Below are 142,967 nucleotides of genomic sequence, written 5' to 3' on the forward strand. Positions count from 1 at the left end.
GTTTAGATATGATCACTTTCAGTTATAAAAGATATGATAATTTGTTATACGATAAATCAAAAAATTATTGTAATATCGTGACGTTGTGGATGAGGAAGTTTAAATTAATTCGGTTATTTTTAAAATAAACATATGCATGATTGATATGAATTAATCGATGAATAAATTAAATTCCGATAAAAATCTAAAAGATAAATTTAGGTCCACATTTTTATGGACAAGCTTGGTTGTTTAATGAAACAGAAGATGTTCATGTTTTAAGGATAAGAATGGGTTTATCATTCCAAGTCATACATAAGAGTTCCCTTATCCTACGAGGTTGACACAAGTGATGTGCATGGATCCCAACAACATCATAACAATCCTTTTACAACTCTGGACAAATCAAAAAGCTTTGTCCCTTTAATGTTTTGTTGTTTATTACGTATTTGTTTTGGGATATTTACGGGTCGTGTCGGGTCGAGTTTTTATTAATTTAAATATAATTATATGTTATACCTTTAGTTAATAATTAATCTGATTTAATTTGATTAATATTTATAAAATATTCACTTAAACTAAATTTTAGATAAAATTTGTATCCGATCTTATAAATCACGAATATAATTTGTTTAATGTAGCCCAATAGAAGTATTAGACACAGTTGGGTGTGGTTCATGGGTAAAATTGGTCTAATAGGCCGAACGGATAAAAAAATGGGTAAAGTATAGTAATGGTCACTGAACATTTTTGAAGCTTGCATTTAGGTCCCCAACTTTTAAAACTTGCAATACAGTCCCCCAACATTTATTCCGTTTGCAATATGGTCCCCAACTTAAATCACTGTTAGAAAATTAGGGTAAATTATATAAACGGTCATTGAACTTTTCAGCCACTTGAATTTAGGTCCCCAACTTTTAAAACTTGCAAAACAGTCCCCCAATAATTTTATTTTCTTATTAAATATAGATGTATAGAAAATATAAATGATTCAATTTATATTTAAATGTATGAATCATTTATATTTTTTATATATTTATTTTTCTTGTATAAACTAGTATTTAAAATATGTTTATATTTAATCAAAATATTTCAATATACGAATAAAAATATATTATATAAATGTATATTTATATTTAGATGTATAAATAAAAAAATATATTCATATATTAATGTATGAATCATTTATATTTTTTGAATATTTTATTTTTAATAAGAAATTAAAATTATTAATTATATTAGAAATACTCAACTTAAGATTATATATATAATCATGAATTATAAATATGAAAAATATAATTATTAAATTTAGTTTAAAAATATATAAATCTTAAATTTATTCTTTTAAAATATTGTATCAACTAATATTTAAAAAATATATTAAATCTATCAAACAATTTATCAAATATAATTTTTTATTGTAAAAAAATATAATATTTTCCCATCATTTATTGCTTTCAAATTTTTTGCCGAAGTTCAAATCTCATTATTTCCATTTTCCATTATATTCTTTTTTTCTGGCATTGGTCATACTATTAGTATATGTATTATTGTATATCTCTTAACACAAATGATGGTGTTAGCTTAGTGGCTCCACCCTGTATCTTTCATTTGCGTGACTCAGGTTTGAGTTTGCCCAAGACCCAAATTTTACTTCTTTGTAACTTAATTTTCTTCTAATTAGGTGGTGACATGTGTCACCAATAACATATATCATGATCATGTGTTAACACATGTCAGATCCTGGTTAAATGATTAATTTATTAAATTTTATTTAATTTAGGACCAAATTGATAGCATATATAAATAATTAGTGGTGACATGTGTCACCAATGACACGTGTCATGATCATGTGCTAACACATGTCAGATCCTAATTAAATGATTAATTTATTAAATTCTATTTAATTTAGGACCAAATTGATTATATAAATAATAAAGACTGAATGTATAATAATGTCAATTCCTTTTAACTGCCACTTCGTCATTTGTATCAATTGGTAACGACTAGTGGCTTAGTTGAAACAGTTAAATAATTATGTTGTATGATTGATAAATTTAAAAGATCGATGACAAAAGTAAAAAGGGCTAGATAGTTAAGTTGTCAACCTAGTAGTTTACACTTTTATTTATACGTCAAAATAACATTTTATAAATTTAAAATTCGAATTATTTTCAACCTCTTCTATATCCTAACTACTTTTTTTAATTAAAAAATTTCTTCAACAGATAAGAATTATATATTATTTATATAAAAAATACGTATCACATTAAATAAGATGAATTAAATAATAATAAATCTGACATAATTGAATTTAATTGAATTATTTTGGAATTTAGGGTTTAGAATGAAATTGAATTACTTTGGAAATTGGGGTTTAGAATGAAATTGAGGATTGTTTTGCAAGTTTTAAAAGTTGGGGGACCTAAATTCAAGTGTCTGAAAAGTTCAATAACCTTTTATATAATTTACCCTAATTTCTAACGGTGGTTTAAGTTGGGGGACCATATTGCAAACGGAATAAATGTTGGGGGACTGAATTGCAAGTTTTAAAAGTTGGGGGACCTAAATGCAAGCTTCAGAAATATTCAGTGACCATTACTATACTTTACCCAAAAAAATTTAATTTATTATGTCATCTTTAAAATTAATTTGGGATCTATGACAAATGTTACAATATATATGAAACTCGTCACGCTCCTATTACTAGTTTGTCCAAATAATAAATTTTTTTATTCAAACTCGTCACTTCGACGTGATGAATTTCAAATCACTAAAATAAATACCATAAATTTCTAAATAATTTATTTTGTGTCGTATATAACTAAATAATTAACTCACTTACGATATTAAACCAATTTTACTTGGTTAAGGCTCATTGCCATTTAGGGCTGTTCATTCGGTTAATTCGGTGGCAGACCGAACCGAATTTTCATTAACCGAATTAACCAAACTCTTTTTCTTTAACCGTTAACCGAACCGAATAAATTTCGGTTAATTTTCGAATTAATCGATTTTTTTTAAAATTTTCTAATTTATATAAAAATAAAATATTTTTTAATTCAAAAAAAATTATAATTAATTTAAATAATATATAATTATAAAATAAAAATTTTATATAATTTTTTTAATTAATTAATATTGATTTAGGTTTAAAAGTTATTGGATCTTAAATTATTAATTGGGTTTTAAATGGTTTGGGATAAGCTCATATGTTATATATAATATATATAATATTTTTAATTAAAAAAAACAGTTTACAATTAATTTAAATAATATATAATTATAAAATAAAAAAATTATATAAAATTTTTAATTAATTAATATTGATTTAAGTTTAAAAGTTATTAGATCTTAAATTATTAATTGAGTTTTAAATGGTTTGGGTTGAGCCATATGTTATATATAATATATTTAATATTTAAAATTTAATTTCGTTTAATTTGGTTAATTAATCGATTTCGAACCGAATTAATCGTTAACCGAATTCTAAAAATTTTCTTAATCGTTAACTGACCGAATTAATTCGGTGGCCGACCGAATTAACCAAATTAATTTGTTTTAGTCGGTTAACCGAATTAGTTCGAAAATTTGAACACTCCTATTACCATTGGACTAGGGTCCAACACAAATTTAAGGACAGTAACTAAAGTTGTGTTCAACCGTATAGATATCGAATCAACAATACATATTCACATGAGTAATATAAATCAAATAGCGTGAACCTAATTATTTTTGTAATTAAAAGAATTATTGTTATTTATAAAATATTGAAATTCGAACACCGACGACTACAATAATAGTGATTGAATGTTTATTATAAATAATTGGGAGTATTTACAACATATACTATTTAATAATTACCTTAACTTAACAAAAAAAAGTATTTGTAAAAATAAATTCAACATATAAACCAAAATATTATTTGAATTCGCAAAAATTCAAAAAAAAATATTTATAAATATATAAATTCATAATTTAAATTATATATCAAGGTGAATCAATTCAAATTTAGAGCATGCTCTAATCAAGGATAAATATGATTTGAGTTGGGTTAAGTTTTTTATCCACTTGAATATTTTATTTCTCCAATTGTCATATGATTCCACCCGGATTTAGAAAAGCTTCACTCAATTTAAAATTTGACCTAATTTAAGATAAATATTTACACAACCCGCACCCAACACAAATATATAATTCTCGTTTTCATTAGAAAAGATTATATTGTTATCTCCGATTTGATTGAGAATTTGTTAACTTAAACTTGAACTTAACCTAAACCGAACTTTTTTTTAATTTAACTTTATAAGATTGAATTGAATCTAAACTCGTCGATTCTAAATCATATGCCTTAGTTCTAGAGATGGTAACGGGTTAGGTTTTTAGTCAATCCGACCTGACTTGACCCGAAAATATACACCCTCCATCCGACCTTGAGAACTAGCCAACTTGTGTTGCTTCACAGCATGACCTGACCGTCGGGTAAGATCCCTTTATGAACAGAACCAAATCCGCCTTCAGCCAAGAAATTCAATTGTGAAAAGCCATTGGTACCGCATATCAGTTAAGCATACGTGAAAGACCGCGGAGGGTGCCCGAATATAGGAGTCTTGTGTTGACATATTGAACATAATGGAGGAGGTCTAGGAGGAGCATTTCTTGACTGTGAGAAAGCTTCAAGTCTGTGATTAAGGACCCCGAGATCAAGTTCTCGATTCAATGCTGGTGATGTCTCAAACAAAATGCTCGATGTTGACGTTAGAGATGAATCGTTCGATCTCTCTAAACCCTTCCCAAGATGCAATGAAACTGTTGTAGGAGGATCTAGCTCACTGTTGGAGTCTGAATCCGATTCAAATGGATTTCGGCTTCCTTCACTAAAGAACGAATGATCTTTCTTCAACCTCTCGTATAATCCATGGAGGAAAACCGGTGAGGCTTCTGGATCGGAACTCGATATTGACGACATTCCAACATTGGTAGCAGTCGGGGGCGATTCATGTTCAGGACTGCTGACAGGAGTCGAATATGGCCCTTTAGTTTCATCAAACAGGCCATGCATGCCTTTCCTATATCTAGGAGATGTTTCTGATTCAGACGATGACGGCCATTCCACTTTAGGTTCAATGTTCGGTGATCCGACCAAATTCAATCGAACAACCTCCGCCCAAGTTCGCTTCATCACGACAAGATTGCATTTCAGCTCTTCGCTTCATCACGATAAGATTGCATTGCAGCTCATTCAGGCAGTGCTTCTTCTCGTGTTTAAAGTGTCTGTGAAAGGATTCGAAAGCAATTATAACTAACAACTTGAGTAATTTGCATGATCATACATAGCTAAAACCATGCAAGAGAACAAAGTTTACATTGTATATATTACTTATCCAATATAACCCAGTTGGATCGAGCTTTCTTCGCTTCGGCAGCAACGATTCCGTGTGGCGACCCGGGAACGATTTTTATCCTGACCTTCACCTGTAAGCATGAACATAAAAACCTGAATACCAGCAACAAAGAACTTAAGAACTAAAACTAATCTGCTAACCTTCTCTGGGTCATAAACATCTTGCAACTGAAGAATCCTTTGGGAGCATGAATCTGCAACATCTTGTTTTCTATCTGAACTAATTCCAGAGATAGACTTCAAATTACCGGAGGCGCAATCACTCGTAAATCTCGAAATCCTCCATATCTTTTTGGCTGAGAATCCATTGGATCAAAATGAGTTATCATCAAACCTCATTTTCAGTGCAACAATCATGAATAACTTAAATTGATAATTGCATATTAAGCTGATAGCAATGAACATGACTTAGCCTAGATGATTCAAATGTTTTCAACCGGAAAATAATTTTGATTAACGTTCTTTCTTTTGAGTCATGGATGCTAAAGTGGCCATTTATGAGCAAACCAACAGCTTCAACAAAGGAAGAAAGGAACATTTGTGCAAATAAACCACAAGCTCTATAAGGTTTCAAGATCCAAACTTTGGCTTAATGAACATGATCTTCGCCTAAAGGATTCGAATGTCCATTAATTTCGATTAATGTTCTTTCTTTTGATTCATGCATGCTAAAGTGGCCATTTATGAGCAAACCAACAGCTTCAACAAAGGAAGAAAGGCACATTTGTGCAAATAAACCACAAGCTCTAGAAGGTTTCAAGATCCAAACTTTGTTCAACAAATGCTATTCAGTCCCCAAATGATGATATTTTCAATACCTAAAATTTGTTGGCAAATTCTATAAAACAAACAAAGAAGTGAAAGGAGATGTTTTTATGAGGGAGAAAAGTAAGTTACTTGAAGATTGAGAAGGAACAACAAGAAGCAGCTTAACGCAGTCCCCAGCTTGAACAACATGACTCAGAGACCAGAGCAGAGCATTCCTTGCTGCTCTAACAGCAACTATCACGGTTTTACCACCCAAATCACATTTCTCCATCAAAACAAAGCTCTTGGTAGAAAAAAATTGCACCTTTGGTGATTCAAAACAACAAGGTAAGCTCTTTTGTCTCTCAGAAAGACAGATTTCAGGTACTTCGGATGCAATAAAAGGAACATGTATTAGTTATTATTTCACAGAAACCGAGGCTGCCTGAGCTTTCTTTCTCGTCGGAAACAAAAGGAGTTGGCCTAATTTCGGAGACCTTTCTTCAGCTGCTTAATCATTGATACTCGTGCAGTCGTGCTCTTGATGAAACTACAAGGGGGTGATTGGCCAAATATATTTGTTTTACAGAAACATAAATACAAAAGACAAAAGGCAATGGGCTGTTTAAATAATTTTGAACTATTTAATAATAATTACTCAATCACTCTATTATAATTCAATCACTCTATTATAGTTATTAGTGTTCGAACTCATAATCTCTAAGAACAACAGTTCCTTTAACCAATGAGATAAATTTATTCATTCACATATATCCGAATTTGTATGAAATTGAAGATCAAGACATTCTGAAATATTAGTAATATATAATATTTACTTAATAAATCAGATAATGACATATGTTATCGATACAATAATGAATATATTTGAAGGGATGGATATCCATTATTGGTTGCTACAAAAGAATGAATCCATGTTTAACCCATTATATTCTTTTAATTTCTTGCTTCTGTATCTACAAAGCCGAACCCTCCCACAAACTGTGCTTCTCTAACCTTGTAGGTTTTCGTTTTCCGACGACAGAATCGACCCCCCCAAACGAGTAACGAAAGGAATCCCGTCCGTCGTTAAACTTTGAGCGACACACGGGTCTTTATTGGCTTTAGCTTCAAGCCCATGCTTTCGGGAGAGAGAAGCTCCGGTGAGATGCAAGATGGACTTAACGGACTCCTCGGGCTACCAGTTAGTTGGCATGGCCTGTACAACCCATATCGCATGAAGAAGTATTCCATCGGTATCAGCATTGCATGCGGCTGTTCTTCGGTTACCATTGATCCACAAGCCTGGACCTGCAAAAGCAAAAAAATCCACTTTGCATCGTTCGAAGTCGTAATAACAAATAAAAAACTATAGTCGTCCATGATTACAAAGGTAATATTAGTACTTACCTCGACTAAGGCACTAAATCTTCCATCCAACTTGGATGTCATGTAGAGGGCCTCGGAGTGAAAAGGCGAGCTGTCCCCGACAAATATTAAGGTATGGCATCTTAGCCTCTTCAGCCCACTGGAAAGATCGGGTCTTCTGCAAGTTTCCGAATACAAACATTCAATCACTACAAAATTATATATTTAGTTTAACAGAGAAGTAATATGATACCGAAGCAGTCTCTTATCGTACCTGTTAATTGCTTGAAGAAACCGCATCACATTCGATGCATATCTCTCGTCCAACAACTAAGAAAACAAACATGCAATATGAATATGTCAACTATGGGAAATTCAGTATTTAAAGAAGGCAAAAGAACAAGAAATGTTAGTCACTAACTCTTCGGCATGCTTGGACTATATCCGACTCGGGAATTTCGGCAGTACCACGAACTTCCTGTTACAATATATAAAAATCCCATTATTCAACATACCCAGGAAGCGAAAATATAACAAAAAGAAACTTGGAAGATAGTTTACTGGGAAGGAAACAATAGGATACCTTGCTAAAGTAACGTTGAAGCAAAAACTCTTTCAGCAGTCCACACATTCCGTAAAAGTACAACAAATTTGACATCACCTACAGATTATAAGTCGATTTAGTTAGACGATAAAAGTTTATGCACAAATAATGTTAACTATAATCAACAATCTTAAGATCGAACCTTGTTATAGAACCATTCAGTCCAAGAAGGTGCTCCGCATAGAGGGGATACAAGTATCAAACCAAGTACTCGTATTCTGTATTTCATCTGCGATGCAAAATCTTTTTCAATGAACTTGCATTGAAAAATTTAAATATACTGCTCAAAAAGATTTCACGAGGAAACCTACGGCAAATAGAGTAAGAATGTAAGCCCCCGCTGTTACTCCCATGCACATCACTGCACCTAGCCTGAAAAGAACCCCAACTATTAAAACTCCTTTTCAACTAAAATACTGACCAACCAAATCCGATGGCTCTGATAAAAAGCGCGATGGTGGCATCAACTAAAAAGTCTTGTAAAAACAGTAAAGAATAAGATTACCCGAAAAAGTTGAGAACCTCAAGGATCTGATCAGCCAAGTCGTGAACAGAATGCGGAGAAGTACTTTCACAAATTGGAGCAGCTCCCAACTGCAAGAACTCTTGTGAGAGTGCCAGAAAGGAAACTATGTGAATAATTAAATCCAACAACCGATTTAGTTTGTTACGAGGTGATAAAATAGCCCGTATAGAATAGAATAAAGCAAACAGGAATATGCCAACTAATTTACAGACCTCATGACCAGGAGGACTAATATGGTAAATGCAGAAGTTGTGCAGCAGCAGGGAGGCGGCTTCTGGACAAAAGAACAATCCTTGGAAACAAGACATATCTGAGAAAAAAAAGTTTCACAAAAGGAACAATGTAATTGATAGAAAGCAGATTTGCAGATAAACGCCGACCAAGAGGAACAAATGAATATGTTCTAATGAATTTCTCTCGCATTTGGTTTAATGAATAAAAACATCATATAACCGGGGAAGAAGCAAAGGAGCTATGGTATTTGACAGCAATATACTCACGGTTCAATGCCAAATCAGGATACGTGATTAGTGCTGGCTTGTCTTGATCCCCATATACTATAACAGACACAGAACCACAAGGCGTTGGTACACGATGTTCCTGGCAGATGTTTGCAAGGAGCACGGATTATGAACAGATATACAATGCATAGAAATCAACACAGAGAGAGCTAAGAACCACAATTAAGCATATAGAATATATGCATTCGAAACTTCGAGTACCATAATGTTTCCCTAAGTTACAATTTGTTAAGCAACAATAGCTTTCAATTACATAAGACAAATCATTTGTTTCATGTAGCCCTTAAAAAAATGAAGACAAATTATTCATCAAAAGCACATCCCACAATTAAAGGGGTTGATCTCTGGTCTGTTGAAAGTAAACCATCTTTCAGTTGGAGCATACGTAAAATCTTGAAGGTTAGAGAGGAAGTGCGACCTCTATTCTCAGGGATTGCAGACTGGGGGAAGGTTAATGCTCATTGGCTGTGGCAGGAGATTAGGGGGATGACAGTGAAGGTGGAATGGCACAAGGTTGTTTGGTTCCCTATGCACATTCCCAAGCACTCTCTCATTGCTTGGATGGCAATCCTTAACAGATTACCTACTGACAGACTTATCCGAATGGGGATTGGGGTGGACGATAAGTGCAGGCTATGTAGTGTTGAGGCTGAGACCCGCAACCATATCTTCTTCGAATGCTCATACTCGAAAGCTGCTTGGGGGATCATCACTCGACTGTGTAATGTTGACAGAACAGTGGGAAGCTGGGATGAGGAATTAAGCTGGGCGATCTCTAGATTTAAGGGCAAAACTTTTCTTGTTTTTATACTTAGAATAGCCTGGTGTGCATATGTATATTGTATATGGGAAGAAAGAAATCATAGGCAATTTAGGAGTAAAAGCAGAGGCATTGATAACATTGTGAATTGTATTAAAGAGATTGTTAGGATGAAATCTGTTCGTATAGCCATAAAGAGTAGCGTAGTTAACAGGGATATTTGCCTAGCTTGGGGAATTAGCTCCTCCTAGGAGGTGGGTGCTGTTTTTGGGCATTGTATTGTTGTAAGATTGAGTTCTACTGTTTCTTGGATAATAATATGAGGAATTTATAAAATAAAAAAAAGCACATCCCATGTGCACACATCCTCTTTTAGTGAAATCCAACTGAACATGAGCTTTGTAAAAGATTTAAAAGAATAAAAAGACAGGTACACGAAATGAGTGATTCCAGATATTAATCATTGCATTCTTCAAAAAAGGGAGATTATAGTCTAAAAGGAGAGCATGGGATGATGGAACCTCCCACATTAAAAGAAGACATTGACATGTAAGAAAATGTGATTTTACAGAATGACTGAATAGTTGGAAGAATCCACTATCCCATCCTCTGTTGTCATCACAAGCAACAACAAAGAAAGAAGGAAAGAATCTCCAATCGAGCAAAGAAACCAAAAGTAAAAGCAGGTAATTTCAAAGGCAAGGCAAAAGTAACAACAAAACATCAGAGTCAAATATTTTGATATATATATATATATATATATATATATATATATATATATATATATATATATATATATATATATCAAATGCAAATGAAACCCATCTCGTCAGAGCCTCGATATTGAGGAATTAAGTTAAAAATTCCACCCATTTTCAAGAAAGAAATTATTCTCATAAAACTAAGAGAACCAATTCAACAATAAAAAATGCAAATCCCCCAGCTCACCAAAATGTGTAAAACAAATTCGACCACGTAAGGAATGCATAGATCCAATGAAACCCATTTCGTTAAATTTCTCGATATTGCAGAATCGAATTCGTTTCGACCCAAAACTAAAAACCCAATTCAACAATGCAAAATGGAAATGCAAAAGAGCAATGAATGGGGTGAAAACCTTTCCACCAAGATATATCTTTTCAGCAACGAGAGGAACGAAATCGTTGGAATCAGCCATGGCTGTGGCTCTCTCTCTGTTATTTTCAAACGGAGAAAGAAAAGAAACTCTGTTTTCTTCCTTCGATAAATATGAAAGACTCTCTTTTGCTTCGATTTTGAATGGCTTATAAAAGCGATTCTCTCTCTCTCCCTCTCTCTTATTTATTTGAGAAAATAACCTCAGTAACTCAAAATATCTTATAATATATGATTTTAATTAATTTTTTTTGAATTTGTCAAAATGACCAACTAAATCGTAATGTGATCGATAATTCGCAACGCGATCTCCGGTATCGCAAATCAGTTTTCAGATTCGCAACGCGATTCTGACTATCGCATTGCAATTTTTCAAATTCGCGTTGCGATTTTTCGACTATCGCAATGCGAATATGTAAATCGCAATGCGATTCTGACTGTCGCAACGCGATTCTGACTGTCGCAACGCGATTCTGACTGTCGCAACGCGATTCTACTGTCGTAACACTGAATTTCAAATTCGCAACAGGTTTTAGTTTCGCAACACAAATGTTTTGGGTATATAACTACGTAGCAGAAACAACTCATAACCTAAATCCCTAAATCGCAACTCATTTCATCTCCATCTATCACTCTCTCCGGCGACATCCGTTCCTATATCCAACGACATCCTTCCCCATCCGGCAACAGGTTTTAGTTTCACAGCTTGTTTGTTTAGTAAATTAATTTACAATAATGAAATCATCTAATGTTGATCATGTTTGGATAGATTTGTGTTTTGGAGGGTCATGGGAGAATGTTCATGGTGTTTTACAATATATGCATTTACCCATGAATCTTCAACTAAAACTGTCATTAAAAAAGTTAACTTATGAAACTCTAATGTTACGTGTTACAAATAAATTGAATTTAGAGCCCTTAAGTGGATTTAGGCTATCTTATCAGAGAAAATGTAAAGTTTATTTGTTAACCGACAATGAAGATGTTGAACGATTCATTGCTTACATTAGTGTTTCGCAAGATGATATTACATTATATGTTGTTGAACCTAGAAGTAGTGAAGTTGGGTCAGTAGCGGGTAGTAATCAACTAAGTTTTTCAACCCCAGTTTATGGTGCTCAAAATTTAATGGTTCCACCACAATTTCATCACCAAGCAAATTTTGTTTCATCGCATTTCAAATACCAAACACAATCTCAAAACCCATAACCTTTCCCTAATCCAAATCCCAATCAACTTTCAGCACCAAATTCCGGTTTTCGTATTAATCAGTTAGACGATGATGAGCCAACAGAAAAAATTGTGAGTACTAGTCGGTATTCGAAATTTGATCTTGGTCAATACCCGGACTTTGATCTTGGTCAATACTCGGATTTTGATGATGTTTCAGAAGAAGAAACAGACCCTGCGTGTAATGATTTTGATATTGATCAATACCCGAATTTTTATGATGAAACAGCCGCTGCCGAGGAAGATGTTGTTGATGATAATGAGGAGGAAGTTATGACTGTGAATGAACATGTTGAACATACATTCTGTAATTCATATAACCCTGAAGAAGAAAAAGAAGAAGAATAAATCCCCGAAGAAAAGTCCCCGAAAAAATGCCACGGGAGTATAATTGGAATATGCCAGAATTACTTCAGATACCGGAAGAAGAGTTGGTAAAAATAACAGTTGATTGTTACACAAAAATTATTCGTATCAAGAAAGATGATTGTTTTGATACAAAGGAAGACTTGAATATAGCTTTGTATACGAAATGTGTGGAATATGGCTATCAACTAAAAGTTAACAAATCAAGCAAAGATCGTTTCGAAACAAGGTGTATGATTGACAAAAACTGTACGTGGCGTATGATTGCAAAGAGGATAAAAGATTGCGAAATGTTTCAAGTTAGGACTTTTATTGATAAACATACATGTTCAAGAACCCAAGTTTTTCCTCACCATAGACATGCAAACAAAAAGGTGTTGGGTGGCTTTCTGGCTGAGTTAATGTTTTTGAATGGCAGGGTATATCGGGGACATGAAATTATGACTGACATGAATGCTCGGTTCAAGATTAGTATCTCATATTCTCAAGCTTGGAGAGCCAAATGTTATGCCTTGGAATTGTTGAGGGGGTCGCCAGAAGCAACGTTTGCCCAACTGCCGGCTTATTGTCACAATTTAAAGCTGAAAAATCCTGGGTCGATAACTCATATCAAAACAGATAGAGATGGACGCTTTGAGTTGTTGTTTATCGCCATTGGTGCTGCGGTTAGTAAATTAATATAATTTTGTTGACTCATTTTTGTTAGTTACATGCCGGTGGTCATGTATACGAAGGTGGTCATTTTTGTTAATTTGGTGCTCCCGCCCAAAACACGTATACGCCGGTGGAAAATCAAACCATATCTCTTCATCACGACGTTGTATAGTCTCTGGTAGATCGCTAGTCATGGTTTGAAGAAACAGATGGGTCAACATAGCATCTCCACCCGGATGTTGTACTTTCAGCCATGGCCCGAAGTAAGTATCCTCAAATATTTTTCTTTGTGCAGGTGAAAGCTTCGACGCAATTGTTTTGGCCAGGCTTAATTTATTTCTTAAGGTCAATTGAGCCGAATAAAAGTTCTACAAAAACAATAAACATACCAAGTTAGATATACCAAAAACTACATTGCGAAGATATACCAAGAACAATAAACATAAATAGTAGTAGTTTATTCTTCAAACTTAAATTTGCAACACTGTGAATTTAGTATTTGTCTTTGTTTTTTTGTTGAAGTAATGCAATTTATTCAAGTTTCAATTTGCAGAAAAAGAATAGTTTCTGAAACTTAAAATCGCAACACGAAAATGAAAATCACAACGCGAATTTGACTATCGCAACGCGAAACTAAAATCGCATTGCGATTCTGTCGTTGCGATTTTCATTTCGCGTTGTGATTCTCGGTTTCAAATACTAAAATTGAAACTTGAATGGATTGCATTACTTCAACCAAAAGACAAAACAAAGACAAATACTAAATTCACAGGGATTAAAGACTAAACAGTTTAGCAGTATTGGCAGCAATCGAATGAATTTAATAAGCAATCTAAATGAAATGATTAATCAATTATTGAAATTACTAGTAAACTTATCATCAATTTCAATATGAAAAACCTAATAATAATGCAAAAATTTTAAAATAAAAATAATAAAAAAAACTAATACTCGGTGGTTGATTTGGTTGATTTTCTATTTCTGACCGTGAATGATTGTGAGGGTGGCTCTGAGAGATGGAGATAGACGGATTTCGTCGGAGATGGGGACGGATGTCGCCTTAGAGAGTGAGAGATGGAGATGAGACTGAGTTGTGATCTAGGGTTTTAGGTTATGAGTTGCGATTACGGGATATACTGTGGACGGTTCAGTGTTCCGATATATTAATATTCGTATTTGAAATTTGAAAAAAAATACGCGTTGCGATAATAATGGCGCTTTGAAAATCGTATTACGATAGTCAGCATCGCGTTGCGACAGTCAGAATCGCGTTGCGATAGTCAGAATCTCGTTACGATAGTCAGAATCGCGTTGCGATTGTCATACTCGCATTGCGATTTACATATTCGCATTGCGATAGTCGAAAAATCGCAACGCGAATTTGAAAAATCGTAATGCAATAGTCAGAATCGCGTTGCGAATTATCGATCGCATTGCGATTTAGTTGGTCATTTTTGCAAATCCATAAAACATTGATTAAAATCGTATATTATAAGGCATTTTTGGTCACTGAGTTTATTTTTTCTATTTATTTTTATTTATTTTATTTTTAAAATATTCTTATTTTTCATTTTTATAAACAGAGTTAGAGGCGAAGCCTCCACCGACGCTTTACGGGATAAAACCCAAACGGATTTACTTCTTTTAACCGCACTTCTGGTATCATCTTAACCCTCGGTTAGTTATTTAGCGGCTAAACGTCACCGTTTCACCCAAGCGAATATATTCTATTTACCTAAATGGGGTCGTTTTGTTGGTGAACTTTTTTTGGGGGTTAAATTATGGTTTTTGTCCCTTTACTATGATAAATTTTGGGTTTTAGTATTTATACTTTAATTTAGTATTATTTGCTCCTTTTTTAATATTAGTTGGTTTATATTAGAGGTGTAAATGAGACACCTATTCTTATAAGTTATTAAAGTTTGAATCAAAAAAATTTAAATTCGATTTGATAATTATTAAGTTTAGCTCAAATTATCGGTCAAACTAGATTTAAAACATCATAATCTCAATTCGAATTGCTCGTGAGTCTGATTGAATTTTTATGATTTTAATATATATTTTTATATGGTTAAATAAATTTCTATCCTTACTATTTATATTATTGAATATGAATGAGATTATTCAATTTTGAGTTCGTACCAAAATTGATAAATGATTTTAATCCAACTCAAGCTCGAATAACTCGGTTAATCATGAATGGAGCCGAGTTTGAGCACTGATGTTAAAACGAGCTCGATCTTAGTATCAAACCACGAGTTTTCCAAACTGGAGTTTGTCATTATTTCAGCTCAACACAATTACAACCCTAATTTAAATAATTAATACTATTGGATATTCTAACTAAATTGTCGAGGTAATGTTTTTAAAAATACACTTTTAACTGATCATAATGATATGGATTATTATGTTTAATCGAAATATTCAATGTTTTTAAACATTTGAACTAACTAAAGGGATCAAATTATATCAAATAAAATCAATTGAATCTTAGTTTAGTTAGCGTCATTGTTGGTGCAACGACTATGAAGCCGTGGATTCAGGTAGGGATTGATTGAGAAGGATGACGAAAGCTTTTTTCTTAAAAAAAATTTAAATTATCGTATAATTTAAGTATTTTATATCGATAATATAAACATGTAGTATCCATTGATTTAGGATTTTGTGTGGTTATGAGTAGTTTACATACTGTAAAATTTATGTCAAATTAAAGTATAGGGATTAAAACTTAATTTTGAATTTACTACAATGGGCTAAAACCGAATTTGACATTTTAGTTTCTTCGTTTAAATATTTAGGAAGAAACGAGGTTAATGGTTATCATGTGGGTTTCAACTAAAAAAGTGATTTGGCGTTTCAGTAACGTGTAACTTTGTCATTGGGTGGGAACTTTCGTGGGTCCATATTTAATATTTTTTATTTAACACAGAAAAGGAGTGATTGGCGCCGCAGTGATGTGTACGTCTGTCATTGGATTCTTTATCTGTGGGTCCATATTATTTTTTAGGGTAAAGTGTAGTAATGGTCACTTAACTTTTATGAAAATTTCATTTAGGTCCTTTAACTTTTAAAACTTACAATACAATCTCTTAACATTTAGTTTGTTTGCAATATGGTCCCCAAACAGTTACTTCGGGGACCATATTACAAACATACTAAATTTTGGGGGACCATATTGCAAACGGATTAAATGTTGGGAGACTGTATTATAAGTTTTAAAAGTTGGGGGACCTAAATGAAAAATTAGAAAAGTTTAGTGATCATTACTATACTTTACCCTTTTTTTATTATCTACTCAGTTTCAAGGTTTTGTCTTGATTAATCCGGATCGATCCATATCGTACACTTAATTTTGATGGGTAAATGTCATAGCGGTAATTTTCTGCCTACACAAAAACTTAAACTTGCATCTTGCTTAAACGATATCAAGTTGTTTACCATAAAAATCAATCCCGTCAAGTGGATCCATATTTCTTTTATTTTTTAATAGACATTCATGCATAAATGGGCCTTTGAAGTTGCAATTCGTGGCGTTTTGCTTTGTCGTTCAACCAACTCAAAATTGATTTTATTCGATCGACAAAGAATAATTTGTAAAATATTCATTATTTTTAAAAAATTTAATTAAATTAATATCTGATTAACTCGTGACACATAATCAATCAAGAGTTCTATATAATATATGTTTTATATGTTAATAAAAACGTGACATGAATTCAATTATCTTAGTGGTTAAAATAATGGATTTTATTTTTAGAAAATTTGGATTCGAGCAACAACGATCGCAGCATAAATGATTGCGAATTAATTTGCTTTTATATTAGAATTGGATTGAAGTTTAATCATTATTTTCAAAACTTAACTTTGATTTTGTATTGATTCAACTTAATATTATAAATATTAAAAGATATAATAAAATCAAATTATAAACAATAACCTTATAAAATTTACAGAATCTTAATTGTTTTTTTTTGAGTTTATGTTAATTAATTACTATTTCTACTTACATAGTAAAATATACATATTATACCATTATTTAACATCCACAGATATAAAAATATATTATACTAGAATTTACACAACTTTCATATTTATAAATATTAAAAATCTATAGTTGGTATTATAAATATAAAAATATAATAAAATAATGTTATAAACAAAAAAAAATTATGAATTTGATTTATGACATAGATTTTGGTGTTTGGTGACATTATTTCTAGGCGCTGTTATTTTAAAAGACCCTAAAAATTCATTTGTTGGAATAGTACCTTAAACAAAATTAATTAGAAAAATACTATAAGTTGCTCACGTAGGAGGACTATCTCGGTCCTACAAAACACGTTTATGGACCTCGTGTTTTATTGGGCGCTTACGTGGATATTTTAGGGGACCTTGCGTTTTGGTCCAATGAGCAAATTATGATAATCAATAACATAAGTGACTAAAATTTAATAAATTAATTACACAAATGATTGCAATGTAACATTTTTAAATATAATGAATAAAAATGTACAAATATATAAGAAAAATGATCAATTATGTAGTTAACCCTTTAAATTAATTTTACCCTTAAATTAATTTTACCAAAAAGAAAACCAGAACTACGTGTTCTCTCAAATCCCATTCGTTGAACAAGGTGGGCCCCACCTTTCAAACCTCAAATCGACCAATCAGATGCATTGAAACACGCATGTTTTTTTTTTGGTTATCAATGTTATTACATTTAGTCTCTATAAACATTTTTTATCAACATTAATCGGTAAATTTCGCAACATTTCATTTTTAGTCATCGTGATGATTTGTCACTACGTATCGTATGATCAAGATTACTGAAATTGAGTAAAAGTTCAAGGACTAGTGTGAACAAAAAAATTAAAGTAGGGATGAATTCAGATTTCAATTGGAAAACTGAAGACTTTAATATGAATTTAATCCACCTTAATGTTTAATGATGTTTCACTTTCGTCTCTATCGTATTTTCACATTAATTTAACTCTCGAAATTATTTAATTGTATCATTTTATACTCTGTCTCTAACTTAAACATTAAATTATAAACCCTAAATTGAGTTCAAGGTTTACAATTTAGAGATGGTTGGGTAATGCTTTAGGGTTTAGGATTCATAAATTAAGATTTTAAATAAGGGGTAAGGTATAAAATGATACAATCGAGCAACTTCAAAGGCTAAATTGATACGAAAATATGATAATAGCGAAAATGATAAATTTGATCTACTATAGCGACAAAAGTATATAGAAAATAGATATTATAATTGGTGACAAATTCACAAATAATTTTTAGATATATATATTTATAATAGAAAACGAATGGGCACAAATAGTAAAATAGATAGTGAACTACCTTAAATTCGAATCGAATTCAACCTCAACTTTTTCATTTAAAAAATTCACCCCCGAGCCTAAACTTAAAAGGTCGGGTTGAAACTTATTAGGTTCGTATATTTTGACCATTCGTAGTTTAAAGACCAAATTAGAAAATATTGTTAAATTGAATGACTAAAAGTTGCTTTATCCCAAAAATCTTTTCCCGTTTAACACTTCAAGTAACACTTGGAATCTTCCATCATTTTCGGTAAAAATTAGAAAAAAGGCTTAATGACAAAATAAGTGCCCAAACTATATCCACTTTTACAAATGGTGTCTAAACTAATTGTTGTCTCATCCAAGTGCCTAACATTACAAACATTACCCATTTAGGTTCCTGGGCCGGTAATGGTGTTAATTTTCCCGTTAGATGAAACATGTCACAACCTTGTAATTTTTAAAAAATTATTTAAAGTTAAAAAAATTAAAATTATATATTTTTTAAAAAAACAGAAAACACAAATTTTGAAATAAATTCAAAACTTTGAAAACCTTTATTTCAACCCATAAACCCACACCGACAGCTGCCTTTTGCTGTCGACAAAGCTCCACTCGACCTCTCCTCCTCCCGGCGACAAAAACCCCCATGAAATCGTGGCTGATCGACAATGAATCAACATTTTAAACCTCCAGAACCCTAGGATTAAAATCACGATTATATGCGATTTCGACAGTCAATCTACAAAAAATGAGACAGTGTACGAGTAGGAGGATGGTAGGGACAACATCGGTGGGGTGGTCGTGGCCGAAAAGGGCGGTGGTGGCGGATTAAGGTTAGGATTTGGGATTTTAGGGTTATTTTATAAAATAAGAAAAAGTAATGTTCTTTTATAAATATCATAACATTTTATTTAAAAATAAATTTTAAAATCACCAGATTTTGACACATGTCACTTAACTGGAGAAATTAATACCGTTGACGCCCTGAACACCTAAACGGTTAACGGTTGTAACGTTAGGCATCTAGATGAGACGAAAATTAGTTTAGGCACCTATTTCAAAAAAATGATATAGTTTGAGCACTTATTTTGGTATTAAGCCAAAATATAGAGCTTTTATAAGAACTCATCTAATCAAGCATTACACTCAAAGAGAGATCAAATGGGGAAAATGGAGCAAATCATGCTTCTTTTAATCTCAGTTTTGATATTATCAACAGTGTTGCCCGTCGCTCTTTGTGCCCAGAAACCAGTGGCAGCTCCTCGGAAGGAAGACATTCCGTACATCAAATGTCAGGTTTGTGAGAAGTTGGCATCACAGTTGTATCAACAAGTTCAATCCAAACAAGCCCAGATCTCTCCCAAGAAGGTAATTTTTAATCATCTGGATTCGCCTTGTTTTCTGTGAATTTCCCTTTTTGAAATTCTGTTTTTGATTGGTGTTTGGTGGGGTTTTAGATCTCAGAATATCAGATCATTGAGATTGCGGAGAATGTTTGTAATTTGAAGAAGGAGGAAGCTGATTGGATTTTGAAGATTGATATAGTTGAGCAAGGAGATAAATTAGAGGTAAACGATTTCGCAGTGTTCTGAAATAGTTTTTTAAAGAATTTCTGCGCTTTATTGTAACATATTGTTTGTGTTCCGCCCATGGACCCTCGGCTCAACTCAAAAAACTGATTTTTTTTATTCGACTCAAATTGACTCCAAATTGTAACACTCGAAAAATTTCAAGTTCGAGTTGAGATATAAAATACAACTTGAATAACTTGAAATTTTTAGTAATTAGTGGATTTATTTTTAAGTTTGAGTCGAGTGTTCGATTTTGTTTGTTGAGTATCACATATGAAAAAACTAAGAAGAAATATATATATATATATTGTACATTATTATAAAAAACCATTTAAATTAGAATAAAATAATATTATAATATTAATATTTACAATGAAATTTAAATAATAACTCGAAAACTCGATTCAAATTTTATAAAATTTCAAGTTCGAGTTATAAAATAGTACTTGTCAACTTGAATAATTAGAATTTTTTTTGACTCGTTTCGATCGAACATTCATCCCTAATATTAGTGATGGGTTACCTTGAAAGCCTCCGCATCCACGATAAAACTTCATTTTGTTTCCATCAAGCTGGTTGGATGACAGAATTCGGGTCATAAACACTATTTAGAAGTATATTTGGATTAATTTTAGTATTTTTCATCAAAAAATGCCTACTATCTCGTATAACTAGAAAGTTTTTTTTTTGAATCGATTCGATCGAACATTCATCCCTAGTATCACTGATTTGCTTATGAAATTATTACGAATGCATGGGTGTGTTGATGGAAAATCTTAATGTATCGATGACTGGACTGTAAAAATAAAAAGATTTAACTTTTAACTATAGGTGCCTAATTGTCAAACTTCCATTAATCTTATTATGCTAACTCAAGGAGTTTTCATATATCTGCAGCTAGTTGAACAGGATGCCGAAGGGATTTGCAATACAGAGTGTAAAACAATTGAGAAAACTTGTCAGGAGGTTAGATTTTAATGACATAAACAAATTGTTCATTTGTAACTAAACGTTTATCTTCGTAACATCGAACTTTTCGGTGTTTCGTTTTAGCAGTCGTGTTCTGAGATTGTTAAGTGGATGCTTATGAGTTTTTGTTTCCTGTCTCTTCAGGTTATGGGTATTCTGATACCGATGTTGCTGAATATATATACACTTCGAAGCCTGATATCGAGTCACTGGCGAATTATCTATGTAAAGACCTAACCAAGGCATGCAAAACCAAGCCTCCTCCACTACCAAAGGTAATCCTATACTTTTTTGTTGTTTTCACTAGGTCATATATCATCTGCTTCGTGATCGTATGGCTGTAAAGTTGTTATTGATTCTTGTAAAACGGTTCATATCCATGAACATTAGAAAACATCACTTATGTAGCGTTATTCGTCTTTGATCGATTCTTGACACTCTCTCACGAAACAACTGGGGTTTTAAACAAGATTGTGGTTATAATGTTGGATTACAAGCTCCATTGATGAGATTATCTTTTACATCTGGTGTGAAGAAAAGACGGGCCGTTTATAATCGAACTGGTTTCTTGTCGTTCCTACATACAGGATAGGATTCCGGGAGAACCTTTTGTACCCAAACCAACTAAAGAAGCTGAGATGGAAAAGATGTTACGATCCATGGAGGTGACTAAAGATTTATTGCTCGAGTTAATACTATTATGTTTCATGCCTGATGTTTTATTTGATCTTTGTTTTATTACGGTTTCAGGGCATTCCGGGTGCACCGAGCATGAAAATGTATTCAAGGGAGGAGCTGATGAAAAATAATTTTGGTTTAGATGCTGACGATGATGATGATGATGACGAGGATGAATTTCCATCAAATCTGGTAATTATCAAAATTCCACAACGGATTAAAGTTTTCATGCGATTCTTGTTTTGATTGCTTGTTAATCTGTTTTCTTTCGACAGGGAAAAGCTCTGAGGAAAGAAGATGGTAAAAAAGGTGATTGGAAACAGACGATCTTCAAAGGAATGAAAGATGCCGGCGAAACACTGAAGAGACACGCAACCAAGGTCTCCTTCAGGGTACAAAAATGGTGGAAAGGATTTAAAGCTGCTCGATCAAAGGCCACCGGCAAGGTCGAGCTCTAAGATGTACCTCGAATTGTAAGTGTGAGGAATACAAATCGTTAGCACGTTTTTTTTTCTTTACTTTCTTCCGATGCATTAATGTGTCGGAAGAAATCGATCGCTAAGATAGTCGAGGAAGTTTTTACGCGTCGTTCCCCGTCTTCCGGGAAGTTTTGATGATTTCCTTTCCATCCGTGAGACTCTGTTGGCTAGTGTCACAAGTAGCAGACTTTTGTTTTGCTGATGATAATACACACAGATCTGTTGAACTCTTCTTTTCTGCTTTGTTTTAATGTTTTAGCTTACTAATGCTTACTTGCCTCCCACTCGCACTAAAAATTGGCCTTAAATATGTTGTTTATGGCCAACTGAGTCTTAATTTGATGGGTAAATTACGTATTTAGAACCTAAATCAATTTTTCAAAATTATACCTAACATTTAGATTTTGTTTCATTTTAGTATCACGCCGTTAATAATTTATCGCGTTTAGTATATAAACTATCAGTTTTGGTCTGCTTTAATACTAAACTTTCAATTTTTTTCAAAACTTAACACTAGATTTTGAATGGGGTATTAAAATGAAACAAAAATTAAACTTTAGTTATGATTTTGAAAAAAATCAGAGGTCTATGTACCTTTGAAAATAAATAACGTGGTCATCATATTATTTTTTCTTTCAATGTGACATTCGAGCTCGGAAAATAAATTCAATGTGACCTTTTGACCAACGTTTTTCGTCGATGACCGTTATGATACTGATTTGGCAGTCCAGGGTGGCAGATTAACGTGGCGGGTGACATGGTAGATGGGCTAGATCGGTAAATATAACATGGCAAATATACTGTTACGTCAGCACCGTAAACTTACACATTGTAACGATCAACGACAAAAAACGTTGGTCAAAGGGTCACAATGAGACCTCTTATATATTTTTGCTAAATTTTAATGAAACAATATTAAAAAAATTACTTTTTACATTAAATTAAATATTTTTTAATTTTTGCTAAGTAGGTTATCTCTTAATGTTTCATTTAAAGTTAAAATAGTTCATTTATGAATATAAACCATTATACAATTGATAAATTTACAGAATACTATACTGTGTATGTATGTGTGTATGTATATATATATATATATATATATATATATATATAAAAGGACGGATTTAGAAAAAAAAATTTGGAGTGTCAAATTTAGAAATTATATAAATAATATTTTTTAAGTGAGAAAATTGAATTTTAAAATTATTGTTAAATATTTTTAAAATACGAGGTCAATTTCTTTTTTTAAAGGGTGTGAAAATATTTCTAAAAAGGGTGTCATTTCTTTCTTTTATATTATGTATATAATTTATATGGATAAAAATGAAAGTTTTGAAACATTTGGGGCTTAATATATATACCGGCGGGGTGTATATATACATATTTATTTCACTTGGAAGAGGTCATTGCCTCCTAAATTTTTTATTTAATTATTTTCAAGGCCATTATTAATGTTGAAATTTAGTAAATTAACCCTTGGCCCCTCCCATCTTTTGGTTTTAAATATATCTTTACTTCTTATCAATTTTATAATTAGATAAATTAAACCTCTGGTCTTGTTTTTCGAGTTTAAAGATTTTTTAGGTCCTTGTCAAATTTGAAATTAGACAATTTATGCCTCAATCTTTCAATTATATTTTAAATTAAAAAACTTTCCATGTTTTAAGATGATTTCTTTATATATTCTCTATTTTATTTTTTTATTTGTTTTTAATTTACTTTTGTGATAAGCTTTAGAAATATCTTATGTATTGATTTAACAATCAACCATAATTTAATTTTGGTTTAACTATAAAATAAGTATCCAAACTATTAACTTTTCACGAATAGGTGCCTAAATTATCTTTTGAATGATCCATGTGCCTAACGTTACCACTTTATGTGCTCAGGCCTTAACTACCATTAGCATTCTCCCTAAGTGACACGTGCCATATTCTGGTAATTTTAAAAATGGATGTCCCTTTTTCCCATATGTATGGGGTAAGGGGGAGGTAAGATAGTAGGTTACCCCCAACACCAGGTTGAGAGCAGCTTCCGTAAGAGACCTCCGAATTATGAAATGCCCTCCGTGGGACTCGATCCCACGACCTCAAGGTTAAGAACCTTGTGCTCTACCAACTGGTAATTTTAGAATTTATTTATTTTAAAAAAACATTAAAAATATAATTATATTTATAGAAAAACTCTAAATGCCCTCTCCTGGACTGGAAAAACTATACCGAGCTAAACTTTTTTGTACCAAAAAAAGTTATGTGTTATACCAAAGATATATGGTTGATAAGATTTTAGGATTTACATAGTACAAATTGAAATTTGATATTACTTTTCAAAGTCCAAACTCATTGTCACCAACAATGTAGCATCAAACTCAATCACTAATCCATTTTGTAATAATGCAACCTTTTTGCCATCAATGTGACACGAAAATTAAACATGACATATTATGGTCTTAAATCAAAGATAATTATATATAAATAAATTCAAATTTATAATTTTGAGAGAACGTGGATCGAACTAAGACATATTCTCTAAATGAATAGATTATTATGTTACATGTTCTACTTCTACAAGTGTGTATTATTTGAATTGTTAGTTAAATAGGTTGGTAAATTGTCACTTTAGTAAAAAAAAAAAATTAAAGGGTAAATTACATTAGATGCCATTGAATGATCATTCTATAACAGTTCAACAAATTTGATGATAATTCTATAATTTTTTAAAGTCCAGTGGCCAAATATCATCTTGAGCATAGTTCAATAGCCAAAACAATCATTTGAACATAATTTAGTGACTTAATGGATTAATGGATTTGTATGACACCAAGCGATCTTAGTGATAAATTAATTGTTGTTATTCTTCAAGATCTTAGGTTAAATCACCAAGAATGTTATAATGTGTTTAATAAATAAAATAATAAAATAATGCGTTTAAGTTAAGAAAACGATAAATTTGGTCAAAGGACCTAAATGATGGTTCATATTCAAAATTCTTCTTTGAACTTTAAAATATTCTAATTAGTTCTCAATGTAAGTTGTAGATTTGGTTAAATTTCTATATGAGCCCAAATATTATATGTAAATTGTAGATTTAGTTTGTATTTTTCAATTTTATGGTTTTAGATCTTGTAATTTACTCGTATTGTCCATATATTACTTCATTCATGATTGAAATATCAAATTTTGAAAGGTACATGGACTAAATTGACCAAATTAGAGTTAAGGGGTTAAATTCATAATGTTGGATTAGTATAGGTATTAACCATAGTAATACTGTTGAAATTACAAAGTGACCCCTTCAAGTTACATAAACTAAAAACAGAACCTCAAATAAAAGCCCAAAAAGAGGCCATTAGCGAACGAATACACTGAACCCAAAAGAGCGCGCTCTTCTTTCCAATGTAGGCGACGATAAGCCAATACCAGTCCACCTTCCATTGCCTTCCATCGACAACGCTGTTTATTTCATGTTCAACTTCTTTCATCAAAGGTGAGATTCAATTCCTTTGCTTAGATCTGCAATTAAATTGATTTCAAAGCATCTCAGTAATCTGTTATTCTCAGATCTATCGATTTCCAATGCTTGATCACTGTGCAATCTATTTGTTTCCACTAATTTTTGGTGCTTATTTTAGTGTTTCAATTAGCTGATTTCATGTTTCTTTAGGTTTCCTGAATTGAGAGGCGGAAATTTTATTATTTAATTGTTTCTATGTTTTGTCTGTGAAGCAGGTTTTGATGGCGTCAAGATTTTCAAAATTGAAGCAGTTGCAATCTCAGGCGTGCCAAGCGTCGAAGTTTGTTGAGGTGAACGGAACTGCTTACTACAAGCAGTTGTTGGAGCAGAACAAGCAATACATTCAGGAGCCGCCTACAGTGGAGAAGTGCAACGAGTTGTCTAGGCAGCTTTTTTACACTCGCCTTGCTAGGTATCTGTTACTAGCTGATCGGAAAAACTTTGAATTCTGATTTGTTTTTTTCTTGTAGTAGGCCGTTAGTGAATTTTCCTGCATCGAAATCGATTAATGTATACTTTTGCATGTTAGATTTCATTTGTTTTAGCTGACTTGATTATTAGTTTATGGTTTTCTCTTCCATCATCAAAAGTTTTGAGCAATGATATCATGTATTAGATGCTAAATATTTGTTTGTATAGCTCCCGTGATTTGAGGCTATAAGAACAAAAAGGATTGAAGTATGCTTTATCTAACTGACTGAAGTAGCGGATAGCATATATGGTGAAAGAAATATTCTAGATCTAGTTCAGCTCATCAATCAAGTTGTTTCGTAGTTGTACTTCTTAGGCACAAACCAGGAGTTTTTTCCCTTTGTTTTGATAGAGGTGGCAAGGGGTGAAATTGTTATTAACTTCAGTGTGAAAAGTGAAATCTTGCAGTGGTTATATTTCCAGTCATATAGTCAGGGGCGGAGTTAGAACATTTATTTTGGGGTGTCAAATTTTAAAAAAATTATTTTGTGGTGTCAAAAATTTATTTTGGGGTGTCAAATTTTAAAAAATATATATTTTAAGGTGCTAAATTTATAAAGTTCAAAAAATTTTGGGGTGTCATTTGACATCCATCGTATAGAGCTGGCACTGCCAGTGCATATAGTTGTAGCCTGTTCAATGCTGCTCGAACAAACGATTCTGTTTTTCTTTTTAATTTACACACACACGTGTGTGTGTATCTGGTAATTTTGTTATGGTATGAAACTTTATCCGGTTGTTGTTAGTAGATTTGGACAAAATGATATTGCATTACTTCAGGCATGTATTTGATTACACCTTGTGCTTTGACATTGTTTCTTATCGAGCCTGCAAAATTACTCACTTCTAGAGTACTGTGTTCATGATTCTCTCATATTTCCATAATTAATCGTCTATTGTTCATAAATTCTACCTTTTAGAACACTGGTGTTCCTGGTTTTGTTTTTTGTTGCAAAGTTTGTGGATGACGCTTGTGATTAGGATTCTGGTCTAGACTACTAGATATGAATTTTGTTTGCATGCTAATAGGAAACTTTCATGGCCGCAGTGACTTTTGAGAGAACATTTTTCGATTGGAGAACTTGGATTTTTCGTGAGTGAAATTCTTGCTGTTGAAATTGAACATCCTCGGGTTAACTTTTACTTCATACTCGTGAGCAAGAATTTAGAAACCATTCACTAGAGAATTCTCGGGATAAATGTCATTTTGTTACTCCCCTCTCTTAATATGTGGCTCGTATTTGGGAGCTTGCTGGTTTCATCTTCGGTAGTATGGGAAGTAATGGATTGTTTTTTGGTAACAATAGTCAATGATTACCTATGATTATATGAATTTCCATGTTATATTCTGTCCATTATAATCAAATACTATATTAGGTTACTCTATGGAGGCTGTAATATCGGCCAAAAATCAGAATCACGAGTGCTTATCTTAATGACTCCTTTCGATTCAACTTTTGCAGTATCCCTGGCCGTACGGAGTCATTCCGGAAGGAGCTAGATTATGTCAAGCACATGTGGAAGAACAGGAAAGAACTGAAAGTCGAAGATGCCAGTATTGCTGCTTTGTTCGGATTGGAGTGCTTCTCGTGGTTTTGTGCCGGTGAGATAGTGGGAAGGGGTTTTACGTTCACCGGTTACTATGTCTGAAGGTGATTCAGGCAGGAACGTTTTACGGGGAGTTGATGTGTATGCCTTGATCATCGTTTGCACCATTTGAATTGCGACCACACCGGTCATGAGAGTTTTGAAGCTGAGAAATCAGTGATTAGCTTGATAGCCTTAATAAATCTTGATAGAGTATGTTGATAATAATCCCTTGCTATTGTCTCATTATCTCTTGATAACTTATTACGTTACACACCTTATAAACACAGCCGCTCGAATTCAAGAAATAAGAACAAGACTAAAAGTGGACTCTAACATCAATGATTATAAAAGAACGTATAGAACTTAAAACTGAAAGTTGTTGGTTAGCTGATTTAATATTTGTTTCGTTTCTTTTTCTAACATTTTGGTGGCCGCAATTCGTTGGGTGACATGTAAGCAAGGCGCTCCAAAAGTCACCCAGCTCATGTGTCCCACGTATATAAGTGGACTTCACCCTTTTTCTCATTTCTTGTTCGAACAATATTTAATTAATTATTTTAAGAAATTATAAATCAAATAAAGTGATATAAATATTTTATTATAATAAAATGATATTGAACACATGAATATAAGAAATAATAGCACGATAGATACAAACGTCACGGATATAAGTCGAGTCAATGAGCATTTTTTTATTCTGTCTCTAGAACAATTTGGAAAAAGAAATGGGTGAAAATTATTTCTTAATTACTAATAGGGAAATTGGATTTTATTTTCTAACCTTTTTTATTGAATATATAACAGCGCACAGAGAATTATGTCAACCTGCAGAACACTACGTTTCTTGTGAATTTAATCTCTAATATTATAGTAAAGTAGGCTTGTAAACGAACCGAACATTCAATGAATCGTTCGGTTGGAAATTCGTTTATTTATTAAACGAACGAACATGAACAAAATTTTATGTTTGTTCAATTAAATGAATGAACACGAACAAATGGTTCGTTCGTTCATTTACGTTCGGTAATCTGTTTGTTTATGTTCGTTTATTTATATTCGATTCAATCTCTAGACCCATTTGAAAAATTAAGACAATAAATTTTAACCTTAAACCCACTAATATTTTAAAACCTAAATAAAAAAATACTCAAATCAATTAAAGAAAATATAAATCTTAAAATTATTTGGAGAATGAAAAAAACTCTTCTCAAATATAATCACAATTAATTTTATGTTCATTCATTTATGTTTGTTTACGTTCATTTATTATTTTAATAAACGAACACAGACAAACTAAATTTCTTAATGAACGAACACAAACAAGAAGTTTTGTTAGTTTATTTGTTCATGTTCGTTCGTTTATCTGATTAAATTTAAACGAACGAACATGAAAATGTCCTCGGCCGTTTTCGTTTGGTTCGTTTTACAGGGCTATAAGTAAAGGGACAAAAACAATCAAAAACACTTTATATAGGGAGCTTTGGCGAATTTGACCAATCATGATGTAAAAAAGTTGACCATTGACCCTGAAAGAAGTTTTTTTTTTTCTTTTCGTTTTTTCTTATAAAACGACTAATAAATTTCCGGGAAAGTCCAATGGATTCGCATAACTTTAAAATACCATTTTCTGTTAAGAAGTTATCGATCATTACAAAGTCGCTTTTCCCAGATTTCCCTTTCCAATAATTTGTTTGTTTATTTATTTATTTATTCAATTTTTAAAGAGGAAGAACATTTTGATCTTTTCCATTCACTTGTCATCGAAATTATCAGAGACGCTCGTCACCTCCAACGATGCAGAAAATGCTTCACAAGAGCTTCAAGCCAGCCAAATGGTATATTCTCTTCTTTTTCTTCAATTTTTTCACTCTAGTAATGTTAGAGATTGTGATTGAATGCTGTTTGATCCACTCGAAAAGTTTATGCTGCGATTTATGAAGGTTTACTTTGAGATGTGTTATTGATTTGTGATTTCTTATTCAATTCGGTAACAAGTTGCTGTTTGTTTTGACTGAATTTCGAACTGTTTTCGAATCGAACAGGAACTGATCGTTTGATTTTTTTTTTTTAATTTTGAATTTTGGTTTGATGCAGCAAGACAGCTTTAAGGCTAGCGATACCGCGAATAAAGCTAATGAAGAACAAGAGGGAAGCTCAAGCGAAACAGTTGAAAAGAGAATTGGCTCAGTTGCTGGAGTCTGGGCAAGATCAGACGGCTAGAATTCGGGTATTGAGTTTTGAATCAAAGTTTTCATCATAATCGTATTTTGTCTGTGATTCTTGTGTACTGATTCAGGGCTTTTTTATTTTGCAGGTGGAGCATGTGGTTAGGGAAGAAAAGACTGTAGATGCTTATAATCTTCTTGAGATATACTGTGAACTTATCGTTGCACGTATGCCAATAATTGAATCTCAAAAGTATGTAAAATTACTTTCTTTTATTACTCTGTTTTTCGATTTTAAGACGGTAAATTGGATCGGTACAATATGAGAAACAATTAGTAGGATTTGAATACTTGGTTTTAGAATTTATAATATATGTATATTAGTATATATATAGCTTTGTGTTTATATAAAATTTTGAAAATTTATCAGGAGGTTGTGTTTTATGGTAATAGAGATGCAGATAAACAAGCATGGATTGATGAATGCTGTGTGGTTAGTTCATAGAAAGAAGAGGATTATTTTTTTTTTACTGTTTTTGGTGTTCTAGTTGGATTATATTTGTCGGTTTCTATCGATTTTCATAACTTCTGGTTGTGTTTTACTGATCTGAATTGTTCAGAAACTGCCCTATCGACTTAAAGGAAGCGATTGCCAGTGTAATATTTGCATCTGCTAGGTGTGAAGATATACCAGAGCTCAAGGATGCCTCCAAACATTTTACGGCAAAATACGGGAAAGAATTTACTTCCGCCGCACTTGAAATGCGTACTAACTGCGGTGTTAGTCATATGGTGAGTTTATATGGAACATCTTCTTAAGAATAAATAATGGTTGAAATACAATTGACGTTTGATTATGATAGTATTGACCGATCCATACGTTGTTTCCTTTAGTTGGTCGAGAAGTTATCGGCCTTAGCACCTGATGGTCCAACCAAACTCAAAATCTTGACTGCAATTGCTGAGGAACACAACATCAAGTGGGATCCTGCATCATTTGGAGCAAAAGAATCAAAGGTTTATGATGACAAGCTGGTAAGACTAGTATGGTTCAAAATCGGTTATTTTTTGTTCAATGCGCCGACATATGATCATGCCAAGTATCCTTCTTAGAGAAACATTAAATTCTGAAGTGATTGTATGTTGTTGCTGTTTGTCCAATACTGAGTGATTTGCTCGACAACTAATTTTTTTTCCATATAAATTTGCTTGTGCAGAATACAGAGGCTGCCAGATTTTCAGCATATCCTTCTAATGTCCAAGCCCAACTAGTGCTCATGAGCAGAGACCTGCTAGTGTTCAAGTTCCTAATTACGATAAGGGGCCTGCGAGTGTTCGAGATACAAAACGTGTCGAGAAAAACGATATTCCCTCTAGCTTTTCCGAGTACAGCTCTAGATCATCTCCTAAGAATTTTGGTAATTCAAACACTGGTGCTGATAATTTGAAGAACCCTGAAACTTATTCTCCAAAATCGAAACCTCTTGGTAGGTTAATTATTAGAATTAAACATGATGATTGTTACCCTAGTTTACTCTTTCTCTATTACTCACTAGTATATATTTGGATGTTCGGTTTTGCAGGAACTGGAAATCAAGGGTTTAGGCATTCATATTCTGGAAATGAGAGTGCCTACTCTTCACCGAGGAAACATTGGAATATGGACTTCAAGGATGCTACTACTGCTGCTCAGGCAGCTGCAGAATCTGCAGAGATGGCAAGTATGGCTGCCCGAGCTGCTGCTGAACTTTCAAGCCGTGAAAATTTCACCCAGCAGCATTCAATGGAATCACCGATGTCGCCTCTTCATCGTATGAGGGACGAGGAACCACGAAAGTATACTGGCTCGGCATCTCAAAATGAACGTCTTGGCAGAGATTCGGTTGATGTATCCTTTCATGGAAGGAATTCTGGGAATTATGAACAAATTGACAGCTTCGAAGAACATGGCCAGGCAAGATACGATGAAAATGTTTATAGTAACATTACGAGGAGCGGTGATAAATCCGCTCATGGTTCCTTCAAGTCAACTGCATCTTCCTTCAAAGAAGAAACATCAGTGAATAAGCAAACCACAGATGCATATTCTCGAAGACATTCATTTCAACAAGTTCCAGTAGACCATTTTGCTGAAGTGAATTCGACGAGAAAATCAGGTGAAAATGTTGATCATCAGAATGTCAGGGCCAGAGAACAATCAAGCTATTCTTATTCTCATTCTCAATCAAATAGTTTTAATGATGATCGTGATGTTGTCTCTAATTTTAATCGGCTGAAGTCGGAAAATGATAAGAAAAGCTCAGGGGAAAGCCGGATGCCATTTGTGACTGAACTGCATGATACAAAGATTTCTGGTTTTACCGATTATCAAGAAGTAAGGATCAGGAAGCAATCAAGCCATTCTTCATCTCATTCTCATTCAAGTACTTTTTCTGATGATCATGATGTATCAAATTTAAACCGTCGGAACTCGGGAGATAATTCCAGTGAGGATTCTTTTCTTCGTAATGATAAAGGAAGCCTTCAAAGAAGCACAAAAGAAACAACAGATTTTTTCAACAATGCCTCGGCAGTTTTTGATGACTATGGATCAGATAATAATGAAGATTGTTTTGATTCGGAGGAAGAGCACGACAAACGTGAATTCAGTATGAGCTTATCATCTCCTGGTCAAAGATCACCTACTCGTCCATATACAAGAACAACTTCTCGGAGCATTGAGAAGAATATTGATGGAAAGTCAATTTCAGAATCACATATTTTCTCGGATCAACGGCCAAGTCCCGTCTTCTTTGAAAGTTCAACTAGCTCTGCATATTCTTCACATGGAGACGACTTGTCGGCAACTTTTGATGATTATGGCCCTAGTTCTGAAAGTGACGAAGAGATAGACAAATCCATTTTTGTTAGGAGTTCCAAGCACAGTATGGGTAGTAATGTAAAGAAAGTGGATTCACACCAAGCTGAAAACAGTAATTTCGATTCACAGTCGGATGAAGTCATGGAAGATACTGAACAGTCTAATTATTCTAGTCTGGAAGAAGGTATGAAATTGAATTTCGGGAACTTGACAGGCGGCCTGAGACATAAGGGTTATAGGCTTCCACCATATACAAATAGTCCACGAGGCAATGGTTTATCATCTGTGGTGGCAGCCAATGACGCATCTACTAGAATTAAGCAGTTTTCTCCCCCTGCAGCAGCCCAGCCTTCGGTTGGTTCGGTGTCTTTCAATCAAGAGCCATACACTAGGAGAAGTAGCAATGAAGTGAATAGAAAACTCAGCATGAGAGCATCGAGTACACATGTCGATCCTAGTGATGATGACTCTGAGGAGGAGCGACTGAAACAGACTTCTAGTAGCACTCAAGACCGAGTAAATCAAAGGTCTAGCTTAAGGGGGGCTGTCCCACATTTTGGTTCAGGAAATAGTGATTCTGACGTAGACCTTCCTAAAAGAGAGGCTCCTACTGATACCGGGTTTTCTCGAAGGACGAAGAAGGCCTTTCCTTCAGATTCACGGAGAAGCTCCAATCTTAAACCCACTGCTTTTGCTGAGCCAAAAGTGGTTTCTGATTACAGTGGGAAAGGGAGTGGTGAAGTGAACAGAAAATTCAGAATGAGAGCATCGAGTACTCGTGTTGATTCTAGCGATGATGACTCCGAGAAACGACGTAATCAGACTTTTAGTAGCACTCAAGACCAATACAACAATACACCAAGCTTTGAAGAAAACAGAAGATCTAGCTTAAGAGTAGCTGTCCCATATTCTGGTTCAGATGAAGGCCTTCCTAAAACAAGTTTAAATGCTTCTTCCAACACAGGTTTTTCTCGAAGAACGAAGGCCTCTCCTTTGAATTCACAGAGAAGCTCCACTCTTAAAGACACCGTTACTTCCGACTACGGCCGGGAGAAGGATTCCTCAAGGAGTTCAAATGCCGATGAGTCACTAAAAAGACTCAGCCTCAGAAAAAGAACTCCGATGATCTCTCGGGACGTTCTCGTCATCCCCAGTTGTCATCACAAGCAACTTCAAGGCTGGCCTTTGAGACCAAAAGGTCTTCATCTGATACAACTTTCAAGTCATCGGAAAAGGATCAGTCATCCACATCTATCCCAAAGATTATATCATCAGCCAGTGCCAAAAGTTTGATGACTCAAACGTCAACCGGCTCGGGCCAATCTAAGCAGAATGCTAGCCATGTTCATCCGAAGCTTCCCGATATCGACATCTTGACTGCGCACTTGAATTCAATCAGACAGAATCACAAATGAATATAGATTCTTTCCAAATTCTTACAGAACTCGTGTTTTTTTATTAGCTACTGTTTGCATTGTTCATATTTATACATGTCCTTTAGTTTACAGAGATGTATCATATAACCTGTAATATTTGTTTATTGATTTGTTTCTCATAAGCTTCTTTGGTATGGAGCTTGCTCGTTTGAGGTGAAATTAAAATATTCACAAGTTTGAGGATTAATTTAGAATGAAGCTAATAGCTTTGGAGATAAAATTGTAACGTTCAGGACGAGTTTAGATTGGAAGATTATGGTGCAATTAACTCAGAAAGAAGAGGAAAAGAGAACATTTACATTTTGAGACAGTTAAACAGTCTAAAGAGTCCTTAAACAAGAAGGATTACAACGCCGATCTCATCGAATTGTTGCAATACGTAATGACTTCCTTCAAATTCTCGTCACGCTCTTCGGCGTTCATCGCGCTGTACGCGTGATCCGGCGAAGGCGAACTGAAATTCGAGTTCACAGAGGTCGTCGCCATTACGGCATTCGCCTTTCTCCTCGAGCTTGACTGTGTTATCGGATTGAAGCATACGAAAACATGTTTCATGGCATTCCAGAAACCTCTACGATCACTTCTCTTGGACTTCGCCGTAGGTGAAGCAGGGGCAGACATCGGAGAAGAATGGTGGAGCAGAAGAGGTTATCGGGGGGGGGGGGGTTAAAAGTGTGTTGTTCGGAAATCTATTACAGGTTTATAGGCTACAAATTGGGCGTTACCATATGTTGTGTTTTGGAGTGAATTATGGGCTGTATCACTTAATGTTCACGTTTTATTCCTTTTTGACAACTATGCTTACCTTATACAACAGGGCAAACAACAGATTTATCTTTCGAGTCATTGTGTAGTGACCCAATTTAAAGATTTGAAGACTTAATGGTACCACCGTTGCACTTCGATACCCATTGAGCTTTTGCTAAGGTCTTCCCAATTGGTTCTCCAACTTGCTAAGGCCTCCAATCAGGTCCTCTTAAGTCCCCAAATCATTCAATTGAATCCACATATAATGGTTTGACGCTCAAGGTAAGCTACGGTAAGTACAAACACGACCTCTTCCGACCATTTTCTCCTCAATTGAGGCACTTTCGAGCAAGTAAGTCAATTTTTTTTAATGGCGAGGTCGGGTCAGGTTTCGGGTAAAACTCACCCAACCTAATATAATATTATAACTATCTCTTATATATTTAGAGGGAATTATAATAATATCTTTTTATATATATATATTTTCAACTAGGTTCATATTATACCAAATAAAAATGAGAACTATATATATCTTATGAACCCTCAAATTTTAATCAAGTGAAACCTCCTTAGAATCAGATCGTAGGGGTGGGGTGTTCACTATTCGGTTTTAACCGAATTAACTGACCGAACCAAATTAGTTCGATCGTGTAACGGTTATTTTTTTTCAATATCAAGTTAAAGGTTAATTTAGTTCGAAATAAGTTAATTAACCAAAATTATTAAATATTAAATATATTATATATATTAAATCCATATTCTAAGCTCAAACACGTTGAGAGGTAAGATCCACTTATTTTTTAACCACATTAAATTCATTAAACTATCAATACTTGATTAAATTTTAACCCAAATAAAAAATATATCGATTATAATCAAATTAATATAATTAAAAAATTATTGAAATTTCAGTTAGTTCGATTCAGTTAATATTTTCAAAGAAATTTGATTCGACTAACGATTAAAGAAAAAATTCGGTTAATAATAATTTGATTCGTTCGGTTCACTCGAAATTATTTGAACTGAAAATTAATTTAAATCAAAATTTATCGAAATCTGATTTAAATTTTAATAATCTGTTATGCACCTAAATTTAGCGATTCAAAATAAAATTGAACAAAAAAGTTATTATAATTCAGATACTAAAATTGGTTCTCTATAAAAGTAGCAGATGAACCTATGCTCACCTTGTCCCTTGGCCTAGAATTAAACAACTGAGAGACGATATTTGCATGCACTGTGTATACTGAAAAGATACATGATCTCACCTAAGTATTGCCTCCTCCGTCGCCGACTGCTCGGAGTGGAATGACCGGAGGTGACAACTCCACGAGGTCGAAATCATCGGTGATTCCAATCTGTTTCGAGAATCGAGAAGAAAACATCATAGTACACATAAAAACTTGCAGGAAAGTCTAACAACATAAAACTCCCCATGGCAAGTAGATTTCAACCAGAACTAACTCCTTGTCAAGGTTTCGGATTTAAGCATGTCTTAATGAATTTGGGCACCCTAGAGGTAAACAATATACCTCCTTGTACGTGTGTTCAAGCTGCTCTTTGGCTTCAGGAAAGTTGTTTGAGCACCACTGCCTCACAGTGAAGACGTTGTCTGTAAAGATTAATGTGGATAAAAGGATGTAATTATTAACATGAAAAAAAGTAAATTACATGGAATTAAATTTAGGGGTTAAAACCGAAATTAGAGGCATTGCCATGGGGTGTGCTAAAATAAAGGAGGACGTGAATGGTAGCAATGAAATGTTGCTTAGTAAAAGTAGCAATGAAATGTTGCTTAGTAAAACCTTTTCCCTACCTTCTTCATCGCTTTCCTTATTTATTTCCCCTTTCTCTTAAGCTTTTCACCATTATCAAAAGCTTGAATCTCCCAAATCACTCTGAAAAACCCCAGCATTTTCTTAGTAAACAAACAGCATCGAGATAAAAGATGTCGTGGCAGACGTACGTAGACGAGCACTTGATGTGTGAGATCGAGGGGCAACCAGGCCAACACCTTACCGCCGCCGCGATCATTGGCCACGACGGCAGTGTGTGGGCTAAGAGTCCTAAGTTCCCTGAGGTTGGTATATTGTTCATTGTTTTTGAAACCTTATTTTCCTTTATATGGTTCTGGTTTTGACGGTTTTTGATCCGACTCGATTCGATAGAGTTATAAATTATAATTATTTTACGATGGAATGTGATTTGGTTTGGTTTGTTTGCAGTTGAAGGGTAATGAGATCGCTAACATAATGAAGGATTTTGATGAGCCAGGCCATCTTGCTCCTACAGGCTTACACCTTGGTGGTGAAAAGTATATGGTCATCCAGGGTGAGCCTGGTGCTGTCATTCGTGGCAAAAAGGTCATCCATGCTTTTTAATAATTAAATCAACAAATTTATCTTTAGTTTTTGTATATGTAAAAATTGTATATTTGGTCCCACTACTCTAATTTAGTCAATTTTAATCATTAAATTTAGGTAAAAAAGCATCAGAGGTCTCTGTACTTTGAGAAAATTCGATATGGCCCTCATATTTTTTTCCTCTCAATGTGACCCTCCAGCTTATAAAACAAACCTAATGTGGTCCTTTGACCAATTTTTTTCATCGTTTGACCATTATAGTGCTGACGTGACAGTTCACGGTGTTGAATTGACACTCCATCTGTCATGTTTGAGTTATCAATTTAGGCTATCTGGCATGTTATTTGTCACGTTATCAACCACTGTGGACTGTCATGTCAACACTGTAAATTGCCACATCAGCATTGTGAATTGTCTTGTCATCACCGTGAACTGCCACTGGTATCACCATAACGGTCAATAGCAAAAAACGTTGGTCAAAGGGCCACATTGAACTTGTTTTTTTTAAAAGAGGGTCACATTGATAGGAAAAAATAATACAAGGATTACATTGTTTTTTTAAGTATAAGGTCCTCTAATGCCTTTTTGCCTTAAATTTATCAAGATTTTAAAATTATTAAAGTATCTTAAATATTATTTTTATAATAATTCGATAAAATTAACAATCATTTTATATATTTTTTAAAAGTTTAAATACCAAAAGAATCATTTGAATATAGTTGAGTAACTTTTTGGTGTACCTTACCCATTTCTTTAATATATTAGTAATTTTAATTGGTAAAATTGAAGTTTAGCCCCTCTAAAAGTTATAGAATTATAAATTAATACAGCTTGAAATTTTGTATATTTTGATGTGGACAGGGAGCAGGAGGGGCAACTATTAAGAAAACAGGACAAGCTCTTGTGTTTGGCATATATGAAGAGCCAGTGACTCCAGGGCAATGCAACTTGGTTGTGGAGAGGTTGGGTGATTATCTTGCCGACCAGGGCCTTTAGTCCACATATATAGGAATTAAGAGTGGGCATTCGATCGAGTTAAATTTAAAAAAATATATTAATCGAGTTGATGAAATTTATTTTATGATTCAAATTTATTTGAAGTATTTTTCAAGTTGAATTGAAGTTATGAAATTTGAGTCTAGTTGTTCGAATTTCTCTTTAAATTTAATTATACTTTTTTATAACATTATGATACATGTTTATTTCAATCTAAATTACTTTCTCTAATAATATATATATATATTTCTTCGTATTCTTCTTTTTTTCATATGTATAAGTAAGATTTATAATACTATATAACAAATGAAATAACATCTAGAATTATAAAGACATAATGTAAAACACCCCTAACATTTGACTTAATAGCCACTCTGACCCTTATTCTCTTATTTCGAGCATTTTAGCCCCAATATTTCATTTTGGGACAAAAGAAAACTATTAGTAAACAAACGATTAACGCTCTAAAATAGGGAGATTTTTACCCTAAATAAAATTTTGGGAGTTAAAATGCTATAGAAAAAAAGAATAACGATCAAAGTAATTATTTGGTCAAACGTTAGGAGCTTATGCTCAAAAGAAAAAAATGAGTCAAAATAACCATTGTGGTAAATGTTGGAGGGCCAATTTCAACATTATGTAAATTATAATATATATATATATATATATATATAATGTTATTTTTAAATAAAATATTTTTTAGGATGAATTATTGATAAGATTATAAACGTGTCAAACGAATTAATGTAAATAAAAAATAGAGAAAAAGTCAACCAATTAATCAAATTGAATAGAATAGGACTAAATTACAAAAAAGAATATCCTTTTGTTAATAATAGAAATTAACATTAAATATGTATTATATATTTTGTGGTTTAAATATGGTCAACAATAGACTTGAAATGAATAATTGAAAAGTGAGGAAATAATGTAAAGTCGAGGGATTAAATTGGAAAAAAAGAAATTAATTTTAAAAAGAAAAATTGAAAAAGTGAGGAAATAATGTGCGACTCAAACCTGATAAAAAATAGACTTAAATGAAGAAAGAAATAAAAGAAAAAGAAAATCAAGTACTAGATTGTAAAACAATCAAAGGTTAAACTATAATAATAGTCCCTTTTGATTTCGATCTGATCGACTTTGGCCACTGAAAAAAATTAAAATGTACCCAAAAAAAGGGCTTAAAAAGGGTAGGTTAGGGGTTGGAACCCCAAAGCTGTGGGCACTTAAAAAGGGATAAGAACGAGGGCATAATAAAATGGAGGGCAAGTGTTACCGACAAAAGCATGTGGTGGCCACCGAAATACCTTCTTCCATCATTTATGGTTTTGTTCCAAAGTCCATCTTCTTATCCCTTTTCCAAACCTTTTTGGCCCACCTCACCTCCAAAAGAAAATATATAAAATACGTAAATCCCATCAATTCAAATTAAAATCAACATAATTAATTTTTCTCGATTCGAATCACATACTTAATTTTGATACATAAAAACTCGAATTTGAGATTTTATTTAAGTAATATTAAACTACTTACTACTTCAATTAATCTATCGGTAGAAGTGACCTTTATTTAACATCAAATATATTTAATCATTCACTACCTAAAAAAGAACTTCTACTAATGTATTGAACAAAAAATATGCTAATCATTAGTGGGTTTATCGTGATTATTTAAGTTTAGAATTTAAATCTTGATATTATAAATGAAAAAAATTAAATTTAAAAAAAATTATTCCATAATAAATTTATAAAATATCCGATCTAAACAGATCAATTAATAAATTAAATATTAATAATTATAAGTAAAAATGATCTTGTTTATATAACTTTTAAAATTAAAAAAAATAAAATGAGAAAATGACATCCCAAAACATGTTCTCTTAAAAGAATACATTAGCTAAGTGTGTTTTCTTTTTAACCATATAAGATTAGATGTTCCAAACATGCAAGACACTAATTTAGGAATAATTAAGATGATTTGATGTACAATAAATCATTCAAAGCTTTTAAAAATAAACATTTTCATTTTATTTTAAATAATATATCATCATTATTTATGCATAAATTATACACTACCAATTATTCAAAGACATACACATATTACAGATGAAGTAGATAAGACTAACCAAGAGTTCTAATAATAATTTTTTGCAATACGCGATTCAGATTAATTTATCGATACGTTAAATATCGATAATCGTAAAAAATTAAAAACATTTAAAATATGTCATGGATTTTTTAAGCAAAGTTGGTTAAGACAGTGACCCCATTCTCAGCCAGTAAAGTAGTGATTCAGATATGGATGGCTTTTAAATTTAAAACCTTATCCGATACAAGTCCTAGTACTATGGCAAAAAAGCTATAATCAATTTCGACCATAAGAAGACGATAATGACAAATCTTGTAATAAAAAAAACAATGGTATATATATATATATATATATATATATATCTCCTTTCAAGAAGATTGCGTAGCATACATCTCAAATATTTCTAGGTATGAACATGAAGATATCCAAAGAATCATTCTACGAGAACTCGGAAAACTCCGATATTTCTTCGATATCAGCATCAGATTTTGTAGAGGATGCTGAATTTCCTGCAACACTATCGTCGTCGTCGTCGTCGAACGGGCCGTTGTATGAGTTATCTGAGATCATGGCTCAACTACCTATCAAGTAAGCATCATCATCATGAAAACATATACATACATGTATGCATGCATCTTTTTCTTTAGTTGACCGATTATTATTGACATGGAATTTTGTAGGAGAGGGCTTTCGAAGCATTATGAAGGGAAGTCTCGGTCGTTTGCGTCTCTGGCGAGCGTAAAGAGCGTCGAAGACCTTCCGAAGAGAGCGATTTCGTTTGGTGGATCAGAGATGAAATCGTGCAAGAGCTACGGATGGGGACTCGATGGCCACCATAACAGTCGGGCGTTTAGCCCGAAGGCGACGATATCAAAGAAGGGCTCGAGTCGGGTTGGTTTCATGTCTTCTTCTCTAGCTAGGTAGATTGAACAAGATCAATGGCTTAGTGATTCGTGAATCCGATGGTTAATTATGTAATTGCCAATTAGCCTAGCTTGGTGCTTTGGTTGTCACATGGAACCTATATTATCTAACCGTTTGTTCGGATCTGTATTTAAAACAAGTTTAGAATTGAGATTATTATTTATGTACAAATATTGAGAATTTTTATAATTAAAATGAAGATAAATATTTTAACTTTTTTTTTTTACTTTTTTTGTTCTTAAATTTACTAAAATATGTATCATAAATCTACTAATGTTCATATTTTTTTAACAGATAATATACTAAATAATTGAACCAAAACTAATAAAGAAAGCTAATAATGAAATCATTCAGTTATACACATGAATGTCACGGGAGAGCATAAAGAAACAATGAGGACAAATAATTATTCCTTTTTTATTCTCTTTCCCTGATTGATTCATGATTTCATTATACAACTAAGTATGGAACAAAACAACACGTGTTCAATTCCTAATAGTTGTATGGCAACAAGAAAAATAGAAGAAATATTTAGAAGGACCACGTAGACTTTTCTCGAACGATCGCATAGAAATATCCCGAAGGATCACGTAGAATTGTCCCGAAAGATTGTGTAAAATTCTCGACTCTTGACATGCCAATTATACCCTTAACTCTCATATCATATACTTATGGGTTTTACCTTTTATACCATTTCATATAGCTTATAACATAAGCCTGTATTCACATATACCATTTTCACATTTCACATATTCATATAATCACGTAGTTCAATATCACATAGACATAAAATCACATAGATCCTTATTTCACATATTCATATAATCACGTAGTTCAATATCACATAGACATAAAATCACATAGATCCTTATCACATTGCTTATATCACATGTTCATGTAATCGTTTAGGTCAATAACACATAGCTTATATCATATTCTCATGTAGTCACATAGACCACATAACACATAGATTATGATCACATAGCATATATCACATTTTCATGTATCACATAAGTAAATGTCACATAGCTTATTTTACATTTTCATGTAATCAAAAAGACCAAGTAGAACAGTGCATATAACACATAGACATATACTTGTATTCATATACAAATAGAAATCATATTACAACATATTAATATTCATAAATCATGAAATCCAAATATTGGAAATAAACTCATCGCAAGTCTTACTTTCCATATCACCATATAATATAGTCGTTTGCACTCACCTTGGCCTCACTTATTCAAAGTAAAATCCTTATCACTCTTGAACTCTTGTATAACTTCGAATCGTCTTGGACTTGCCTTCGTTCTATATCTAGATAATAATACGATTGGTATAAATATCAGAATTCGAATCACTATAATAATCCTTAATAACAAAAGTTAAACGAAGCACTTGTTTCACAATTTCATTCTGATTAGTATCGGTACCCCATGTACAATACCGATACTTCCTTACTGTGGTATCGATACTTTACTTCAGTATCGATACCCTATCTACATTCTGGAATTCGTTCTTAAAAATAATATTGATACTTAAATATTGGTATCGATACCCTTAGTAACGATGCTACTACTTCGTATCGATACTATTTAAAGAATTCATCCACTTATACCTTATGGTATTGATATTGTTCATCTAGTATCGATACCCAGCCCAAGATTTCACCTATTTTTGCCTTGAAGTATCAGTACTGTTCATCCAGTACCGATACCTCTTGCCCAGAACTTACTCGTTTCAACTCGAAATTCGACCAAAACTGTCTTAAACCTTCCATTATGACTTCCTCTCAAGCCTTTAAACTTAACTACACATATAACAACTAACTTATATTACTCTAACACACTTTATCATCCAAATTCTCATAATATCACTTGAAACTAAGAATCTTACCACAAATTCAACATGCTCTAAATCCATTTCTAACACTTTAGATTTCTTATTTCAGCTTATGACAAGTCAAATTTCACTTCAAAATTCATTTATTAACTCTCTCTTATCAAATCACTTAAAAAACCCTTTTTATTCAATCTCCCGTAACTTGAAAACCCTTTTTATTCAATCTCCCGTAACTGGAAGAATTTTTACCTTAGTTATGGAGTTCACGGTAGGAGGAGGAAGAAAAATGAAGAGACTTCTGGATTCTTTTACCCATTTTTTTCCCTTCCACTTGGATATATAATATCCAAGTGATGAATTAAAAATCCATTTTCTTATCAAATGATCATTAGGCCCTTCCATCCTTCTTTCTTTGCTATTCAATACTATATATAGATATTCTAATTTAAGTCCCTAAACTTTTCAATTTTTCAAAATTAGACACGAAGTTTTCACATTTTACACTTTAGTCACTAACTCGGTTTCTGGGATGTTACATGTAGACATTGAACGACGACAAATTCTGGACGATTCGACATTTTAAGTTATCGGTCAAAAGTGAAGGATTCGTTTAGGACTTCAGTGAGGCAAAGGTGAGTGCAACTCATTTATTTTATATTAGATTCGAGGGCGACTTGTGATAAGCCAACCTCAAAGTTTTATCGAAAATCTTTCAATTTCTTTATTGTTGTGTTTTTACAATGTTTTATTCAAGTTATATTACTTAAGCTATGTTTTGATGGTTATGTGTATATGATTATGCGGATGTGATATGTGAATACGAAAAATACTCGATGTGGAAGTGCCTATGTGAACATGACACACTCTAAATAACAAAATGAGAAATAATTATGTGATTTAAAGCCCAAGGTATATGTATGAGGATTAGAGGTATTGTTGGCATGCCAAGAGTCGAGGGTTCTATGTAGTCATTTGAGACAAACCTATATAGTCCTTCGGGACAAAACCTATATGGTCATTCGGGACAAACTATGTGGTCCTTCGGGACAAATATGTGGCACTTTGGTGCAATTATGTGAGTTGTGGTGACAACATTAGTGCACAACCTCAATGTACTCAAATACCTAGAGTTATCAGTAATATACATTTGGGCATTTGAAATTAAGGTTATATAATCCGAATAAAGTATAAAAATATACATTCTTGTTAGGAAAAGTTATTTGAATCCCTTATGAAAAGTGTTTCTATGAAATGAATAAGAAACTATTATATAATGCTTTATTTGACTCGTACTTGCCTCATTAAGTCAACAACTTAGTGTGTGATTGTTTCACACGTAGGTTTGAAGAAAACATAAGATTTAAGATAGGCGAGGACAGTATACTCTTGCAAAGAACATATCAAAACAATTTAAATGTAGGTTTTTTTGTAAATTTGTAAACTATTGGCATGTACTACAAGTTTAAATTGAAATGTTCTAATATATTTTGTAAACTTGTACTTTTTGGTATTTATGTAAATTATTAAGGGTTTATTTAAGTTTGAATTTGAGTTTTTATTTTTTTTATTTATTTTAAATTCAAGGTTCCACCATATTAATAGGAATAAAAGTTTAAATTTTTTCTTACTTGTTAATAGTTAATGATTTGAAAAGTTAATGTGACACATCGAACTCGTATTTGGGTCGGGTACGGATTAGGGGTGTTACATGTGATTACAATATCACCTCTTCACTTTTCACCGTCACCCAACCAGATTAATTGAATCTAGTTTATGTACTTTAAAATGATTTGATATCAAGTTCCATAATTGTTGTAAATGACACATTTTATGACACCATGAAGTGTTCCAAAATTGAGAAAATTTCATACAAAAGTAGAGGGGATTAGATGGGGAGTCAATTGGATGTACTCAAAGTAGTTTAAAGCAGAACCTAGGCAGCTACTTCATCTACAAGTTTCAGACCATTACTGAATGTCTGTTGCAACCCAATATTCTTTCACCTTCTTACCTGGAAAACCATCCTTCCCTTGTCTGGCAAAGAAAAGTTTTACCTTTTCTGTGGGAGCTGTAAAAGTTGCATACATATCATAAAAAGGTTTAATTATGCTCTCAATCCCCAACATATTTCACGATAAGACGGAATCATAAAATATCAAAATTTATCATATTACGATTGCTCATGTAAAATAAAAAATTCAAATATATAAAATTAAATATTTTTACTGAATTTTCTTCACACGTGCATGTAGTAGAAAAAATAATTTTTTACGGTAATATATTTTTCAAGGTCTAAACCCACAATTTTTAAAGCCCTGTGAGGGATGGCAAGAGGTCGGGTTTTCGATCAATCCGACTCGACCAAAAAAATGTTATATCCTACATCCAACCTGACCCGACCCGGAAAATATATATTCTCCACTCGACTCTGACTCTGACCCAATTTTTTAGAGTATAAATCCGGCCCGATCGACCCGATACAAATTAAGGAATTAATTAAAAATAATAATAAATTTTTAAAGAAAATTACATTATTATCTTCAGGTCGGGTTGGAGTTTTTTCACCCTTCATATGAACCCGACCCAATTTCACCCTTTAAAAAATCCGGCGTGACTCGATCCGAACCAGAAATTTTCTTTAAAAAAATCTGACCTGATTGAGTCAGAATCTTTCAGATGTGGGTAAAATCGCCATCCCTACCTGTTACATTGGTTAATGGACCTAAACTATCAATTTAACCCGTTTAGTGCTTAAACTATCAATTTTGGTCCATTTTAGTACCTAAACTTTTAATTTATTTCCCAAAACTAAACGTTAAATTTTAACATGGTACTAAAATGAAACAAAAACTAAATTTTAAGTATGATTTTAAAAAATTAAAAGTTTAAGTACTAAAACGGAACAAAACTAATAGTTTAGATACTAAATACGTAGTTTACCCAAAATCTTAATATTTAATATAGATTAAATAATTATAATTTGGATTTGGGATTAGGGAATATTATAATTTGGGTTTGGATTTAGGATAATAGGTATATGTCTTTGGGTTTGGGTTTGGGTTTGGGTTTGGGTTGGGAATATTGTAGTGGAGTTGGGTTTAAGGAATATATTTTATAAGGATAAACTATCTTATTGGTCACCTAACTATTAGGATTTTTTTTTATTTTGGTCATCAAATTATTTCTTATTTGAAATTAAGACACTAACATTAGAAAAATTGACCAATCAAGTCACCAATAGTTGCTAATGTGACAATTTTAAAATTTTTATAATAATATATTTAGTCTTCATTACTTACACACTCTATTGATTTACTTATAATTTCAAATAATTTGACTAATTTAACCCTCCATATTTATAATTCAAGCCATTTGAAGGACTACAATCTTCACTATAAAAAGGGTAAACTACTTTTTTGATAGCTCATTGTGTTCTTTCTTTTTTTGTTTTATTCATTCAATTTTAAAACCATTTAATTTTAATCACTATATTTTAAAAGTTTACTCATTTTTTTCATTCAATTTTAAGTCTTTAGCGTTGTTTAATTTTTTTATGATAAATTTATTCAAAATTCCACAGGAACTTTCTTTTCGAACTCATATTTTTGGATTCGTTTTAATTCACTGAAGTCATAGTGTTTTCTTCTAATTCCGAACAATGGAGAGGTTGATGAAAAAGAAAATTAATATATCTCAATTTCACGTTAATTATATGATGGATATTGCGAATCAAACCAACACAAGTCAAAGATTTGATTTAATTTTTTTTGTCAATTTCGAGAAAAATCAAACTAAGAAGAACAAAGAGATGAGAAAAGAGAACATCTTCATACTAATTATGTGTAAACAATGGCTAAGAGTGGTCAAATGGCTGTCCCTTGTTCCCATATGTAATGGGGTAAGGGGGAGGTAAGATAGTAGGCTGCCCCCAACACTAGGTTGAGAGCAGCTTCCGTAGGAGACCTCCAAATTATGAAATGCCCTCCATGGGACTCGATCCCACGACCTCAAGGTTAAGAACCTTGTGCTCTACCAACTGAGCTAGATGGTCATTTCTGTAAGAGTGGTCAAATAACTATGGAAAAGGATTTTGGTCACAGAAAATAAGAAGATTAAAATTTAAAAAAAAAAATCAAAAAATGTCCGAAATACAATGTTTCATAATCCACCTTAGACATTTAACAATCGAGTGATCAAAACAAGCGGCATTCGGAAGTTAAAAAAAAATTACCCAGACCAATTATTTTAACCTAATTTAACTCAACCTAAATTATTAGTAATTAGTAAAAAGGACAACTCTCCCTTGTTTCAATAGTAATTAGTAAATGTCTTGATCTCTATAGTAGATAGCAATTTGTTTGTGACGTGAAAGGCGAAGCTACATTTGCCATTTTGAATTTGGTTTCTATGGCAGCTTACGCCAAGTATTCACAATTCAACATGCTTATCATGTAATCAATTTCAAACTAATAATATTAAGTACAGCTATAAGAAACAAATATATCAGTCAGTAGATTCGAATCGGAACTATTCTTATGATAAACCTCGTTAATACTCGATCTGAATTTAGTTATAAAATTAAAAGAACAAGTTAATGTAATGTCGGTGAATAACCCAAACATGTACGTAGTTGAAATATGAGGAAGTCAAAGATTGTATCTTCACTTTCTCATCACACCGTCATTCTCATAGACCCAATAATTGTGTAGTGATATTAATATAATTCATTCTCTAACCTCTCCTTATTAATCTTAAAACTCAGGCTATTTAATTTGAAGAATATTTCAACTTTATCCCATAATTTTATCTTCGTTCTATTCTCGTCAAATAAAAAATTATCAAATTTAGTAATATCGATGAAGATTAAATCCATAAAATTATTCGTAAAATAAAAAAGAATGAATTTATTGACTAAGGGGTTGTTTGTTTACTTCAGAATGATTAAGTGTTGAATGATTCAGAGACTTTAGATAAATTAGCTCTGAATGTGACATGTTGTTTGTTTACTGGCTCTGAATCATTCAGAATGTATTTCTGTGCTTAATCATTCAGAATGTATTTCTGTGCTTAATCATTCAGCACTGTTTTGCTGAATCAGTCAACACTGAATCATTAAGAGGTGCGAAACAAACGCGCTGAACACTGAACGATTCAACATTCAGCGCTGAATGATTCTATTAAGAGATAAACAAACAACCCTAAATGTTATATAATCTTTAATCTTAAACCCTAAATTCAAAAATTCGAAATTCCAGCAGTTAGGTGTACAAGAAGAAAAGGTAGGTAGTTAGCCCCACCTGGATAGCGATACAGGTTTGTAAGATCTTTTAGGTCAGGGGGTGGTCCGATCTCCAAATTTAACTGTTTGACATGAAAACCGATAGGAAAATGACGTAGCATTATTAATTTAAAACCCCAAAAATTCATTTATTGGAACAATACTTCTTAAATAACCGTAGTTAGAAAAATACTCTCAATCTGTCCCTATAGGATTACTTAATGTCTTACAAAACATATTTATGGATCTTGCGTGTTATTGGGTGTAAGACCCATCAATTTTTTTAGATAAACTCATTTAATTTTTTTTTTGATAAATACAACAATATATGTATAAATCTCGTTTTTCCGTAGAATATAACATGTGAATAGTTTGAGAAATCGTCATTAAATAATATCGGAATAAATTCATATTAAAGTTAAAAGTAATAAATTATAAATGAAATTGGAGTCAGACCTTTAACTATTCAAGTTAAATAACAAAGTGAAAACAGTAAAAAAAATGAAAGGATTTTTCATATCATCCCTCTAATTGGGTAACTTAAGATGCCGAAGTCACCTTGATACAGATCAACGGCTCTTGTTCGTCACCCCTACTATCATCACAACTATCAAGTAATTTGGTATCTACACACGTCAGCATTTGGGCCCTATTCGCTTGTAGGTCCCAGTCAGTGGACCCCACTACATACAACATAAGCCCAGCACAACAAACCTGGGCCGCAAGAAGGCCCAACCAAAGCCCCGAAAACCCGACTCCGACATAAAATCCGAGCCCAACCGCGACTGGCATGCCCACCAGATAGAAAGCGCCGAGGTTCACGTTAGCCGCGGTGGACGGACGTGCACTCCCTCTGAGGACCCCACATCCCACCGTTTGGGGACAGTTCCCGAGCTCGCACAGCCCTAGGATCGGAAGCGCGATCGATGTCAGCCGTAGGATCTCCGAGTCGGATGTGAACATCGTGGCCCACTTATCCCTCATCGCTGAAGCAAACGTCGAAGCCGATAGGCCCATCATGGCGGACAGAAACACGGCCACCACAGCGGATAGCCTAGCGGTGTAAGGACGGTTTGCCCCCAGTGCGTTCCCAACTCGCGTCGAGACCGCGAAACTCAGCGAAGAAGGGAAAACGTATATCAACGACGTCGTTTGGATCAATATCCCCATGGAAGCAACCGTCGCCTTCGGGTTCACCAAAAGCCCACACAGAACGATCATGATCTCGTACCACCACCACTCCAAACAAACCGATACGCAGCTCGGTGCCGCCAGCTTCAGCAGCGGCTTCCAGCCGGTGAAACATTCGAAGCTCGGCTTTTCCCATGTCGGTTCATGTAGGCCGGAGTACCAAACGTAAACAACCAGGGAAACGAGGACGAAGAAGTTGGAGATGGAAACCGAAGCCGCCACGCCGGCGACGCCGAAGTTGAAATGGGAAACGAGAACAAAATTGATCGGTAAATGGAGAACAGTGGCGATGAGGGTTGCCAAAGTAAGCGGGTGGGTGAGACCTTGAGCTCGAAGGTAAATGCGGATAGGGTGAACCAACGAGTTGGTGAAAAGGTCCGGCAGCGAGAAAAGCAAGTACCTCTGGCCGATGCGGGTGATATTAGGATCTTGACGAAGATAAACGAAGATATTAAACATGTTCATCCAAAAAACCGATATTAAAACCGAAGTGAACAAGAGGAAAACCACGTAACGATGCAGGGTTAAAGACAGAAGTTTAGTTCTTCGAGCACCAAAGGCTTGAGAACAAAGCGGCTCCATACCTAAAGCAAGCCCAGAAAGAACCGAATACCCCGTGATGTTAGCAAATGCGATAGCCAATGAACCGGCGGCAAGCTCCATATCGCCAAGACGACCGAGGAAGACCATGGAAACCATGGAGCGAGAATAGAGAATGAGACCGGTCAAGGCTATGGGAAAAGCTAGACTAAAAAGCGATTTCGCTTCCTTTACGATCTCCGACACCAACGGGTATTGTTGATCATCATCATGATGCTTTTCCTGATCAAAATAAAGATGGGTTTGGGAGGGTTTCTCGGTGGGATGATTACCGGTGCCGGTGCCGGTGCCTTTGTTACACATGGTTATAAACTCAGAGATACTCTCATAAAGAGCACTGTCTCTCAAAAGGATATAAGCTTAGAATCGATGGTCTTTGTGCTTCAAATGAGAACACACACACACACCTACACATATATATAATTAATATAGGAGGAGCCGAGAATGGGGGAGGGTAATCAAATAGCTAAAGACTCATTATTTCTTTTTTTACTTTATTACGTGGTTTAAAGAAAGAGGCGTCAGTAGTTGTCAGATAGGTTCAATTTCCGATGAGTGAAATGGTGTTTTTACGAGATATTGCTCTGTTTCTGTTGTTTTCTTTTACTAGCTGATTCGTATATTTCTTCTCCTCTAATCTCTGTTTCCCATACTGTCATTTACTTACACTACGTGAAATGGTAATGGCACGTGCGGTTAAGAACTGGGGTTGTCTTTCTTTTTACTACCGAGAGATGTTGCAGAGCCGTGGAGTAGGGTACAAGAGAGGACTGATACCAGAGTAGGGGCCTGAGTCTCCAACGACCCAGTTCCACACTTTGATTTACCTCATTGGCAGTCTCATATTTGTCAGCCAAAGTTTAGGATTACGTGATCAACGAAGGACAAAGAGGAGTGGAGCAAAATTAAATAATTCAATCTCAAAGTATCTGAAATCCACTTAATCATGTAATATTTTCTATAATTATCTGTATTTATTCTATTAATAGTATTAATTAAATCATATATTGCGCATATGTGTTACGAGATAATTCTCATAATTCATACATCAAAATATATATATCTATTGAGGTGATAATGATACTCAAAATACATATCCACAGTGAGATAAATGAGTGGTGGAGTAGAACGTACTAATTAGGGACGAGTTAGGATCAAATATTAAGGGAATCAAAATTATCGTACATCAAAAGAATACAAATTTATAAAGTATCTAAATCTAAAAATCGAGAGGGACAAATATTTTATTTCATTGATATTTAAACTAAAAATGATCTAAAATATCATTATACCAAAAATTTTAGGAGGGACAATAGCGCCTCTACGCTGCTATGTAACTTTATCCCTTATATCGATTATAGATCGATAGTAAATTTAACAATATCGACTCCGGCCCAACTATATTGTTATCTATAGGTATCACATGTATATGTTAATAATAAAAGTTAAATTATAATTTTTATTTTTTTACTATACTTAATAAAACATACATCAAGCAAATCATTGGTGGTCAAAGGGCAGTCTAATGATAAGCTTGGGGTGTGGGGTATAAAGTTCATTGAGAGCAGTGTTTTGAAAATCGGACCGGACCGGTTGGTTCAATCGGGAATCGTTGTCTAGTCCGGTTTAATCTACACCGGTTGAACTGTTACTAGTGAATCGACTGGAACCTCTGAACCGTTCAAACCGGATCGACTGAAAATCGGAAAAAACCGAAAAAAACCGTCAATTTTGTTTTTTAAAAAAAAATATTAAACCAAACGAAATCGTTTGTTAAACGAGCCAAGTCGAACTCGAGTATTGCTGAGCTCGACTCAAATTTGAAAACTTTAAAAGTAAGCTCAACTCGACTCAAACTCACGAGCTAAAAATTATCAAGTTCAACTCGAACTCGAAATATAATATTGAAACTTGAACTCGAAAAGGCTTGAACTCAAAAAAAAAATTAGAAGCTCGATTGAAGCCTAAAATTCGAGCTTGATTGAAGTGAAAGAATAGTTCACTCAATGCTCACCAAAAGGCTCCATGATTTTGAATGTCAAATTACCTCTATTATTTATAGAATTTAGTTGGGATGCTCTTCTATGTTTCTTAGCCATGTGAGATTGTTTTGCTCTCATATTTTTACTCTTTAGACTTTTGGGATGCTCTTCTATCTTTCTTAGCCATGTGAGATTGTTTTTTTTAAAAAAAATTAAACCAAACAATATCATTTTGTTATGATTTTTTTAGCCTCAAATTTATTTTTTAATTATAGTTATATAATTATATTTATTATTTAATATGTTTTACCTTAAATATTATGTTGTAGTTAATTTGAATCATTTTGTTTCACTTGATTTTATGGTTTTTAACTTATATATGTTGTGACTTGCTTTGAATATGACTTGTGATATAAAAAATTATTTTTTATTAAATATTTTTGGTATTTTTATTTAATTTTTTAAATAATTATGACGTCGTCCGGTTCTTCCGACCGGTCGGACCGGTTTGACCGGTTGAACCAATGAACCGGTAGCATGGCCGATTCGCTAACCGGTTGAACCAGTGAACAGATAGCATGGCCGGTTCGCTAACCGGTCCGGTTTTGAAAACCATGATTGAGAGGGACAAGGCATGCAAGGCCACCATGGTGCCCTTAAAACAGCTTCAAAGTTGGAGTTTGAGGTAGTATATTCCATCCTATACGGTTCCTATTACTGCATGGGCGGGTCCCCTCATTTGAACTTAGTAAGGGTATCTTTATGGGCAGCCTATAATGTTATCAGATCGTAGACACATAAATATATTGTCATGGGCATTTCTCTTTCTCATAGTCGCTGTATTTGTAATTTTGTCGAGAATCGTTGTTCGAGTTCACGTAATCGAGACATTAACACCGATGTTGGTTTCAGAGAATTACGTCTTTCAACTCGATCGAAATTTTCGTTTCAAGTTCTTCGTGAATATTGATCTACATGGAAGAAAACACGAGCTCGAAAATAGGTTTTAATCCCTATCAAACATGAAGGTGTCCCACTATGTAGGATTGTGGCTATGGGAGCTTCTCCCTTTACCAAACTAGAGAAAATCAGAAGCCTTTCTCCTGTTTCAAAAGTGTAAAATACTGTGCTGAATAGCTTCTTGATGAACATTGAAATGTAAGTGAGGGCTGCCCCATTGATAATAATGGGTTTCTAACTTATCCAAGTGACCAAAATTGCTACTCTTTACCCTTCTAATTTAAGTGAGGGCTGCCTCATTGAATAGCCACGGTTTCCTAATTTTCTTATAAACATAATTCCGAATTTTAAATTTTAAATTTTTCGATTTTTGAGTTTCGAGTTTAAGATCTTACATGCATTCGTAAAATTTTTAATTATTAAATAATTCAAACAAGGTTATTCAAATCCATCTCATAACATTTCAAGTCCATTAATTCTTGAACTTTATAACATTACATTTATATATAAAAAGAAAGCATACTATAAGACTTTTCTATGTCTACCCTTTTTATATAATTAAATTAAAACGTCAAATAATAAATTAATAATAATAATTGAAGTCCACTAAATTGTTTCCCTTCCCCCATCTAGGGATGGCAACGGGCAGGATTCGGGCCGGGTATTAGTCCCCTCGTCCCTGTTCCCGTTTAAAAAATTCGTACCCGTCACCGCTTAAAAAACTGCGGGGATTTAAACGGGGATCCCCATCGGGTAATCGGGGAAAATCACGGGGAAACGGGTATCCCCGTTTAGCATAAACGGTTATTTAAACGGGTATCGAGCCGGGTATCGGGACGAGTATATATATTTAAATTAAATATATAAATATTATATATATATTTTAATTTAAATTAAATTTATTAATATTATATATATATATATATATATATATATATATATATATAATAATTACTTTTAATATTTATCGGGCCGGGGATTACTAAACCCGTCCCCGTCCCTGTTTAACATAAACGATTTTTCCCCATCCTCGTTTAGCATAAACGATTTTCCCCTTCCCCGTTTAATTCGATTTTCGATTTTTCAGTTTTCCCTGTCGGGTTCGGGTTTTTTTGCTATCCCTACTCCCATCTGCTATGTGCATGGGTCCATTATGCATTATTTGCAACATAATTTAGTAGATAACTTAAAAAATAAATTGAAAATTAAATACCTTATATTGTCTCTCTTTAGGCAGACTATATCACTTCAAACTTCACTTTGAATATGTGAAAATTGCATACATTGTCTCAAATATTCCCTCCCCCGAGAATATCATAACCAAAAATGCATGAAAATATCGATTTAATTTAATTCGATGAGTATGTCGTACTACATTACTAACAATCGTTAAAAGGACGAGTTGGAGCCCTCAATCGCATCACTTGATAGAATCAAATCATACTGGATATAAAATCTTAATCAAAGTACGTATCGAGTCAATAGATACACCCTCAGCTTCCCTCAATCACTTTTTAATCTCCCAACCACACTAGGAAACTAAAACTCATGGGATTGAGATCTAAAATTTCTTACATAAAGTATGAGGTGACATATTTTAGTGACTAAAAAGTAACTTATTTTCATACCCATCTATTATAATTTAAACTCCAGAAATCAATACTTTTCCTAGGCTACAAGTTGTGCAAGCTGAACAAGGCAGGCACGAGCATAAAGCTAACTGTGCAGCACATCACTTGCATTGGCATTTACATGAAGATTCCAACCCTAAACCTCTGATCTGATATTGTTTCTGTTTCTTTATGTATATTTCCATTTAAGTAACCATCACACAACTTGATCAACACACGGTGCAGCCCTTTAGTTTAATCCTTTTCTGCAGTTCCACAAGTTACCACCAATACATACAGTGCATGCAGTAAACTTGCAGGTAATTAACGTTACTTTTTAGGGTTAACTTTTTTCAAAATATTTTATATAACGATCAGCTTTGAGATGTTGGCATCATAATTAAATAAGCTAAATTTCTTTTGCAGATGCTGGGTAGGTCCCCCATATGGAGTTGCGGCTGCAGATCGAATGCTTGCAAGAAATTAAGGAAATGAAGCAAAATACTTGAAAAGGAAAGCAAGCATATGCTTGAACAGCACAATTTGCATTAGTGAAAAGTGTAGTTAATGTTGGATGTTGACCCCAACCAAATACAACTGTTTTTAAGAAGGAAAAAAAAGGTCAAATTGTGGCTTGAGATCCCTCTACTAAGTTTAAATTCCTTTAAAAAACCCTTTCGACCGGAGTCAAGATATTAGCTCAAAGAAACAAAGTGTAATTAACAACAGAATAAACAAATGATTTTAGGTTATTATTTTGGGTTGGCTTAAAAATTTAGTTTAGGAGCAATGCTATACACACCCTTAATTGACTAATGGCATTATACGAGGGAACCAATTCGAACGAATTGAAGTGTAGGGACTAAATTCCAATTTTGAGCATAACCAAAGAACCAAAATCAGAATTTGACGAAAAAGAAGAAGGGTGCGATTATAATATATATATGAAGATCGAATCCTGCTCAAAAGCAAAACTTTTTTGAACAGCTATATCAGCCTTTTGAGATGGGGCGGGCGGGGGGATTCCTGGTTTAAAAGTTAAAATCTGCAGTGCTTGCTGGTTTAACTGTCTAAAGGAATACCAGAGAAACATATATACATACATACATACATATTATACATATATATGTATGTATGTGTGAAAAGGGAAGGTACTTGCCTCACACGCAGTGGCAAAGCTAATACTCGAATAGAAAAGGTATGAAATGCAAAGAACCTGTAATATACACATTGTCATATGCATGCAGACATTGATACGAAAACGCAACATGGAAGAAACAAAAGTGCCCGTTAGGGTAGGGAGGAGGGTACTTGCTTTGCTTTAAAAGGTTCATATTTTAATCTCCTAGTATGTATGTTTGGAACGTGTCCTTTGTGTATGGGACTTGATATCCTCCTCCTATCCCTAATGGCGTGAGCTGGAACATTCTAAAAACCAGGGACCAAGTTGTAAGAGACCCACACGCATGTCATTGCCCACGTGGGGCGCATTTCTGCACATGGTTTGTGAGACATTCTTGTCTAAAATCCCCACCTTTACGAATGTAAAACAGCTCTGATTTGAGGGTTTTTTTTTTAATTACTAGCTTGGACTAGGGAGTGTAGGATGAGCCACAATGTTTGACCCACTTCATGGTGTTTCTTTCATCAGCTGGGAAAGGGAAAACAATGGGCGAATTTGGTAAATAGGGTTGCTTTATATTGGATTTAGACCCTTTGGAGAGAGGGATTACAGTCGGATTGTTTTGTGTTCCACAAAGTGAGCACATTTCCTTTTTGTTGTGATTTGAATCTCCTTAATTGATGCAGAAGTGATCGGAGATAGACTGCGATCACTAAAGTGTTTACACCTTCATTCGGTTGATTCGTGTAAGTTAATTTTTATTAACTTGAATTCAAATCATGTTCGATTCAATTTGATCGTTGAAAGTTGTTACGGAATCAAGAAGATAATGAAAAACAAATCAATTAGTACCTAAACTATCAATTTTAGTTTGTTTTAGTACCTAAACTTTCAATTTTTTCCTAATCACATATAATGTTTCATTTTAGTACTCTCATTCAAAATTTAACGTTATTTTTTGAAGGAAAAAATTGAAAGTCTAGGTACTAAAACGAACCAAAACTAATAGTTTAGGTACTAAACGCGTTAAGTTTTTAACGTAAGTACTAAAATGAAACAAAAACTAAACATCAAATACGATTTTAAAAAAACTGAAAGTTTATATATTAAAACGGGCCAAAACTAATAATTTAACTACTAAACACATAACTTACCCTTAAATATAATACTAAGTAATAAAAAACTATAATACTAACAATGCAACACTTAATCCCAGTCATCATGTTATTAGTTGCCCTAGCTCACGCTCCAATAAATCACCAGCTGAAATCTTCCATTAACATACCATTGATATGTATATATATATAAACTAATCTTCACCGTACCATTGATATTCTTCATTTCTTTTAATGTCAAACATGAGAAAGTATACAAATCAACACACCATTTGGAATCTCCCATTGGACAAAGATGATACAATATATCAATAGAGAATGGTTTGCCATTAACATAACGAAAAATCACTTTTTTTTTGTTGTCCTCTAGTTTTAAGGTTTAGTCATAACTGATATGGACCGATCCGGGTCGCACACCTAGTTTTGGTGGGTAAGTCTCCCAATGAAGATTTTCTGCATCCACAAGAAGTCGAACCTGAGTATTTTTAGTGCTCAAACTCGGGACCTCAAAGAATAACAATAATTCGTTTATCAAAAAGGGGAAAACACTTGAATGATGGGAATTAGATATGATAGGATTTGGGGGGTCGGCTTACAAATCACCAACGAAATTGGAAAGGGTATGATTGCTTGAAGAATTAACAAAAAAAATGTCATGGATAATGTTTTTGTTCTTTGGGATTCATGAATTCTAAAGAGCCCCTTTGGGGTTTCAACCATCGTTTTCTCTTTTTCTTTTCCTTTAGCTTTCCCCACCAAAATCAAAGGACAATGGAAAACATTTAGAGTGATTAACATTTTAAAAAGGTAAGAAAATCAAGGTGGGGTTGAAATGAAAGATCTAAAGGTTGACTAATGAGGAATCTAATGATGGTTCAAATCTAATTATTTCTCCAAGACGTGCTTAATTTAAGGGAACCAACCCTGTTGGATTCCCCCATCAACCGGTCAATCTCCTAAAGTAAAAAAAGATTTATTTTTGATACATTTAAGGATGCAACTATTTCACTATTTACACCCAATTTAAAATTCTAATTATCAACTCATCATCGAATTAAAATTAAAAATGAGGGGATGTGGCCTATTTTTTTAATTTTGGAATCCAAAGGGACCTAAAAAGTATGTGAACTGTAAAAATAATAGGTCAAGACTTGATTAGTTTCAAAACTAAGAAGGGCCTGAATAGCAATTAAACCCAAACTTTTGAAGGTCATACATGACAACACAACGAATGGGCTTTTATCATTATACACCAAATAAAGCCTAACCATGACAACTTTGGGCTTCGATATTAAGATGATAACTCAAAACACATAAAATATTTAAGAGTAAACTATGTATTTAGTACTCAAATTATCAGTTTTGGTTCGTTTCAGTACTTAAACTTTCAATTTTTTCAAAACCATATCTAATATTTAGTTTTTGTTTCATTTCAGTGCATCGTCGTTAAAAGCTTAATGCATTTAGTACCTAAACTATTAGTTTTGTCCGTTTTAGTATCTAAACTTTCAGATGTTTTCAAAACTTAACGTTAAATTTTGAACGGAGGTACTAAAAGGAAATAAAAACTAAATATTAGGTATGATTTAAAAAAAATTAAAAGTTTAGATACTAAAACGGATCAAAACTGATAGTTTAAGTATTAAATGTATAGTTTACCCAAAATTTATCATCATAGAACTTAAATATTTAATATCAATTTAAGATTGAAATGATAATATCGATAACCGACTAGTATGATACTAATAATTACGATTTCATGATGATATATATAGGGGTAGAGTCCAGTTACATAATGTAAAACTCTTTTAATTTTACATAGATTTAGGACTGTTTGATGAGTGAAAATAGATGACTCAGATTAATTGTAAGACATGTGAATATATTCACTTGAAAGAAAAACAAGAAGTCAATCTGAACCATCTATTTTTATTCATCCAACGGTCCTAAATATGTGTAAAACTAAAAAGTTTTACATTGTATAAGTGGATCATAACCCATATATATATATATATATGTGTGTGTGTGTGTGTGTTAAAGGAGAATAATTGGTGAAGTATACACAAGAGGAGAGTAATTAGTATGATGTTTTCATAATAGAGATATTGATGTTTACGTGTTCATTGGTTTGGGACGATTAATGTCACAAGAATGTTGGAGTGTCAATGACTCAAATGAGTTCGATTTGTGGAAGAAGATAAAAGAACGGATATCGATATTGTTCATGTGGTATCGATATTAAATATAAGAAAAGTATCGATATTTTTATGATAGTATCGATATTAATTATTTTTAGAGTTATTCAAATTTTAATATCTAGAATCTGTACCGATACTTTAAGAAGTGTCGATAATACTTTACATGGTGATATTGATAACATAAACCCTATTTTCAATACTAGTCGAGCCTGACGATCAAATAACTAGATTTTTAAATATAACAAAGAAAATATCGATACTCTAAAAGGTAATACACTATTCTTTATGCTGAACTATTTTATTTTATAGAAATTAATTCTTCAACAATTTCAAATCTTACCCGATAATTAAAATATAAATATTTAAAATTTTAGAGAATACGACCACAAATGGTGAAAGATAAACCCTTTGACAAGAATTACGAATGATGAACTATGGGAGGACTTGGCCCCTCAATGTGGTTCGGAATATTTGAAAAAACCGACTCGTAGTAAATTGTTCGATTTCAAACATGTGGATTGTGGACCATTGACTCACTTTTAAGTACAACTTAGAACTTTTCTTTAATATCTGACACATTATAGATTAGGATAGAGTACACAAATAGTCCTCCAGTTATAAAAATATTATTTTATTGAATCAATTAATTATTAAAATTATAAATTGATCTCTTGACTATAGGGAATTGTTTTATTGAGTCCCTCGACTATTAAAAGTTACAAGATGGTCACTTGATTACTCATCATGTTTCAAACTTGTCTTTTTTCATTAAAAAAATTAACGTCCATCTGAGGCAGACATTAACATGTTAACTGGGATATGATAGTCGTTTGAGATTATGAGATCAGATTTTATCATATCTCAGTTAGTATATTAACGTACAACTCAGATTGTCGTCAATTTTAAATGAAAAAAGACGAGTTTAAAACATAATGAATAGTCAGATGATCATTTTGTAACTTTTAATAATCAAATGACTCAATAAAATAACTTCATATAATCATGATCATTTTATAATTTTTAATAATAAAAAAATTAATAAAATAATATTTTTATATTCATAAGACTATTTATCATTTGTGTACTTTACCGTATTGATTATTGCATGTCTTTGATTCAAGATCTGTCAGATTACGCGTTGTTGTCCTTTTCAGGCTCGGGTTCGTCAAAGAATTTTGTTTTGTTCTTCAAGAGAAGACTTGAAAACAAAGGCGATTTCTTGCATTATAATATCGCAACATAATATTTTTTTAGTTTATAATATGATTTTAAATCGACCACAAACTTTAGAAATGTTTTATTCAATTCTTGAAATATAGTACTTTACCATTCAAATTATTTTATTAGTTTTATAAGTATAATCGCAATCGTAAATTAAATTATAATTAAGACATTTTTCTATAACTATTGACACAAAAATTATTGAAAAAATTAAAAAGTCCACCGATAAATCGTAAATTAGAGTCAAACGATATGAGAAAACTATCTACGAGCACAAAACGTTGTATCCAAATCAATCTAAAGGTCCAAAGTAGATGAGGTCAACATGGTAACAAATAAACACCAATTTGACAAGTTGTGGCGATGTCAAATCCAACTTTGAGAAAAAGATAAAAGAAAACAATGATAAAAAAATCAAAAACTATTAAAAAATAGAGATAAACGTGTCATAAAGGTAAAGATAAACATGTCATAAAGATATAATTATTCTTATTAAAAACTAAAAAAAGGAAAAAATAATCGAATGTCGGCAATCAGTATCAAAATCGGTGTTGTCACCGACTAAATAAAATTAAAGAATAAGAAAATTGATTTGATCTATAAAAACTAGAACAAGTTATAAAGAAAAAAAAGTGGTAGAAGAGGGGATGGAGAAAATGGCTAGGGTTTGAAAGAGAGAAGAAAACATTATTATTATTATATATTTTGACCCAAATTATAATTGGTAATTAAGTTAGATTTTATTGTAATTGTTTTAGGCAAGAATTCTTATGGGTTAAGAATTCTTGGTGATAAAGTATTTGACTTTATAAATAAAGATAATGTCTTAACCTAATTAGTAAAAGAGAATTATTTTGGAGAGTTGTAATTTTTACTTGGATTTTGTAACTTTTGGAGTTTATGTTACATAGATAGTTTAGTAGAGATTGAGAGATTTTCTGGGATACACAGGGTTTTGGTATCTATACCGGATTTTGAAATACATGTGATATCGTGTACTTGTACTCTTTGTGTTCTCTACATCTATAGTGGATTATTGTTCATTTCGTCCGTAGAGGTAGGCAAGACTGAACCACGTTAAATCTCGTCTCCTGTGTATGTCTTATTTTATGTTGATATCGTTTTGATTATTTTTCTGCTTACATATTATAACAATTAACGCTAAATAATAGTTTATGTTTAATATTGAACACACTTAAAATATATGATTCAAGTTATAGTATAAATGATTTGAATTTGAACATATATATATAAATAAATAAACTAAAAAATAATTGAGAATGATTTATTGATATGATTTGAATCCAACTTAAAATTATTGATATAAATTTTATAATCTTATCCGACTCGAAAAATCAATGCTTTAGAGAATTTATACATTCAAACGTACCTTCATAATATTTACGTGTAGAGTGTAATATGGGGAATGTTGTAATAAAAAAGAAGCATTCAAAGTCATTTCATCATCGACATCTTCTCCTTTTGTATTCACATTGAAAGAAATGGAAACAGCTTCACCAACTTCATCTCCATACCTTCTCAGCAATCAAAAGCTTCTTCATCTGGTTTTGTACCTATCTCACTTCTTTATATGTTACCTAAACCGCATGTGATTGCGGTTTTTATGTCATTTTGATCTTCGTTGTTATTATTATTTAACGACGTTAGTAACAGGTAAGGCATGCACAAGGGCTTCACAATTTAGGGGCAGAGACGAACCGTGACTCGTTAACTCAGTTCATCGATGCTGCACTCTCGCCTCTGGGTTGGCAACAGGTGATACAAAAGCTTTGGCGTTAAAGTTATTGACGTATAACGTCGGAAAATAATTCTTCTGATTTAAACAGAAAGTCGTAACTTATGATGTTAAATATTTGACATTTTAGCCGATTTGTAACAGGTTCGTGCGCAAAGGGAAAATGTTTCTGCAAGTGGAATGCTTCAAGGAATTGAAGTAGTCATCACTTCACCTTTGTTAAGGTATCGAATTAATACGGAACTTTGAATTTTAATTAACTAAAAAGAAATTGACTAAAAGGTTTCATGTTTTGGTTGTTGATTGGAATGGTTGAAATTACAGAACATTGCAGACTTCGGTTGGAGTTTTTGGTAGTGAAGAACAACAAGAAGATCATTGTGGGAACAAGACATCAACTTTGAATCACCCACCAATCATAGCAGCTGAATTATGCCGTGAACGAATGGTATGCATGTATGTATGTATGTATGTATGTATGTATGTATGTATGTATGTATGTATGTATGTATGTATGTATGTATGTATGTATGTATGCAGTATGCATGCATGCATGATGCATTGAAGCTTATGTGGTTTTGTTCTTAATCCATGGGTTCAATTCAACGTAGAGAAAAGGTCGGAGCAGAGCAACAGTCGGGCAGTGCCGGTCTCGTTTCCCCCAAGTTGATTTTTCATTGGCAAGAATCTCCTGTCCCCCACTCTTATTTTCATTAATGTTAAGGATTTTTCGATTGTTAAATTCTAAACCCTAAACCCTCAACATGAAAGCTTAATCCTTCTTAACAAATAATTGATCTCAGATTGAGAGTGAAGAAGACACGTTGTGGGAGGCTGATGAACGTGAAACCAATGAAGCTGTTGCTGCTAGGGGAATCAAGTTCATTAAATGGTGTGTACCTATTCGAATATGTATCGAATACGAATATATATATATATATATATATAAATCGGAACCGGATCGTTTCAGGGTGTTGGGAAGAAAGGAAAGGGAGATAGCAGTGGTGAGCCATGGGGTATTCTTGCAGGAAACACTGATTGCACTTAAAAATAAGTGTCTCCCCTTGATGGACACTGATCCTTTCACCCGGTGAGTGTTTCATGATCTTTATTGCACTTAAAAACGAAGACTCGACTTAATTTTTTTCTTCTTATTTTCAAAATTAAGAGAGACCTAAATATTATGTAGGTTCGGAAATTGCGAAATCCGTTCCGTGATCATCTTTAACAGAAGGTGAGAGATTGAAATCAGTTTTAATCCGTTTTAATATCAAAACTTTTCATTTTTTTTCTTTTTACATAAATTTTGCAGCGTGGAGGGATTGGGATCAGATTCCAGGAAGACCAATTACTACTGTGGAAGAATCCCTAATGGACTACAACTCCAAGATTCTGCCAAGGACAATGTTTCTGTGGATCAAGTGATTAACTAATACTTAAATCTCCACCGTTAGTTTCCAGGTCCAACGCTGCCATTAGATTTTAGCTAGACGATAAAGACTATTATCGGAGATGATAGTATTTTTCACAACTATATTCTCATATTTTATTATGAACTTTTGGTCAGACGATTTTATCTCAGTAATTAAAAGAATTATTATTATTCGAACACTAATTTTTATAACAGAATGATTGAGTAATTAAAAGAATTATTATTATTCGAACACTAATTTTTATAACAGAATGATTGAGTGTGATTAAAAGTATTTAAAACAGATCACAGAACTAATTTACGTCAATAGTTAAAAAAATTATCATTGTTCGAGCACCAACTTCTATAACAGAGTGATTAAGCGTGGTTAAGAATATTTAAAACAGATACTAATATATAATCGCTTTAACTTAATAAAGAAAAAGATCATATTATCCTTAAATTAATGATTTTATTTAAGATAAATTACAAGTTTTGTTTTAATCTATTTTAATATCTAAACTTTCAATTTTCTTAAAACTATACTTAAAATGTTATTTTTGTTTCATTTTAACAGTTAAAAATTTTAACTTTATTTCATTTTAGTACCCGTTTAAAATTTAATTTAAAGTTAAAAAAAATTAAAATATAAGTAATGACTGATAGTTTAGATATTAAACGCATTTAATTTTTAATGATGAAAATTAAACATTAGATATGATTTTGAAAAAATTAAAAGTTTATGTACTAAAATAGATCAAAACTGATAGTTTAGGTACTAAATGCATAGTTTACCCTTTTATTTATTTGTTTTGTATTGAACAATCCGAAGTAATTCGGTCCTGGTGGCTGGTACCTTTATATAATGTTACTGCATTATGCAGTCGTATATTATTGAAGTTTTATAAAACATGAACATAGCTAACAATACAAAGTTAAGATCCCCCATCCAACTTAACATAGATGAACTTCAAGATTAAGCTATTATATACTAAAACGGGTGATCTCCGAGCATTTACCGGTAACTTCGGTAGATGGGCGAGTACATGCAACTCTCGGCATACTTCATGAGATCGGCAGGACGAGGGAGACGAGTTGCCACACCTGGAAAAGAAATTATAAACGATATCGGGCTTAAACAAATCGAGACACCAATATAAATGCCGTTAACTCGATTAAAGATGTGTCACTCACCGAGCTCATATGCTTTAGCGGCAACGTTTGCAGCTATATTAGCTGAAATTTTCCTTATGTTGGAGAATGGTGGGTAAATAAGGCCTTTGTCGTAGTTTTCATCGGACACTTGCTTAGCCAAGGCTTCCGCTGTTAAATGCAAGAGATGCAAGAACGGTATACAGTTAATCCACTGTAAATCCCGGCAAACTTTGGTATGGATAGGTGTCATTGCGTTGTTCGTAAGTTAATTACTGTCTACTTACAGGCGGCTAAAAGCATGTCGTCATGCACGCGAATTGCCCCGGAGATGACCAAACCCAAACCAAAACCTGGGAAAATGTATGCATTGTTGGCCTGAATTGACAAAAGAAAACGTGGAAATCGGTGATACTGCATGCATGGAGATTTTGTTAAAATATTCTCAACAATCAAATAATGGTTGAACCTGGCCAGGAACGAAAACTTTGCCATTGTATTCGAAAGGATCAAACGGACTTCCGCTAGCAAAAATGGCACGGCCCTGCATGATCCGGACAACATAATAAGAATGAGATTTTGAAGCAACCTTTCCAGTAGCTTTTTCACCTTAGTTATGCGGTCTACCAACCAACAAGAAACGATGTTACCTGACTCCAAGTATAAGCTTCTTCTGCTGTGCACTCGGACTGTGAGGTCGGGTTGGAGAGAGCCATGATAAGAGGTTTCTGCATCGTCATCACCGGTTTACAACAAATTAAATATTTTCCTGTTCTGGATGGCAGAAAACTATACCAAAAAGCATATAGATAAGGGGACTGCATAAAGTACCTCATTCAAGGAGGCTACAGTCTCGATAATTTCCTTCGTAAAAGTTCTTCCAACTCCAGAAGACCCGATCAAAACTGTTGGCTTGATTGCCTGATGAAGTATAAGCAACATAAGCACTGAAAATTAGTTTAAAGGGTGTGAAAGTAAGCAAATTTTTTCTTACCTTGACAGCACCTAATAGATCCTTAACAGGTTCATGGTCATGAGCCCATGGTTTCTTGAAATGTTGAAGTGAATCTTTACGAGAGCTAACGATCAGTCCCTGAAATATAATTCTCATGCTGCTTAGGTGAAAACGGATGTTCATATGGTATATTTCTTTCGGCACCAATCAAGGCAAAGCTCAACTATACCTTCGAGTCGACAAGCCAGATCTTCTTACGAGTCTCTTCCAAGGGAATTTTTGTCTGAAAGTGAGCGAAACAATAATCACTCCAAAACGGAATTTAGGATAAACTAAAGTGATTTGTCAAATTTTATTTAGTATGATTTTACCTGCTTTGACATCTCAAGAGCTATAAGCTCTGCTATACCAGTCCCAGCCTGCAAATACAACCAACGAAACGTCAGTGACTCAATTGAGAGGTATTCTGAATTGATCCATTAAGAATTAAATCATGTTGCACAGCATTGCTATTTCCTTTATGATAAGTTATCAATTATTTCAGCATATTGTTCCCTTCCCTTTTCGGTTAAAGATAGAAAACACTGATGAAGCTGAGATTAATGTCTTACTTCTCCGGCACCAAGGAACAGGAATCTGTGATCAGCTAGAGTGCCACCAATCAACTTAAATGCAGCGACAATCCCGGCAAGAACAACAGATGCTGTCCCCTGCATCAAAAGTGATTGTAAATCAACCCCTGAAAAAATATAAATAATCGTAAGGATGGAGCTCCTAAATAATGCTCTGCTACAACAACTTACCTGTATATCATCGTTGAAGACAAGGTGGCTAGTGCCATATTTCGCAAGCAATGTGAAAGCATTATGGTTTGCAAAGTCTTCAAACTGCATAATATTTAAAGAAATGTACATGATTAGGGAATGCAAGAAGAAGATTGCACACCGAAAAACAAAAGTGTCCTAAGAATGAATACCTGTATAAGAACTTTTTCCCCATAGTTCTGCTTGACAGCACACATGAATTCGTGTAGCAGGTCAGCATATTCCTGAAACGTAATCGAAACAATGTCAGTATAAGGCACATTATGTTCGAAATGATTATGCTATTAAAATCCACCAACCTGCCCAGTTGCCCTCCTTTGTCGAAGCCCAATGTAGAACTCATCCTTCAACAACTTCTCATTATTTGTGCCGACATCGATGGACACCGGTAAACACTATAAAGCAGAATCAATCAATATGAAAGCTACACAGTGTCATTACAATTGCTGTTTATATCAAAGTTCACTTCTAGTTCTCCAACCATGTAAAATTTCAGCTTAAGAACCATAAATGTAGATCTCAAGAACATCAAATGAAGAACTTGACGATGCTTACTGCTGAAGGACGAACCCCCCCGAGTGCTGTGTACAAAGCCAATTTCCCAACAGGAATTCCCATCCCCTGAATTTCCAACCGAACAATGGCCAAAACTAGTTATTCATTTATTTCACAGAATCCCAAAACTGCAATTTAAACTAAGCACCGACAAAAATGTTTCTAACTGAAAGAATGGACTTTAAACAATTTCACCTGACAGCCAAGATCCCCAAGGCCCAAAATACGCTCACCATCGGTTACGACGATAACTTGAATACTCCTTTCCGGCCAGTTCTTCAAGACATCAAGAACTTTTCCCCTGCACGTTATGATTGAACTAAGTCAAGCCAGTCCACTCGAGGATTCAAATTACATAGGACAAAGAAACATTCATACTTCTCTTTCAAGCTTATATAAAGACCCTGCGGACGCCTGAAGATGCTCCCGTACTTCTGGCAAGCTTCTCCTACAGTTGGGGTGTAAACAATTGGGAGCAGCTCCTCAACGTTATCGATCAGCAGCTTGTAAAACAGTCTCTCATTCCTTTCCTGTTAATGGTGAATGTAAAGAGAATGAACAACACCAAAGCTTAAAGTGAATGTAAAGAGAGGTACAAGAGAGACCTGAAGTTCCATCATGGACATGTATTTTTGCAGGGGAACCTGATATTTCCTGATATTGTTCATCGATTTCTTCTCCTAGGAATTATAACAAACACAAAACATGAATTAATACTTCTTAAAATCTGGGGAATAGCCAAAAAGGGGGTTGAAATTATAGTATGAAACCTGAAGCTGTTGAGAGATAACAGCAGGAGGGAGTAAACCACGCAAGTAGTGAGAATCTCTTTCTTTCTCAGTGAAGGCAAGCCCTTTGTTATGGTGGGGATCCCTCAACAATGAATATCCACTGCAACCATGGAAGAACAGTTTAAAAACCCATAATCAAAAACACAAGCTTCACAAGAAAAAAAAAATGAAAAAGGGTGACCTTGCAACAGAGTAAGTCCATGGGGTGACGAGTTGGTCCTCGGTGGCGCAATCCTCACCGTAAACATCCTCAACGCCGCCACCTACGGTGGCTCTGGGGGACAAATCAAGCACTGATTCCCCGCCTCTCATCTCTTTCATGGTGCTCTCCATCTTCTCTCCTCTAGATTGCTTCAGTTAATTCTATGTCTATGATGAGCAAGAGATTCAACAGGACAGACTACAGATAAAATAATCAATCCCCAGAACTTGAAAGAAAAAAAACACTGGGATCAGCTGCGTTCGATGTACTTGTTCAACTATAGCATGAATCAAAACGTCACTGTCATGCGCTAAGAAAAGGTGGAAAAGACCGCTTCTGGTACCGGTCATTGTAATAATAAACTAATATATGTGGGTGCAAGAGGCGGCTGGGTGGCTGATTGAGGAGTGACGTGGTGGCCAAGTGGTGGTGGTAGGTTGCGGAGCTGGGTCATTTGTCATTGAGGTGTCATGATTCTTTATACAATGAAAATAATACCACCACCTTCTCTTGGTCCCATTAGTTTTGTTCTCATTCTCAACTATAATTGTTTTTTTTTGGATAAGACTTCTGGAAGTACCCAGTGGTTAGACAAACACATGTACGTATCATATGCATATATATTTATATGATTATTCGTATTGATTTATCGATCAACTATTTCGAATCCGGCCACAACATTATTAGCTCAAGATAAGAGTTCTTTCAGTACAGAAGGTGCACATAACAGAGTACTTTCACCCAGCTGCTCGGCGTACAGATTTAAGAGGGCCGAGCCTGCAACTTTCCATGCGAACCCGCATCTGCTCACTTCATCTATTTTCATGGCATAGTCATAGCAAATGTTATAAATGGCAACAGCCTCCTTTCGGATTTCGTCCATCGGCCTTTGCCTCTCCTCCAACTCCAAACCTCCGTATAATTCCTATACCATCGATGGAACATATTCGATCAGGATTAATCGGTTTGATCAAGATACTACGTGTGTCCAAGCATTTAGCTGATACTCACCTTCTTGTACTTGTCATAAACTGCATTACAAGCTGCATCTATTTGTTCTTTGCTCGGGAACTTTTGAGCAACTGAGATATCTTTCCTGTGTTCCTCGTAAAGTGCGGTCTATTTTTCTCGGCATTCTTCCTCGAGGACTCCTACGTCGAAGCAGGGGAGCTTTCGAACTTCTGAGAAGGGTTAAGATTTAAACACATTATTCACTCACTTACTCCATGAAAGCACGAAACATGAAACTCGGAAAAGCTTTGCTTACCTGTCTTGGACACTTGGTCTTGATAAGATTTGACATAATCATAAATCTTCCCCATGATGGAAGTTGACTTGAATGAGTTATCCCGTTCCATGTAATGTGGAAACACTGCTGCTCTCAAGTCCTCTAGAAGAACGACCTATTCGAAAGTCGTAATCACTCGAAAGTATAACAGTCATTCGAGACCAAGAAACATATAAAAGCAGATGATGATAGCTATGTTCATGCACGTATAGTTCATGGCAGAAAAACCAAGAAAATATGCAATCATCCATCACTGTTATTACCTTCTTTCCTGTCTTTGATGCATCCAAAGCTTCGTAGTATAAGTTAATAAGGCTTTCCAGGTTCTTCTTCATGAGAGCTGTCACGGATGGATCTTTTACCGTAAGAAATCAATCCATTATCGCGTTCCAATTATCAGCAGCCGCACTCATTGCATAACTGAAAAAGGAAGCAACCGAACTTGCCATAACATCAGAACCAAAACCGATCACAAGCATGAGAACTGCATGAGAACTTGTTACAATGAATTTGTTATCCAAAGTGATGGAGATGATTACTTTGGCTGGAACCTGGCTTTCAAGAACAAATCGAAGAGCTCACTCTCCAACTCCTCATCCGAAAGCTCGTTGGGTGGCCGACTGGGCCCTTCGAGGGTAGAGCATTCTTCTTCCCAGGGCTCACTGGCTTTGAAATAATCCAAAAGCTGAAGACTGTACAAAATTAGTAGGCTGTCTCGGTAATCATTAAATACCAGAAATGTGTTTCATACAAACTTAATGTCCAATAAGCAGGACAAGAACCAGTCAGTGAATTCCCTATATCATCAATATCTTCTTCACGCATGACTGACTGAACAGAAAGGAAAGAAAACAGTCCGGAAACTCGAAATGAAATCAACCTGTGGATTTTGTGATACGAAGAACATGTTGCCGTCAAAATCACCCCCAGCCATCTCATCAGCCAAAGAGCGCTGGCCATCACAGGGAAAGAATATATCATACTTGGCATGTCCTACATATTCATTCAACTTATCCACATATCTAGCATTGAGCACATGCACATCTCCAAAATGTTCTCCAGGTGAACGGTACACAAGCACTTTACCAGAAATCTGTCCATTATCCCTACACATATCATCAAGGGAGACCCATAATATTCAATCATAAGTTCAGGGAAAAGAAAGTTCTATTTGATTTGATAATGCTGACTGACTTACAAGATAATGCTGACTTCGCCACTTTTCAAGGTTCGAGATGGATCAGCAGTGCCCATTAAATAATAGGACTCGGTTATAGGTAGCTTTCCCGCAAGGAGATTCTTTCTATCTTCATTCAACATTATGGACATTCGATATTGCAAAAATGGTTCATCAAGGGGAATCCCTGATAAAATCATTTTCGCCACACCGAGTTCATCCATTCCACCACGGTTAAGAGCAACTGCATGTGATAGTTACGAAGATTGATTCAAAAGTTTGTTATATCACTGAATGGTAGCAGATCAGAAAAGGAGCATCAATGAGACAAGAATATCACTGAAGTGTAGACCAATTATACTACAACGGTAAAATCTTTACATGTTAAGCTAGTATAATCATCAAAACAAAAATTCGAGGAAGGGTTTGGTGACGATGAAGAAAACTACCTTTAAGAGCTTTCTTCTGTTCGAGAAACCGCGCTGTGACTCTTCAAAAGCATTCATCAATATGTCCATAAAAAAATCATCCGGGACACCTACATGGCTAAGGAGCATAATCAAATTCCTTGAAAGATTAGTTCCCTTTGGTTTATTGCTGCAGGAGATGACATTAAATATATCACCCACAAGTGCAGCAAAGAAAAATAATAACTGCTCAAAGGGGAAAAAAAGATGATGTGCAAGTGTATTAAACAGAAATTAAATGAATGGAACAACGGCAAGTACCTGGTGGTAACTGCTTCCAGTGAATTTATCGTGCGGTTCTTTGATGGATTCAGATCAGGCCTAACTTTAATCATGGAATCCCGAACTTGAATGGTTCGGAGTGGAAGCTACAAAATTTTGGAACAAAAGTTATTACTAGCACGCAGGTTCTGGCAAGCAAAGAGATGTATCAGCCGCCAGAAGTTTACCTTTTTATTAACTAGTAAAGTTCCCTTGATAGCATAGCCATTGTAAAAGAACCGGACCTGGAGCAGCAAAGGCTAGAAAGAAAACAAAGAATGGAATCATAATCAGTTACTAAATTAACAGAGGAAAGCACCGGTTAGTTGTTCAGTACGCATACCGGCACCCAACGGTAACTCAAATTTAACGCGAGAAATATATTTTGAATTTGAATTTGATTAACTCAAATTTAGGTAATTCTCATTTGATTTGAAATCTACCTTAAATTTTAGAGTTTTAAAATTTATATTTCTTTTAATATAAAGGGTTAACTACATAGAAAATCAATTACGTTTATGTTTTGTCCATTTTTTGTCATTGATTTAAAAAACATAAGATATTGTCACTTTTGTTTTTATTTAATTAATATGTGGTCATCACGAGTTAACTGTCATTGATAGCAATTAAATATTTTGATATAATCACACATTTGGTCCCTATTATTTACATAAACGTAAATTATTTTTCATGTAGTTTACCCTAATATAAATATAAAATTATTCTTTTTATTTAACAAAGTAAAGACCTATTAGAAAATATAGAGTGAGAGATATTATAGTAATTGTTCTTAAATTTATAAAAAAAATTATATTATTATCTCTAATTAAGTGACTGTGTTGAATTTTTTACCCTAAACTCAAAATTTATCTGATCTAACTTGACCCTTTACAAAATTTGTTCCTATCCAAATGTAAACCCCTCTTTTATAAAATTTAAAGTTAAAACTCATCAAATTTAGATCAAACTATCATCCCTACTTATACTCAACACTTATTATTTGGATAATACTATTTAAATAATTTGTTTTATTTAAGTATTAATTATTCATATTCAAATTAATTTTAGAATTGGATTCGTAGGAAATCAAATTATTGACTTTTATAATCGCATCTAATTAAATTATAGGGTAAAGTACACAAATGGTTCCTCGATTACAGGATATTGCTTTGTCGAATTCCTCGACTATTAAAAGTTACAAAATGATCACCAGACTATTTATTATACTTTAAACTCGTTCTTTTCTGTTAAAAAAATTAACGGCGGTCGTTGGATGTTAATCTATTTACTGACATATGATAGTTTGTTTGAGATTATGAGATCATATTTTATCATATCTCATTCATCATATTAACATCCAACTCAAAGTGTCATCAAATTTTTAATAAAAAGTTGACGAATTTGAAACATAATGAATAATCAAGTGACCACTTTGTAACTTTTAATAGTTTAGGGACTCAAAAAAGCAACATCTTATAGCTGAGGACTATTTTGTAACTTTTATAACATTTTTTGTTGGAAAAAAAGTAATCAAAATTTTGAAAATTTGTCAATAGCGATTCCTTTTCGGTCCGTTTAGGTACAAAATGTCCATAATCTTCTGTTAATCTTGCTAGAATCAAGCAGCAATTCAATGATTATTATATGTAACATTTTAAGCTTGATTAAGTAAATCTCAAAGATTTAAGATATTAAATTAGATCTTCGAAAAGATCAAAAACACGAAGATCATTTGATCACATGCAAATACTAAGATTGGCCACTATATTTTTTCAGTTTTAGTATTTAAAACTTTCAATTTTTTCAAAAGTACACTTAATATTTATTTTTTTATTTCATTTTAGTACCCACCATTAAAAACTTAACGTGTTTCGTACCTAAACTAAAATTTTTGATCGTTTTAGTGCCTAAACTTTCAAAACAATTTAAAATTTAACGTTGAATTTTGAACGTGGTACTAAAATAAAACAAAAACTATACTCTAAGTATGATTTTGAAAAAATTAAAAGTTTAGTACTAAAATAGACCAAAACTAATAGTTTAAGTACTAAATATGTAATTTACCCTACAAATTATGCTGCTGCTTCACTGTTTGTAGAGGCTGGTTGAGTTTTCTGGCAATGAAATTTCATATTCATCCGGAAAATAAAAATTATGCTGCTTCTGTTTCAAAAGTTAAATATTAAAAATTATAATTTATGCTTTCAGATATTAAAAAACTTTTTAATCATCAAATTACAGGGGGAGAAGAAAAGAAAAAAGAAAGAAAATCTCTGTAACCAGACTTTGTCAGAAAAAAATTCTCACATGAACTGCCAAATGGATCAAAGGTATATATATATATATATATGGAAGACGTCGTCATCGTCATCATCGTTCCCATCTGTTATGAGAAGGCGATTCAAAGGCAGACATTATTTTCTGTAGCTTAAGATCTTTGTAAAACTTGTTTATGAACTCCTCCGCCGCCATATCCACTTGACTATCTCCGTCATCCTTCAACGGGAAAGGCGAGTCCGTCACTCTCAGTTGTCTTCCCAAAGGACTCCGTCCAAACCCCGGCGAAACCATCGGTGAAAAAGACGACTCCGCCGCGGCCTCGTTGTTCAACATCTCGAGAACCTTTTGCACCGCAGAAAAGGTCGTGACGTCGTCGTATCGGTAGTTGGACTTGTTGTAGTGGTGTCTGCGCCTGTGGTGGTGGTGGTGGTGAAAAGCCGGGCTGTTGCTGCAACTAAACTCGTAGTCTCGCGGCGAGACGAAGGAGAGAGCGTCGTTGGAGCGACAACTGAAGGAAGAGAGATGGTCTTGCACTTTCTGGTGGAAGACGAGGTTGCTGATGGCTTTCCCGGCGTTGTATTTGCCTTTCTTTAACATGAAGAGCACTATCCGTACAATGCTCCATAGCTTCTTTGCTGCTACTGGTGGGCTTCTCCCCATTTCCATCTTTGTGTGTTCTTAAGAATCTTTGGGTAAATTTTAAGAGACAAAGAGGGTTAAAGCAAAAAAAGAGAGATCTTTGGTTTGGTCGCAATGAACCAGGAGATGCAAGAGACATATATAAAGGGCTCGAAACTAATTATGGGTAAAGTATATCAGTGATCATTGAAATATATTTAAATAATTATTTTGGTCACTAATCTTTTAAAAATTATAAAATAGAAATTAAATTTCCTAACTGTTACAAAATGATCACTACGATTAGAGATAAGCATGAGTCAAGTCTAGCTAGGTTTTTGGCTGACCAGAGTTTGACTCGAGCATTCTACCCCTCTACCTATCACTCGATTCAAATTTAGAGAGGCTCCGTTTAACTCAAAACTCGATTCGATTTTGGGGTAAAAACTTATATCTGATCGAACTCGACCGACACACATATATATAATTTTATCTTTATTAGGTAAAATAGAGACCTAATTAAAAATAGAGAGAGAAAGATATTATTTCAATTATTCTTAATATATAAGAGATAATTATATTATTTTTTAGGTTTGATGGAATATTTTCTATCCTAAATCAGACTCAACCCAACCCTAAATTTAAGAAAATTTCATATAAAAAATAAATTTTAAGGGAAAAACAAATGAGTATTTTAACTCGAATAGATAACGTTGTTAGCTATGGACTAACTAATGATATTATAAAAGTAAATGATCAAATAATGTTGAATTAAAATATAATAACTAAATTCCAAATTTACATAAAGCAAAGGGATAAAACATAGTTTGACAACTTATGTATAAAGTTCTCACTCACTTGTGATTTCCATGCAATAGGGATTAGAAATTGTGGTGGGAATTCTCATTTCATTTTATTGTCTCTTAAAATTGGAAAAGTTGCATCCAGATTACGAAAAGAATCCTTGAATGCAGTTGAATTACTTAAGTATATCTTTAGGGTTCAATGATTTAAGGGTAAATTATGCATTTAATACCTAAACTATTATTTTTGGTCCGTTTAGTACCTAAACTTCCAAAAAAAAATTTCAAAACCATACATAAAGTTTAGTTTTTATTTCATGCTAGTATCCTGCCATTAAAAACTTTAGTTTTTGTTTCATTTTAGTACCCTCGTTCAAAATTTAACGTTAAGTTTTTAACGTCGGGGGTACGGGTACTAAAATGAAATGAAAACTAAATGTTAAATATGATTTTGAAAAAAAATAAAAGTTTAAGTACTAAAACGGATCAAAACCAATAGTTTAAGTACTAAATGAGTAGTTTACCCATGATTTAAAGATATTTAGTATAATGAACGACGTCGCAAAGGGGCCTTTTGCCGTGGACATTAATTAAGGTGACGACTTGATATAGACCACATATCTCAAATTGGTTAAATCCTCACCGTTGGTTCTGCATATTAAATAGCCCCATGGACCCCCTTAGGCTAACATTAATGTTTGACACCATTGACAAGTTATACAAAGCTAGTCAAGCTTAATTTTGTGTGAAATTTCAAAGTCTAGCAACTAGAGTTACAACCACAGTTAGGTGCACTGCTCAATCATGAGATTAATGATAAAAAAGAAAAGTCTACAGAATATCGGTTCAATTATAAGATTATGAATTCGAATGTCATTAAATATAATTGTTTTCATTTCGAAGAATTGATTGACTACGAATAATTTAAATATTGTGTACAAAGTAACACTTGAAAAATTAGTTTTTGGGTTATTATTTCATGTATTGATGGTGGAGAAAATATTACGTAAATGTTTGTTTAAATATTATCGAATGTTACCAATCAAACGATTTTATTGATTAAGGGATTTGTTATTCTTTTTAGAGATTTCGGGTTTGAACACTAACACATATATGAGTATCCATTGCCAATTGTTAAGAAAATAAGGTAAAAATTGGCTTAAGGGTCACTTTTGACCTTATAGTAAACCCAATTTATCATTTTTATCCCTGTTATATTTTCGTTTCAATTTAGCCCTCGAAGTTGTTCAACTGCATCATTTTATACATTACCCCTAACTTAAAATTCTAAATTATAAACCTAAGTTAGGATTCAGGATTTAGGGTTTATGGTTTAGAGGTTATGATGTTATGGTTTAGGGTTTAAGGTTTATAATTTGAAGTTTTATAACATGGGGTAGGGTATAGAAAGAATCAATTGAGTAACTCCGAAGGCTAAATTGATGCAAAAATATGATAGGGGCGAAAATGATAAATTGAGTCTATTACAGGGGCAAAAGTTAAAGTTACCCTTTTGCCATAAAAATTTTAAGTTTTTTAACGAGCACGAGTCGAGCAAAATTTTAATGAGCTTAACGAGCAACGAGTCGAGTTGAGCAACAACTTTTATTAACGAGTTTGAGTCGAGCACTACCCAATTCGAGATCGACTCGCTCGATAAACACCCCTAACTATATTATATTCACCTATTTATGAAAAAAAATAAATTTGGCTTCTAATTGATATTGCACCTGCTACATACAAAAAATAAAAGGTGTCAACTTATAATTTTTAACCACATGTTTTAGAGATTATTTATATTTATAACCCTAAATTTAAAATCCTAAATGCTAATTCTTAAAATCTTAACTTTAAATTTTTAATTATTAAATCATAAAATATGTAAACACTAAACCCTAAATCCGATTCCGTCTTTTGCATGTATTTCAAGCAATGGAACTGAACAACTGTACCTACTTGTGATACATGGCAGATTGTTGTGCATGCAGATATCTTCCTCGTCTCCACCATACAACCTGGTACAACGACAGGAAATAGTGGGAGAGTTTTAGATTATCATTTAAGGTTTGAAATTTTAAAGTTTAGAGTGATAATCAGAATGAAAGTTAAGTTTAGGTTTATAAATGAATAAAATTTATAGTTAAGAATTTTAAGTTTGATGAGTTCCATTTTATTTGTTAATTAGAGTTGAGAAATGAAAGTTTAATACTTAAGTATAATACATAGATTAATAACATGATGCCAACTGACGCTGGTACAAGTGGTTGGAATTCAGGAATTTGAGCTTGTAAAGTCAAATTCGAATCCTGCCACTATTGCTGAGCAATCTGTAACTTCTATATAAATCTCAATTGGGTCTTAGGTATGCCCTAGCCCATGACTGGGGAGCCACCCTTGACCTAAACTTTTATGTAAAAAAAAAAGACACTAATAACATCATTAGATCGACTTACACGAGGCTTTTGATACATTGCATTGGAACTTTATTTCTTCTATTCTAACAGCCCTCAATTTCCCTCCAAGATTTATTGCTTGGATTGAAGTTTGTTTTTCTCAAGCTAGATACTTAATCTCCTTCAATGACTCCTTGATTGGTTATTTTAAAGGAGCTAGAGGTCTAAGGCAGGGAGACCCCCTATCCCCATATTTGTTTGTCCTCGCTATGAATGTGCTCTCAAAAATGCTAAACTTGGCTACTTCAAAAGGAATCTTTGATTTTCACCCTAAATGCAAGAAGATCGGGATTTCACATCTTTCTTTTGCTGATGACCTACTGATTTTCTGCAAAGGTAATATTGGTTCGGTTGCTGGTGTTTTAAGTGTCCTTGATCAATTCTATGAATTTTCAGGGCTAAAGCTTAATTCTTCCAAATGTGAGCTTTTTACGGCGGGTATTCTTCCAAGGGAACTGACGGATATTAAGCGTCTTGCAGGTTTCAAGTCCGGTTCCCTTCCTGTTAGGTACCTCGGTATCCCTTTAATCACTCGCAAGCTAACTATGAAGGACTGTGAACCTCTACTTGAGAAAATAAAGCAGCGATTGCATCACTGGTCCACCCGGAACCTTAGTTAAGCTGGCAGACTGGAATTAATTCGCACCGTTCTGTTCAACATCAGTAATTTCTGGTGCAGACAGCTTCTCCTTCCAGCCTCGATTCTAAAAGCAGTCGACCAACTTTGCGCAAGGTTCTTCTGGAAAGGCGAAGACAAACCTGCAACTGGAGCCCGGGTAAGCGGGGATCGTATGTGCCTCACCAAATCAGAAGGTGGTTTAGGTCTGATTAATACATCAATTTGGAATAGAGCATGCACTATAAGCCTCATTAGGAAGGTTCTTGCTGGTAACGGTTCATTGTGGGTTGCGTGGTTACACAATTACATTCTTAAAGGATAGGATTTCTTGCAATTCGAGGCTGGAACAAATGTTAGTTGGGGATTCAAAAGAATTCTGAAATTGAGACCTACTACTGCTCCTTTTTTTGCTTCTGGTTTCATGCGTACTAAGGAAATATGCGAGCACATTCGACCGCAAGTGCAGAAGGTTATTTGGCAGCGTCTAATATGGTATCCTTTGCATATTCCAAAGCATAGCTTGATTGCTTGGATGGCCATTTTGAATAAATTACCAACCAGAGATCGTTTAGAAAGAATGGGAATTTGCACGGATGGACTATGTATAAACTGTAGCACTCATCAAGAAACTAGAGATCATATTTTCTCTAATTGCTCCTTGGCTGTTGGTATATGGAAATCCATCCTTAACATGAATGGGATGAACTTTTATGCTTTGACTTGGGATGAAATGGTAGCTTGTGCTTGCTCCTCTTGGAAAGGAAAGTCCCTCTTAATTTCCATTTTGAAGATCTCGTGGAATGCCTTCATTTACTTCTTGTGGCAGGAACGTAACCAGAGATTATTTCAGGGCCATTTCCGATGTGCTGACGATATTCTTAAAGAAATTGTCGATGTGGTTGCAATTCGTCTAAGGGACAGATCCATAAATAGACTAGATAGTACTAACTTATCCCTTTGTAATGCTCGGGGTATAATATAACCAATCATTGATGTGTAATTAGGCTGTTCTGTTTTGTTGATTGGTTATTGGTTGTATCAAAACCTTACTGTTGTGGTAATAAAATGTTGAATTATCAACAACAAAAAAATAACGTCGTTTTTTCCTATTTCACTCACTGCACTTTAAATTCGTTCAATTTCCTTATTGAATTTAACACATTTGATTTTTTGGTCACTTTGTCATTTTCTCATTGACGACGTTATAAATTTGTTATTATATAAATGCAAAACGACATCGTTTTGGTGAAAATTTTATTTTTCTAAATCGGCGTCGTTTTAACGTTGTTAACTATTTAACGATAGAGTGATAAAAAAACCAAATATATTTAGTTTAGTGAAGAAATTGAACAACAATAATGATCGAACTAAGACTGAATTATGTTTGTAAGTTGATTTTCCTCTTTCATTTTCATGATTATCATTTCTAAGTAATGAAATACACGAGATGATGTATATACATTGAGATGACGATAACTGGTGCGTGATGAGAATGGAAGGCTGGAAACGTGTGGTGGGTGTCACGTGCAATGCAAAAGGGTATAGACCTTTGAAGCATACAATAATTTGCAAAATTAACACGATTTATCTATATTTTCTTTCAAACCAGTTATGGTGAAAATGACAGTGTTGGGTACCAGCGTAACTGATTTGGAAACCGGTGATTCAATTGATTAAATTAAAAGTTGGTGGTTTAATTGATTAAAAATAGTCCTCCGAATATAGGGTATTGATTTATTAAGTCCCTCGAATATTAAAAATTACAAAATGGTCACTCAATTATTAATTATGTTCTAAACTCTTCTTTTCCCACTAAAAATTAATTGTATTCTGAGTTGAACGTTAACATAATGATTGTGATATGATAAAATCTGATCCCAGAATCTCAAACGACTATCATACCGCAGTCATCATGTTAATTTTCAGCTTAGATAATCGTCAATTTTTTAATGAAAAATGACGAGTTTAGAACAAAAAAGAATAGTTGGGTGATCATTTTATAATTTTTAATAGTTGAGAGACTTAATAAAACATACCCTATAGTCGGGGAACCGTTTGTGTACTCTACCCTAATTAATAATCACGTAAATAAAATTTAAAATATATATATATATATATAATGAGATTGATCATTGCTATTGGTGGAATCCCTATTCCTAATTAAAGTTTTAGTCGGAAAGGGAAAGAAAAATAAAGTGATCCATAGCACTTTGTTGTTTACTTCTTTTATCAAAATCACCAAGAAGGCTCTCACTTTGGTGTGGGTTTCTTTATGCTATATCACAAAACTTTATGTTTTATTAATTTATTTGAAATTATACACTCACACTCTATTATTAATAATTAAAAAACAAACACCACATGCAATAATTATAGAAACATATAATTTATAAAAGGTAAAAGGGTAATTTTTACTCTCGTAGTAGACTTAATTTATCACTTCTGCCCCTATTGTATTTTCGCATCAATTTAACCCTCGAAGATGCTCGATTGCATCCTTCTATATATACCTACCTCTAACTTAGAATCCTAAATTATAAACCCTAAAGCATAACCCCATCACCTCTAAACCTTAAACCCAACTTAGGATTTATAATTTAGGGTTTTAAGTTAGGGGTAGGATATAAAATGATACAATTGAGCAACTTCAAGGCTTAAATTGATGCGAAAATACAATAGGGGCAGAAGTGATAGATTAAGTCTGTTACAAGGACAAAGGTAACCCTTAATCCTTTATAAAATAATAACAATGAGTTGATAAATTAACTTCATCACAATTCACCTGTAATTTATTCATAATGAATGTGATTGTCTATTAATAAAAGAGAATCAATTATAGGGTCCAAAACAGAACAATTCAATAAACATCAATTTAAAAGAAAACATTAAATTTAACTCTAAAAAGAGAATTACTACGAGAAAATAGCAAAATAGGTAGAGTTTCATGTATCATTCCAATTAGAAGCTTGTAGCTTGACATTAGAATTTGATCTCAACTCGATTCGAGTTTAAAAATATTTTTATTCACTCTAAATTTAATAAAACTGTGAGATACAAGTATGTTGACCATCTCTAAACATACCATATAATACCTCGAGAATATATTATACACATAGCGCAAACATTCCATATATATAAGAATTGAGAAGGACTAAAGGGGGCGACATGCTACATGAGAACATTAACTAAGAGAAGACAAGTTGATACGAGCAATTGCTGTTGGTAGAGATCAAATTTATGATAGCAAAAGCGTGTTATTACTAATTAAAATCCGATCCCACATCGATTGGAACCCTACACTTGTAAGCCACTAATCTCTATCTTCCCAACCTTACTATTATTACACCATTATTTATAAATACCATATGTGGATTTTCCGTTTTTTACTTATTATGATTTAAGTTTATCATATCTTAATTTTGTTCAGAGTTATTATAGTCTAGGTTTGAACATATTTCTTTAAGATAGTAATTTGACTCGAACTCGATGAATTCTGATGATATAGGGTTATTTTTAAAATTTCGATTTAGGTCATGTCAGGTTAGATTTTATGAGGATTGAGATTAGATTGGATTATGTTCAAGTTTAGGATAAAAAAATTCTTGATATGTCCCATTATACTAGTGTAATTTTCTATATATTTTCAATTGAATTCTTATAATATCAAGTAAAAATGAGAATGCTTTATATTCAAATCATATCAAGATGACTGTAGGTCTTTATCTTAGATTTTGGATCGATTGAAACTTCTCTAAACATATGTCAGGTCAGGTTTGAAACGGATGAAAACCCGACCCATTATCATCCATGCATCCAACTACAAGTTCATTCATTTGTATACAAAAATGAACCGAAAGGGGTGCTAAAGTGCATGACAATTACACGTCCTTATAAAATTAAATTTTCATATAGTTTTGATATTTTTTTATTTTTTATTCATGATATAATTTTTGTACTCTTTAAACTTTTATAATTTTTATCTTATAATTTTTATATAATTTTAAAAAAAGTCTACAATATTAACCTAAAATCTTATAATTATACTTATTATAAATAGTTGTATATAACCTCATGTAAAGTCAAAGCTAGACCTTTAATAAATTTTCCAATTTGTTGGTGAATTTGTAACTTCATTAGCTTTATTAAGTGCCAGGGGGAACAAAAGCCGAGCATGGGGTCGTTCTTTATATTGTTGCACATATTTATTACGTGGACTTCTTGGACCTCAAACTCTCTTCATTCTTATCCCTTGCAATAGCTGTTTGATTTAATCCTTTAAAAACCCTACAATTCAGATTCTAATCGTGGTTTTAGTCCCTCCCCTACGACAAAATTTGAAATTTAATCCATCTATTTTGATTTAACATAATAATTTCCTTCTATTTTTATAGTATTATTAGTACGCCCATATTTATAGTATTATTAACTATTGTCTTTATTAGGTATCCATAATCCAATTATATTAAACTAAAGTAGAAGGATTAAATCTCAAATTTCAGAAAAATAGGGGAACCAAAACCATAATTGAACCATTTAATTTTATACTTTTTTTAATACAGTTTTTGTATGTTTCCTAATAAAACAAAAGATAAGGTCAATGGGAAAGCACGCTACAAGCCTACAAGGCTAAAACGACTTTTTATGATTTTTGTATGTAAATTTTAGGGTAAAGTATACAAATTACCCCGTGATTATAGGATACTGTTTTGTTGAGTATCTTGACTATCAAAAGTTATAAAATAGTCCCCCAATTATAGGGTGTTGCTTTATTGAGTCTCTAGACTATTAAAAGTTACAAAATAGTCACTCGATTATTCATATGTTTCAAACTCGTCTTATTTCGTTAAAAAAATCGATGATAGTCTAAGTTGAATGTTAACCTGTTGAATGAGATATGATAATCGTTTGAGATTTAGGGATCAAATTTTATCATATCACAGTCGGCAAATTAACGTTTTTCATCAAATTTTTAACAGAAAATAATGAGTTTGGAACATATGAATAGTTGGGTGACCATTTTCTAACTTTTAATAGTCAGGAGACTCAACAAAAAAAACTCTATAGTCAAGAGACTATTTTAAAATTTTCAATAGTCAAAGAACTTAACAAAGCAGTGTGTACTCTACCCTAGTTTTTAATATTTTATCAAGAGTAATTTTCTTGGGCTCTTGATTGCTTGCCACATAATGATGTGTCAAAAATCATTATTATCAAAAGAGAAAGGTATTCAAGGAAAATAATCTTTTAATTAATCAATTATATTAAAATCATCAAAATTCATTTTAATCTCTATAAAAATATATATATTAATATTTACACACTTTAAAAATAAACCTTTTGGTCGAAAATATCAAAATTACCATTAGTCAACTTTAATATTTTGATTTAAATATAATTTGACTTTTTTTCTAATTTTGAAATTGAGCAAATAATACCTTAAAAGCATCATTTTCAACCCATCATATTAACATGGGTATTTTTATTCCAATTGGTGTTTCTACAAAGATTCATGATAACATAATAGTTATGTATGTTAATTATTTGGATTTAAATATAATTTGACTTTTTTTTTCTAATTTTGAAATTGAGTAAATAATACCTTAAAAGCATCATTTTCAACCCATCATATTAACATGGGTATTTTTATTCCAATTGGTGTTTCTACAAAGATTCATGATAACATAATAGTTATGTATGTTAATTATTTGGATTAGTTAATTACATTACAAAAAAAATCAAATTATGGTAAATTAAAATGTAGGGACATAATCTTAATTTTCTATTACCATTACAAATTGTGGGGACGTAATGGGTTACCAAAGCATGAACCATAGCCTTTGATGACAACTTACAATAACTTTGCCACTCCAATTGTTGTTAAATCCTTATTTTGAGAATAGTAAAGGGACTAAAATCAGAATTTAACCCTTTTAATTAAACAATTCTAATATACCCTAGTCTTTGGGCCTTTTGGCTTGGAGAATGGTGGCAGCTCTCCAACTTTTTCAAGCTTCTATGGATCAAAAGAATCATAGTCTCTAATCATCATTTCTTATTACTTGAAGAAATGCAGCTCAAGTGACGTGCAACAACAAATAAATAGAGGCTCAGGCAAGCAACTTTTAGTCTGAAATGGCCATTGGAACAAACTAAGTTCAATCTGAACTTGATGACAAGCTATAACCAGGAGTCTTGGCAAGTTTCATTTGCTTCATGATCCCTCTAACCCTTTCAACTTCTTCCCACAAACCATTAGCAGCATAAATATTGGACAATACAACATAAACCCCATCATTCCATGGTTCCAATTCCTGCATATGCTTAGCTACCCACTCCCCGATCTCCACGTTCCCGAATTTCTCGCAGGCGCCGATTAAACACCCCCATATCACTACATTTGCCTTCATAGGCATATCCTCCACCATCTTTTTTGCTTCCTTGAGCAACCCGGCTCGACCAAGCAAATCCGCCATGCAACCGTAATGCTGCAAAGTTGGCCTTATCCTATAATCACTCTTCATCATGTCAAAGTAAAATTTCCCTTCCTCCACTTTCCCACCGTGCACACAAGCACTCAACACCCCAACAAATGTAACATGGTTAGGTCGAACGCCAACCTCTCGCATGCAACGAAAACAATCGAGAGCTTCCTGGACATGACCATGCATTGCATAGCCGACGATCATAGACGTCCAAGAAGAGACATTTCTTTCCCTCATCCTTGAGAAAACTAAATAAGCTAATTCCATCCGACCACATTTCCCGTACATGTCGATCACCGAATTCGACATCAACATGTCGGATTTTCCCAAGCTTCTGGCTTGGAATACACATTTGTGTAACTGAAGAGCCAACTCGAAGTCCCCTAAACTCCCACAAGACGAAGTCACACTAACCATAGTCACATCATCAGGCAAAAACCCTCTCTTTCTAAGCTCCAAAAACATATCTATCACCTCTCTAGCTAGTCCACTCTGAGCAAGTCCTGCTATCAAGGCATTCCAAGACCCCAACTTTCTGTCCGGATTTTCATCGAACACTTTCCTCGCATTGTCAAACTGTCCCACTTTCATATAAAGGTTTATAAACCCACTCTCACAAAACTCATTTAACACTAATCCGATTTTCACAGAGATGGAGTGGAGTTGACGGCCGAGGTCAATAGAGAAACATTGACAAGCGGCCTTTAAGACAATGGGGAGAGTGTAACGATCAGGGAGGAGTCCAGCTCTGCACATGGCGATGAAGATGTAGAGTGCTTTAATGGGAGCATTGGAATCGATTGGGTAATGTCTTGGCTGGGTCTTCAGCGTTCGGATATGGGAAGAATGGGTTGGTCTCAGATGAGGCAATCGAAGCAAGATTGAAATGGGAAAGAGTTGTTGGTGTTCTAGTTCTGGGAACCAGAAGTTTGAAGCGAATCCAGTTCATATGTGGGGATAGGAGATTGAGATTCAGTTCCAGTGCCAGTGCGCGAACATTAAAAGTGTTATTTTATCAAAAATTTTAATTATTAAAAGTTATAAAATAATATGTTAGTAATATATAAATACTTTTTAAATTTATATTTTTATTAAAAATAATTATTTTTTAATTAGATGTTAATATGTTGATTAATTTATAATAAAATATTATCTTAAAGTCGTTTAAATTGTATTTTGTTCTTTATTTACATTTTGTTGTGTAACCAATGTTTAAAATTTTATGCTTTTAAGATAATCAATAGACATCATTAAAATATAATTTTATAATTTCATAACTAATAAATTAGTGTTCAATTTAGTCAGTCTATGAATTTAAATACATAAATAATTAAATAATAATTTTATAACTTTTAATAATGAGAAAGTTAATAAAATAAAATCTTATAATTAAGAGGTAATTTCATAATTTTTAATGATTGAAAAAAATAATATTTATAAATGAGATCATTTGTATATTTTATCTTAATAAAATATATTGTGACACGTGTAAATTTAAGGAGAATATGGTCATTTACTGCCCACGCGAACTACCTGATATCAGGAAGGGGCAGTTTCGTAGTTCCCGCATTCCTTATAGGTAGTAAACACTATAAAATTCGTATTTCTTGAGTTTCACTGAAAACACACTGTTATTAGGTCAACGCCAAAACCTTCTCTTAACTTTCTCTCACACTATCCTCCTCTCCTCACATCGGACTGTTGATTCGATTTGGCCGTCAATGTCGGCGAAGGAGTCCTCAAACGCCGCATTACGTTATCTGAACACCGGCAACACCTTACAACACGCTTTCGGTGACGTTCTCTCCTACTTCATCCTCCTCCTTATTGGAATTCTCGCTTTCTCGATCCGTATATTCTCTGTAAGATCTCTGGTTTATCGCTCCTTGAGAATGCTGTAGATCCGATCTGTGATGTTCTTTTTAAAATGTGATTTTTGCGCCATTTTTTGCCGCCAAAAAGTATAAGAAAGAAAGGAAGTGAAAGCTGAGCTGAAGATTTACGTGCATGTTTGAACATTTACGTTTATTTTATCTATTTATTGCTTAATGATTTTTTTTTCTATTTTCCAAATGAGCTGTTTATTTATTTGAAATTCTTTTGGTTTTTTTGCGTTCAGGTTATAAAATACGAGAGTGTTATTCACGAGTTTGATCCTTACTTTAATTATAGAGTAACTCAGGTCAGCTGACTCAGTTTGCCTTCTCATTTTCGTTTGTTTCTATTTTAGTTCCTTAATATCCATTTTAAATTACTCTTGTCAATGTTTTGGTATCTTAAGCTATATTGCAAGATGATGTGGTTATGTTGTTGGTTTCAGTTTCTTACAAAGAAAGGAATTTATGAATTCTGGAATTGGTTTGATGATCGAACCTGGTAATAGCTAATTGGTAGTTAATTTATGATGTTTACGGTTCCTTCTATGTGAAAATGTATGGTGTAACGAAGGTACCCTCTTGGGCGTGTAATAGGCGGAACAGTTTACCCTGGTTTGACTCTGACAGCTGGAAGCATATGGTGGTAGGTTTCCTTAATGTTAATAGGGAACAAAATCCTATTTCTGTTAAATTTTGCTAATTTATTTTTTTTATAAATATGCCATTACTTGTGTCTGACTTGTTTCAACTTCTCCCTGTTGCATCAGGTTGTTAAATTCTTTAAATATTCCACTGTCTGTGGAGACTGCTTGTGTTTTCACTGCACCTATATTCTCTGCTCTTGCTTCATGGGCAACATACCTTTTGACTAAGGTATTTATTCTGTCCTAAACTTATTTGTATAGTGAGTTTATGGTTATTTAACTCAAATTCTAGTGTCTTTTTTCATAGGAAGTTAAGGGTGCTGGTGCTGGACTGACAGCTGCTTTTCTGTTGGCAATGGTAAAATCATGCAAGAGATCTTGTAGTATTATCATAGTTCATTCATTCTGTAATTCATTATAAATATGCTAACTTCAATTTTGAATAACAGTGGTTGGCATCATTTTACTCTGTGCTTTGTTACAAAAAACTTACCATTATTTTCCTATATCATCTTATGTTGTTATTGGTATCTTTGTTCAACTCATTTAAGTTTTTATTTGTAGGTCCCATCATATATCTCTCGTTCTGTGGCTGGTAGTTATGACAATGAAGCTGTAGCAATATTTGCTCTGATCTTTACTTTTGGTCTTTATATAAAGGTTAAACTTTGATTGAAGAAAATTCTTTTAATTTTCTATAATTTTGAGTTCTACGGCTTGAGGTACAGTTTGATTTAATTCCCCAGTGAATAGTATCTCATTTTCTCATAGATAACCTTCTACTTATTTTGCTTGGAGTTTCTTAGTTCTTTCCATTACTTAATTTCTCGCCTGACTGTTCTTTATTGGTTATTTTCAGACATTAAATACTGGATCCTTGTTTTATGCTACCTTAAATTCATTAGCATATTTTTACATGGTAAGCTTCTTGTGCTCTCTTTTATCCATGTTCTTATTCCATTCATTTTTTATGTTACTCAGTGGACCATTTTGTTTTTCAGGTCTGCTCTTGGGGAGGATACACATTCATCATTAACCTCATTCCAATGCATGTGCTTCTTTGTGTTATAACTGGTCGTTATTCTTCTCGATTGTACATCGCATATGCTCCTCTTGTAAGTATCGGCTTCATCCAAGAAGTTTCAATACTTGTCAATAAACAATAAGAATATATATTTCAGCATGCTATTGGAGAACCAATGCTAACTATTGTCAACAATAATTAGCATCTCGCATAAACTGATGCTTTGTGGGTTAAAAGACTTGGGGAAAATTAAAACATTTAGTAGGCATACATTGGATGGTAATGGGTTGAAAGTTATAGTAATATTTTTACCGAAGTCTTAAATGCTTGACATTTTTTTTAATTTATTAAATGTATATACTCATAATATGTACGAGTATGGGGCATGTATTTTTGTATTACATTTAATTTGATTCTCCTTGTATTTGTTGATAGAAGATTATATGACCAATTAAGGTGTGCTATTCTCTTTGTTCTCACTTAAGGATGGAGACATACTGACATGTCTAAAGAATGTAACTTTTACTTTTTTTCTTCCTTAAATAGAATGGAATCTTGCTGGAGATTTCTACTCGGACTTTCATGATTTTAGTTGAAACTGAGTTTGGCTGCAGGTTGTTTTGGGAACACTGCTAGCTGCTTCGGTGCCAGTAGTTGGGTTTAATGCTGTCATGACATCAGAACACTTTGCATCATTTTTGGTGAGCTTTTTTCTTTGTTTTTCCATGATATGTTGGTTGCATTTTGTATTCTCTTGCATTTCTTGTTGCAATTCATTTGTCTTGTCAATCTCAGTTAGTTATCTCCTTTAGGTATTTGCAATTTTCAATAACATAATCAACTTCGTCCTAGTCAGTTATTCTTGTTCGTGTTTCATGTTATTCACCGTTCCACTTGAGTTGTAGCTGCATGACCAACTTTTGTTCTTCTAATTCTCCATGCACAACTGGTTAAAGGAGGTGTTTGTGGGCTCTAGAACAACAGAAATTTCTTGCAGTTCCGATTTCCAGAATAGCTCTCAAAATCTTTTTTTCCTTCTTCCTTCCCCCTCTTCTTGAATGTCTTGGTCTATTTATGCTACTCCTTGCTTTTTAATATAATTTTTCTTTTCCCTCCTGCAGGTTTTCATTATCATCCAAGTAGTAGCTTTTGTATACTATATCAAGGGGATTCTTTCCCCCAAGATGTTTAAAGTTGCTGTGACACTTGTTGTATCAGTTGGCCTGTAAGCTTTACTTTTTGTATGTTCCTGTAAAATTTTCAGAGAAAATGAATTTATACATTGATGGCAACTAAGAACAAAAAATAGTGAATAAATTGTGATTCAAAAATTTCAGCATACATTAAATAATAAATCATATTCCTTGTGGACTTGCTTTAAAGTTGTTGATAAGCATATGAATAAGTGAAGGGTTAAATGACCTCCTATCATTGCCGTTCTCAGGGCAGTGTGTTGTGCTGTGGTAGCTGTTCTTATTGCATTAGTAGCTTCCAGTCCTACAAAGGGATGGAGTGGACGAAGCTTAAGTTTGCTTGACCCGTGAGTACCTAATTCATTCCATTATCTTCCATGTAAATGTTCTTTGTCAAAACTGATAGAAAAGCAGTGACAGGAATCGTAGTAAAGGATAGTGCAGTGTGATGCACGATAAAACTGAAATTATCTTCAAATTTTGGTCTGGCATGTATCTACTCTTAGGGACTTCTTGGTTGTTTGACTTTTTAAAACCTAATACCCAAGACCTAAGTAAGATGCCAGTAAACTATTTGATATTTTTAGCATTAAGGGAACCGCCCGTGCTTAACAGCGTTATCTTTTTTAATACCTTGCGCTATTTGTTCAATCATTGTTGTCTAAAGTTAGGTGTGTAACTCATTTCCCCTTTCCTTGCTACATTTGACAGAACTTATGCAAGCAAGTATATACCGATCATTGCTAGTGTTAGTGAACATCAACCTCCTACTTGGCCATCTTACTTTATGGACATTAATGTTTTAGCATTCTTGGTTCCAGCTGGTATCATTGTAAGTCTCAAGCTTTTGGAAATATTGACCTTTTGCTGTAACTTAAAAGTTTGTGTTATAATTGATAATTATTCTTTCAATTGTTGGAAGGCATGCTTTTTGCCTTTATCGGATGCAAGCTCATTTGTTGTCCTCTATATTGCTACGTCTGCATATTTCTCTGGAGTAATGGTAAGATGACCATGGACACAGAAAACTTCAAGCCACTACCCTCCATTCATTAATCCTAATAATTTGGGGCCTCTTATGTCTTAATCATACAGGTACGCTTAATGCTTGTGCTTGCTCCAGCTGCATGCAGCACATCTGGAATTGCTCTCTCAGAAGCTTTTGATGTCTTCACCAGATCAATCAAGTTTCAACTACCTGGAGTTAGCAAAGCTGAAATTGATGTAAACATGCTATACTTATCCATACCAGAAGTTCATAATCCACCCATCATTTTATGAATACCTGTAGCTACTGTACTAAAATATTTTCTTCCTACCGCTTCTGATCATCAAGGTAGGGGAAACTAGTTCTGCTATTGCTGAAGAACAGAATGTTGCTGGAAAGACAGAAAAACCTGAGGAGACATCAAAGGATAGACCCTCTAGGAAGAAAAAAAAGGAAAGGGAGCATGAGGAAAAACCTACCAAAGCCAAAGCTGAGAAGAAGCGGCTTCTAGCTTTACCTTTGGTGGCAACTGTGGTTTCTCTTCTACTACTTGTCTTTCTGGGTGCTTTCTATGTGGTAATTTGGTTTCCCATTTTATATGCTCTAACTGCTTGTTTTTTCCTGTATTTTCATCATAGAAGTTAATGTATCACTTAGTAGTCGGTTATTGCTGTGATATGATTTTGTTCAGTAGCTGAGAGGTTGTTCTGGTTGTAAATAAAGGATTTTTTGCTAGCTATTTTCTAACGTTTTAGGTGGGATATACATATGTGAGTTTTAGAGAAGAAGATTTTCTCTGATTTTTATTTCACTCGAATACAAAAGAAGAGTCTTTCCTATTTAAAGAACTCTTGAGCCACAATCCTAAGTAGTAAAACTCTTTCAAACCATTTTAGAGATAAACTAACATCTTATCCTTTAGGTAGATAAGACTTGTACTAAGATTTAAATTACTAACTAACAAAGAAACAAATCATCTATAATCTATACTCCCCCTAAACTGGTGAGTAGAAACAAAATTGAGTTTAACTGTCCCACTTGTAACCTTCTCAGAGATGAGGTGACGGTCTAGGTCTAGCTCCACATGTTTCGTCCTGCCATGGGGTGTGTGTGTTACAAAGTGGACACTTTTTGTTTTTCAGTGATCTAAATAGGTCTGCAAATGCTATTTCATTAAGTTTGGATTTAGCACTAGGCCACTTGCATTACTGGTTTGTAAATACCGCATCCTTGGAATGGATGCTGAGGATGTATATAAGGTATGAACAATGAAGTGTAAAATTTAGTGATGATTATGGCATTTAAAAGTTGTTAGTCTCTTCTTTTCTTCAGCTACGAATTTGGATACCTTATTGTAGTTTCACAATGAATCTCGCGCATAGAATGCAACAAGTTAAACTTCTGTTGGAAATTTGTATGCCTCAATGGGAAAAAACCTTTGGCTCTAAATCTTTTCTTTTTTACTTTTGTCCATGAGATGTCCATACATACCAATTTATTGTTTGTTTGTTTCTTTTTGTTTCAATTGTAAAACTGTCACTTTTTCTCTTTACAGCTTCATTGTGTTTGGGCTGCAGCAGAAGCTTATTCAGCCCCCTCAGTAGTTTTATCATACCGTGCACATGGTCGTCTGCATGTTTTTGATGATTTTAGAGAGGCTTATGCGTGGTTGCGCCATAATACTGATGTCAATGACAAAGTAAGTTCTTTAAATGTCAATTAGGCTACCAGTCTTTTGAGCTGGAAGTTTTTCTTGATACCTGTATCTACGTAGAATAAAAAATGGAAAATATATATTTTAAGCTGTTTGATCAACACTGATATGCCGAGCATAAAATGGCTCGGCTCTGATAATCCTTATTGGTCATCTTTTTTCTGTGTATGTATTTTCTTCTTATGTTATCTTGGATGGATTTGTTTTGCTTATAGCAGCTTAGTCTTTTGTTGAATATATAACAATATTGCAACCTATTAAGCAAAACATGCTGTCCGACATTGCTAAGTGAAACTCCTGGTAGGTTGCATCATGGTGGGACTACGGTTACCAAACCACTGCAATGGCTAATCGCACAGTGATTGTTGATAATAATACCTGGAACAATACTCATATTGCAACTGTTGGTACTGCGATGTCTTCTCCTGAAAGGGCAGCTTGGGATATTTTCCACTCTTTGGATGTGAAATATGTTTTTGTCATTTTTGGAGGTTTGATTTTTTTTATCCTTTGGTATTTGAATTATGTTGTCTTAATATATTATGTTCTGACAACTTACTTCACTAACTAGGTCTCATTGGCTACCCCAGTGATGATATTAATAAGTTCCTATGGATGGTTCGAATTGGAGGTGGTGTGTTCCCTCACATCAAGGAAGCTGATTACCTGGTAAGTTATCTTTTTGGTTTTCTTTCAGCGTTTGGAAGTATCAACTCTCAATCATACTTTTGTATATTCAAAGTCAAACAATAAATATTTATACATTTTGGGAAAAAATATGTTTAAGTGTGATGAAATTTGCTAGTGGAACAACAAGAGAAAGGCCGAGCATAATTACAAAATTGTGTATAAAAGTGAGCAATACCTTTTATAGGTTTTTCTAGTTTTTTTTTTAGGCCTTTATAGGTTTTCCTAGTTAATTGAATGTTACTGCACTAACGTAAGACGATATTTATTTTGGCTGAGAAATTAGATGATATTTAAGCTCTCTCTTGACTCGGTTATTTCACTCTCTGTAATTAGTAACTATTCTGTAACTTGCCTTCTCTCTACAGAAAGATGGTTCGTATCGAATTGATTCCCAGGCGACTCCAACCATGCTGAATTGTCTAATGTATAAACTCTCCTATTACAGGTCTGTTGCTGTTAATGTTTGAGTACTTCATATGTGGTTTTGGCCAGTTTTTTTCTTTGAACTTGTACCTAATCTTTTAATTGCATACATATCTACAGGTTTGTGGAAACTGATGGGAAAGCGTACGATAAAGTTAGGCGGACAGAAATTGGAAAGAAATATTTTAAACTCACTCATTTTGAGGAGGTTAGATGATCCTAGTTTTCATTCTATTCAAATAGTGCCTGCATATCATGAAAAATTGCCTACCATATTCGTTTAAATTACTTCAGTATGATCCATGTTGTGGTGTGCGTTTGGAATATGATAATTTTCGTCTTTTTTCTATTTGCATGCCGATGAGCCTCCGCTCAAATCATTTAATATTCGACTCATTGGATGTTGCGTTTATTCAAGTGTTTTCCTGATCAGATTTCTCTTGTTTTATTGCCAATGTAGGTATTCACAACTCATCATTGGATGGTTCGGATATATAAACTAAAGCCTCCAAAGAACATGATTAGAGGAAAGACAAAGAAATCGAAACCGGTACATATAATCATGGATTCTCATCATAAAAATAGACACATTACATTAAGATTGTTTCATTGTTAATGTTCACCTATACGTTATTTTTAACTTGTTAATAATGTTCTGGCAGAAAACTAGCTCAAGAAGCAGTTCAAGAAGTGGAACCAAAAAGAAGAATCCGTGGCACTAAGAAACACAAACATAGATATTACCGGTAGGTTATTATTTTCCTTGGATACAGTCAAATTAAATGGATTTTGCAGGCTTCGCTCCATCTTTTGTAAGCTACTGTATTGAACTGCGTCGTCATTATTTATAACATCAAATTTAGGGCAAAAATAAAGCACAAATCATCATTTGCATATGCTTTTTTTTATACAATAAGGTTAATTACTGGCTTGGTTCTCTTTCTATTGCTCTATTATTATGTTCCTCTGTTCGAAAATAGAAGAGAAGCTTACCGATCTTCCTACTTTGACTCTAATGCTAACAGTGTGATCTTACCTTGGCTGCTTCTGTTATGAAAAATTTATGGCCACCATGTTGCTTTTCTTTCGACACCACATCTCTTTTTATGTGACTAATTGACAATGATAATGAACTTACTACTTTTAACCATATAACATCTGTTTGTTAACAGTAGCTTGAATTGTTGGTATTTGGAAACAACAGCAGAAAGATCCAAAACTGTTTCTGGAGGTAGTGAAATAATGTTACCCTCTTGTGTAAAAACATGATTTTACATATACACAGGAAGATATATGAATCACATGAATCGGTTTATAACATCATTTGACTGTTCTTTTCACCAGAACAAAAAGGAAAAGAATTTTGTTAGAGTTTCTTTGGCAAGTTGTAAGTCTTCTTAAGGAACTTAGCTGCTATTTCGTCATTCCTGTAACACAAAACTCTCAAGACCGTGTTCGGTTCAGTCGGGCCCCACAGACCTGTCGTTGGTGGCAATGGAAGCTTGGATTTAGTCGTAGAAGAAGAACAATTATCGAGTGTTATGCTTCTGAATTTCTCAATCAGGCTCTCGGTATCAGTTTGAAACAAGGGGAGAATCTCTTTAACTGTGATCGAAAAGTCGTCGATCAACTCGGCCGGAAGTCCATCCCCATTAGACCAAAACAGATCAGTCAAGAACCTAAAATCCTCTTCTATCATTTCATAGTCCTGCAGGGTAAAAGCACGAGCAGGGCCGCCGGCGAGTAAAACCAGTAAGAGGCCATCAAAAGAAACCTTCATTACTTGAGTAACAAGTCGTGTTCTAATATTGTCATGCACGGTTAATGAAATGTCCTCCAACTGGAGGTCGAGCTCCTGAAGAAAAGGTTCGATCCTAGACGATGAGACGTCCCCGATATACAAGCCGTCCCAGAAGAGATGACTTAGGTCGCGGTAGACGACGTTATTTGCAGTTGCTTCACATAGGTGTTGGATCCCTTCTTCACATGCAGCAGCCGAAAGTTTAAATGCTTTCTCCATTCCATTGGAAATATCTTGAGTTGATTCAGAGTTTGTTAAATTGGTAACTTCCCTTTTTGCCAATCCATTCAACTGAGTTTGAATATACAGAAGAGTGTTAATACGACAGCACATCTGGGGTGTCCCGGAGGTGTCATTTGCAGTCCCCCCCTGAGTTTTCTTATGAGCCTTTTCTTTTCTCTTAAACACACCAGGAAGTTTGGAGCGTCTAGAACATCTAGTCAAAGGTGGTATTGTGGGTACATAGCTTTGGGTATCTGTAGATTACAGGTATTAATGTGTCAATGATTGGATTAGAATTTTTCAAATTAAAAAGGACTAAATCTAAAACTTTGTTGAAGTACAAGGACCAGAGAAATATGTCCGATTGCTAATTTCATAAAGAAAAAGAGCGAGGAAGAGAAAGAAATGCATGCATTGGTAAGTAATACGTACCACAGCCAGACTTGGCCATGGATATGTAGTGTAGAAGACAGCTATCGATCCCAGTGGCTAAGTCTGGGAGCATAGAAGCATGTATGGCTATTGGTAACAAAAAGAATGCTTCAAAAGCTTCATCTACAATCCGCAGCACTTCAACAGCTGATAGAGCAAAACGCTCCCTTGTGGCCTTTGGATCCCATTTCTACGAAGAGATGAGAAAAATGCACAATGCATAACCAGTGAAAGGAGGCAAGTAATTTGGCATAAGATGGTCAAATTATGATTTAACCGATATTATTACCTCTTGTTGCAGGCTCCTATTAACCCATTCCTTCAACCTATCAGTTCTCTCGGTTATCCATGATTTAACCAAACCAGAAGTAACAGATTCAGCCTCGTAAGGAAGCATCTCCCTTATGATCGACTTGCCACCATCTTCACTATCCACCGAATTCTCAACCGCAATCTGCACCAAATCTTTCTCCAATTTGTCAGCGGTTTTCAGCACTTCTAAAACATCCGGCGATATCTCATCGATGCCCGAAACATATTGCTTAAGCTCATTCCCATAGCAGGAATGGAGGGTGGCCACTGCTACGCCTGCTGCAAGTGGATGCCACCGTTTTAATATCGGACTGAAAGTTTCCTTCTCCGTAAAAGCCAGTTTACTCACTTCCTCTGCAAGTCTGGCCATGAAAGGAAGCTCGTTTTGGAAGTCTTTGGATGAAGGTTTGCTTGACTTTTCCTTCTCCATTACCTGTCTAAATACACGTCTATAAATAGATTAAAAAAATGATTCGTCTTTCAAACAAAAATGGTAAAATTCTGATCTTCATCCCCCTATTTTAATGTGATATAATTTGATCCTGCTACTATTATTAATATTATGCCGATTTTTAAATCGCTTGAAACTTGAACACAAGTGATCCTAGTACTAGTAGTAATGCTACACTTAGATGACTTGGGTTTGAGCAAGCGCATTAATCGGCTCGTTTTATTCTTTTAACTTTTCTTATTAAATTATAGGAGTAGAGGTGATCAAAATATTTGAACCTAATGAATTTCGATATGATATTATATAGGATTGAAGTTTAAAAAAAAAAAAAGGTTTGAATGAGGTTGACGAAGGAGAGAGTCGGGGTTGGGATAGTTTTGACTTGGATAATTAGTATGTGCTCCCTGTATATATATTTAGGGATAGACTACGAAGCTTCTTTATAATATTTTTAATCTTCTTCTTATCTTGTCGCATAAAAATGAGAGAAATTTTGTTTAAATCGAGTCGGTTCAAAATTTAAGATGAGTTCAAGATAAATAATATGACGATATAAATCGAAATGATAAACAAATGATTCATATAGTCCCATGCTCATCCCTATATAGGAGACTCCTTATTTAGTGTTGCACACACGTAGGGACAACATAAAAGATTAAATATGGGGAAATATTGGGAACTTGCCTGGGCAAAAGCAGCACGCAGTGATGATTTTATGGATTCATCAACTTTCTCATAACCAACATCGGTTTCGTCTCCTTCAACACCATCTTCTTCCATTATCTTTGCTGATAGAACCGCCATGGAAACCACACATGCCATTGACTCAATGTTGTCACTTCGGAAATGAAAGTGGTAATCAACAAGCCTTTTCTCACCCCAACCTAAAATCGCACTCGAAATACAACTCAACACCTTGGCATAATGGGCATCTTCCTTCAATGCCTTTGCATCATGTTCTACTTTCGTCAACAGGTTCTCGCCCGTGTTCAACAGATCGCCCTCGGCTTGATCCGTCATCGTCGTGTAACGGTTGAAAAAAATCCACAAGAAGCAAAGATTGTGCAGCACTTGGTTCATTCCCAGGACTTGCCATGTCTTCTTTATTTGCTCTACCACCTCAAATAACTCGTCAATGACAGATGCTTCGTCATTGATATCGAAACAAGCTTCGAGCAGCATTTGGTAGATTTTGAGGTTCAAAGGGAATCCATCTGCCCAGTGGTGTGTCCCGGAAACCGTTCCGTCGTCGCTTGTTCGACAAGCAAGTGATGTAACAATGCTCCGAAGGGATTGCATCGATTCATTATTTTTTATGATGTTCGAAGGCTTCTCCAATGCCTCATCGACGATCCCTCGGAGCTGTTGCCGATCGGCGTTGTCGTTTTCTAGTGGCAGTAGAGGATGCAAAAGGAGTCCGGTTTCAAGAAGCTTAAAACATCTCTTTTGCGAAGCTTCGTGTTCTTCTTTGCTCGGAAAATCGGCAGGCTGTAGTTGCTGCAACATCTCGAGTGGCAACACAATTGACTCTATTTTCTGATGCATATACATGAAACAAAATATAAGATGTCTAATGTTTTTTTTCAAAAAAAATGAAGGACTAATCAGAAGTTTTTGAAAATTTGAAGGATGTAATTAAATTTTTCCAAATTTCGTGAGGCCTATAACCCCTTCAGGCTCTCATATAGATTCATCCATTGAGCTCAATTCAAAACTCGGAGCTCGATATGGAATTCAATCTCATATTTAAGCTCAAAGTAAGTTTGATTACATTTGTTCATATATATATATCTAAGTTCGAGCTTAAATTTAAATTCGATCACACTTGACGTATAAAATATACACTGATACAAGGACTTGATTGAACATTTTATTATATTTAATGCTCGTAACCGAAAAAGAAAACGAAAAATGTAATAGCAATTTCTTTTAACAAACCTGATCAACAGCAACTTTAGAGAGAGCTTTTCTAACTCTAGAATCTATTTGCTCCGAAACTCGCATTTGAACCCTCAACGTCTCCTCAATTGAACTCGGCTTCTTCACTTGTTCCGGGACGGTCTTATTACCACTCGATTTCTTCCTCCGAGATTTTATTCCTAAAGCCTTCTTCACCTTACTCGCCGCCCTTGACTTCAACGAAGTATATTGTGTCGTCGTCGCCATCCCCGTCTTCTCCGAATTCTTTTCCGAGTCCGGTACTTTGTCATTCGATGTTTTCCCACCAAAACTCAGACATGCTCCAACCAAAATCTCATAAGCTGTCTCATTTAGCTCCGAGTCCGATAAATTCGTCGCCAACTCCCCAAAGGGGCACGTAATCGTTTCCGTATAGTCATTAGGTGTTGCCTTCGTCATTTTTACCGTCGCCGCTGTTGTCTTTATCGTTTTATGATGCTATTACAACAATAACAATGTCAATCAAATTAAGATTCAATCAGTTTAGTAATTTACTTTTGTAATGTTATTAGTAACCACAGATTGATAACACCTTAATTATGATCATAAAAGTGATAAAAAAAACTTTTTATTATTATTCTTTCACAATTAGAGTCACATAAAAAGTTTAATCAATCATATTAAATCAATAATAACTATACGTATTAATCAAATCCCATATTAAAGTAGATATATCATCTAACATTATAGGAGTAGAGACATCAAACTATGTTAACTTTTCCAGTTGATGGATTAAAACTGCAATTAAACCTTTTCTAGCTCTATAATCATTAGATTTTCGTTCTGATACGATTTCGTCCTTGGAATACCATCATTGGGGGATCTAAACACATAATTGGACATGATTTAAAGGTACTGTCTATACGTCTGTAAATGAGCCGAGCGAACATGAACCACGGTGTGTTTATGTTCGTTCATTTAAGTTTAACCGAACAAACGCGAAAGATCAAACGTATGACAGGTCTTCCGTCTCCAAATGAAAAACTGTTTGCAACTATACGAAGCATCGTGGAATAACTCCTCATCGTATCAGTGTTCAATATGGATATATTATTTAACATAACGAAATTCATACAAGACATGTTAGGGCATGCAAAAGAAGAAAAATTAAACGTAAAGGAAGTAATGAAAATAGAGAATTACCCCTTGTTCTTGAAAAAGAAAACCGATGGAAGGAATGGAAAGAGAAGAATCTGCATTATAATTTTGAGAGAAAAAGGGGAATGAAAAAGAAGATGGGAAGTCGGGAGAAAATTAAGAGAAAATGTGTGTGTTTTCCCTTTTTATTATTATTCAACCACACAAATAAATCAACACCTAAATAAATAAATAAAATGATCCCTCGTTTACACAAGAGACGAGTTGGATCACCCCAACATAATATACAAACCTTTGTTGGCAACCCACCAAGGAGTGCAAGCCAAACGAACAAACGAATGGCGTGGGACAGATAATCCCCCCCCCCCAAAGGAAAACCAAGGATGTAACACCCCCAACCCATATCCGATCCGAATACGAGTCTGAGGTGTCACATTGACTTTTCAAACTTTGACTCGTGACAAAATTCAAGGAAAATTTAAAACTTTCATTAACATTAAAGCGGTTTATTTACATGAATTGACCAAAACAACCAAAATCGATCAGAGCATTCATAACTGACACTTTTCTTACATGCCAACATACTATGCACGACAAAATACATACTTTATCAGTTACTTCTGATATGATCTTCTAGCAGTGATGTTGTTTTTGCCACCGTATTTCTGCTCTTCCTGATTCTTGGTACCTACATGTAAATCACTTACACGCTAAGTCACAGACTTAGTGAGACATAAATAAACATATAACAATAATATCACGAACATGCATTTCTATCAATCCACTAGGACATTGCGAAGCACATGCAAATACCACATTATGACATATGAGTAGGATATGCATGAATAAACAATTATATTTCATAAGAATTTTCCTTTAGTTTATCTTTGGACTGCCCATGTACATTATTGAGAACAGAAGGTACGCAAGTACACTGAGGTTGTGCACAATGCTGTCACCACAGCTCGAATAAAATCCCACTAGGGGCGCTGAATATTTGTCCCGAAGGACCACTATGTCCCGAAGGACCACTGATAATCCCTCGACTCTTGGCATGCCAATTATACCTACTGCTCTCATATTAAATAACATGGGCTTAATTATAAATCCATTCTCATTTCATATCTCTTTCATCACTATCCATGTAAATACATAAATCACTTCATATGATTATTTCCATTATTTCACATACTTGGAAGGATTCTCTGATAAGGGCGTTCATGCATATAATATCGTGTTAAATCATGAATGAATTATACATGAAATCACTATAACATTAATACACATATATATGTATGCATATGCATGAATATGGAATCATAAATTCAATTATAAGAGATAGACTTATCACAAGTCTTGTCTCAATACAATTCTATCTAAGATAGGCACTCACCTTAGCCTTGCTTTGACTCGTTTCTAATCCTTCGATTGTTCCGGAACAAGATTACGTTCTATATCTACATAGTAATACATTAATACATATCAGTATACTAAATTGATATATTCTAAACTATCACTCCTTAGGCTAAAAAGAAAGCTATTTTTATCTTTTAATGAAGGTATGCATCGATGCACTCTACAGTGTATCGATGCATTCCTTAACGTGTACATCGATGCACTACCTGTGCATCGGTACACAAATCCCATTCTATGTTTGTATTTTAAGGGGGTGCATCGATGCACTCCTTATGCATCGATGCACTAATGGCATTCGATGTTCATTTATTTGAGAGTGCATCGGTACACATTGAATGTGCATCGATGCACACAGCCCAGAAATGTTATTTTAGCACGAAAATCCCTTCATAATCCTCTCAACACTTCATATTTCACCTCTTTTTATATCCTTAACTTGCATATACCTACTTAAACTAATTAATACCCATTCAATACCTCTTAAACTTAAAAATTCAATCCTCCACATAGAATTCAAGAATCTTCCTCAAATTCCAACATGTTCTAAATCTAATTCTAACACTTCGTATATCTTAATTAAGTCGATGACAAGTCAAATTCAACCTCCGATTCAAAATATTAAATTTATTTCAAAATTCCATTCAAGAACTCCTAATCTTTAATTCTTCCTACACCCTTCATCTTGTTGTTTTAAAGCAAATTAAGCTTTTCTTAAGTTTAATTAGCATCTAAGGAGCAAAACCAAACTTAAATTTCAGCAAACAATTAGCTCATGAGAAATCTTACCTTTGTTTTGACCTCTTCACGTGTGGAGAAAGAAGAGAAGAAGCAAACTCTGGAACCTTGTGTTTTCCTTCATTCTCTTCCACGTGTAGCTAATATAAATATAAGAAAACTTAATTATTTTCTCTTGCAAATGATCATTCTATCCTTCAATTCCATCTTCTTTGCAATTTAACCCTATACCAAATTACAATACTATTCAATTATTCTGCTTTAGTCACCAAATTCTCAAGTTTTACAATTTAATCACTAACACGGTATTAAGGATGTTACAAAGGAACCCTCTCCTGCTTACATCTAAGAGCCTTCCACACCTTTCTTCCTTAAAAATTCCCAACGAGGTTACCTACAATAGCCTAATCATTCCTTAAGCAAAAGAACCTTTTTCCACGCCCATTTATAACTGTCATTCAAAGGAGCTTGCCAAATGGAGCTTGCTAAATGGAGCGAACTTTTAAAATATACTTATTTATCCAGGCCACCCAAAGTGAACCAGTTTAAGTTAAAAGGAGCCATAAACGTCTTTATCATACATGTTCTATTCTAAACTAGATTGATCTTTATCCCCATAACCCTTTTACAACACAAATAAAAGCATTACTAACAATTCTCCAGGCAAGCTGAAGAAACTCGCAGGGTACCCATTCGGACCAGGGATTCTGTTACCATTCACAGAGAAGAATACGTATTTTATCTCCTTCGACATCACACGAGCATTCAAACTATCTTTTAAATCAGCAGCAACTCATCAGAAACAGGATCCATATTAGTGTCAACAGACCCAAGAGCATCTGAAAAGTATTGGATCAGTTCCACAGAAATATCCTCAAACTTGTCCAACAGACCTGAATCGAATTAAACTTTTGCCTTGCAGCCACTTGCCTAAAGAAATAAACGGAACTTTGATCCTTGTTCTTGATAAATTGGACCCTAGACTTTTGCCTTAAATACTTCTCTTCAGCCCTATAAGGAGCATTCAAGACATGATCAACTTCTTTTTCACGGGCAACATTTTCAATCGAATGCCAACTCAACACCGTTTTCTGCACTTCCTCTAGTTCTTTTTGAACCCCAACAATTGTATCAGACAACCTCTCAAACTACTTACTGTTAAAACAATACATTTTAAGTCTATTAAGTTTTAGTTTTATAGTATGCATTTTATTAGTACATACATTAAATTGATCCATTTAATAGTAGAGAAATTTATTTGAGCCGATTTCTATAATAAAGAGTTTAAATTGATCTATTTAATAATTGAATGACTAATTTAATCGAACCTCTATAATAGAGGGACCTAACAAATAAGTTTAAGGAAGAACAAGTGTGTTGAAGATAGCATTCACTAAAACCGTAATTCTTTTGGTATGGCAAATTTAGGTCAAATTATGATTTTTATCTATTTACTATGTTTAAATATAAGATGTAATCACTATAATTTGCATATTTTATCCCCTTTCTATTATTCTAATATTATTGATTAATCTAAATAGTTAATTATAAAATGCTGGCATGTTTTTTTTAAATCTAATAATCAAATTAAAGAGTAAGGATTAAATTTCAAATTTAAACAAATAGAGAGACCAGAACCATTATTTTACCAATAATTTGTCATCAGTTCCGGATTGGTTAAAAAAAATTCGTCGCCTGAGAGATTCGAACTCTCGCGGGGATACCCCATGTACTTAGCAGGCACACGCCTTAACCACTCGGCCAAAGCGACTCTTATTATTAGCTAATGTATACATTAATTCAACCCTAAATAAGGCAAAGAAAAAAAGAGAGAATGTTTTCAAACTTGTAGTCGGTTCTGAAGCTATTAATGGGCTTGCTTGCAGGGTTCAAGATGGCTTAAAGCAACAAAGCCCTGCCCATATGTACAAACCAGCGTTTGCTTCAACTAGCCATTTCTTCCTCATTGTTTCTACCTAAGGAACATAAATTTCCAAGATTGGCTCAACTCTCTCATTTTTCACCATTACATTTACAAAGCTCAATGTTAACTTACCATTGCATATACCATAGCAGTATAGGATCATTTAACATTGCAAACTACCGCTCGAATTAAACAACCTCAGTAGTTTAAGGATTTGTTATTATCTTTTGATATCTCGAGTTCGAACAATCGAGAATATAAACGTTTGTTTGTCAATTGGTTAAAAATCTTTAAACATGTACTATATTGTATTCTTCCGAGATTACCAAAAAAAATTGCAAACTACCTACACATCCCACGAGAATGGGAATTGAAAACGTGTATTGATTTGAACCATGCACTTTTAGTTTTCATTTTTTCCTTCTAAAAAACAGACCGACCAAGCATGTTCCCTAAAAATTTGATTTTCCACATTGTAATCAATTCCTACAAGAGACAAAACAGATGCCGATTAAGCTAAACGTCGGAAGATTATTTTGTCTGAGCAAGGCATCTGTAGACGCCGCAAATCATCGGGGACAGGGTCCCTCCAGTGTTGGTCGCCATTAAACCAAGGCCGACACCAGCCAACGTGTTCCACTGTTTCTATGCAACTTGGCCATGAAAAAAGCTATCTAGTGTCATATATGACCCCCGGGTGGTTGAGTTGGATGAATCTACCTTACGTTGATTCACGTTTTAAAATTTCAAAGTCCACACTATTTCTGATTTAAATTTGGTTGTTAAAAGATTCATTTTATTCATTAAAGTTTCAAATTCGAATATCTCGTACCTAAGATATGAACTTTCATGGTCAAAGAGCACACTATTTTCTACTAAAACTTGCATGTATCAATACTATTTCAAATTTATCGTATCTTTCAAAATGTCTAATGTGTATATAAGTATTAATGTAATATCTTATTCAAATTAATAACTAAAAAAATCAAATTTTAGTGGCTATAAGAAAACCAATAATAGAGAACAAAAAATAACGGGGCATACGTTTTAAGAGCATGTTCAAAAACATAATCATGATAAACGAAAGATGCAGTTGGTTAATTTGATTGATTGATTGATTAATGATCTTAGTTAAGGTCGGCAAATTCTAATGGGATATGGAAGTTTAGTGTTGGTCCATTCTCACATCTCCTAGCTTTGATGTACAAACCTATTTCTACATGATATTTGCATGCCCATGCCAGGCATGGGGTCCCATTGACATGGACATATAGTAGGTGATAAGTTCCATCCCCAAGACTTTCCAAATTTAAGATATGCCAGCTGCCTTGCATTCCATTATTTTGCTAATGGAAACATATTAATTTGCATCTCGTCATGTAACAACATGCATCGTATATGGTATGTAATACGTACTATATGGTACGTACAGTGAATTCAACAATTTGCTTTAGACTTGCATGTTATACGTTCTGAACATGACATGACATGACAAGAAAATAAATAAATGTATTAAAAATTAAATTCATCATTATTTAAAAAACATAAAATTAAAATTTGATGTAAAAATGACGTAAATAGGAATAATAGACAAAATTGCACTTGTCTGAAAAAATCATAAGTAGATGTGATGAAGTTGATTACGTAGGACCTGGCTCAACATTTAAGAAAACCAGAGATACATTGTCTCTCATCATTGTCCAATTGAATTTAAGTACTGTCTGGTTTCAGAGCTATGATTATTACTCTTGTCATTGGTTTCATGTAATATTTATTGGGTAATTCTATCGTACATTAATCTAATTTAAAGTTAAGAAATGACGGAGAATATATGATAGAAATGGCGGGGAATATATGATAAAAGTATTATAAAAATTATAATATTTTTAGTTAGGTGCGATTTAAAATATTATCTTTTTAACATTTTTGGTATGATATAAGGTAACATTTTTTGTTGTAAATTAAAATTGTTATAAAGAAGGTTTTTAATTGAAAAATATTAAGAAAAAAATTAACATTTTAAGTTACATCCAACCGAAATTATTATGATTTTTATAATATTTTCGACTATATCCATTCCCTACTTTAAATTAGACTGTCCTTACTTAAACTATACTTTGACATGTATACAAAGAAAGTTAAATTAAATGATTAACACGTCAATACAACACAAACATGCGAAGTTTCTTCCTTCCTTTCTTATAATAAATAATAAATAAAATTATTATTTCATTTACCAACTATAGAAAAAAGTAATTTTACACGTTGTTTTCAAATGACGTCAATAATAGATTTAAAATAAAATGAATAAATAATAAAGTATTTGAATTCTCATGTCATCACATTAACGAATAAACTAGGTGGCGTCAGGGACAAAATAAAAATAAAATAAAATTGAGAGGTCAAAAGTAAATTATTAGTTTTAAATGAATAAAATATATACCCTAATCAATGTTTTAGCTTATAATTTTTAAGATAAATGAAATTGAATTTTATCATCTATGGATGCCAAAATATAATTCTACCGTTATTCGAGTTTACTTTTTTTTATAAAAGCTGCTAATTTTATTTAAAAAAAATAAAATATTTTAAATTGCAATAAAATTTACAATTATAATGGTAAATTAAAAACATATTAAGATAATTTTCTATCATCATTGAAAAAAAAAACTAGCCACTTATGATTAAATAAAGACCTACAAGGAAAGACTAAAAACTTAATTCAAAAAAAGATATATACAAACATATCTGATCGCATCGACAAATAAATCATAAAAGGGGATCAAGCTACTGAAATACTCTGATAAACTATAAATCAAACTCGAGCGACGTGAAAAGCTATCCACAAACACAAATTAGGTATCTAAATCCAATCTGATTGTCCAAAGCAGGGAAGATCGACAATATAACATATAAGCATCATCTTGATCAGTCATGTCGATATGAAATCAACAGTTATAAAAAGATAAATAAAAAAATGAAATAAAAATATACCAAAGCATAGAAGAAAATGTTCCGCAAAGAAAGATGAAAACATGTCATACAAGCAGACTTATTGAAAATCAACAAACAAAAGAAACTAAAGATGTGATATAAGAAAATAAAAAGACAAGAAAAAATATCGACGGCCGACAACCAACATTAAAATTAATATCGCCGTCGATCAACAAAGAAGAAAAAGAAAAAGGATGAGTGTTGAATTAATGAGAAAAAAACTAGATTTTGAAGAAAATTAGGTTAAAATTCTATTTAAAAAACAAAATTTTAAAGGGGCTAAAATTAAAACTTCACCATTTTATGGGATGCCAAGGCCATTCTAGCCTCCTAGCTCCACCCTTGAGAAGTATTATCAATTTTAATCTAATAATAACATGAGAAAAGTTGAGTGTCCAAATTATATCAAATTAAAAAAAGAAGGATTAAATTCTGAATTCTCGTATAGTAGAGAGACTAAAACCCTGATTCAACCAAAACGAAAACAAAGGGAAGGCCAGGGTGAGGTTCAATAGAATTTGCACGTGCAGTGAGAATTATCTGCCGACAGTAACTGTTCACTAGTCAGCTTCTTCCCCCTTTCACCGTCAGCACCGCCATATCCCACTGTGACCTTTCCTTGAATCAATATTTTTGACAGTGGCAGCTTACCTGTCACCCCCCCCCAAAACACGGTTCCCCCGGCGGTGGCGCAGCCTCTCCTTTGGCTGCCGCTTCATCGTTAAACTACACACCATGTGATCTTTCTGTAATTTACACTTTCAAAGTATCTGATATTTTTTGAAAACCCCATTTTTGTTTCAATGTCATTCCTTTAGGTTTAAGAAATGTTTTAAGGTTGGTCTATGATTTATGGTCATCGTGACCAAAATAAGATTGTGTCGGATCCATGTGTATGGTGAACCTTGCTATTAAGCCAACACATGCAATTAGAATGTTTTTAAGGTTAATAACTAATTTTAAATTGAGACGATTGTTGAAGGATGTTTAATACAATTAATCCTTCTTTACAATATATGAAAAATACTAAAGAAATCATTGTAGTTGAAGGAAAGCGACAAGCACTAATCAAACATTGTTTAGACTAATTAATTCGTTCTTTAATCTATAATCAACTGTAGTAAGCTTTCGTTGAGTACTTTTGTTTTTATTTGATTTGTCTTTGGTCGGTGCAACACTACAACAACAGATGTTAAGGTTTCCTTGTGTTGACAAGGACTAATCATGAAAAATAAAAATTTAATCATATAATATATTTAATCGGTTAGGTTTTCTTTGGTCAGAATCTTCATTTAGTCCTTCTACTATGTAAAAGTTTTGGATTTAGTCCTATACTTAGATATAGCAATTTTCAGTCCATATTTTTAAAAAAGGGTAAATTACACCATTCCTCACTGAACTATACTTTCTCTCATATTTTCCTCACCCAACTTTCAATTTGATCAATTTGCTCACTGAACTTTACAATCGAATCATTTTGCTCACTCGATCGTTTTCTCTCTAACAATTGATGATGTGGCATTTTTTAATTATTATTTAATATAAAATAATTTAAAAATAAAAATAGAAGGTGGTCGGATTCCACAACCAGCCACTATCAACCGCCATAGATGGTGGATGTCTGTTGAGTCCTAAAATAGGATGAGTCGCTTTGCCTCGACACCTCGAGTTCGAATCCGACCTTTATTTTGTCAGAACTTGCTCCGAAGTCCACAAATTTGAGATTGAAAGTGAGGAAATTGAAGCGTTTTAGTCCAAATTCACGGATTTTGGGACATTTCCCGGTGAAATGACCACCAGATTCAGACTCAGGGGGTCGAGACGAAACGACCCATGAAATTTGGGTCCGAACAGACATCATCTACGGAAGTCGACGGTGGTTGGAATGAAAATTACATGGTGGCCAACGGAGAGAAAATGAAGAAGAGAAGGAAAAGGGATAAATTACACCACGAGTCACTGAACTTTACTCTCTCTCCTATTTTACTCACTGAATCGACGTCTTTTTGGAGTGTATTTTAGTTTTTCAAAACGAAGTTGTTTTGATGCTTGTGCCACGTCATAACGCCATTAAATAGTTAACGATAGAGTGAGCAAAATGATTCAATCTGTAAAGTTCAGTGAACAAATTAATCAAATTGACAGTAGTGAAGAACTGTGTAATTTACCATTTTAAAATTTTAAAATTTCGGTCATGATCGAACTAATAATCATGGAGTATGCTAAATTAAATCCTGCTATTAGTTCATGTGTTATGTGCGAATTGTAGGTTGAGTTCATATTTTGCAATATTATCATTTTAAGTCTCTATAAATCAGTCATATTGTCCATTCATTTTATGGGTCATAACTAAAAGTACAAAATTAAATTTATAATTTATCCATAATACATGAGTTAATGACGAAATTTGATGACTATTTTTAAAATTATTTAATGCATATAGAAATTTATCTTCCGGACATAATTAATGAGGACTGTTTACGTATTGAAAAGAATCTTTAAGTGTTTGACTTAAAAAGGGTGATAGTAATTGTTGAACAATGAGCTATGGACAAACATGGCCTAGGAGCAAATCAAACCACAACATTTTTCCAAATTCTAGAAAGTGATTATTTAATTAATTAATAAGAGTAATAAGAAAAGTGTGCTTATGATTATGCTACAACTCATCATTAATTTTAGACCAATAGTCAAAATTAAACTTGGGTGTCAGTTAATTACTATGATTAAAATTGATGTCCAATTAAAAATTTAAAACGTGTCACTTCCCATTCTTTGGATCAAGTTGAGCAAAATGAATTAATATAGTGGGGCCAAACGCAATGATAACAAGCTATGTATGTGTATGAATGGGCGGATTCAATTGCTATGTTAATAGTGGGATTAAATTGAGCAAAATAATTTAATATTACTTTTTTTTTACGAATCAAACTACCTCGGTGATTAAAAGAATGATGGTTATTTTTAGAGGTTTTAAGTTCAAGCACTAATGATTGTAAAGTATTTTAGCGTTAATTGTTAAAAAGTTGAGAGATTTTAAAACATATACTACTACTTGTAATCCCTCTAGATTAATAATAATAAAATGAATTACTCTTATTAAATCTTAATAAGTGTAATCCAAAGATTTTATGTTTCGAAAATAAATTATATATTCATGGTATGAATTTTAAAAGAATATATATTAGAAATTCAACAGTGTAAAATTATATCATTAATATAGAATATTTAAATTATACGAGAATTTAAAGTTTTCAGAATGTGGAATCACCCGAGCATCTCCTGGATCCATCTTTGCTTCTGCTGATTATCTTACACTAATTTTATATTCCATAATGCTTTAAGGCCAAATCCAACTCTGTGAACATAATGCAAGCAAATCATTTTATTTGCTTCAATATATTTGATCATCCAACTCGGTATCAATATCAAATTCGAAGTTTTAATTGACCACATGCATTTTTTAACCTAATAATTCATTATCAAATCCGAATTAATTTTAACTTTTCACATATTAAATTTGAAATTTGAATTGATCATCTATGATTTTTGTTGTCCTTCTCGTACTCAAGGTTTCACCTTAACTAATCCGGATCGATCCGGGTCGCACACCTCATTTTGAAGAGGTGTGAGTCTCACAACTAGCTAAATCCTCAATGGCTTAACCAATTAATCTACAATTCATTTTCCATTGTGGAGTCAAGTACTCCAAGCCTAAACCTACTATATATATATATATATATATATATATCAAGGCAAGAAAGGGGAAATGATTAGTGTTACAGTTAGCATAATCATAGGGCATACATAGGATAGAATAGCCGCCATTTTTGAGTCATATTATTTGCAAATATCCCAACCTAGCTACCCTCAATCTAACTTTAGCTTATGTTAATTAATGCACGTTTAGCCCCTTCATAGATAGCTTTCAATTGCATGCCAGCTTGTCATTAACAAGAGGGATAAAGCGACTTTTAACCTCTCAAATTTGATATTTGTTTTTCAGTTTAGTCCCTAAATCACTTTCAATCCATAATAATTCATGAACTAGATTTTTTTTTATTAATTTTAGTTTTTTAATGAAGTGATGCTCAATAAATGTACCATGTGATAATGGAAAATAGTCAAATTCAGGGATTGATATATCCAAAAATAATAATTAAATTAAAAAATTATGAAAATTAAGGACTAAAATTTATTTTATCTTAGCTAGGGCAACATATTGACTCATTGCTTTAAATATACTGATTAACTCGAGTATTTTAATGTTGAGGTTTAGCTATAGCAGTAGGAGTAAACATTGGTGAACACTACACGCAAAAAAAATTATGTTAATTTTATTGGTATAGTTATGAGTTTCACCTTTGGTTAAAATACACTTTAAATCCTTGTACTCTCCAAACATTTATAATTTAGTCCCTTTAGTTCCCATGTTTAAAATTTTAAGTATTTTTTTAATACTTGTACTATATTGCTAATTCAGCTTTTGCCAGCTTAACGCAGGAGATGGTAGACAGTGATAGTAGCTGGATCTGATCATGCATGCTTTGGTTTAACAAATTTGACACTTAAAATTTAAGTAATCATAAAATATTTTTAAGTACAATTCTTCAATTTTTATTTATTTATTTTATGAATTTAATGAAGTAAAAACAGAATTGACACTTTGGAATTGTGATTTCTCAATCCCAAGTAATTCCGTTTCGAAACCAAGGGTCAACGACGTAATTAAAAATTCCACGTGCGAGACCAATTACGAGAAAATTAAATCTCTAAAAAAAGGATAAAATACACAAATGGCCCTCTGACTATAGGAGTTGCTTCGTTGAGTCCATGTATTATTAAAAGTTATAAAATGGTCTCTCGACTTTATGGTGTTGTTTTTTTGAGTTCCTCAACTGTCAAAAGTTACAAAATGGTCACCCGACTATTCATATGTCGTTTTATGTTAAAAATTGACGTATTTTTGAACTGGATGTTAATATGTTGATTGAGATGTGTAAAATCATATTTTAATGATGTCTATTAGCATCGTTGGTTATTCTAAGTACTGAGTCGATAATATAATATTTTAAGCATTGGCTTGATGACATAATGTAAATCGAGAATCGATTCACAAAATACAACTTAAACGGTTATGAGATCATATTTTATCATATCAAAATCAACAATTTACGTCTAGCTCATAAGGATGTTCATTTTTAATGGAAAAATAACGAATTTAGAACATATGAATAGTCGATAGATCATTTTGTAAATTTAAATAGTCGAATGACTCAACAAAGCGTTATCCAACCACATTAATACTATATTAATAGTTAATGTTGTTAGTTTTTTTATATATAAAAAATGCATGATATAATATATAGTATGAATGTTCCTGTATATATCATTTCGAAAGGACACATGTAGTGAGACCATGGGCTTCATAATTCCTAGTTTTTTGCCTTTGCTCTCGCAACTTCCAGCTGTGCAATGGGTCATACAGTTTGACTTATCTGTCTTATTTTTTAATTTTATATTTTAAACTAAAATAATAACATAGGATGGAATAAAAGATATGTTTACTTTGTTATTATATTTTCATTTACTAAAAATATTCATAAAATGTTAAAAAAAAAGCAAAAAATCGTAGGAGAGACAATGCGGACTCGCTAATATTAATATATATACTATTTACTATACTGTGAAAATAAATAATTTTATAAATAATATTTGAAAAGTACACAAGAGAAGTAAACAAATACGGTGGTTGAGATGCAGCTATAAAAGGAACAACCCTTCTCCAACAGACCATTTATCTACTCAATATTTGTTTTATTTTATTTTCTATACCCTTAATATATATATTATAATATATTATATTATACACATAGGTCAAATAACAGAGTTAAATTTTACATTAAAATCAATTTATTTTACTACAAAATTGAATCCGGTTCAACTTTAAACTTAATGAAAATTCTTACAACCAAAACCCGAAGCACAAGTGAGTACAATGCAATCATCTGGAATTATTTGATAAGCAATGTATTATTTTTTTGCCCTTTCTCATGGGGAAAAATGTTGAAAAAGGACAGTTTAGTAAAAACAAAAAATTGTGAAGGACAATTTTGTTATTATTTTGAATTAATGATCCCATAGTAAAGGACCAAACCCAGTTGTAATAACACTCTCTTGTATTTGCAATGATATTTCATCCCCAAAATACCCGTAATTTTCTTCATAATACCAAGGAATACCATTGGGATTAAAAAGCCAACCGTCGAACCGGTCCACGTAAACGAACTCGTTCCCCGGCTCCGCCGATTCGTAGCTGGTCCCCAGACTAGGGAGTTCCACTATCTCGCTCAGTTCCTCCGGCGTCGACATGGCATCTGCATTCGACGACGACGACGACGTGGAAAAAGAGGGGAAGGGTGACGTGGCGTCGGTGTTATTGTTACTACTGGTATTGATACTACACAAGAACTCCATTGCGGCAGCTTTAGCGGCGGCGGCTTGGACGTCACGTGGCGAGTTAGAGAGCGGTCGGGGAAGCGAGTCGGCGAGTTCGGGGAAGTTGAGGATGGCGGAGTTGCCCTTGATACTCAAAGCCGCCACGTCATGCGCACGTGCCGCCATTTCGGGAGTGGCGAACGTTCCCAACCAGATCCGATTCTTCTTTCGGGGCTCCCGGATTTCGGATACCCATTTACCCCACGCCCGTATTCGGACCCCACGGTAAACCGGGTGCTTGCTACTGTCCCTCTGACGCTTCTCCCTCTTGGGGACGGGTTCCAGTTCAGTACCCAATCTCTTTACGACGCCGTAGGGAGATGTTGAAACAGTAGACGACGAGTTGTTGCTAACCGTGCTCGACTCAGTTTCTGAGTTCGGTGAGTCACCCATTGCTGCTGTATATGTAAAGCAATAAACTTTACAATAAGTTGAAGGAGAAAACTAAGGATTTTGGATGTGTATGTTGTTATTTTCTCAGCGTACAATGAGCAGAGTGAGAGAGCTTTGATTGTGAGGAGAGGAATGGGGTATTTATGCGATGCCTGCAGTGATACACGCGTACATATAAAACGACACCGACCTGGCTTTGGCCTTTCTTTAAAGGTCAAATATTATAAGAGGCCCCTGTATTATGCATTTTCAGTTGATATAGTCACTCTGTATAGCTTGATCATTTCTAGTTGACATAATATTAAAAAAATGTATGCAACAATTTATCTTCTATTCTTCTTTAGAAGTACTTTAACCTCTAATGTTTTATTTTGAAGTAAAATATCTCTATGTAGACCAAAACATTAGTTAACATACGATTAACATTATAATATTTTATCTTAAAATGAGATATTGATAGTCATAATTAGGGATGAGAACGAGTCGAGTTAGGGTCTCGTTTTTTTATCAATCCGACCCGACACGAAAATATGTATCATCAAATCGAATTCGACTCAATCTGAAAATTTTATAACCTCCACCGGATTCAGAAAATTTATATCCTCCGCCCGACCCGACCCAAATTTTTAGAGTATAAATTTGTACCGACCAGAACCGATCAAAATAAGGATTTCATTAATTACTAATATTTTTTAAAAAGAAAATTACATTATTATCCTCATATCGTGCCGAAATTTTTTACCCTCCACTTGAACCCGACCCGTTCTCTCCCCTTAAAAAATTTGACTCAACCCGAACCTGAATTTTTTATAAAAATCCGACCCTATCGGATTAGGTCTGAACCCGTTGAATTTGAGTTAAATTGTCAACCCTAGTCAAATACTCCAAAAAAACAAATAAGGAACAAATAAGGGATAAAATAGCTTTTTGATTGTCGTTAGATGCCTTTTACCCCCAAATAAAATGTTGCGAACTTAGCATAGGAGGTACATAGAGAAATTATAGAATTTTGAAGGAGTTAAAGTTTAAAAATTAGTCTAAAAAACAATTACAGTATAATAGAATGATTAATATCTACAACACATAGTATAGGGTCCTTGAATGGAATTTAACCTTTCCCCAACCTCATCAGTGTCATTACCATCAGCAGCAAACATTAATTACGAAGCTATCACATTTACCAACATTATTGTTATTATTATTATATAACACAAACTACTAAAAACCAATATATATTTGTTGAAACAGTAAGTACTATGAGGGAAGTACCTAGAAGCTTAGGGGTGTCAAAGGGTACAAGGGTAGGGTCCTCCTATTGTAGGGTGGGGGTTTTGGTTCACAAAATTAAAACAGCTGGCAGGGCCGCCGGCCTTAGGAAGCTGCGCCGTTGTTGCTACTTACCATATTCGATGTCCCATTTACTTTCTGTTAGAGTTCTAAAATGTATAATTTCGATTCTAAATCTACTTGTGGGTTGAGGAATTTGTCTGGGTCGATAAATTTAATTATAATTTGAATAAATTATACGTATATAAGTTGTGGATGTTACTGGTGATTTATCTTCTATAATTTAAACGACAAATCGTTAATTTTAATGATCAAAAGAGGATGAGATAAGTGAATTGATTTCGAATGGTAAAAAGAGAGGAGACAATATACATACTCTTGTATGATACAGTTGAAATTTATATGATAATCATCTTTCTCTTTTCTGTTGATTTATTCGTATTTATATTTTATAAATAACAAACTCTAACTCATTATTATACACGTCAAAATTATTTATGTCTCTACTATTTGACTCTTTTTCAACATCCTTATATCGAGTATACAAATTAAGAAGACTGTGTTAACCTAACGTAATACTCATTTTCAAAATTATATTAATATTGAAAAAATTATTTTTAAGACGATAAATTTTATTATAACACAATAATTATATTATTTGTGATAGTCAATATTAATGTCTTTATTTTATAATATCAATATTAATGTGATTATTTTATTAAGAAATGGATTAGGCGGTGGGGAACCCAAAAGAATTGAAAACGCCGTGGGTTTTTCATTGTTTCACCTAACAGCTAAGAGCCTAAAAAGCTAAAAGACCAGGCTTCATCAAATGGTCCAAACTCCAAAGATATTATAATTTAATGAAACTATTCTATTTGGGTATTTTTATTTTTTATTTCTATACATTTTTTGTTCCCATTCCTTGGGAAGGACACTTGACCTCCTAAATTTTTACTATACAAAAATTTTTACTTTTTCTAATTTTCCTTAACATATTAAATTAAAATTCAATTTTTTCCTAAATAATGAGGTACACTTGACCTCCTATGAGACTTAATGCATCCGCTATTGAACGTAGTGTAAAGACAATCATTGAGCGTCACACTAAATCTTGAGAATTTCGTTGAGAATAATACTCTGTTCATGTTTTAGATCGAGAGATAAATTTTTTTATAAACTCCAAGAAAATTGTTGAATCTATATATTAATCAACGATCATTACAATCAATTAAAGTAATATTTTTATTAGACTTGAGAGTCACATTTGTCTCTTTAGTAAACATAATTTATCATTTTTGTTAATATCGTATTTTCGCATCAATTTAGTTCTCAAAGTTGTTTAATTACATCATTCTATATCATTTCTCTAATTTAAAACCCTAAAGACTAAATTGATACGAAAATACGATAGGGGCGGAAATGATACATTAAATACCCTTTTACCTTTTTAACCCTCTATTATAGTTTATTTTATGTTTTCTTAATCACGTTGATGAGCTCAGCCTTTGCTACGCGTGATCTAATCACAATTGATAATTAATCTACTTATTGTGCACTTAAACATTTCTACGTTATCATTCTATGGGAAGAAAAAAGAATCCAACCAGCATTATTTAATATATAATAAAAAGAATCTATTTATTATTTATAATAATAAATAGAAAACACAATAACAAAATGATAATTAGACTATTAAATTAGTTAAAATGACAACAACAATTGATCTGAAAAACGTTTGAATTAAATAAAAGTATCCATTAATACATATACATTATGGTATTTAAAAGTATTTTAAGCGTATTATGTAGTATAGACACGTATTAATACGAATATTTATTATTTAATTTCTAATTTTTGGGACACTTTTGTTGTGGACAATTTGAATGGCTAAGGTCTATTGGGTATTCTTTTGTTGCCGATATATACCCACACATACATTTGAGTGAATTATTTTATATATTATTTGGGTAAAAGCTAGAAATAAATGCGACGAACATAAATATGGTCCATTGTTTTATTAACTGAAAAATGAACTTATTTTTGAGTGAATTATTGTGGTACCATGTTTGGGGTAGAATTTAGAAATAAATGTGCTAGGTTAGTATTTCTTTTTTTGAAAAATAAATGTGATAAGTTGGTTCATAGCATTTAATGAGTAGCCAAAATATAAACTTTAAACCCTTAAACCTTAATCTCGGAATTATAAACTTAAATCTTAATTTATAAATCCTAGAGTTCAAAGATGACCCACGGCGTTATAGAAATGCAAATTTAATTTAATTCACCCTAAATCGTAAAATTTAAACTCTAAGGTACGAACCTTAATGAAAATTAGACAACTTTAAAATAGAGCTATAAAATAAAAATCTCAATTTTCATATGCATAACCAACATCCCAAGATGGAAAAGTTCTAGCTATCTTTCATTGCTTTAAATTTTGATTCTTAGATAATAATAAATGCACAACTTCATTCCCAATTTTCTATTTTACCCTACCATTATATGTTAAAATTTTGACACTAAAACACTTTAAAATTGGTTATCTTCAATCCTATATTTTAATAAAGTTTGAGATTTAATCCTATATCAAAGCATATGAATTAAACCCCAAATTTTAACATAGTAAAGGGACTAAAACAATAATTTTGCCAAAACCCACCATCATTAATCCAATCGTCTATTTTGGTAGACAAAGCAGACCAGGCATTGTACTCATGCATGGGCTGCAATGATAACAAGCACATTGCACTTCTAATGAGAAAGATGACATTGTTAGGAGGGACAACCATAGGTCTTAAATATGGACATAAAACAAACATGAAGGGTACAAAAAAAATAAAGAGATCAAACCCTGAATTTCTATCATAGACAAGGGACTAAAACCAAAATTAGACCCTTATCTTGGGCAAACACCAACCATAATCAATTTGCTTGGCTATTTTGGTGTATGAAAGCAGACCCCAGGCATTGTGTTAAATTCCCCCATAACTAAGAACTGAAAGAAGCATTAAGGTCATCATATCTCATAATATCATGCAAGCACGATTCTGATGGGGACCCTTTTTTCACTTTGTTCCCACTTGGTTTAATGGCTTCTGCATCAGAAAATAACTACATGCTTGTTTTGGCTACTTGAGCATTCAAGTTATGCACCAGTATGCTGCATCACCATGCACTGCTGACAACAGTGTATGTATGTATGTATGTATTGGAGTTTTCAGAAGCTGTAGTCCGATAGGTTTCTGCTGTCGACATTTGTTGTGGTTTCTGTTGCTCTTGTTTCTGTTCTGTTTCAGGCATTATTTGATCATTATTACCGATGAGAGCAAAGGGACGGAGACAGACCATAGTGTAGTAGGAAAGGCAACCTTGCTTGCTGTCACATGGGGCTGAGGTTTGTTTGGGCTCTTCTTTTCGGCCTGTATTAGGCTCTTGTGGCATCAATCACATGCAAAATCAGCCCAATACGACATGCCGGTTAATTATTTAGTCCAATAAGATACAAAGTAATTTATTTAGGGATCAACGGTATTTCTTATAGTGACTTGAAACTCGTCACGTCGACGTAACGAGTTTCAATAAAAAATAATTTTTTATTTAAACTTTTATCTCGATGTGATAAAATTTAATAAAAAAATTATATTTTATTAAAATTTGTCACCTCGATGATGAGTATTAATAGAAAAAAATATTATTTGGGAAACTCATCACACCAACATGATGAGTTCCTTTAACACTTTAACAAATGGCGTATATCCCAAAATAAACTTTTATATCTTATTGAGCTATTTTTTTTGCCCGGTAAACTTGTTGGGCTAAAAAAACCTCCTTCACCTTCACCTTTTCTTGTTTGTTTCCTTTGGCCTTTCTTTTGGGGTTAAATTCTTGATGATGATTTTGTTTTTGTGTTTTTTTACTTAAATTCTATTATTAGTCTCTATATTATGTATCGGTTATGAGTTGAAATCGACATTTTCGATCATTTTTTGTGACGTAATTAGTGCTAAAACATTTCTTTTCGGTTTGATTTTTATAAAAAAAACTCCTTCAAAATTGATAATTTCAAATTAAAGTTTTATTTTATTTTATTTTATTTTGATTTACAATTCTTATCGTCTGATCAACATTGAATTAAGATATATTGTTTTTCTCCTCTTTCTTGAGCTTTCAACCGTTCAAATTGGAACAAAAATACTATAACACCAGTGGATCATGAGCTCAGAAAAATTACAGGACTTTTGCATAAATTTACCATAGAAATTCAGCGCTGTTAACAAACATTGACATGCGACCAATTACATCGTATCATGCAGTAATAACATATATATATAATAATACACATGTGCATGCAAACATGCATACATACATATCAAATATGATATAATATATACAGTTGACTCACCCCTTTGGGTTGTCTCCATGTTCACCCTCAGAAAATAATGCCGCTGTTTGTTTATTTCTCACAGCTTGGTTTCCCAACTAAGAACTTACATACATACGTGAATACGGGTGTAGTTATATATATGGGTAAACTACATCAGATATCATCGAACTTTAGCCGTTGTATCGTTTATACAACTAGACTTTCAATTTTATCAATTATCGCACTGAACTTTGATTTTCGTTTCAATTATACCAATTGGACGTAAAGTTGTTAACAGTCGGATCAAAACAACGTCATTTTGGTGAGGTGTCTACGTCGACATTCGTCAGCCACGTCGGTAAACCATCAACCACATCATCGTGCTGCTAAAGATTTAACTGTTAAGTAGTATAATTGAAACGAAAACAAAGTTCAATGCTATAATTGACAAAGTTGAAAGTTCAGTGGTATAAACGATACAATACTTAAAGTTCGGTGATATCTGATGTTGTTTATCCTATATACATATATATATCTCGCATTGAATACCAACCCCTTACTTCTAAAACACGACCAAAGATACTCTTCAATGTTGCGTCTTCCCCAGCTTAGTTCCTAAATCTTCGGCCACCATTGTTTAACGATGGACACAAGTTGTATCAATCATTAGGACAGCATGTAAGCTAGTTTATTCTATGTTTTTCCGTTAAATTATATGATATGACCAAGTGTCTTTTTTTATTACATCTTTGATCATATCATAAGGAAAATATTTTACAACTGTGAGTATTTTAGCTGGCGAAGATTTGTTGATGAGCTCACCTAAAACAAACCTAACCTACACACAAGCTAGACTAGATGCAACCACTTAGACTTCAGTTGTCATCTTAATGGATGCAACATTGACATTTGACTTTCGTAATTTATCCACCACATGGTCAAAAGTATTCAATTATATTCGATCCATTAACCGATTAATTCAATAATGAACAATGATTGAACCGACAATGAAAATCAGAGATATTAACGATTTTCTATATAGACCAAAATGATATGTAAACTAAAGTTTGATGTCACACTTTAGAGAGAGGTTGAGACATTTGTCCTCCATCGGAAATGAAAGTGTACAAAAGTTAAAAAACGTACCGTTACACGTACTTTCATACATGTATATTGAAAAAAAGATAATGATCCCGTGACAATTGGTATCAAAATAATATCTAGATAATGTATGAGAGAATATCTAGACAATTGGTATCAAAATGATATCAAGGATTGGGAGCATTATCGAGACCGAAAGCAAGAACCAGATCATTAAACGTTGAATCATACATATGCAACGGACAATACAATTGAAGAGCCATTTTTTATTCGAATACAAGATTACAAATCTCAATCAATTTACTCATCAATTAATTCAATAACCCATGAAACCTAATTTAGCTAAGGTAGTTTCATTTAATTCAATCTAAAATTCATTAAGCCGATTACTAATATCAAACCACATGCATAGCTAGGAATTTAATGAACTTAACATACTACATCATCATTTCATAACTAACTTATATATTTACATTACAAAAGAGACCCTTAATGGATTATACCAAACGACACACTAGTAAGCTTCATACATTAGAAAAGAGTCATTTACGTTATATACATTAGGGGTCTATTAACTCCATAGACTAGACTATTTCATTAGGTTCTGTTGAAAACATTTTTGTTGAAAACATTTTGATATTTCGATATAACAAATTAAGTTAAATGAATTTTAAGATTTTCCAAATGATTTTCTAAGTATATTCGATATAATTATTCGAATATCAAAACATTACTCCAAATATTTCAAAAATCATTTTTAATCCTTACTTAAGTGTAAAATTAAGTTTTAATCTTAAAACAATTTCAAAATAATCTTTCAAAGTATTTTGAACCATTTCAAAGCCAAAAATTCCAGATTGCTCAGAGGGAACCGATTCCCCTTGAATGGTTTGGCTCCGAGATTTCCAGAATGCTCGGAGGGAACTGATTCCCCCATAGGGGGTACCGATTCCCCCTTGTATAACGGTCGAAATATTTGAATTTTACACTTAGGGAACCGATTCCCCATAGGGGGTACCGATTCCCCCCACGCTCCAAGCTGTTTTATTAATTGTTTTCACACTAAAACGGCTATATGATCTTCACTAATCATCCCCAACATTCAGAAGTGATTCAAGGTATATTTAAACAAGTTCTGAAGCCCTTGATCAATAAGAAATCATAGAGAAACAAGAGAGAAAGCATCAAACACCAAGTTTGTGCAAATCAAACCAATTTTCCTTTCAATATTCATTTTGCTTTCAAGAACACCATTTGTGCTCATTTGTAATTATCTTTGAGTGTTCTTTCCTTGTTCTAGAATTGTGCAAACATCTTACCTTGTGAGGTTTTCCTTGTAAGTTTGTAAATTTGTAATTTTCTTTTTGGGAAAGAGTGTTCTCAAGAATTGGGGTATATTCTTGAGGGTGTTGTAAGGTTATCTCTTTGGCCTCAAAAGAAAGAACAAATTAGTGAATTTGTTGGAAAATCCTTAGTGTGGATAGCTAAGGTAGTGGACGTAGACTTTGATTGAGAAAGTCGAACCACTCTAAATCGCTGTGCAATTACTTTCAATTTTCTGCAAAAGCTTCCACCAAATTTTTAATTGCCAATTCACCCCCTCTTGGCCAAATCCGTCAATTGATTAACTCAACAATTGGCATCAGAGCCTAACTCATTTGAAGGTTTAATCACCTCTTGAGTCGATTCGGGAAGAGTTATATCGATAATCAAAGTCATCAATGGCCTCCGCTTCAAACTTCGACTCCGGTCTCGACTCAATGCCCGTCAACAAGCCTCCTTTCTTCAATGGAGCTAACTATGCCTATTGGAAGAATAGAATGATGTACTTCATTCAAGCAAGTGACATGGGAGCATGGAATGCTGTAGAAGAATGATACATCAAACCTCTCACTCATCCAAGGTTGTGGAGTGAAGGAGAGACAAGAATGTTCCAGCTCAACTCCAAAGCCATCCATATCATTTTTTGTGCTCTTGGACCAGATGAATACGGAAGAGTTTCATCGTGTACAACCGCCAAAGAAATATGGGACAAACTTCAAGTCACTCATGAAGGTACCGATGAGGTAAAGAAATCTAAAATTAGTATTCTAACGCATAGCTATGAAAATTTCAGGATGAAACCAAATGAAGATATCAAAGCTATGACGGATAGATTTTCAACGATTGTCAATGGTCTCAAATCATATGGAGAGATCATTTCAAATGAAAAGCTTGTGAGGAAGTTAGTCTACTCCCTCCCAAAATCGTGGCAATCAAAGAAGACGGCAATCATCGAGTCTAAGGACTTAACGTCCTTAACTCTTGAAGAGCTAATTGGGTCATTCCTCACTCATGAAATGATGCTCGAAGATGAGGTGGACCTCGACAAGATTTACGAGACACCAAAGGAGAAGGAGAAGAAGAAAAACATTGAAGTTGCTCTCAAATCCACAAAAGATGAGAGTGATTCAAATAACGATGACGATGATGAGGAAATGGTATTGTTTGCCAAACGGTTCAGAAAAATGATGAGACCTTATCGAGGAAGAAAATTCAAATGAAATGAAGGCCTCAAAAATGAACCAAAAGAGAAGGACCCAATCATTTGCTACGAATGCAAAAAGCCAGGGCATGTTAAATATGATTGCCCACAATTGAAGAAAAAGGGCAATCAAAGAATAAGCACAAGGCTCATGTGGCTACATGGAGCGATGAAGAAAGTTTCGATGAAGAGGAACAAGAAGTAGCTAACTTGTGCTTGATGGCATTTGGGGAAGATTCTAAGGTAACCTCTAACTCATCCGATTTTGATGATTTATCCTATGATGAGTTATTAGAGGAATATAATGGGTTGGCTTCGGATTATGAGAAATTATTTTTAAAATATAAAAATGATGTTTCAAAATTGAAAAATGAAAACAAACTCATATCCAAAACCAACAACGATCTTGAAAGTAAAATCAAAGATTTGCAAATCAAACTAGAAGAGTTTGAAAAGAAAAATTTAGATTTGCAAAATTTACTTTCAAAGATCAATGATGATCATCAAAAGAAAATTGATGATCTTAAAACTTCTTTTGATAAAGTTAGAACAAAATATTTTGAAAAAGGTGAAAATTCAAAATCCAACTTTGTTAGAAAAAGTTTTAGAAACTACAATCATAGAGGTCCCCAAAGAACCTCTAATGGAAAAATCGTTAGAAGTATGTGGGTTCCTAAAGAACTCATTACTACTAAAGATAAAAATATCCTACACAAATGGATACCTAAGGGGACTAGGATTTTGGAAACTAATGAATATGGACCCAAAAGAATTTGGGTACCAAAAATCAAAAATTAATCTATGTTTGTAGGGAAATGAGCATTGCTACAAGGCACGGGAAACAAATTCAAATTCATGGTACCTTGATAGTGGATGCTCAAGACACATGACCGGAGACAAAAGCCGGTTTATTGAGCTTAACGCCAAAAATGGAGGAGAAGTGACTTTTGGAGACAATTCAAAATGTCACATTGAAGGTATTGGTACAATAGGTAATACCTCTTCCATACAAATTAAAAATGTTTTATATGTGAATGGATTAAAGCATAATCTATTGAGTATTAGTCAATTATGCGATAAAGTATTCAATGTCTTATTTGAAATTAATGGTTGTAAAGTCATTGACATTACATCTAATCGGATTATGCTTGTTGGTCATAGAATAGGGAACATATACATGGTGCATTTAGATTCTTTTGATATGACTAATTTATGCCTAGTTGCTAAGGATGAACATGATAGTTGGTTATGGCATAGGAGACTAGGACATGCTAGTATGAGTGTTTTGCAACGGTTAATTCAAGGAGACCTAGTAAGAGGGTTGCCTAAGCTTAAATTTGATAATGATAAAATCTGTGATGCTTGTGCTAAAGGAAAACAAAAGCGAGTTTCTTTTAAATCCATTAATGATGTATCAACTAGTAGAGTTTTACAATTGATCCATTTATATCTTTTTGGGCCAACTAAAACTACTAGCTTGGGTGGAAAACAATATGCATTTGTCTTGGTAGATGACTATTCTAGATATACTTGGGTTCTATTTTTAAATACTAAAGATGAAGCATTAGAACAATTCATCACATTTTCAAAAGTAATCCAAAATGAAAAAGGTTACTCTATAACTAGTGTTAGGAGTGATCATGGAACTGAATTTGAAAATCTTGGATTTACTGAATTTTGTAACTCTAACGGTATTGGCCATAATTTTTCAGCACCTAGAACCCCTCAACAAAATGGAGTTGTTGAGAGGAAAAATCGAACTTTAGAAGAAATGGCTAGAACCATGCTTTGTGAAAATAATTTGCCAAAATATTTTTGGGCGGAAGCCACAAATACCGCTTGTTATGTTGTAAATCGAGTAATGATTAGGCCAATTTTAAAGAAAACTCCATATGAAATTTTCAAAAATAAAAAGCCTAACATTAGTTATTTTCATCCTTTTGGATGTAAATGTTTTGTTTTAAACAACGGTAAAGAAAAACCTTGGCAAATTTGATGCTAAAAGTGATGAAGTAATTTTTATGGGTTATTCCTTAAATTCTAAAGCCTATCGTGTATTTAATAAAAGAACTTTAGTTGTAGAAGAGTCTATACATGTTGTTTTTTGATGATAATCTCCTTCCGAGGAAGGATTATTGTGTGAATGATGATGTAGGTGTTATAAATACAAATGACGTTAGACATTACATTGGAGAACCATCATCAAAGGAAGAAACGAATAATGAGGAAACTCATGATCCTCTTGAGAATCCAACCATTGAAGAAAGGGAAGTATCTTATCCAAGAGAGTACAACTATGTCAAGGATGGTGAAATTATAGGTGATCCATCAAAAGGGGTAACAACTCGATCTTCTCTTAGAAATATTTGTAATTATGTTGCATTTATCTCATGCATAGAGCCTAAGAATATTAAAGAAGAATTAAATGATGAACATTGGATTATGGCTATGCAAGAAGAGTTAAATCAATTTGAGAGAAGTAAAGTATGGACATTAGTTGAAAGGCCTAGTAATAAATCTACTGTATGTACTAGATGGGTATTTAGGAATAAGCTTGATGAGAGTGGTAATATAGTGAGAAACAATGCTAGACTTGTTGCTCAAGGGTATACTCAAGAAGAGGGCATAGACTATGATGAAACATACGCTCCCGTAGCTAGGATGGAAGCAATTAGAATGTTATTAGCATTTGCATGTTTCAATGAATTTAAATTATATCCAATGGATGTTAAAAGTGAATTTTTAAATGGTTTTATAAAAGAAGAAGTGTATGTGGAACAACCTCCAGGTTTTGAAGATTCAAATTTTTTGGATCATGTTTTAAAATTGACAAAAGCACTTTATGGTTTAAAGCAAGCTCCTAGAGCTTGGTATGAAAGATTGTCAAATTTTTTAATTGAAAAGGGTTTTTCAAAAGGGAAGGTTGACACTACATTGTTTTTGAAGGATAAAGGTAAAGATTTATTAGTAGTTCAAATTTATGTTGATGATATAATATTTAGTTCTACTAATGAAGTTATTTGCCAAGAATTTTCTAAGCTAATGCAAAGTGAGTTTGAGATGAGCATGATGGGGGAGCTCTCATTTTTCTCGGGATTCCAAATCAAACAAAGAAAAGATGGCATCTTCATCAATCAAGCTAAGTATGTCAAAGATATGCTCAAGAAGTTTGGACTGGAAAATGGGAAACCTCATGACACTCCAATGAGCTCTTCAACAAAGCTTGACTTAGATGAAGGAGGTAAATGTGTAGATGTTAAATTATATAGGTCAATGATTGGATCTCTACTTTATCTAACTGCAAGTAGACCGGACATTATGTTTAGTGTTTGCTTATGTGCTAGATTTCTATCATGCCATAAGGAATCACATTTACTAGCTGTTAAGAGAATCTTTAGATACCTTAAGGACACTCCTAGTTTAGGACTTTGGTATCCTAGAGATTCTAGCTTTAGCTTGCATGCTTTTTATGATGCGGATTATGGAGGATGCAAATTAGATAGGAAAAGCACCTCCGGTACTTGCCAATTCCTTGGAAATATGCTAATTTCTTGGTTTTCAAAGAAACAAAATTGTGTTGCATTATCTACCACTGAAGCCGAATACATTTCAGCTGGTAGTTGCTGTGCACAAGTTTTATGGATGAAACAACAACATTTTGATTATGGAATTGAAGTAGGTACTATTCCTATCAAGTGTGACAATACTAGTGCTATTTGTCTCACTAAAAATCCCATCCAACACTCAAGAACTAAGCACATTGAAATAAGACATCACTTCATTAGAGACCATGTCACTAAGGAAGATGTAGTTCTAGAATTTGTTGATACTTTGCACCAATTAGCGGATATCTTTACAAAACCTTTAGACAAGGAATGATTTTGGACACTTAGGAGAGAATTAGGTTTGACCAATCTATCTTCACTGAGTGTTTAAAATAATTTTAGCACTTTTAATAATAAATGAAAAATGCTTATAATAGTAAATTTTGATTGCATTCATTGCTATTAGTTAGGGGGAGTTTATGATTCTTGATAAAAAATTAATTTTATGTTCAAATATCGTTTAAAGATTAATTGAATTGTTTGAACATGATTAATTTTCAATATATGAGTTGCCAATACCACTAGAGGAAATTAATTTAGCATTTTAGGTGTTTAAAATCGGATTTTAGCATTTTGGTGCAGAGGGAACCGATCCCCCCTTGAGGGAACCGATTCCCCCCACAGGGGAATCGATACCCCCTGGGGTTCTGTTAAATCGGGCAGAACACCCAAAACCCCAAAAAATACTCAAACCCTCTTCTCTTCCACCGTTCTCTCTCAACTTTTCTCAAATCTCCATTCTTGCCTCAAATCATCGATTTTAATCGGAATTCACTTCAAATATCATCTCATAAACTTGCAATCATCATTAAAATCATGCAAACAACATCAAAATCCACTCAATCTCATCCTTCAAGGTACTATTTTCTAAACTCCCTATTTTATTGATTTTGAACATAGGACTTGTTTTAATTAGTTCTAGGATGAACTTTAGATCGAGCATTGATTGTTTAGTGATTATAAACTAGATATTACAACCAATTTCATCAAAAACACAAGAATTTTCCAAAAATTTTTTAAATTTTCGAAATTAAAAAAAATGTTAATTTTCAAATTATTGTGTTTTGATTAAATTATGTTGTTGTTATGAAAACTATACATATATTGTTTCTCAAAACCATATTTTTCAAAAGTTTTTCAAAAACTTTGCCCATTAGGATTGATTTAGAGAACCTTGAAATATTGAGGACTCAATTGAGTTTTGGGATTGATTAAATTGCATACATGTGTTTTCTAAATTGCAGGTTATCAATTCTATTCTGATTTCCTAAACCATGTCGAATCCTAAACGTGCTAGGTCTTCATCTAGTCGTTCACACCGTCAACCAAATCCACCTCCAAATCCTCCACCTATTCCAATTTCTAATCCTAATCCTATTAATCCTAATTTGACTATCCAAAATTCATGTTTCAACCATCCTGGTCCTAGAAATCATCGTTTTTGGTATTATCAATATTTCGACTCTTACAAAATCCGGGAAGAACGTATTCCTTCTCGTCAAGCTATGTTAGCTATCAATTTTAAATATCTTCCTCTTTTACAAGAGTGGAAATTTGATAAACTCTTTGACCTTGAACCCATCGTTTACTATCAATTTGTTCGTATTTTCTATTCTAATGCCGTTTGTGTTAAAAACCAAACTGAAACCGAAACCATAGGAATTCGTTCCTACCTTCTAGGACAATTCTTATATATTGACTCGGCTTACATAGCCAATACATTCGGATTAGATAATGATGGGATTTCAAATGAAAAATAGGTTTTAGGATCTCGTTATAAAAGAAGGGATAGTGCAAGTCTCCTAGACCTTCATGAACGTTTTCTTCATCTAATGATTTCTTGGTGGTTTCGACCATCCGGAGGTCGTTATTCTACTCTTAGAGCCTTAGATCTTTGGTGGTTACATTGTTTCGAAAACAATGTTAAAATCAACCTACCTCAGATTATTTTTGCTGAAATTGTTGAAACCGTAAATCTTGTTCCTAATAAAAAAATCTGTTCATCTCTTGTTTACGGTTGTATTTTGAGTAATCTGTTTTCCAAAGATGGGCTTAGAGTCGGTCTAGATGTCGTTTTTCCTCTTAAGAAACAAATTAACCTTCTTTCCTTAACGAGAGCGGGATGAATTAAGGATAAGGAAACCGGGGAATGGGTTCGATCTTCTGCAAATACTCCGGGAGCTAGTTCTTCACAAGCTCCACCTGAAGCTGACGAAGATCTCGAGCTTGAGCAATTAATGCGAGACATCGATGAAGCCGAAGATGAACCTGAGCAGCCCAAGGAGCAGCCCGAAGAGCAAGCACAACAAACGCATCCAATGCCTCCATATTTCTAATCCTTTATGGAGACATTCGATTTTCGATACACTACTATGGATTCACGCTTTACTTCTATAGAGTCCCATTTATCCACAATGGGAGCTCAACAATTTGAAATTCTTCAGGAAATGCGTGTAAATAATGAAGCAACCAACGCACGTATTAATGACCTCACTAACGAAATGGCCGCTATGCGAGCTCGTTTTCCTCCTCCTGATCCGGATATGTGATTAAATGTTTTACTTTGAACTCCAAACTTATTGTTTTAACATTTTGAATATTTTGGAATGTTTGAATTTTTGAATTGATTGATTGTGAATTTGTTTGGATTTATGGATGGTATGAACTTATATGTTTTGTGTGATTTATTCATTATTGCATCATTTACTTCATGTTAGATATATGACAAATTTTGCCATATCACATTAAATATGAATATTGATTATGAAGCTAATGGCTAACGTTTCTCTTGATTGTGATCTTAGCAGCTTATGCATATATATACATAATCAATTGGCTAAATGTTTTTCACGTTTCTTTGAATCTTTTTGATTTAACAAAAAGGGGGAGAAGTGTGTGTTTTAAGTGTGTGTGTTAAGTGTGTTTTAAAATAAGTGTGTTTTAAAATGATAAATGGGAGAAGTGTTAAAGTAAGGGGGAGTAATTTCAAAACTTGATTTCAAAATCTTAAAATTACTAAAATGTTTTGTTATATCAAAAAGGGGGAGATTGTTGAAAACATTTTTGTTGAAAACATTTTGATATTTCGATATAACAAATTAAGTTAAATGAATTTTAAGATTTTCCAAATGATTTTCTAAGTATATTCGATATAATTATTCGAATATCAAAACATTACTCCAAATATTTCAAAAATCATTTTTAATCCTTACTTAAGTGTAAAATTAAGTTTTAATCTTAAAACAATTTCAAAATAATCTTTCAAAGTATTTCGAACCATTTCAAAGCCAAAAATTCCAGATTGCTCAGAGGGAACCGATTCCCCCCTGAATGGTTTGGCTCCGAGATTTCCAGAATGCTCGGAGGGAACCGATTCCCCCATAGGGGGTACCGATTCCCCCTTGTATAACGGTCGAAGTATTTGAATTTTACACTTAGGGAACCGATTCCCCCACGCTCCAAGCTGTTTTGTTAATTGTTTTCACACTAAAACGGCTATATGATCTTCACTAATCATCCCTAACGTTCAGAAGTGATTCAATGTGTATTTAAACAAGTTCTGAAGCCCTTGATCAATAAGAAATCATAGAGAAACAAGAGAGAAAGCATCAAACACCAAGTTTGTGCAAATCAAGCCAATTTTCCTTTCAATATTCATTTTGCTTTCAAGAACACCATTTGTGCTCATTTGTAATTATCTTTGAGTGTTCTTTTCTTGTTCTAGAATTGTGCAAACATCTTACCTTGTGAGGTTTTCTTTGTAAGTTTGCAAATTTGTAATCTTCTCTTTGGGAAATAGTGTTCTCAAGAATTGGGGTATATTCTTGAGGGTGTTGTAAGGTTATCTCTTTGGCCTCAAAAGAAAGAAAAAATTAGTGAATTTGTTGGAAAATCCTTAGTGTGGATAGCTAAGGTAGTGGACGTAGACTTTGATTGAGAAAGTTGAACCACTCTAAATCGCTGTGCAATTACTTTCAATTTTCTGCAAAACATTTTTAATTGCCAATTCACCCCCCTCTTGGCCAAATCCGTCAATCGATTAACTCAACAGGTTCTTAGGTACATTTCATAAACAACTTAATTACCCACCATATGCGTGAGATTTAAACCACTATACTCAAAGCTAAGCCACCAATTAGGAGTATAAGGATAACGAAACAAGCCATACTTGAAATCTTCCTTTGAGTTGATTGACAATGGAGGTTGAGCTTCAAATACTCTAGATCATGTGGTTTGGGAAAGAAAGGAACAAGAGTGATAAGTACTTATAGTACTTAGTGAGGTAACACTTAAGTTCATTAAGTCTTTACTATTTAATGCTCTCCACAATCAACTAATATATTGATTTCATGCAATTACTACATACTCTAATAGTATAACATTCAATTTAAACAATCTACTTGATCTAAGTTCAATTTCGAACATGGAGAGAGTACGCAATCATACACATTTAATTTAACAATCAACTAAATCAACCAATTAACATTTTAATTCTTCTTCTATTCGATCAATGCATAATTCCCCATATATGCAACACACAATCTACATGGCACTTTGAATTAAGAAATTCAATCTATATATCAATTCTATTTGAACAATTCATGAATATAAAAGCACTCTTTTGATTCAATCTTATCGATTAATTTAAGCCTTGGTTTCTAGTTCAGTCTAGATAAGCAAGTCTCCAACCAATTGTCACTATACACTTTAATTGCACCGTAGTGCTGCACCATAGTGCTGGTCAACCCTCCGTCTGTCGTTAATAAACACCGTAGTGTTGGACCATAGTCCCCCATACATAATTGAGCTCTAGACTCTAAGTCATGCCCTTATATCTTGGACTAACTATTAACCAAGGACATTGAATCTTATTTGGCAAGAAATCATTATTTTCTTTTTCATAACATAACCATCAAGGATTATTCCATATCAAGATTATTCTTTCAATTCCAATTTGATCATGGCAGCAAACAACAATTTGTTCATTCAAGATTTTAATTCAATCGAGTTCAATCTTGGCAGCATATATTAATTCCCAATTCAATTCAATTCAATCATAACAAAATGCAATAGTTTACCATTAGATTCAATTCAATCATGGCAACATGCAATACTTCACCATTCAACTTGATTCGATCATGATAGCATACAATAGTTCACCATTCAACTTGATTCGATCATGACAGCATACAATAATTCACCATTCAACTTGATTCGATCATGGTAACATGCATTTATTCACAAGTCAGTTGACACTAAATAGATTCTATTTTGGCAGATTATACACCTTGTAGTAATCTTATCATAACTTTTAATTTACTCATTGGATTTTTGATTTCTTTATACCCTTATAAAGATAATTAAATTATATTTACAACCATGTATGGCTTGTATTTTAATATACAATTATAGTTTTACATTTGAAGTTAGACAATTTTCCAGTGACCAATCTATCACTATTGCAATTCGATGTACTTTGGTGAGCTAATTCACCTAGAATTCTTATCAATTTGTTTTAGCTCTTCTTACCATTGCTTATTTTTATCCTGACCCTACATTTTCATATCAACCTTAGCCTTTAATATTCTAATTAAGTCCTCTAATTAATAGATTTTCCAGAACAGTCCAGTTTTACCTATTTTACTATTGTACCATTTACAACTACCAATTCCTCTCTAAATTAAGCCTTACAATTTATTTTACATTCTTTTCAGTTTCTACCCTGATTTTAGCTAACATTACCAATCTTTAATTATGTCCAATTTGATCCCGAATTTCCTTAACTTGATCAAAACAATCCTTAATCGATCTATAGCAACAATTGTGACTAGTTTCACTCTACATCCAAATTCTTAAAATTTTACAGCATTTGCTCTTGTTTGAATCTTAATTCTTCAGTAAATTGAAAATTTCAGAAACTTTATCCTACATATATATTTCCAATTTAGTACACAACCTTTCGAATTTCTCAATTGGGTCACATGCGCGAACAATTATTTCGGTTATCACCCTTGAGATGATAACACATAATTTACCCAACTTAACAAGGTTCTTGATCACTTAAATTTAACTCAACATGATCACCAAAATCTCTAGTATCATGCAAGCCAACAATTTGAATTTATTTCAATAATCAAACTTATCAATTTCTCAAGAATTAATTCAATTAAATCCTTAAAATTTCGAATGGAAATAAAGAAGGAAAGACTTACTTGTTAGGCTATGTAATTTCCCTAGTTAATTCAAGCTTGAACTAAGCTTGCATGGCCGGTCTCCTTGTTTGTTTTCTCTCTTAATTCTCTCTAATTTTTCTTTCTTAGGTCGGTCACCAAATGAGATGGGAAGGATGATATTTTTCATCCTTAATGGAGGTGGAAATGCCCAATTTAGCCTATCTTAGTACTTAAGTAACCAACTATTCAAGGGCAATTATAGGAATTTGAAGTTTTAGCATGCAATAATAATATTTGCATTTTAATTCAACTTGATCACTATAATTTAGGTTACTACTCTTTTACTCTATTTAATTAGGCCCTTGTTTAATTCAATTAATCCAAGTTTTAATTCAACTCAATAATTATCCTAAACAATTCGATTAGGTCCTCTTCAATGTAATTAATTAAAATTTCAATTGAACTTGATTTTTACTTAAGTAATTTAATTTATCCTATGTAATTCAATTAATTTAAAACTCAATTCAATTAAATTCGGTTTTCATTCTAGGCAAAAATAATTTAATTAAAAATAATAATGATTTCGTGATAGATATAAAACACACAAATGGCTGGCCTCTCATAATCTTCAATGGAATCTGTCCAATTGGAAAGCTAAAAGGTTACAAAATTTGTTATCATGGATGATATAAGATATATTTCTTGCAAGGTATATACTTGCTTCCAAAGAAAACAAAGCACACCCAGATAATAAGGGTCAGCTTTTGCATATATATATATATATATATATATATATATATAGCAGCCTAAAGGGAAAGCAAAGAAACTGACAAACTTGAAAGGTACCCTTTTGGGGGCAGTTATATATGCAAATATAAAACTACCAGCTCCATTGTACTACTTAAAAGTTCATCTTTTGCTAGCTCAAATGCATGCAAGAAAGATATAGAATTCTGGGAATTCTGAGATTGCACAAGCTATTGATCGATGAATCGGTTATTGGTGTCGATTAGTATAGTTCTTTCCCTTCCAATTCTTGCGGTCGATGCACAATCTCCTGATTTAACAAGTTCGGGAGATGCCGTCTCGAATTTCCGACCGAGCCTAGCTGTTGTCATAGGTATCCTCTGTGTCATGTTTGCCTTGACAGTTTTCCTACTCATCTATGCCAGGCTCTGTAACAGGGGTGCTAGTGCGGTCCAGGGTGATCATCACCCCGGTATGCTCCATCTGACGAGGTCTCGATTTTCCGGGATTGACAAGAAAGTTATCGAATCACTTCCACTCTTTCGGTTCTTGTCGCTTAGGGGATCGAAACAAGGGCTTGAATGCGCGGTTTGCTTATCGAAATTCGAAGATGTCGAAATCGTGAGGCTGTTGCCAAAGTGCAAACATGGCTTCCATTTTGATTGCATTGATAAATGGCTTGAGAAACATTCAAGCTGCCCTCTTTGCAGGCAAAAAGTCAACACCGAGGACTTAACAATGTTTACATACACAAACAGCATGCGGTTCTCAAGGAATCAGTCTTTAAGAGAGGATTCAAACATAGAGCTTTATGTCCAAAGAGAGCAAGACAACGGTCATGGCTCGTCCAGATTCAGCATCGGAAGTAGTTTCCGGAAAACCGAAGACCGTTACATCGAAAACCAAGTTCTAATTCAAGAAGAAGAATCCGATAACGACGACGAAGACAGAGGGAAGATCTTTCATAAGTTCAACCATAGGATCATTGTATCTGATGTAGTAATGAAGAACAGATGGAGCAGTGTGAGTTCATCAGACCTTATGTTCTTGAATGCCGAAATGCTTAATGATATGTCGAGCAACCGATTTTCTTCCATCGAAACCGATGAATACGGACAGTTTCCGAAACCGATCGGAAATGACGAGATTTCGAAGATCAAGAAAGAGTTGGAGATTAAAAGATTGTTTGAGAACAAATTCAACAAAAGCAATCCAATTTGTGAACCAAGTACAAGTACACATGCAACATCAAGGGTGGTTGTTAATCAAGGTGAGAAAAGATCGATGTCGGAAATCACCGCTCTGTCGAGGTTTCGAGACGTCGTTAGCACGAGGAATGGAACATGTCGGAGCTCATTGTCTGAAAACTATACAAAGGAGGGAAGAACAAGGAGGGTTTGGTTGCCAATCGCAACAAGAACAATTCAATGGTTTGCCAACAAAGAGAAAAGGAGGTCTCAACAATCCCAGCATTTAGATGTCTGAATATGCTGATTGGATGAAGAAAATTTCATTTATGTCATTGCAATTTGTGCATAATTTCAATATAATACACTTAGAAAATTTCCTTTTCAATTTCATTTTCCCTGATTTTACACAAAAAAGTCCATGTTTTATTTCTTACATATTATATTTATTTATTTTTGTAAAACACATATCTCCAAAAACATACATAGAAAATGACAGGTATATTTATCCATTCCCCCTTTTTTTTAAATTATTTTGTAGTTTGTTAAGGGTATAATTATTATTTTAGTCTCTCTACTATGCTAAATTTTGAGATTTAGTTCTTCTATTTTAATTTGGTATGATTCGGTCATCTCCTTTTATAATTTATTAGTAGGTCCAAATTGCTAATTATTAGCTGTTATTATTAAGTACTGATATGATTATTTTATGTAAAAAAAATTATAACAAAATTGGATATTGTTATTCTGCCTAATATCAAAATTGATAGGGACATAAAAAGCATTTAAATAAAAAATGAGGGTTAGAGCTAAATTGATAGGGACAAGCAAACCGTTGGAGGAAATGTAGACCGGAGGAATAACTACATAGATCGTTCTTCTACCACTCCTGAACGTTGAGCTCTGCTATATCTTGGGGCGGGGAAGTAACAGAAACAGGGCACTCCTCACTACGAGTTTCTAAATGTGGAGCTATAACTCATGAGGAAGGGGAAAGCTTTGGTCTCTGATTCCTTCCCAGTCAACACCATTAAACCACGGATGATTTTTAATGTTAATGGAACCATGGCTTCACTTGAAGCAACTGAAAGATCATTTTCATGTGAGGAATTCCATGATTGCTATGAGGTATTCAAGAAATGGCAAATTGTAAATGTTCGCCCGCTAGATAACTTCTTCCCAAATCTGAAATCAACTAGCTACAACATAATAAAACAATTAAACTCAGCTCCTTCTGGCTTGCCACCCTTCGTACATACAAGAGAGAGGGGAAACCTTCCCTTATGTGTAAACAAAAACTATAACACAGCATACACTAATACCAACCTGTAAATGGCCAGTTTTGTCCAACATCAAAACATCTGGAGACACTCCTCTGTAAAGGACGCCATTCTGAAATTCATATGAAAAATGGATGTTGAGAGATGAATTGAAATAAATAGCATATACACAAGGAATTGAGGAAATGATGTGGAAGAAAACTACTGCTTCTACAAACCGACCTCGTGTAGGTCTTCTAAAGAGGTAACAACAGATGCAGCACAGAACCGTGTTCATCTAGAGGAGTGCGAAGTATAGAAGACAACGGGCAGACAAGGAAGGTATTTAATAGCATTCCAGCATGCGTTTGGTCAGCACAGGTGCACAAGACCTCTGGTATGCAAGCTGCAGAGCTCATGCTCTTCATCAGATCCTTCTCCTCTAAAACTTGGGCTTCTTTTCCTAGTTTTTTCACCTTCTGCTTTGAAAACCTCTTCAAACTAAGGATTTTTTCTGGTAACGAAGCCATTTCACGTAAGGAAATATTTTAAAAGTTGTTCCATAACAAGCTCTTCAAAAGCACAATATAGCATCTAACATGCTTATTTTCCTATTATCACATATAGCAACTGACATCCCTTGGCCTGTTAATGTAAGCATGCATAATTAACCCATACATATCACATGATAATTTACTTTTATTCCTATATTTGTTACACATAGGGGCAAGCAAAACACGATTCGACTAAAAAAATTTGAATTTTGAGTTATCGTGTCAACTTGAATTCTGAATTCGAATTTCGAGTTTGAGCCAAGTTTAAATTTGTAAAGTTCGATTCAACCTTAAAATAGAAAATTTAGCTAAGTAATTGACATTTTTGCAATTTGATTCATTTTTTTTTACCAAATTTGACCCACATGCTCCTAAACCATTGTAGAATATCTATGTATCTTCAACTCCTCTTATTGACAATAAATTTCATAGTTTTCAATTTAGTCCCTCAACTTTGAATGATTTCCTCATTTCTTCAATTACACCTTCATTTTAAGTCCAATTTTACCAAATTTGAACTATGTGCTCCTCCACCACTATAGAATACCTATGTAACTCTAATTCCTATTTTTCACAACAAATGCACTATTTTTTTTTAATTTAGTCTCTTAACTTGCATTTTATTCAATTTGGTTTTTTTGCAAATTCTTTCTTATCCTAAGATGATTTTAAATTATTTATTATATTTCATGGAATTCGTCATTCCCTTGTGACAAGTTATATTTTGAGTTAAAACATAATTATAAAATTTTATGGGAGTCGAAGTTAGAACTTTTATGATAAAAATATTAATTAAATTATTCAATTTTAAAAGAATTAAAAAATTTGCTTTTATACTAAAAATATTAATTAAATTTTAAAAGGAGTAAGAATACAAATTTTCCTGCTTCGTCCATGTATAAGCTATAATAGAATAAAAACTAGTGCTACAATGATAGTTTTCTTAAATGAAAAAGAACATGTAAAACAAGCCCATATGTACATAATCAGAGATGACGACTGGGAGTTTAAATAATTGTACGATTAATCATTTTACAAAGCAATTGCAGTTAAAAACGAACAGAGCGATTACGTATTACAGAAAAAGAAGCTTATTGATAGGAATAATATTTTTTTGAATGATTAATACAGCTGTTTCTAGGGGGCTTTTACACTATAAAATGTTTGAAAGCAAGCAACTTTATGCACAGTGAAAGCAGTCCAGATCACTTGTAATGCACTGCTCTCTTTCATGTAATGGCAAACATACAGATGAATTGAGATCAGAGCCAATCAATTTCAGCTAATAGTATAACACTTGATAAAATAAATCCCAAGTTTTAGCTCAGCAAAAGAGAGCGAAGATCACATAACATAAACCCTAATTTTCTTCACGCATGTATATCTTGATTTTTGACCATATTCACATGCATAGTTTATAGCTTGAGCTTTTATAAGGTTTAAATATAGTGTACTGAGTTAATTCTCGTCAAGTAGTAAGAGAAAATGTTCATTTACATACGTGTTGTTTACCTGATTCGTGCACAACAAATCGTTTTAGTTGATTTTTATTTAAAACTCTTGGAGACGATGTTGTATTAGATAACAGTGGAATAGTTTATTCTTCTTTGGACAAGAATACTCCTCCGTTTCTATTATAAAACGCAAACCTTCCTTGTTTGCAAATCACAACCCAAGCATTCGGCTCTCTCTTTCTCTTCTGTTCGGAATTTTCACCGTTTTAGTTGCTTCTTCCTCTTTCTTACCTTTTTCTCATTCGACAAAAAGAGTAATTTTCTTGAATTGTATCTTCTTCATTTGGGTGTATGCATAAATTTGAAAATATTGTGTTAACGACGTACATTTTCCATTACATCAGTAATGGTAAATTCACTTTTAAGATAATGGTTCTTTACGGTACAATATTTATTTGATTAACTTATTTATTTTCTAAATAATGCTAAAACTGAAGTATATCAAGGGCTTTTGTTTAAGCAAAAGAGAGATGCTTTTTCTTGTCTGACAAAACACTAGCTTAGTTAGTGGTTTGGTCTTAAGTTTCATTTCATTGTGTGAAGACAAAAGCAGCTAATATTGACCGTGAAGTGATGTGTTGTTTGGTGCTAATTGCTACATAGTAAATTCATGTATCTTGATTGAGAAACCTTTAATCCCCACTTTGACTCTTGAACAATAGGACTAATTGGATTGACCATTGGAATTTCCTTGAAAAAATTTACAATATTCATTTCCAAATGAAAATTCAAAACAAGTTCATCGACTTGATCAAGTTGCATGCGAATTGCAGGAACAAAAACGTACAATTCTAAGGCAGGAAGCATAGGATGCAGTAAAATCTGCAGAAATACTACTGATTCTACAGTGATAACCTGAGCTCCAATTCTAGCTCCTGCGTTTCACTTGTTTCAGAATTCTGGCTACTGGATCCTAATGAACTGCTCCTATGTTTCTTGCTCCTTTTGGGCTGTAAATCCTGAAGATATATAGGTAAAAGAATCAAATTTTTAACTTTTAAGTAGATGCAAATTACTGAATATATATGCATAATGGTGTGTGTATGGCACCTCAACATTTAGAAGCTGTCTGGTCATGTTTGGTTGCGCATAATGGTGGCTGTCTAAGATGCCACTGCAGGGGTTCCAACTGTGTTACAAAATGAATTGGAAACGTTAATTACATGCTTGTGGGAAGAAACTGGAAAGTTAACTATATATATGTATATATACGAACCTTGCTGCTGTACTAGGTTGAGAATCACCAAAACTGATGTTTGCTCTCTGATCATATTCTCCTAGTCCCATCTGTAATATTAGGTGAAAATCATAAGCAATCAATTGCAACACTCCTATTCACCAATATAATCAACATTGATTTGTGTTCAATAGTGGGGTTTGTTATACTATACAAAAATAATGACAGTATATACGATCGCAAAATAGAAGAATATATATCAAGATTTTACATATAAAACTCTAAGTGGAAAAAAATCACGGGCAACAGATGAGAAATTACAGTCTTAATGGGCTTACTTCTAACCTAAATTCTTACCGTTTATGATTACTTCCCTTTACACATCTCTAAATAAGAATAACAAAAGAAGTTACATCCAAGGATATCGGATTGAGGCGGGAAGCGGTCGAGGGGCAGTAGACTTTTATAAGTTCATCTCCCCTTTAAATTTTAAAAGTTCAACTGCTTACCATAAAAACATGTATCTGACCCTAATTACATCAAGATTTTATGTGAAAAGCTCTAAGCGAAAAAATCACGGACAAAGAAAAAGAAATTTCATGAATGTCAAAAACAGGAATAGCATACAATTATCGCTATACATTGATTCGAGGCTTAATCGACTTATTTCTAATCCAAATCCTTAGATTTTTATCTGTCTCTACATGTCCTTAAATTTTCTTCCCATTTTATGTCCCTAAATTTTTCTTCCTATTTCATTTATTTACCAAATAAATTATACTGTGAATTTTTTAAATTAGATTAAGTAAAATTTGGATAACATAATTGAAAGGGTAGCAATGAATATTAAGTTTATTGGGGAAACTAGCATCTAGGGTTAGCAAACCAACAAGTAAGCACAACATGATTCAAAAGGATCCACCAAACATCATGTATGCCATGGTTTATCACCCCTATAATGGGAGACACAGGGAAAATCATGTCAAAGAAGCACTCAATTAAAATAAGAAGAAATTCACCTACCATTATGCTGGGGTGGAAACCATAAGAAGCTGAGGAAGTTGATGAAGATGATGAATACGAAAACGAAGGAGATGACACCATAGATGAATGAGCTGCTGCAGTGTGTTGCTGTCTCGTATCTTCCTACATGTATTTAAAGAAACAACTTCACTTCATCGAATCCCTCCCACGAACAAATCTGAATCTGATGAAATAACCTAGAAATATGGTCTGGTTTTTACCTGGTTGAAGAGTGAAGGATGATAAGCACAACCCATTTGTTCATGCAATCTAATCTTCTCCAACTGAGCAACACCGAGCCCTCTCTGGGGTTGCTTAGGCTTGTCTGAGTTACTCTTCTTGACTTTCCTCGAAGAACCTCCTCCTCCCCTTTCGTTTCCCATGTTGGGTTCTCCACAATAACTGCTGCTCATCTTTGTAAAATTCCCAGCACAATCGGAAGAGAATCAGAGACGGAGATTGCCCTTTTTAAGCTGTTTCAGAAAAGAAATTTGAGTAATTATTGCATCGCTGGATCAGATTCTGTGCAGATTTATTTGCAGATATGTATATCTTTATATCTATATACATTGATTCTATACTCTTTTGCTATTACTTAGAATTACTTACCTAATTTTCTTTGTTATAGGAGAGTAACAATTCGAGATAATAATAGAAATTGAAAAAAAAGAGAAGAAATAACAAAATTCTTTATAAATAAAATAGAATCAAAATGAAATAAAATACTATTTAAATTTGATATTGTAATCAATATTAGTTGAGATATGTCGTGACGCAGTTCTTTAATTCGGCCGAACTTTTCTAAGAGAAAATATTTTTCAATAAAAGAATATTTTTTGAATTCTGAGATATAAAAAATTAAAAAGATTGCTCAGTATTATATTTTAAGTTTATAATATTGAATCTAATAGTTTTACTCTAACCAAAACTCTTTTAATATTTAAATTTAAATAAATAATAATATTATTTAAATTTAAATATTAAACATATATCTCTTCTTGAATTTAATATAAATATTAAATATATCAATATTTTTTTCTTTTTTTATTAGTGCATTGGTAAGAAAATAATTTATTAGCACTTGAAACCTAGAGGCCTGACAGTGATTGTCTCTTTCAATAATTGTGTACGCGCGCCGTTGAATATTTCATTAGCTTCGTCTTGGTTTAATTTAGTTTTAATCCCTTGTAATATTGAATATTTAAATATAATCACTCAATTTTAATTTGGCATATATCTGATCCATACTTTCATACGTGGAGATATATAAGGTCAAATCACATTAAATATCATATATGGTATGTGTCTTATTCTACGCTTACATCTTTCCCATACTTCCAAACAATTATAGAATTTATAATTCTTATTTCAACATAAAAAATGGATCTATAGCACGACCAACTTATTTCAATAGTTAAAGGAAATCGTTGTTGTTCTTAGAGGTCACGGGTTCGAGCACCGACGACTGCAGCAAGGTGATTGAGCGTTCATTGTCAAAAGGTTGAGAGCATTAAGAACATATACTACTTTGTAATCATATTAGCTTAATAAAAAAAATGAATCTATATGTTGCATTGATTGTATAACCAAATAACAAAGTAAAAGAATTAATTATCAAATTTCAACATAGTGAGAGCCCTAAAAGCACAATTAGACCCTTCAACCTCATCTCTGCTGTATTAGTGCACCTTACGCACCTTAAAATGGAGGTAAAGCGAACCCAAAAGAAACTTAAAAAATCTCTTTTAAGTCCTAATTATAAAAATTAAACTAAAAAAAACGTTTTAGTAAAAACAAATAGTCGATAAAGTTAAAAGATATTCACATTTAGGTAGAAAAATCGGTAGAAAAAAAAATATATTTTAGGTAGTGTTTAATATTAACATTTTCGGTAGAAAAAAATAATGTATTAAGTAGTGTTTTATCAAAAATATTAAAAAAACAATAATAATTCCAGTAGCGCATTTCTTTATCCGTATATTAAGCTGCCGTACGGGAGACATCCCGTTGACATTTAATTATAGATTATAGAGAATCTTGTTTGCAGGGATTCCCTTGTCTTTTGAGAGATCAAACATTTTTCTAATCAATTCGGTAATTTAGGTATCATCTGATAAATTGAAAATTTAAATATTCATATTATGGTTCAGCCAAAATCATTAATATTGTTAAAGAAATCCCTAGGCTGTCTAATGTCAAAAATTAATTTATTGTTTCAAATTGTGGCACCCGATCCACTTATTTGAACAAATAAAAATAGGTTAGGATACAATTATATAATATAAAATTTAAAATTTTTATATATTTTCTTGACTTGTGGATCAATTAAGTTTAATAATTGAAATTTTATTACGTTCGACGAGTATTTATGAGCATCACTAACATGAATATTATTAATTTAATTTATAAAACTTTAAAATTATAAATTACTCAACGTATAATTATAATTAGTTAAAAATCTTAACATAAATTATTTAAAATACAATACTAATTACATTATTTTTTATAATCTTACTTTTAATAATAATTAGATCAAATGCTAACCTCTAAATTAAAAAAACCCTATTTTTTCATAGCTTTAAAGCTCCCGCCGCCATCGCCGGTAACATCTTCTGCCAACGAGATAGTCATCATCGTTCTTCCCTCCCTACGTGGTTGTCGTTCGAGACCAGCCGTCCTTCACCGTCATTCGAGATCGACCGCCCCGATAAGGTAAGCTTTATTTTTTGTATTTTGTTTCAGACTTGGGCAGTTGTCCAAGCCGTCACCGACGAGTACCACCTCATCGACTGTCGGTGCCTTCACTGGTAGTGATCGCGACTGTCGGTGTGGGGCGGCCGCCATCTCATTCCGACTTCCTCAATTCCTCTAATTCCTAAACCCTGACCATAACCCTGACCCTAATTTTCTAATTAGGTCAATTATAAAACCCAAATTCCCTAATTAAGTACTATAATTCCCACATTATAACCCCAATTCTA

At 33.5% G+C, this 142,967-nt stretch overlaps 18 protein-coding genes, 1 non-coding gene and 1 pseudogene across 19 annotated transcripts; 9 read left to right on the forward strand and 11 right to left on the reverse strand.

The window, feature by feature from the left end:
• Positions 1-4,406: 4,406 nt before the first annotated feature.
• LOC120114783 (inactive protein kinase SELMODRAFT_444075-like) lies at positions 4,407-6,422 on the reverse strand. The gene is made up of 5 exons (XM_039135567.1): positions 6,281-6,422; positions 5,525-5,679; positions 5,360-5,454; positions 5,184-5,253; positions 4,407-5,140 (listed from the first exon to the last, which is right to left on the reverse strand). Exons 1-5 carry the CDS (start codon positions 6,420-6,422, stop codon positions 4,544-4,546), a joined length of 1,059 nt encoding a protein of 352 aa, XP_038991498.1. The 3' UTR covers positions 4,407-4,543.
• Positions 6,423-7,063: 641 nt separating this feature from the next.
• Positions 7,064-9,231, reverse strand: LOC120114840 (protein NDL1-like). Its single transcript, XM_039135621.1, has 10 exons — positions 9,126-9,231; positions 8,838-8,935; positions 8,605-8,693; positions 8,411-8,471; positions 8,242-8,328; positions 8,079-8,156; positions 7,917-7,973; positions 7,770-7,825; positions 7,538-7,673; positions 7,064-7,438 (listed from the first exon to the last, which is right to left on the reverse strand). The coding sequence occupies exons 2-10, from the start codon at positions 8,931-8,933 to the stop codon at positions 7,217-7,219; spliced, it is 882 nt and encodes a 293-aa protein (XP_038991552.1). The 5' UTR covers positions 8,934-8,935; positions 9,126-9,231; the 3' UTR covers positions 7,064-7,216.
• A 3,774-nt stretch (positions 9,232-13,005) lies between these two features.
• On the forward strand, positions 13,006-22,555 carry LOC120114841. The gene is made up of 8 exons (XM_039135622.1): positions 13,006-13,010; positions 19,725-19,982; positions 20,072-20,182; positions 21,083-21,151; positions 21,277-21,429; positions 21,742-21,819; positions 21,905-22,024; positions 22,108-22,555. Exons 2-8 carry the CDS (start codon positions 19,776-19,778, stop codon positions 22,288-22,290), a joined length of 921 nt encoding a protein of 306 aa, XP_038991553.1. The 5' UTR covers positions 13,006-13,010; positions 19,725-19,775; the 3' UTR covers positions 22,291-22,555.
• A 3,083-nt stretch (positions 22,556-25,638) lies between these two features.
• On the forward strand, positions 25,639-28,181 carry LOC120114800. The gene is made up of 3 exons (XM_039135578.1): positions 25,639-25,797; positions 26,040-26,236; positions 27,759-28,181. The coding sequence occupies exons 2-3, from the start codon at positions 26,046-26,048 to the stop codon at positions 27,943-27,945; spliced, it is 378 nt and encodes a 125-aa protein (XP_038991509.1). The 5' UTR covers positions 25,639-25,797; positions 26,040-26,045; the 3' UTR covers positions 27,946-28,181.
• A 1,377-nt stretch (positions 28,182-29,558) lies between these two features.
• Positions 29,559-31,451, forward strand: LOC120114842 (IST1 homolog). The gene is made up of 6 exons (XM_039135623.1): positions 29,559-29,720; positions 29,980-30,112; positions 30,200-30,303; positions 30,671-30,842; positions 30,945-31,118; positions 31,270-31,451. The coding sequence occupies exons 1-6, from the start codon at positions 29,680-29,682 to the stop codon at positions 31,303-31,305; spliced, it is 660 nt and encodes a 219-aa protein (XP_038991554.1). The 5' UTR covers positions 29,559-29,679; the 3' UTR covers positions 31,306-31,451.
• LOC120114784 lies at positions 31,328-34,372 on the forward strand. Its single transcript, XM_039135568.1, has 4 exons — positions 31,328-31,353; positions 31,443-31,537; positions 31,634-33,446; positions 33,489-34,372. Exons 1-4 carry the CDS (start codon positions 31,328-31,330, stop codon positions 34,201-34,203), a joined length of 2,649 nt encoding a protein of 882 aa, XP_038991499.1. The 3' UTR covers positions 34,204-34,372.
• Positions 34,373-37,022: 2,650 nt separating this feature from the next.
• Positions 37,023-38,452, forward strand: LOC120114785 (profilin). Its single transcript, XM_039135570.1, has 3 exons — positions 37,023-37,173; positions 37,319-37,456; positions 38,318-38,452. Exons 1-3 carry the CDS (start codon positions 37,042-37,044, stop codon positions 38,450-38,452), a joined length of 405 nt encoding a protein of 134 aa, XP_038991501.1. The 5' UTR covers positions 37,023-37,041.
• Positions 38,453-39,966: 1,514 nt separating this feature from the next.
• Positions 39,967-50,681, reverse strand: LOC120114786 (protein DETOXIFICATION 51-like). Its single transcript, XM_039135571.1, has 2 exons — positions 49,128-50,681; positions 39,967-39,977 (listed from the first exon to the last, which is right to left on the reverse strand). The coding sequence occupies exon 1, from the start codon at positions 50,679-50,681 to the stop codon at positions 49,128-49,130; it is 1,554 nt and encodes a 517-aa protein (XP_038991502.1). The 3' UTR covers positions 39,967-39,977.
• Positions 40,927-41,480, forward strand: LOC120114843. Its single transcript, XM_039135624.1, has 2 exons — positions 40,927-41,128; positions 41,221-41,480. The coding sequence occupies exons 1-2, from the start codon at positions 40,950-40,952 to the stop codon at positions 41,462-41,464; spliced, it is 423 nt and encodes a 140-aa protein (XP_038991555.1). The 5' UTR covers positions 40,927-40,949; the 3' UTR covers positions 41,465-41,480.
• An 11,385-nt stretch (positions 50,682-62,066) lies between the features above and the next one.
• LOC120114801 (phosphoglycerate mutase-like protein 1) lies at positions 62,067-63,776 on the forward strand. Its single transcript, XM_039135579.1, has 9 exons — positions 62,067-62,152; positions 62,262-62,363; positions 62,488-62,567; positions 62,668-62,791; positions 62,955-63,023; positions 63,147-63,235; positions 63,314-63,433; positions 63,533-63,577; positions 63,656-63,776. Exons 1-9 carry the CDS (start codon positions 62,090-62,092, stop codon positions 63,774-63,776), a joined length of 813 nt encoding a protein of 270 aa, XP_038991510.1. The 5' UTR covers positions 62,067-62,089.
• Positions 63,777-64,571: 795 nt separating this feature from the next.
• LOC120114844 (NADP-dependent malic enzyme) lies at positions 64,572-82,135 on the reverse strand. Its single transcript, XM_039135625.1, has 20 exons — positions 82,114-82,135; positions 68,213-68,388; positions 68,011-68,131; positions 67,846-67,920; positions 67,619-67,770; positions 67,436-67,541; positions 67,241-67,306; positions 66,985-67,080; positions 66,838-66,909; positions 66,665-66,748; positions 66,473-66,571; positions 66,233-66,280; positions 66,091-66,144; positions 65,901-65,999; positions 65,738-65,827; positions 65,557-65,634; positions 65,376-65,450; positions 65,194-65,284; positions 64,949-65,077; positions 64,572-64,858 (listed from the first exon to the last, which is right to left on the reverse strand). Exons 2-20 carry the CDS (start codon positions 68,362-68,364, stop codon positions 64,770-64,772), a joined length of 1,776 nt encoding a protein of 591 aa, XP_038991556.1. The 5' UTR covers positions 68,365-68,388; positions 82,114-82,135; the 3' UTR covers positions 64,572-64,769.
• LOC120114787 lies at positions 68,922-71,967 on the reverse strand (annotated as a pseudogene).
• LOC120114845 lies at positions 73,707-74,443 on the reverse strand. The gene has a single exon (XM_039135627.1). The coding sequence runs from the start codon at positions 74,370-74,372 to the stop codon at positions 73,797-73,799; it is 576 nt and encodes a 191-aa protein (XP_038991558.1). The 5' UTR covers positions 74,373-74,443; the 3' UTR covers positions 73,707-73,796.
• A 2,142-nt stretch (positions 82,136-84,277) lies between the features above and the next one.
• On the reverse strand, positions 84,278-85,658 carry LOC120114846 (pentatricopeptide repeat-containing protein At1g77170, mitochondrial-like). The gene is given in 2 exon segments (XM_039135628.1): positions 84,278-85,474; positions 85,476-85,658. Coding segments are annotated over 2 exon segments (1,275 nt in total). The 5' UTR covers positions 85,631-85,658; the 3' UTR covers positions 84,278-84,354.
• Positions 85,659-86,357: 699 nt separating this feature from the next.
• Positions 86,358-94,021, forward strand: LOC120114865 (dolichyl-diphosphooligosaccharide--protein glycosyltransferase subunit STT3A-like). The gene is made up of 23 exons (XM_039135649.1): positions 86,358-86,543; positions 86,801-86,863; positions 87,002-87,057; positions 87,130-87,201; positions 87,326-87,431; positions 87,510-87,560; positions 87,767-87,862; positions 88,062-88,121; positions 88,204-88,317; positions 88,841-88,927; positions 89,348-89,451; positions 89,671-89,766; positions 90,131-90,251; positions 90,342-90,422; positions 90,515-90,643; positions 90,756-90,983; positions 91,963-92,106; positions 92,426-92,612; positions 92,693-92,790; positions 93,177-93,256; positions 93,355-93,442; positions 93,695-93,784; positions 93,897-94,021. The coding sequence occupies exons 1-23, from the start codon at positions 86,403-86,405 to the stop codon at positions 93,954-93,956; spliced, it is 2,352 nt and encodes a 783-aa protein (XP_038991580.1). The 5' UTR covers positions 86,358-86,402; the 3' UTR covers positions 93,957-94,021.
• A 531-nt stretch (positions 94,022-94,552) lies between these two features.
• Positions 94,553-98,648, reverse strand: LOC120114788 (protein unc-13 homolog). Its single transcript, XM_039135572.1, has 5 exons — positions 98,391-98,648; positions 97,137-97,988; positions 95,979-96,434; positions 95,686-95,879; positions 94,553-95,501 (listed from the first exon to the last, which is right to left on the reverse strand). Exons 1-5 carry the CDS (start codon positions 98,616-98,618, stop codon positions 94,601-94,603), a joined length of 2,631 nt encoding a protein of 876 aa, XP_038991503.1. The 5' UTR covers positions 98,619-98,648; the 3' UTR covers positions 94,553-94,600.
• A 4,701-nt stretch (positions 98,649-103,349) lies between these two features.
• TRNAS-GCU lies at positions 103,350-103,431 on the reverse strand. The gene has a single exon. It is a non-coding gene; the product is annotated as a tRNA-Ser (tRNA).
• Positions 103,432-112,658: 9,227 nt separating this feature from the next.
• On the reverse strand, positions 112,659-113,545 carry LOC120114867 (dehydration-responsive element-binding protein 3-like). The gene has a single exon (XM_039135651.1). The coding sequence runs from the start codon at positions 113,467-113,469 to the stop codon at positions 112,708-112,710; it is 762 nt and encodes a 253-aa protein (XP_038991582.1). The 5' UTR covers positions 113,470-113,545; the 3' UTR covers positions 112,659-112,707.
• Positions 113,546-133,461: 19,916 nt separating this feature from the next.
• Positions 133,462-134,862, forward strand: LOC120114799 (E3 ubiquitin-protein ligase ATL42-like). Its single transcript, XM_039135577.1, has one exon. The coding sequence runs from the start codon at positions 133,513-133,515 to the stop codon at positions 134,755-134,757; it is 1,245 nt and encodes a 414-aa protein (XP_038991508.1). The 5' UTR covers positions 133,462-133,512; the 3' UTR covers positions 134,758-134,862.
• Positions 134,863-136,743: 1,881 nt separating this feature from the next.
• LOC120114861 (protein SPEAR3-like) lies at positions 136,744-140,453 on the reverse strand. Its single transcript, XM_039135644.1, has 6 exons — positions 140,208-140,453; positions 139,987-140,109; positions 139,003-139,073; positions 138,837-138,915; positions 138,492-138,745; positions 136,744-136,757 (listed from the first exon to the last, which is right to left on the reverse strand). The coding sequence occupies exons 1-5, from the start codon at positions 140,397-140,399 to the stop codon at positions 138,629-138,631; spliced, it is 582 nt and encodes a 193-aa protein (XP_038991575.1). The 5' UTR covers positions 140,400-140,453; the 3' UTR covers positions 136,744-136,757; positions 138,492-138,628.
• Between the last annotated feature and the right edge of the window lie 2,514 nt (positions 140,454-142,967).

This window comes from Hibiscus syriacus, unplaced genomic scaffold (assembly GCF_006381635.1).
Source record: "Hibiscus syriacus cultivar Baekdansim isolate YM2019G1 unplaced genomic scaffold, ASM638163v2 tig00110247_pilon, whole genome shotgun sequence".
Taxonomy (NCBI): Eukaryota; Viridiplantae; Streptophyta; class Magnoliopsida; order Malvales; family Malvaceae; genus Hibiscus; species Hibiscus syriacus.

Bases quoted from the DNA above. Each gene is read 5' to 3' on its own strand.
- LOC120114840 (XM_039135621.1), bottom strand. From the start codon at position 8,933: ATGTCTTGTTTCCAAGGATTGTTCTTTTGTCCAGAAGCCGCCTCCCTG. The intron at 7,974-8,078 runs GTATCCTATTGT...ATATTGTAACAG, and splicing joins TTCAACGTTACTTTAGCAAG to GAAGTTCGTGGTACTGCCGA. The intron at 7,439-7,537 runs GTAAGTACTAAT...TTGCTTTTGCAG, and splicing joins GATTTAGTGCCTTAGTCGAG to GTCCAGGCTTGTGGATCAAT.
- LOC120114799 (XM_039135577.1), top strand. From the start codon at position 133,513: ATGAATCGGTTATTGGTGTCGATTAGTATAGTTCTTTCCCTTCCAATT.
- LOC120114785 (XM_039135570.1), top strand. From the start codon at position 37,042: ATGTCGTGGCAGACGTACGTAGACGAGCACTTGATGTGTGAGATCGAG. The intron at 37,174-37,318 runs GTTGGTATATTG...GTTTGTTTGCAG, and splicing joins AGAGTCCTAAGTTCCCTGAG to TTGAAGGGTAATGAGATCGC. The intron at 37,457-38,317 runs GTCATCCATGCT...TGATGTGGACAG, and splicing joins CTGTCATTCGTGGCAAAAAG to GGAGCAGGAGGGGCAACTAT.
- LOC120114845 (XM_039135627.1), bottom strand. From the start codon at position 74,372: ATGGAAATGGGGAGAAGCCCACCAGTAGCAGCAAAGAAGCTATGGAGC.
- LOC120114788 (XM_039135572.1), bottom strand. From the start codon at position 98,618: ATGGCGACGACGACACAATATACTTCGTTGAAGTCAAGGGCGGCGAGT. The intron at 97,989-98,390 runs GTTTGTTAAAAG...TATATGCATCAG, and splicing joins CTAAAGTTGCTGTTGATCAG to AAAATAGAGTCAATTGTGTT. The intron at 95,502-95,685 runs GTATTACTTACC...AGATACCCAAAG, and splicing joins GCCAAGTCTGGCTGTGGTAC to CTATGTACCCACAATACCAC.
- LOC120114865 (XM_039135649.1), top strand. From the start codon at position 86,403: ATGTCGGCGAAGGAGTCCTCAAACGCCGCATTACGTTATCTGAACACC. The intron at 90,644-90,755 runs GTAAACATGCTA...CTGATCATCAAG, and splicing joins TTAGCAAAGCTGAAATTGAT to GTAGGGGAAACTAGTTCTGC. The intron at 92,107-92,425 runs GTAAGTTCTTTA...AACTCCTGGTAG, and splicing joins ATACTGATGTCAATGACAAA to GTTGCATCATGGTGGGACTA.
- LOC120114843 (XM_039135624.1), top strand. From the start codon at position 40,950: ATGAACATGAAGATATCCAAAGAATCATTCTACGAGAACTCGGAAAAC. The intron at 41,129-41,220 runs GTAAGCATCATC...GGAATTTTGTAG, and splicing joins ATGGCTCAACTACCTATCAA to GAGAGGGCTTTCGAAGCATT.
- LOC120114842 (XM_039135623.1), top strand. From the start codon at position 29,680: ATGCAGAAAATGCTTCACAAGAGCTTCAAGCCAGCCAAATG. The intron at 29,721-29,979 runs GTATATTCTCTT...GGTTTGATGCAG, and splicing joins AGCTTCAAGCCAGCCAAATG to CAAGACAGCTTTAAGGCTAG. The intron at 30,843-30,944 runs GTGAGTTTATAT...TGTTTCCTTTAG, and splicing joins ACTGCGGTGTTAGTCATATG to TTGGTCGAGAAGTTATCGGC.
- LOC120114861 (XM_039135644.1), bottom strand. From the start codon at position 140,399: ATGAGCAGCAGTTATTGTGGAGAACCCAACATGGGAAACGAAAGGGGA. The intron at 139,074-139,986 runs GTAGGTGAATTT...CTAATATTACAG, and splicing joins GTTTCCACCCCAGCATAATG to ATGGGACTAGGAGAATATGA. The intron at 138,916-139,002 runs GTTCGTATATAT...TTTGTAACACAG, and splicing joins CAACCTAGTACAGCAGCAAG to TTGGAACCCCTGCAGTGGCA.
- LOC120114841 (XM_039135622.1), top strand. From the start codon at position 19,776: ATGGGGAAAATGGAGCAAATCATGCTTCTTTTAATCTCAGTTTTGATA. The intron at 19,983-20,071 runs GTAATTTTTAAT...GTGGGGTTTTAG, and splicing joins CCCAGATCTCTCCCAAGAAG to ATCTCAGAATATCAGATCAT. The intron at 21,430-21,741 runs GTAATCCTATAC...TCCTACATACAG, and splicing joins AGCCTCCTCCACTACCAAAG to GATAGGATTCCGGGAGAACC.
- LOC120114867 (XM_039135651.1), bottom strand. From the start codon at position 113,469: ATGGGTGACTCACCGAACTCAGAAACTGAGTCGAGCACGGTTAGCAAC.
- LOC120114784 (XM_039135568.1), top strand. From the start codon at position 31,328: ATGAGCAGAGACCTGCTAGTGTTCAA. The intron at 31,354-31,442 runs GTTCCTAATTAC...TTCCGAGTACAG, and splicing joins AGAGACCTGCTAGTGTTCAA to CTCTAGATCATCTCCTAAGA. The intron at 33,447-33,488 runs AAGGGGGGCTGT...AAATAGTGATTC, and splicing joins GTAAATCAAAGGTCTAGCTT to TGACGTAGACCTTCCTAAAA.
- LOC120114844 (XM_039135625.1), bottom strand. From the start codon at position 68,364: ATGGAGAGCACCATGAAAGAGATGAGAGGCGGGGAATCAGTGCTTGAT. The intron at 66,281-66,472 runs GTAAGACATTAA...TTGTATTTGCAG, and splicing joins TGTTCCTTGGTGCCGGAGAA to GCTGGGACTGGTATAGCAGA. The intron at 65,285-65,375 runs GTTCAACCATTA...TTGTCAATTCAG, and splicing joins AAGTTTTCGTTCCTGGCCAG to GCCAACAATGCATACATTTT.
- LOC120114786 (XM_039135571.1), bottom strand. From the start codon at position 50,681: ATGTGTAACAAAGGCACCGGCACCGGCACCGGTAATCATCCCACCGAG.
- LOC120114800 (XM_039135578.1), top strand. From the start codon at position 26,046: ATGGCGTCAAGATTTTCAAAATTGAAGCAGTTGCAATCTCAGGCGTGC. The intron at 26,237-27,758 runs GTATCTGTTACT...CAACTTTTGCAG, and splicing joins TTTTACACTCGCCTTGCTAG to TATCCCTGGCCGTACGGAGT.
- LOC120114783 (XM_039135567.1), bottom strand. From the start codon at position 6,422: ATGGAGAAATGTGATTTGGGTGGTAAAACCGTGATAGTTGCTGTTAGA. The intron at 5,680-6,280 runs GTAACTTACTTT...ATGGATTCTCAG, and splicing joins TGTTCCTTCTCAATCTTCAA to CCAAAAAGATATGGAGGATT. The intron at 5,141-5,183 runs GCTGAAATGCAA...ACTTGGGCGGAG, and splicing joins TTATCGTGATGAAGCGAAGA to GTTGTTCGATTGAATTTGGT.
- LOC120114801 (XM_039135579.1), top strand. From the start codon at position 62,090: ATGGAAACAGCTTCACCAACTTCATCTCCATACCTTCTCAGCAATCAA. The intron at 62,153-62,261 runs GTTTTGTACCTA...CGTTAGTAACAG, and splicing joins ATCAAAAGCTTCTTCATCTG to GTAAGGCATGCACAAGGGCT. The intron at 63,578-63,655 runs GTGAGAGATTGA...TAAATTTTGCAG, and splicing joins GTGATCATCTTTAACAGAAG to CGTGGAGGGATTGGGATCAG.